Source organism: Xiphophorus hellerii, chromosome 15 (assembly GCF_003331165.1).
Source record: "Xiphophorus hellerii strain 12219 chromosome 15, Xiphophorus_hellerii-4.1, whole genome shotgun sequence".
Lineage (NCBI taxonomy): Eukaryota > Metazoa > Chordata > Actinopteri > Cyprinodontiformes > Poeciliidae > Xiphophorus > Xiphophorus hellerii.
Genome location: NC_045686.1, coordinates 567116 through 710417, shown reverse-complemented (window position 1 = coordinate 710417; position 143302 = coordinate 567116). Strand labels below are relative to the sequence as shown.

The 143302-nt window shown below is 37.7% G+C and overlaps 3 protein-coding genes and 1 long non-coding RNA gene across 5 annotated transcripts; 1 reads left to right on the top strand and 3 right to left on the bottom strand.

The window, feature by feature from the left end:
* Positions 1 to 7556: 7556 nt before the first annotated feature.
* Positions 7557 to 9189, top strand: LOC116733700 (uncharacterized). The gene is made up of 3 exons (XR_004342091.1): positions 7557 to 7728; positions 8571 to 8659; positions 8805 to 9189. It is a non-coding gene; the product is annotated as an uncharacterized LOC116733700 (long non-coding RNA).
* Positions 9190 to 12049: 2860 nt separating this feature from the next.
* Positions 12050 to 13054, bottom strand: LOC116733809 (uncharacterized). Its single transcript, XM_032584666.1, has 2 exons — positions 12520 to 13054; positions 12050 to 12391 (listed from the first exon to the last, which is right to left on the bottom strand). The coding sequence occupies exons 1-2, from the start codon at positions 13051 to 13053 to the stop codon at positions 12062 to 12064; spliced, it is 864 nt and encodes a 287-aa protein (XP_032440557.1). The 5' UTR covers position 13054; the 3' UTR covers positions 12050 to 12061.
* Positions 13055 to 29532: 16478 nt separating this feature from the next.
* Positions 29533 to 87515, bottom strand: jag2b (jagged canonical Notch ligand 2b). Of its 2 annotated transcripts, XM_032585248.1 has the most exons (26): positions 87171 to 87515; positions 85653 to 85970; positions 65904 to 65958; positions 59148 to 59405; positions 57924 to 57984; positions 53841 to 53971; positions 51402 to 51521; positions 51108 to 51221; positions 50854 to 50967; positions 47874 to 47987; positions 47474 to 47520; positions 47225 to 47398; positions 40995 to 41157; positions 39950 to 40111; positions 39757 to 39870; positions 39506 to 39619; positions 38544 to 38657; positions 38157 to 38273; positions 36905 to 36932; positions 36322 to 36407; positions 34553 to 34666; positions 34298 to 34413; positions 33450 to 33707; positions 33214 to 33345; positions 31969 to 32119; positions 29533 to 31507 (listed from the first exon to the last, which is right to left on the bottom strand). In XM_032585248.1, exons 1-26 carry the CDS (start codon positions 87237 to 87239, stop codon positions 30996 to 30998), a joined length of 3756 nt encoding a protein of 1251 aa, XP_032441139.1. In that variant the 5' UTR covers positions 87240 to 87515; the 3' UTR covers positions 29533 to 30995. The 2 variants fall into 2 exon arrangements, with proteins under 2 accessions (XP_032441139.1, XP_032441140.1); XM_032585249.1 differs by lacking the exon at positions 47874 to 47987 and having other exon boundaries at positions 87171 to 87514.
* Positions 87516 to 107983: 20468 nt separating this feature from the next.
* nudt14 (nudix (nucleoside diphosphate linked moiety X)-type motif 14) lies at positions 107984 to 135144 on the bottom strand. Its single transcript, XM_032585254.1, has 5 exons — positions 134971 to 135144; positions 126090 to 126133; positions 120587 to 120651; positions 120009 to 120297; positions 107984 to 117440 (listed from the first exon to the last, which is right to left on the bottom strand). Exons 1-5 carry the CDS (start codon positions 135049 to 135051, stop codon positions 117191 to 117193), a joined length of 729 nt encoding a protein of 242 aa, XP_032441145.1. The 5' UTR covers positions 135052 to 135144; the 3' UTR covers positions 107984 to 117190.
* Between the last annotated feature and the right edge of the window lie 8158 nt (positions 135145 to 143302).

Below are 143302 nucleotides of genomic sequence, written 5' to 3'. Positions count from 1 at the left end.
AATAGCATCAAGGCTGAAAAGTTGGTCCTATCCGAGATCCCAAAAAAGAAATTATTGTTACATTTCTGCATAATATCTGAAAAAAGAGCCAGAAAATATGTGATATCGCTTCCTAAATGAGACATTTTACTTGATAATCCATTACATTTATAGCAGACATATTATAATATTTCAAACTTACCCTGCAGGTCTTTGTTTCTTAATAAATCTCTTCTTCTTGAGATGAAGATCTTCCATCTTTGTCTTGCTTTTCTCCAGAGCGTGTGCAGTGGAAATCTCTTCCTCCCTCCCTTGGTGGTAAACTTACTGACCCTCTCTGCTGCAGCAGCTCAGCTCATCTCTGCACCGACTCTCTCTGTGGAGAAAATCAATAATCACGGGTCAAAACAGCCACCGAACGAAGGAGTAACACTATGAAAACCGTCAGGATCTGATGAGCATTCATCGATGGTCTTTTAAAACACTAAATAGTGTTTTAATCACCTATTTACACATTGAGAGGAGAATATCTTCTCTGAGGGGGATTTAGCGTGAATTTTTCTGAGAATCACTCTCTCACACAGACAGGAAATGTCTGATAAGCGTAATGTGAAGACAACAGTCCTCTTCTTTCCACAGAAGCTTCTCACCTCCAGCTCTAGCAGCAATCATCGTGAATGTGAGTATCTTTGGCTCCTCGCCTGCCGCTGCTCATGCTAAACTCAGTCTTCTTATCAGGTGTCAGATACCGCTGTGGTGTCTCTGAAGTCCTGTCTCCCCCTCCTATCCTCAACACAACACGAAAACAATAGAACAAAATCAGTAAAAGTAAATCCAGCAGCCATTGTACCCTCATTTTTTTATTCACCTACTTATTAGGAAATTGATTAAATATACAGAAGGAAAAGGGTCGAACACTTAAAACTGAAACTGGAAGATATATTTAACTTTAACCAAAATAAAACATTACAACCAAATAAAACGGAAATGAAAAACATTTACAACTTTACAACTCTGTAAAAATATTAATCATCTGATCGGAAATGATCAAGATCATTTAAATTCTTAAAAGATTAATTGCTTTTTGTGACAGACTTATTTGCACATTTTTTCTGTGGAACACATCTCCATATTAAAGAGGAAAAATTTGCCCACTTCCAATTTTTTTCCCCACAATATAATAAAAATAATTCCGCTCACATTCTATCTAAATGAAAGCAAACCCCACAGCATGATGCTCTCATCACCCTGCAGCAGAATGGGTGTGGATCTGTGATTGTTGTGCCATTCAATCTCCTAAGGTTAGATGTAAAAAAAAAAAAGAAGCGATAAATAGTTTTTGTCCTCACTTTTATCATTATCACATCAGTACTATAAAATATCATGATAAAACTTTAAGTCCTGTACATAATGCTTAGTTTATTGCTGAGCAGTTTTTAAAAATATGTCTTTTTTTGACCCACAACCACATTTGTCTCTGATTTGAAATGGAACCTTTTGCAGAATTTGACCTAAAACATCTGGACACAAACACTAATGTTTAGATGCCTTTAATTCAATTAAGGTTGAAAATCCTACATCACATAATGCTTTTATGAGATTACTGTTTAAAGTAAATTTATTCCAAATGATGTCGCTGAAGCCATTTCTGTTGTTTCAACTCAAACTGCCTCCTTCTTAAAGTTCGGAAAGCCCCCCGGCTGAAGCGTGGGAACGCGCTACATCAAAGCCGCTGGGTCAGTACCGGGATAAGTGAATGAAATGTTCAGATGCAACGTTGTCTCTTTGACATTATTGGCAATTAGCTGCTGATAAGTGGCAGGAAAGGCGGCAGACAGCGTGCGAATGTCACCACGGGGCTTACGGAGAGAGATACGACACTGCATGGTGAGCAGGGCAAGGTCACGGAGGTCATTCTGTCACACAAACACATCGGGACGCATCGAAAGTCGAAACATAAGTAATACGACCTGCAAATACAGCAAATAATTAACACAATTACATTTACACACGTTTCTAAACAGACTATTTAGAAGTTATGTTTTATATTTAGATGGTTAAAAAGCTCTGAAATGTCATGAACACACAATTTCTGGAAAAAAAAGCACATTTTTCAGATTTCTGAAATTCTGTTTGTAGTTTTCCACAAGCTATGGGGGACAAAACAAACATGACATGGAAGAAAGTGTTTATTTAGGTCAGGGATGTCCAAAGTGTAGCACGTGGGCCACTTGTGGCCCTATGAATGATTCAACAATGTAGCAAATTTACAATTAATTTGTCATTTTTACACACAAATCAAATCTTCTTAAAAATATTTATTCATTTAGGTACAAGACAATGTATTTTTTTATTTAACATTCTTTAAAGAAAAAAAACAGAGGACAATAAATCCCAAAAAAGTTTTAAAATATGTGCACCTGTCATTTAAAACAACAACTGTGCGAAACCCAGACAGTGTTTTACAGATTAATTTTCTACAAAAATGTGACAAATTAGCTTGATTATAATATTGTCTATTTAGTATATTATAGAAGACACAAAGCAACAAAAGTCTGAAGAGATAAATGTGGCCCTTGAGTGCTCTAAATTTGACACTGTTGGCACTAGTGGCAAAAGTTTAAATGCTACATGTGACGGAAAACTAGCACTGTAGCTAAAATGTTTAAGATTAAAGCAGGGGCGTCCAAACTTTATTAGGGCCAAAAGTGTCAAATTTAGAGCACTCAAGGGCCACATTTATTTCTTAAAGCCAAACAAAATCATCCAGAGGGCCACAAATGGCCCATGCGCCACACTGTGGACATCCCTGGATTAAAGAATGTACAACAATGTCCCAGTCAAAGTCTAGACCTAAATCCAAATGGTGAATCTGTGTGAAGATTTGAAAATTGGTATTCATAGATGCTTTCCATTCAATCTGACAGAGCTTGAAAATATCATGTTTTTACATTTTTTATCTTTAAAAAAAGTAAAGAAAACAAGGTATGTTTTCCAGATGGCTTTAATTCACCACTCAAAACATTTGTGTTGGTTTTTCACACAAAATCCCAAATAAAATACAGTTAATCCACAATGAATCATAACCTTGGCAGATTTAGATTTAAAGGTATTTTCATTCAACCAAGAAGGTTCTGACATGCTTCCCCCAAAACATAAGGAAACAACGTCAAGATTTGTGTAATGTTTAGGAAACAAACGTTTTCCTTTACATTTACAGTAAAATTCCATGTCAAGAACTGTTTACATCCTTCTTAATAAGCCAACTGAGAAGCATTTTTGGCATTACAGCATCAGACGCTGCTTTTATTTGCGTGTTTCCACTAGTTTTCTTGATGACTCACTTTCAGCTTCAAGCCTTTAAGGTCGGAAGGATCCTTTGCAATCACCCTAATCTTTAGCTTAGATTCAGCAAAAGTTCAAGTCCAGACTCTGCTGGGCCACCCAAAAGCACTGACGCTGCTTCCAGTCAGACAAAAACATTTTTGTAAACTTAAAAGATTACTTTAAACCTAAATCTTCCATTGGTAAAACGTAATTGTTGGCTTGAACACTTTGGCAAGTAAATCCCATTTAAACTGAATGACAAAGATGTTTAAAACGTGTGAGGAATCAGAAAACAATTACGATGCAGAATAAATGTTTTATCAAAGTGAAAAATGTGTCTGCAGCTTATAACGTTTTTTATATATTTGTTGATAATCTGTGATATAAAATTGAGCTTCTCTGCTTTCTCCCAGTGCTAACAAGAAACAACCAATCAGAGCCAGGAGGCGAGCCTTAGCGCTGTCCATCATTCTCTGTTGATCTATTCTGTTAGTTTGTAACCATTTTGTCTATGTAGTATTATTTATTTGTTGGCTCTTTAGATCAGTATTGAACAGGTACATGAATATTATAACATGGTATTAATTATAAGTAATAAAGATAATAAGTGTTACTCCTTCCTACTCTTTTTTAAGCAGAAAAGTAGAGGTAAGAATTTTTGTTCTTGGTTATATTTGCACGTGTTTTATCTGTCCTACTGATTGCTTGTTGTCTTTACATCATAAAAACACAAAAATCAGCAACTGAAACTTTACATTTTGCCAAGTGACGTCGTTACTCATCACAATGTTGATTGTTTCATTTATAATGTTTCAAAAGCGACTAAAGATTTAAAGGAACTCAGTGTTTCAGCTGCTTTACAATTTTCTGAAAGTTGGTTCCAGATTTATGGTGCATAGAAGCTGAATGCTTACTCTTTAATTTAGTAGATTTAGCAGCTAAGGACACAAATAACATCAGCTTCATAGTCACTCAGCTTTTGTTTTAAAATGTGTAACTTTTAAAGACTGAGATTTGCACACTGTTTTATAGAAAAAGTGGAGTTAGATAGGCAAAGAAATCCATGTTTGCGTCCAATGTTTAACTCAAAAATGCTAATTACACTGAAAAATCTGCAAATCTTACTAAGAATTTTTGGTTTTGTTTCTAGTTCAAATATCCTAGTTCACTTGAAATAAGATAAAACCAACTTAAAAGTGACTTTTCAGCAAGATATAGGAGCCTATTTATAGTTAATAATTCCTTATTAATGATGAAAATGTTCTTGTTGCATTGGCAGATTATTTCACTTGGCAAGAATGTCATCTTTTAATTGAAATAATCTGCCAAAGGAGTTAGTATTTTTTTCATCAATATTAAGAAATTATTGACTTAAAACCAGCTCTTATATCTTGTTGAAAACATTACTTGTAAGTTGGTTTTGTCTTATTTCAAATGAACTAATATATTTGCACTAGAGACCAAAACCTGGTAAGAGTTTGTGTTTTTGCAGTGAGCACAATGGAAACAAAATACCATCCCGTTATTGCTCACTTAGATTAAGAGTTTAAATTCTCATTAAAAGCTGCCTGTGGAGGGCAACAAAGTCCGCATGGCCTCATATTTAAACATGTACCTTCCTGCTTTTCTTTTCATAAAGTAAAGAAAAAAATAGTGAGGAAGCTCTCAGGAAGGAGATTTTGAAAGGTCTTTCACAGACGAATGCAGGATGTTTCATTGGGAAAGACGAATGGAATGTAATCTTGCATGTATGGATCTGTGAATAAGCATCAGGTCACTTCCTTTAAGATCAGAGACAAAGTTGCTCAGCGAATTCAAAAAGGATCGAGAATGAGCAAGAAACAACACAAATATTTTCCCCCAGCATGCATGAAGCAGAAATCATGAGGAAATTTCTCCCCACCTTTGAAGCGTCGTCAAGGGGGAACTATTTATACAGCCATGGCTTGTTGTCTTGGACGTGCACGCCTTGCGTAGATCCCCACTGTACACAGGCATATAAACACGGCCTGAGCTCACAACACAAGGCTCCTTATCGACAGGAACCCAAAGTTCCTCCGGTGGAAATGTCTTTGTTCCCCCTCGGCTGCCACACAATGAGCGCGACTCTCTGGAGTCTGCCGAAGGCGCTGCGAGCGAAGGCCCTCGCTCATTCCACGCATAGCACAGCAAATGGACTGACCTTGGCTATTAAAATTGCTCTCCATTGAAACATGCTTGCGTACAGTCACCTTGGCACAGGAGAACAGGCGCTTGTTCGCAGCAAAACATGTTTAGTTAAAACTGCAGTGAAGAAAACAAATGGAAACAATGTGTGTTTATCTGTTATTAACAAGGATCTTTTACTTTTTTTACTGCTGGTAATTTAACAATGTCAGTCAACAGGAAGGTCAACAATGAAGGGAATAACCATCATAAAGAGCTTAGGAATAGGGACAGAAATACAACTGTGCAGGGAAGTTAGCACATAATTATCATTTGCATCATACTGTTCAGTGATTCCCAGCAAACTATATTCATGATGGTATTGACCCTTTGCAACTACGTCACTTAATCATTCGAGGCGCCATGATGGACGGCGGAAGTGAGGGACGGGAGTATTGAACAGAGCGAATGAAAATGTTTTCCAAAGTTGTTTTTGCCAGTTTATTCATGGCTTCTACTTGTTAGCATCGAGCTAATTTGTCTGTGAACGTAACACACCTGGTTGGGGCTCACAGACGGAGGTATTTACAGAAGTTGGAAAAAGCTAGCTTAGAAACCGTCTCATATCTCCTCCCTCCTGACGTGCTGATCTAATCACGTGGTTTGCTTGAATTCACACCACATTATTTATGTCACTGTGTCATAAACAGCGTTTCCCCTAAAAACCGGAGCAGCCTTAAAAACGTACAAAAGACAAGATGCTAACCATTTCTTTCGAACATGCTAGGCTACATGACAGTGCGGCACTGTCTCCATGGTTACCAATGACTAGACTACATTCTCCATAACGCGATATTCGACATTTTTCTAACCATACTTACTTTTAAAGTAAATGAACGTTGATCTTTTTACCTTGTAAAAAGTCTTCGCTGCAATCCGAGGTTACACCGAGGGCTGACAGTCATGATAGACGGTTGTTATCCACCGCCGTTGTATCTTTCCTCATTAAAAGTTATAAAATAAAATGACACGTTGGGTTTCTATCCTTGATTGTGTATGCAGCAGACAGTGCAGCACCCTGTGACCATTTTAAAGCAAACTTAACTAAATAGATGCGATATCTATGGAAGCCCGTTTCCGCCACTCTGTAAAAAAAAAAAAAAAAAAATTATCTCATTATAATGAGATAGTATCTCATTATTTTGAGATACTATCTCATTATAATGAGATACTATCTCATTATAATGAGATAGTATCTCATTATTTTGAGATACTATCTCATTATTTTGAGATACTATCTCATTATTTTGAGATAGTATCTCATTATAATGAGATACTATCTCATTATTTTGAGATACTATCTCATTATTTTGAGATAGTATCTCATTATAATGAGATACTATCTCATTATTTTGAGATAGTATCTCATTATAATGAGATAGTCTACACAGGTTCGGGACATTTGGAAAGACTGTGGAGGTCGAACCCCCATTTCGAATTGGTTCAGTCCACCTGTAGCGGTTTGACTGTACCGTCAGTCGCGCCTGCCGCCTGCAAGCGCCCAGCTAAACATAGCTGTTTACAACGGTAAGAAATGTGGTTTTGTTAATTTAAGTTAAGTCTGTACGCTAGCATAGTATAAAGTCATCAATTTGGCATACTGACGACGGTAGCTATTCTTGAAGATAGCTTAAGAAGATGCATTCATATCTTTGAAGCTAACGTTTTCTGTTTCTTTACTTCGTCAGTCCACAACTGACTTTCCGGTAACTGTAGTTAATATCGAAGGATTACGTGGTACGTTTATTTGCTGTAATGACACATGTTCAGTCTACCACAAAATCGTGGTGTAATAACTTGTGAGTAGTTCGTAGATGCTGCATCTCGCTCCCAAACCACGGCGACACCAAAACAATACCTCTAAGCCTATGTATATATGTTTTTTAAAGTTAAACTAAAATATGTCATGGTATTTTATGTCACGTTCTCTCTGTGTCTCTCTCTCTTTTATTAATATTAAATTCTAAATAATTTATTTAACTGCACCCCAAGCAAAGAAATGTAAATAGGCTATATACAGTATATATATATATATATATATATTTTTTTTTTTTTGTATGTCTGCAAATCTTTTTTATTGATTTAATCAGTAAGTTCAAGTAACCATCAAAACCAAATGTGCTTGCTTTTGTACAGTGCAGGTTGTTTCAGAAAGACAGAAGACTTGATGGTGTGGAGCGCCTGCAGTTTCACTGGCCTTGTCTGATCACACAAGAGGTATATGTGAGTTCTCTGCCATAGCGTGTTTCTCCAGTTCTCTATTGAAAGACCTCTATGCTTCACAGATGGCTTAATTTTCTGCTAAAGATTAGCAGTAGAAAATTTATTGTTACTACCAATAAATGCTTTCTTATCTTTTCTGTGAATTTAAAGAGGTTTCTCAAGATGTGTCCATTTTAAAAGTAAAACTACTGTATATGCATACATTTGTCTGTACGCTAGCATAGTATAAAGTCATCAATTTGGCATGAAATAACTGTGGTAATAGTTATTATAAAACAAAAGTTTAAAAGATGCTAAATATTTTTTGTGAAAGAATTTATTTGTGACGTTGAAATAGTTTGAGTTTAGCCTTAGTAAAATCATTTGATGAAAAAACATAGTGCTTAAAGACATTATGAATGTCCCAGTCCAGGGTCTTTCTGAATGGAGTTTGCATGTTCTCTCTGTGCATGGTGGATTCTCTCTGGGTACTCTGGCTTCCTCCCACAGTCCTAAAACATGACTGTCAGGTTAATTGGTCTCTCTAAATTCTCCTTAGGTGTGAGTGTGTGTGTGCATGGTTGTTTGTCCTGTCTGTCTCTGTGTTGCCCTGCGACAGACTGGCAACCTGTCCAGGGTGACCCCGCCTCTTGCCCGGAACGTTAGCTAGAGATAGGCACCAGCACCTCCCAACCCCATTAGGCACCAGGATGTTAGAAAATGGATGGATGGAGGGATGGCATTATGAATGACTATATTATGATTAGTTTTTTAGGTAAAATTATAATTTGTAGTATGACTTGCTTTACATTTTATTGGAAACATATGATGATGGTCTTGTGTATTTTCTCTTCCAGTGTATGATCACAGAATGGATGACCTGAGTGATTTCCTGAGGCAAAGGAATATTCCAGAGGAAACTATCGAGACCATGCTGAGAGAGAAGGTACTAAATCAGTATTTCAAAAACTACAGTTTTTTTTAAAGCATGTGTCTAGCAATGTTATCTAATTTAATTCAAATAATTTGCATGCAATTCTAGTTCCATTTTTGTAGTTTTAAAGAAATTATTTTTTATTGTCCTTGTTTAGATTGATACCAACGTCATCCAGCTCATGACAGATGAAGAGCTAAAGAATTATTTGCCATCATATGGAGACCGCATAGCCCTATCAGGATACTGTAAAAGGAAGGAAAATGGCCCCCCCAAGCAGTCGCAAATCAAAACTGTTTGAGCGCCTGAAATCAAAGCTGGGTAAAAGAAAAACTGCTCATGAAGATGGCTGTGGTATGGAAAAAGAAGAGCAATCTGAAACAACTGTAAAGAAGAATGCTCTGAAGTCAAAGAGAAAAATAGAAATAGGCTGGCTGCTTTATGATGAAGAACAACAGGCTTTTAAACAAGTAAGAGCAAGAAGAGGTGGTGGAACAAGGAAGGTCGATGTATCAAAGGATGCTAAAAAAAGTGAGATAATCCAGATGGCTATTGGCCTCTTCTTTCCAAATGGAAGAAATAGAGAAGGGTCCGTAGCAGATTTTGAAATGGATCTAAAAGATTATCAGGAAGTGGCAATTGATGACAAAATCACTGTTGGACAAATGTTTCATGTTACAAAACTGACTATTCTCAGGTTTTACCTGACCACCCATAAAAAGAAGGCTAACCAGTCAGTCAGTCAAGATGAAGTTTTGTCTTCATCATTTTTTCAGGATCAAGACAGTTCTCTGAGTCAGCCCTCCTCTTCATCTGCTGTAAATGTTGCAGTGACCAGCCAATCTACAATATCCACAGAAGTAACTTCTGACTTCCTATTTGTTGGAAACATAACAAATCATGAGAATATTAACTTTTCACTTCATTCTACAGAGCTTAGGGAGGAGGATTTGGATAGCAGTAACATAGTGTTTCTAGGACCGTTTTCTGACAGTGAGCCACAGATTTTGGATGATACTTTGCCAATATCCCCTCAATCCACATCATCCTCCAAGGCAGTGAAGAAGATACTGATAGTTCACAGAGGACAGGTACTTCCTGAGCTCATAGCACATTTCTGTGATGATGGACTTTTAGATAGAGATTTCAAAATCCAGCTTGTACTGCCAGATGGAACACCTGAGATGGGTTATGATGACGGAGGAGTCGTTAGAGACTGTCTTTCTGAATTCTGGAAAGATTTCTATGACCAGTGTACTACAGGAAACACTTATAAAGTGCCTTTTCTGAGACATGATTATGGACAGCAGCAGTGGGAGAGTGTAGGCCGAATAATTGCTTTTGGATGGACAAGAGAGAAATATCTTCCTATGAAGATTGCACCTGTCATACTAGAGCAAGCAGCCTTTGGACAGGTTAAAAGTGAGGTGGTGGAGAATTTCCTTAAGTGCATGTCTGAATCTGAGCGCTTTGTGTTTCAGTCATGGCAGTCAGACTTCAGCAGTGTTGACAAAGAGGAATTGATAGAGATTCTTGATAACCGCAGTTGCAGACGAATGCCCACTGCCAGCAATGTAAACGAAATCCTCCAGGAGCTTGCACACAAAACACTTGTCCAAGAGCCTGCTTACGTTATTGAACAGTGGGCCAAAACACTCAGTATCATCGGGAGCAGCTTCCAGGACCTTTCTTCAGTGTATGAAAACTTGCGACCAAATGCAAGAAAAGTTTTGAAGTCCATTGTATTTCCTGAGGAAATGAATGTTCATCAGAAGGACATTCAAAAGTACGTTAGCACGTATATCAGGAATGCAGATTTGCAGCATCTGTCCTTGTTTCTAAGGTTCTGCACAGGTTCAGACCTGTTCCTGGATAAGAAAATTCTTATTGATTTCACAAAGATTCAAGGGTTTCTCAGAAGACCTGTGGCTCACACATGTGGCTGTGTCCTTGAGCTGTCAATCTATTATGATAGCTATCCAGATTTCAGTGCTGAAATGAACAAGGTTTTGGAGTCTAATGTATGGGTCATGGACATTATTTAGTTTTGAAAGTGGTGGAGGTAGAGGGTGGAGTTCCACAGTTGTGGAACTCAGAAAAAAAAGGATTTAAGGTGGCTATTTAAAGTAACAAGTTGCCTATCAAGATCTAAGTAGATGTTTTAAGGATTTTCCCCAAAATTTCCTTGTCAGGGTTTAAGGTTTTAGAGATAACATTTTACCTGAGTAATTTCCAAACTTTCTCCAGATGTAATAAAACGGGATCAACTGTTTGTGATAGGTAAATGTTGGTTTGTGCAGCACAGCTGTTGGTTTGTTTAAGGGTAGGTTGTCAAAACTCAACAAGGGAGATATTCTACCACACATGCACAAGTTCTGCATATCTGTTAACTGTCAGGGGAGCAGTCAAAATTCTATCTCTGGAAAGCCATGATGCCAGACAACAAAATGCAGCTGACTTTTGTTATGCCATAATTAACATGTTAATTGTTAGCTGACATAATAAATCATAAGAGGTAAAGTGAAAATTACTGTAGGAAGTATTTAGAAGTTCACAGCCAAAATAAACAAAAATAGGAACTGTTTATTGTTATTGTATCTTTTTATGAGACACAACTATGTTGACAGTTGTACTTGTTACATTGCATCCATATTCATAATAAAATCGTTTTCTAATTTCTTTTTCTTTTTTGCACATTGGATTTCTTTTGTGGAAGGTTATGAAAAGAGTCTTTTTGTTTTACTGGACACAACTTGGTAAATTCCTTTATCTTAAACTTATTAAATGCACTATACACCAAGGCAAATTTTTTTTAAGCATTTGTGATTTATTTTTGGGGATGTCAAAGTAATGGATTGTTCTTTGTTGACAGAATACAAAATAAATACATTTTGAATAAAGTGTAGAGTCTGTTTATGATTTGCTGTTGCACTGTAAATAAATTGATTGGCCATAATACTGAAAAACATGTATATGTCAAGAGTAAGGACAACATTTGTACTCTTATCAAATTAATACCAACTGCAAACAATAGCATATTGGTTATCTGTTACTAATAACATGATTAAAACATTGCTTCTACATGTAATACTCCTGTCCATATATCAACAGTTTCCCTGAACAAGTAAGGCTAAGAAAACAGAGAGCCTGCAAATGTTGGTACTATTTAGTACTGTTTTGAACAGGAGGCTAGTATTTTCCATAAATAAGTAAGATTAAACACATAGAAATTAATAAATTGACCTTGACCACAACATTGAAGGAAACTAAAATGTTTAGTCTTTTTAGGTAAACCATAGAAACAAATTGTAACTCAGTCATGCATTGTAGTTTTACAATCAGTGTTTACAGAGGACATATAGACATATTATCTGACTTGTTAGATGTTTTGTGGACCTGGGTAACTTAGAGAAACTATTCCCTCAGCCCGTCACTGATCATTTGACGGAGTCTTACATAAAGATTAGTAATTTCATACACATCATCTGTCATTACCAGTCTGTGCTCAGTCATGAGTTCAGTGCATAAGTGAAATACATCAACATCACAGGGAAAGTCCTTGAAACGACATTCTTCTATACATATTTCCAGCTTTGTTAGATTAGCAGACTGTAAAAAGTTTGGAACCCCATACAGGTTGGGAACACCATGCATTAATGTGGGACGACCAGGAGGAGCCCGAGGATTATTTGTAGATCGTATACGATGGTCATTCCATGTATGGACAACTTGATCCAGCTCCACCTGTTTGATAAAAAAAAAAAAGGGAAAAAAATAAGAAAATAGTTGTTAGAAAACAAATTCATGCTTTTGTATTATTTGTAACTTATTTCAAATTTGTGTGCTGAAAGCAAGAAGTAAATTTATAGTACCTGTATTGTTTGTAGGAAGCAAAACTGGATCAGTGATTTGTCCAGAAAGCTGTCAACAAAATAGCCATCGGCTTTCAGCTGGTCGAAATGGTCCATCCAAAACTGGGCACATTCACTTCTTAAAGTGCACCACCATCGCTCTATCCTTTGATTTCTTGTACTCGGACCGAGAATAACAGATTCAAAACCATTTTCATTCTCGGTGTTGTGCAGAAATCTTTGCATCGCTGCCACATAAGTGTTCTCTGTGCCATGATCCATTCGTATCTTTTGTGGAAATCCATTATACTCCATCACAGCATCAATGAAATAGCCAGCAATAATGTGAGGGTCACTATTAGTCTTATTAGCTTCTAGCCAGATCATTTTCCTCGAAAAGCCATCTATGCATCCATTAATACATATCCCATAAGGCTTTAATTTGTCATACCCATCGATGTGCCAGACATAGTTTGGTCCCCGACTGACATATAAGCGTCGTCTCAAGCGATTTTGTGCACGCAGGTCAACCCCGTTGGGATCCAATAGGCGCATCAAAAGATGTACTGTTTCCCTGTCTGTGACTATGCCAGCCATCCAACATTTCTGGTGCATCCACCTGTAGCCGTGCTGTCTCCCAGATCCATTTAGTTGTTGCTCAATAAAAGAGGCCACTTCTGCAACATCTGTCTTATTTTTTCTACGCCAAAGGCGCTTCTTTTGCAGTCTTCTCTCCAGCGTCCGGAGACTTAATTTAACATTATGGGTTTCTTCCAAAACTCGCAAGATTTCAAGATTAGTAAAACCACTTCTGAAGTATTGCTCAATGATATTATCAATATCCATTTCTTTCTATCAAGTTGAGCATATCTCAAGCTATAGGGCCAACTCAAGTTATCTCATTATAATGAGATAGTATCTCAAAATAATGAGATAGTATCTCAAAATAATGAGATAGTATCTCATTATTTTGAGATAGTATCTCAAAATAATGAGATAGTATCTCATTATAATGAGATGCTATCTCAAAATAATGAGATACTATCTCATTATAATGAGATAGTATCTCATTATAATGAGATAGTATCTCAAAATAATGAGATACTATCTCATTATAATGAGATAGTATCTCAAAATAATGAGATACTATCTCATTATAATGAGATAGTATCTCATTATAATGAGATAGTATCTCAAAATAATGAGATACTATCTCATTATAATGAGATACTATCTCATTATAATGAGATAGTATCTCAAAATAATGAGATACTATCTCATTATAATGAGATAATTTTATTTTTTTTTTTTTACAGAGTGGCGGAATTTTTTTTTTTTTTTTTTTACAGAGTGGCGGAAACGGGCTTCCATAGATATCAGGATACCAGATGTCTGTTTTTATCCTAGCTTTTAAGGAGCGCTTTGGTTGTTTTGACGTCCAACATGGCGGAGCAGGCGGAGTTCTGGAGAGCGTGACGTCACTTGCAAAGGGTCAGTACTGCGAAAATACAAACTCTTACCAACAATTTTTGTCTGGTTTTTAGTGTAAATATCTTAGTACGCTTTAATAATACAAACTAATCGTTGAAGTACCTTTTCAGCATGATACATTAGCTTGCTGCTTAAAGTCAATAATTGCAATATTGACTTAAAATATACCAGTTTATAGAGTGTTACTTCACTTATAACATGGGGAAGATGTGTTATTGTAAGTGAAATAATGTGCTAGTGGAACTAGTACTTTTTAAAATCAAAATTCATAAATTAATTTCTTTAAACAAGCTATTCCTTGCTGAAAAGTTAATTGCAAGTTAGTTTTGTCTTATTTCAAGAGCACTAAGATATTTGCAGCAAAAACTAGATTTGATGTTTTTTCAGAGTATTGCAAACAGATCTTGTATGACTGAACATTTACACTTTTACCACCCTGTGAGCGGTTTTCAAGATGCTCCATCTTTATGACAGATTGAGCCTCTCAGACCCAGAGGGAAGTAAAACCTACTTCGTGCTGCAGAGTATCAGCAAAGGGTGGAGACAAACACGCTCACACAGTGAATCTCCCTAATGACTCGCCTCACGGCAGCAGTCAGTCGGAGCGGCACAGAGGGCGAAATCCTGTTACAGCTGGCTTTTCATGATGCCTTTAACCGTATTACCCACACCCCTCTCAAGTCTAGATCCAATTTCCCATCAAATGAGATGGCCCACACAGTGACGCTGTAACACGGCTGGCTGCCTCTAACGTTGTAAAAAGAAAACAAAGTATGTTTTTCTCCTCGGTGCATCTCCAGTGGCTGGGCTCTCTGTGTAGATTGGAGCAGGAACTCAGTCAGACAGACAAGGGTCTCAAGGAAAGGCAGGGAGAGAGTGGATATATCCCTTGACTCCTGTTTGTTTTGCTTTCAATATCATAACTAACTATGGGATCAACTGTCCTGTTCAGTTAGCTCAGAAACTGTACTACAGTATTTGATTCATATTATCTATGACAGCTAGTAATTAGCTAGATAAATGATCATCCAGATATTAAGTTGAAGATTGATGTTTATTCTCATTGAGCAACACACAGTAAGACAGGGATGTACAAAGTGTGGATGATTTTGTTTGGCCCCTCTCTCCACAATTCAACACTGTAGTGAATTTATGATTAATTAATCATTTTTACAGTCAAATTAAATCTTCTTAAGTAGGTATAAGACAACGTGTTTAGTTTTTTTTAAATTTTTTTATCTAACATTGTTTAAAGAAGAAAAAAAAAACAGCGGACAATAAATCCCAAATAAGTTTGAAAGTATATGTGTAACAGGGTTTTATTTTAATAATATCATAGATGTGAAGTTTGTCCAAATGTGTTTATTTATTTCTTGGCTTTATTTAGTTTTGTCAACAAGTTATTTCTCCAGATATTTGTTGGTGTTTTAAGTTCCGTTATGCTGCGCTTGACAGTTGGTGGTTACCATAGCAACCAGTAACCGCCAGCTCCGCCCCCTTTTTCCTGTTGCCGTTCGTAACCGTGGTAGGATCAGCTCTGTGTTTTCTTTACAAATATTATATATAAATATTTTAACATATACCTTTAACTAATTTCATCTTATACAGTTTTTCATAAATAATTTTGCCATATTTTGTACACTTTTTTTTAACTGTTATTATTATTAATGTTGTGCATTTTAGCTATGTTTAATTTTACAAATGTTAACTGTTGCCAACTGCTCATTCAGAGTCAATGGTCTGTATGTTTAGCATTATTTCTTTAAAAAAGGTACATGTCATAGAATCAGCCTAATAATAATAATAAGATGTAAATCTGCTGACTAATTATTAAATTAAAGGGATAATACTTTTTTAAAAAAAAGGTTTGACACTAAGTACAGGTTTTCCGTTTTGAGAAAAAACTACACTGCAAAAACAGAAATTGTTACCAAGTATTTTTGATCTGGTTTCTAGTGCAAATATCTTATTCCACTTGAAATAAGACAAAACTAACTTACAAATAATTTTCAGCGAAAATAGGAGCTCATTTTTTGAGTCAATATGCCCTTAATATTGATAAAACATTCTACTTACATTGGCACATTTTTTAACTTATAACCTGAGAAAATGTCTTGTTTTAAGTGAAATAATGTGCCAATGGAGCAAGTGTTTTTTTAACCAACAATCAAAAAACATTGACTTAAAAGAAGCTCCAATATCTTGATGAAAACTTACTTGTAGGTTTGTTTTGTCCCATTTCATGTGTACTAAGATATTTGCACTAGAAACAACACACACAAAAAATTGGTAATATTTTGTGTTTTCGCATTCTAGTTTTCCTCAAAATGGAAAACTTTAGGTAATTACCGTCAAACTGTTTTCAGATATTTTCAAAAGAAACAACACAAAAATACTTGGTAAGATTTTGTGATTTTGCCATGTAAAAATATAGATATTTAAAACGAGAAAGGACAAATACTAATCTATTGTTGAAATAATTAATCTTCTCCCACCCTCACCATCAATTAATGAAAAATAGGACAGAGGCTGTTTTAGCTGCAGCCACATGTTCTTCTGCAAGATAAAGCATCCGCCTTGTTAAGTCATCTGCCACACTGGGCATCCATCCAGGCGGCACATCCATCCACTTGCTATTCCCAGCTGTGCCCTCATTCGCTCCCTGCCAGCTTCCGAGTCCTTGCATGACCTAAAAAGAATTCATTTAACAGATTTCTTACTGGCCTTCTTGTACTTCCACTATCAGTGCACCTCTACATTTTATTCATTAAAATTTTTCTTTGCAATAGTGCATCTGAAACTTTAAGTTAAACCAGATTGATGGATGACTTTGCAGCTTTTCTACATCAAGGTTTGAAAGTACAGTTGCATCATTAAACATATAAAGCCCTTACAGCGTGACGTCGTCCCCATCTCCCTGCTGGAGGGCAAAAAGCTGCTTGCTAACGATGACTAGCATTGGTTTTAGCTGTTAAGTTGTCAATGTAACGCGCTAAATCTTAAATGCACACCTGATATATATACAAAAAAGGGACGCAATTCATTCAACTTGAAAACAAGGTCAGTAAAAAGTTTTAAGAAAAAAAATAGCAAGGGAGAGGGAAGTAGTTCAATTATGCTAGCTTGAGTTTGACAACGTAACATGTAGATTTGCTTTAAATGTTTTGGTTCATTTAAAAAATAAAACCTACACACTAACTCTGACAAATCATCAGTAGAGCAGGTGTTTAAATTAGCTAATCAACCGCTGCTGTGTTAGCTTAGCTAATAGCAACGGTAGCTAATCTACCACAGCGATCACTTATTAATATTCACAAAATAAACATCAAGCCTGAAAACATAAAACTGTAACGGACTGAATGTTCTGTTTTTTGTGTGGGAAATGTTTGTTTTTTTGGCGTTGACTCCTGAAACATATAATAGCGTCAATGTCAGTTGCTATGACAACGAGTGGCCAACACAGACAGCGAGAAAAAATGGTTTTGAGTTTAGAGTTTTTTCTATGTTATTTTTCCCTTTGCTGTGGTGCACTGCACTAAATTAATAATACCTACATATCAATTAGTTATGGAAATGGTTCTAACAGCTATAATGGACGGCATGTAAAAGGATTAATTTTTTGCCCTCCAACGTTGAGCGCATGATTGAAATTTCAATTTACATACAGGGGGTCCATATATTAGAGGTGAGTGGTAACTGATAATGTTTTCATTGAGGGAACGTAACTGATTGATCCAAGATGAAGCTGACCTCTAATCAGCGACTCAAAGTCAAAAATCTCAAGTGTCGAATTGACAGGTTTGATTAACTAGTTTCTGATTAATTGATTTTCTGTTGTCCTCTGGAGAGCCTTTGGTTTACCGCTTTCCATTAACTCAGGAAGGACACAGAAATAAAATCAGCTTCACCGTCACTCAGCAGTTGTTTTAAAACGTGTAACGTTTAAAGATTAAGATTTGCACACTGTTTTATGAGGAAAAGTACAGTTAGATAGGCAAAAATCAATGTTTGTGTCCAATGTTCAACTCAAAAATGCAAATTACATTGCAAAAACAGAAAATCTTACAAGTGTTTCTGCTTTAGTTTCTAGTGCAAATATCTTAGTGCACTTGAAATAAGACAGAACTAACTTACAAGTAACTTTTCAGCTAAATATGAGCTTGTTTTAAGTCAATAATTCCATAATATTGATGAAAAAGTACTATTTAGATTGGCAGATTATTTCACTTATAACAAGACATTTTTGCCATGTTATAAGTGAAATAATCTGCCAGTGGAACAATAACTTTTTCATCATTAATAAGAAATTATTAACTATAAATAACCACCTGTAGCTTGCTGTAAAGTAACTTTTAAGTTATGTTTGTCCTGTTTCAAGTGTAGAAGTCAAGACCAAAAATGCTTGGTGAGATTTTGTGTTTTTACAGTGTAAATGTAGAACTTAAGAATTAGAAATCACAAACAAACTTGAACACTATTGAAAAAGATATTTTGACAAATATTTCACAGGATGGAAGTTTTATCTCAGTTTCTTTTGTATTTTATTTTTGTTGACTTGAATCCAAGATTCTCTAACATGACCTTTAATCTACTGATTTTGCTAAAACAAATATAAAACAAACACTGCCCATGTAGATACATTAAGTCAACTCTGCATTGACGTAATAATGTATTTTTACACTTTTAGAAAAGGTCTATAATTCCTGCACAGCAAAAAGAACCAGTTATTAAAGCTTGATGGTACATGGGTCCATGGGTGCAAGGGTAAATACAACCATTCATCAAGTTTAGGGTCAATTATGTTTTTATCTCTCTTTCCTTGCTTGCTACGTTACGCAAGTATTTTTTGCAGGTGATTTTAATCTCTGTTGGATCTTGTTTTGGAGCATAAAAGGGAAAAGGAATGGTTGGACACAAAGTCCCCAATTAAGTCTATTGAGGAGAAGCAGGTTGCTTTTTGCACATAAAATTTTACTTTCCTGTCTTGACAGTTTTTACGCCTCCTTTAAGCAGTTTTTGATGATCCCATAATAATCTGAGATGCCTCATACCATATACACTATAAATTGGTGCACAAGAAGAAGAGAAAACATTGTGAGATAACATGGAAATACATGAGTATTCACCAAGCTGCTACATGCTTCAGCTGGGATGGGTTTTTGCTAATAATTATGGACTTTTTATGACTTCAGTGGAGAAGGGTGCTTCTGTAAAACCCCTTTCTTCCCCCTAACTAAGAGGCAGATCAGGGCAATTATGGCGATGCTTTACATGCTTTTTCCTTTTCTTCAGAACATTACATCTGCAGCACTGTCTACGGCTCATCAATACTTACCTTAGCTCAAGGCAACATATTTCTAAGACGTGCCCAAACCGAGCCAGGCAGGAATGTGTGATATTTCAAAGTCATGCATTCATTATTTCTTTATTCACGCTAAACCGAGTGAGCCATGGATGAGTCATACAGGAGTGCCAACATAAAAAGATAAGCTAATAGACGTAGGTGTGCATAAGACTGCTCACCTTTCCAACAACGAGGGATTTTTTTTCCATTGCAAAATCAAAACCTAAATGTTTCCTAACCAACTGCACTTTCTGTCAGAAGTTTACTTCCAGTCATAGCAGAGCAAGAAAGAGTTTTTTTCTTGCACAATGCACTGATAGCATTAGATATAATTGAAAAATAAAAGCTTGGTTCACAGATTTCGCTTTTTGTATAAGTTTTGTAATTAAAACAGGGTCAAAATCATTCCTACAGGTCGAAGTATATATTTTTTTGTGTGCCTTGAAAAAGTGCTTCCCCCACCACTTACATATTTATTGCTTTTATTTTTTTCATGCCTAAATGTTTTAAATCAAACAAATTTTAATAAAAACCAAAGATAACCGTAACAAAAAAACAGTCAAAATTAGATTGCAAGTGTGGGCAGCTGTGTTATTCTCTATTTGGAAATTGTGTCCAAGATTCAACTATTAAATGTTAATTTTGGAGTTAAGCAGAAAAATGTAAAGTCTTAACATGGTGATACCACCGCTGTGCAGTTGCCCAGGCAACAAAATTGAGCCTTAAATTCTGTTGAATCAGAAACTAACTTCAGCAGTGTGCATCATTAGAGGTCAAATCAGGGAGTTTTATCTTTTACTTGCTACTCCAGTTCGTTTGCCAAGAAAGTCCGGTTCGTTTGGGAATGTGAATCCGCAATCGAACACTGATGCGGACAATAAATGCGAACTGTGGTACACCTAAAAACCTAGGTCCCGGTTCAGGTGAAGTGAACTTACATGTGAACGCCAAGGAAACCGGAGACTATTCCAAAAGCAGAAAGTGGGCTATAGCACAGGGGATTCTGGGTAAACAACCAAAACATACATGTGAGTCTAATGCTATAAAGAGAAATGGCTTGTGGTATTTTACCAAAGACAAAAGAGAAATATGACAACGGTTAAAATCTGATGCTACTCAATTTCTGCTTACATATTGTGAATAAGGAAGTTGCACTCATGTCTTCTTCTGTGGTTTTCATGTCGTTTCCTTTAGTGGTTCTAGGTGCAGCGCCACCACAGGTGAGAGGGTGAAGTGGCTTTTCAAAGGGTTTGGATTGTTTGATACAGTGGAGATGAAAATGTGACAAATGTTGCGAGTTTGGTCCCAAATCAAACCGAGTCTACCGATCTATCAGGTGTGGAAACATCCTAAAAGCACAAATAGTGCAGTGAATCGGCTGACTTAACGCCTCTTTTATGTTCTCAGTCTACATTAAAAAATGCTAACATTTTATCAGGAACTTTGATTTAATCAAATTTAGTTGATTAAAATATAACCACATTTTTTTAAAGAACACTTTTCAAAATCCAGGTTGAACCATCCACCAAAACCTCGTTTTAAAGAAAAAACAAGAATCTGACGAAGTCAACTGAACCATGGCCTCAAATTCACCGAAGTCAATAAAAAAATAAACTACAGGAGAGCTGATGGTAAACAGAAACCTGTTGTTACCTTGAAACAGGAAGTACGGTAAATTCAATTTTAGAGAAAAAAAGGAAAACTAGTTTTATATTTAATCACAAATTCAAGTCAAGTACAAATACTGAAACCCGGATGTACACAAGACAAACAGCAACTTGCACACATTCATACCATACATTCTCCAAACTACCTAATATGGATGTTTGTGGATTGTGGTGGAGGAACTAGATTCCCCAAAGAAAACAAACATGCAAAGGCAGAACATGCAAACTCAATGCAAAAACAGCCAAGTTGAGGTTGAAACCCAGGACATTCTTGACAAGATGTAACTATGCAAACAACAGCACCAAAGTGCTCTTATCACAATTCATTTTGACTTTAGGCAAAGACAATGATTGCTAGGAAGATTGACTTTGAAATAATTAACTTATATTACAAAAAAATCTGTGTCAAGTTACTCAGTTAAGTTGACAGAACACATTTAAAGTCCCACAAGCAAAATATCTCCATCTGTCAAAGATTATTCCACATGTGATGGATGGATTTATGAAAATAGTGCCCTCAGCTAGAATCTAATATTATTAAAAGAGAAAGAGCAGCATATAACCAAACGTATGCGCACGCGGTGTCAAATAACATCTTGCAATTCAAATAAATAGATAATGATGGATTTTAAAAGATAACATCAATTAGGTTGTTGTTTTCCAGAAAGTGCTAGAGGTCTTGAGCAACAAATACATCATAATTGAAGTCAACACTTATGATGAAAAAGCAATTTTTGTGCATTTCTCTCATTAATGGTATACATGTATATTGTAATGAGTCACAATGGGGAAACTTTAACTCCTTCAGAATGAATTTTTATCTACAGAGAAAAAAATAAAAAATAAAAATCCGACTAATATTTATTCCACTTTAGCCTTGAAATAAAACCAAAAAAAAATTTTTTACAAGCAGTTCAAGAAAGTCTGAGAGATTACAGTCATAAAAAACATGAAAATAAAACATAAAACCAAAGCTAGTTTTTTTCTTTGCATGGTAACACTAAATAATTAAGCATTGGCTAATATATCAAATATATATTCTACAATTTAATGATGGAAAATACTGTCAAAATTTTAAATACTATACACTACTACTATACTATACACTATTATGAACTGAAATAAATATTTTTGATAGGAAATAAATCCTTACTCCTCCCATTCTCTATTTTCAGAGCAATGTTTGTCTTTTCTGATGTCATTGTTCACTAATAAACTAGTCAGTACCAAGAATCGTTCAAATGACAAAATCCCTGTTTTCTATTGGTCTAAACCCAGAATCACATCATATCCTTTCCACCGGACGTTGGGTCTGAAGGGGTTAAACTGCAGCTGCGCCAGTTACTCCACAGGTTGTTGCTAAGGTAACCGAGAGTTACTCAACAAGTAGTTGCTAGGTAACCAAAGAGTGAGTGAGTTAGTTAGTTAATGCCACCAGCCTTTCTTCTACCTAAATCCATTAAACTGGAGAAATTGTACAGTGAGTTTCAATTGTATTATCTATTGATATTGATCATGTTTCTATCATGATATCGTTATTGATGTATTATACACAACGATGGACGCTTAAATGCAAGTTGAATCCCAGTTTAGAGAATTTAATCCCTTTTTGTCGACTGCTACGTCAAACTGATAGTATCGTATCTAGGCTGTTTGGTACCATTGGAGTCACATACCTCAAATAAAACCTGCAGTGCAGCCAGAAACAGATCCTAATCTAAAAATTTCCTCTCTGCCCTGTTATTACTGTTCCTTTGCTTTTCATTTGATTTCACTGTGTTTACTGTAGCTTGGTTCAGAAAGGCTCGTGTGTGTACTCCACACTCCCAAACATGACAGGGAAAGGTGCAAATTGACCTTGCACTTCCCCGTTCTGCATATTGACTTTCACTGCACGCTCTTACTTGAGCATGTACAAACAGACATGCATGGAATATGTGGAGGCAAATCTCCAGGGGGATGGAAAAATACATGATGAAGTCTTAGCAAAGCGCACTCTTTCCATTGGTAGGTTCATACAAAAATAGGTGTGGGGTGAGCGGTATGTACGTTATCCTTAGGTAACACGAAGTCATGATTTCACTTCTATCAACCAGCTGTCTAGGAACAAATTCTTAACAGAAATATTTTGCTAGAAGAGCGGCACATGACCTGGCATCGTGCCATCATATGAAGATGTGTGCCAGTGTGTGTCTGCACTGAGTGCAAACAGCTTCTGGCTGTAGATGTAAATTCACAGATTGTTTATCCTCCTTTGACCTTTTGACCCTCCAAATCCCTGAGTGGCTTCTGTGGATGTCACGGCCTTTCTACATGAGGTCATGCATGTGAAGGGGGAAAGCAGTTCTCCAGGACGACATATTTTTGAGGTTTATTTTAAATCATATCGACTTAATCTATTGTTTTGTATATTTAACCTTAAAATAACATAAAATGAAACGTGCACATTTGTCTTTTGATCTTTAGTTATGTTTATGACTTTTAGAAATACGTTTAGCTGACAAAAAATGGACATCGCAGCTTACAGAAATAAAGTCATGGAGTTCCACAAGGTTGCGTACGCAAAACTAGGCTTTTTCCATTATTCATATGGAGAAATGTTCTCTGTCACCACAACCATAAATCTGCTTTATGGTTTTCCTTTCTGCCGCCAGCCTGCGGCTCCAACCTCAGCATCCTTCTACCGATATAATCATTGTTTCTCCTCTGAACATGTCCAAACCGTCTCAGTCTGTCCTCTGTGTCTTTATCTCCAGATCATCAGCTGTCCATCTGATGTACTGATCCTATCCATGCTTGCTCACCTTTTTTCCACATTCAACATATTTTTACTCAATAAATTACTCAAGTAAATGTAGAAAATGTTTTTTGTAAAAAGGCGACTCAAGTACTGAGTAACTGATTGAAAATCATCTAATATTTAAAAATGACATCATGAGATGGACCAAAATATAAAGTTATGGGGAAATTTTGGCATTTCCACATAATAATTAATATAAAAAACATAATTACAAAATAAAAGAAAGACACAATTTTGCAAATCAATTTCTTTCAATATGAAACAAAACTGTAGACGTCTGCTGAATTGTTGGTGAAGTTACTAACAGAAAATCCAGAACTTTTACTGAAGGGTGTAAATACTTCATAGTAACGTTACTCAAATAAAAGTAAAAACACAGAGTAGTAAAAATATTCCTAAAACAGATTTTTTTCCCCAAAAACCTATTAAAGTAAAAATAATTAGTAAATTCCCAAATCACTCTGGACCGTTGACCATAATTCCTCAACTTCTTTATTCCTGCTCTTTATTCATTCCCCTCCTTCCTTCCTTCCTTCCTTCCTTCCTTCATTCATTTATTCATTTTTATTTTTTACCCCTCCAGGGGGTCTTTTTGTGGGCTCTAGTGTCCCTTATATGACAGTAGGCTGACAGGAAACGGGGAAAGAGAGGGGGGAAGACATGCGGCAAATATCGTCTGGACCGGGAGTCGAACCCGCGACGGCCACGTCGAGGACTCAAGGCCTCCAAATACAGGTCGCGCTAACCGCTACGCCACCACGGCACGCCCGGTTCCTGTTTATTTTATTCATTACTTCATTCATTACGTCCCTCATTTATTCTTTCCTTCACTCATTCTGTTGTTCCTTCTTTCCTTCCTTCTTTCAAACTCTGAGATGTTTCTCATGGAAAGTAGGAAACATGATTGTGTTCTCTATAGCTGCTCACGTTGTTCTGATGTTAGCATGAGATCAAACCAAAACTGCCTGGTTCTCGTTCCACCAACAGACCCAGAAATACCATCACCCACCAGCTCTACCATCCCCTTCTGTCTATCAAGTGTCCTCTGCGTATCCCTGCAGAAAGTGTGTTTGGGTTACTGCAGTGCCAAGACAGACCTGCAGTGCAAACACGCCGCTCTCCCCATGCAAACACACGCAGTCTGTGCGCTGTGCCTTCAGTCAGTCAGCTGTAGTGCCAGCTGCAGCCTTCTTTCCACCAGCACACTGCAATTTGATGTCCCATTAGGGCAAATGTGGACTTCCAGTAAGTGTGCGTTTGTGTAAAGGGGTGAAGGACTTAGCCTAAAACCCTGTCACCCAGCTGCCTCTGCTGTCAGATGGTCCCAAAGACCCACATCAACAGATGTACAGAGAACAGAGCTCACCAAATATCCTCACAGTCCGCCAGCAGCAGCAGTCTGTTTAGTTTTTATTTAAGGATCCCCATTCATTTCTACTGTAGCAGTCCAAACTGCAAACATTACAATGAACCACCTTAACAAACACAAACAAAGTTAAAACACAAAATCAACCGCCTCAGGAATTTTACATTAACATTAAAATGTTAATACAGAGATCTTTACTCACTATATACAGCTTTGGAAAAATTCAAATGATCAGTTTCTCTGATTTTACTCTTTATAGGTGATATGGCAACAGATCCAATATCTGTGTCATTCCTTAGACACTGGAAGTAAAGGACGTGTGCAAACTGTGAATTTTAACAAAAAATTCTTTATCTGTAAAAAAATAGCGAAAAATGCAAATACAAAAATGACGATACATCAGTTTTACAATTCCTCTTTTTCCTTTTCCAAAACATACACAGCTCAAAAACTGTATTGCTCCATGTCTTGGTAATCCGTCAATAGTTTTTCTAATACAATATATGGCCCGACAGGAAGCAAGCCTTTCAAAATAAATCTAAATTTCACCATAAAAATGGCCTGAACAAATATCAGTCTTCTTACTAAATATAATAAAATAAAAAACAAACCATCATACAAATAACTTAAATATTTCCTATTTATGGCTCTAACAATAGGTCTATGTGTGAATAAAATGAACTTTGTTCTTTTATTCTATGAATTGCTGACAACATGTTTCTGAGATTACAAGCAAAAACGTTTGTATTTATTTGCAGAAAAGGAGAAATGGTCAAAATAACAAAAAAGATGCAAAGAAAACAGATTCATATTTATTAGGAAACAACAATATTAATGTTTTAACTCAGGAAGAGTTCAGAGATCAATATTTGGTGGAAAAACCAGGAGGTTTTCAATAAGGTTCAGTGCGGTGGGCTCTTTTCCTGATGAAATAAAGGTTATTAAAACAAACAATTAAAAAACAAAATTAAGAAAAACAATAACAATCTTCACTTTCGGTATAAATTCATTCATTCCATCAATTAGTATAATTTCTTTGTCTGTTTTTTAAATGTTATATGATTAAATTTTACTGTAATCACAGAAGGCAACTGTTTTTTCTTTAAGAGTATAGAGAAACAAACAATAGAGGCTCATTTACTATTAAAACATTTCTATTTAAGTGGTAAAAACTGTGAGAAAGTCCAGATTTTAAGTAAATATGAAAAGACCACCTCTAGTAGGAGAAATAAACAGGCCAGCAGGAGTTTAGATTAATTTTCCCTCCGGTCTGCTTTTATCCATTTCGAGACGAGCGTAGTAACGTAGTACTATGTGTTTACAAGCGTACTAAGCAGAAATGTCCTTGGCTGCAACGCGGAGCCACTTTTGGAATCTGGTGTCAGTTTACCAATGGAGTCTGGACTCACTGGGGGTTATTGATGTTGACAGGCACAAAGACAGCTTGGCAACACACCTCCACTGCCTTTTTACCAAGCAACGGCGCTGCAGACACAGCTCTATAATCCACAATCAGAATTAAAACGGGATTGTCAACAAACATCAATGGATTCTACTCAGGTCAGCAGCTTAGGACAGCATTTTCTTAATCAGAGTATTGTTTTTTTTATGCGTAAATTATCTTTTTAAACTGTTTGACTTGAAAAACTTAGCATATTTTTAAGGAAAATAATGTTTTATCAATCAATCAATCAATCAAATTTTATTTGTATAGCACATTTCAGCAGCAAGGCATTTCAAAGTGCTTTACATCATTACAAACACAGAAACACAAAGCAACATAGAATCAATAATCAAAACAAAGCATTAAGTCAAGTTCCATCAATAAATTTGTAATTTATTACACTTCAAATACAATTCTAAACAGGTGGGTTTTTAGTTGAGATTTAAAAGAAGTCAGTGTTTCAGCTGTTTTACAGTTTTCTGGAAGTTTGTTCCAAATTTGTGGCGCATAGATGCTGAAAGCTGCTTCTCCTCGTTTGGTTATATTTGTTTTGGAAATGGGTTTTACTGCTAACTGAATTCAAAGCAGGATCAGACTACTTAAACTGATAATCGAATGAATAATAATAATAATAAATATCAGAATAAAAATTAGCTTTAAAGCGCTAAAAGTTTTTAGTAAATGTTTTAGTAGATATTTACATTTGAAGAGAATATTAAATCAGACTAAACTCCTCCTATTTCATATAATGTATGGTGACCTTTTTTCTTTATTAATTTTTTCTAAATAGTAGAAATATGTGAATTTGTCTGGATTTGTTTTTATTCAGAAATTTGTTTACACTGAGATTACAATTAGATTTAGCTCAGATTATCAAACTTTGGAATCTGCATAGTTATATCAGCCTAAAATTGATTTTTATCACATTTAACTTTGAGGAAAACGATGAATTAAATGGTGGTTTATATCTGAAAGAGACAGATCCCGTTTCAGAATAAAGTAAATCTTTAACTATGGACTTTAAAAAAAAGGAAAAATTGACCTGAATAATAAGGTTAGAAAATATAAACCAGGTCCCGTTTACAGGATCTGATGGTGCTGATCGGAAACTGCTGCCAGTTACTCAGCAGGTTGTTGCTAGGTAACGACAAGTTACTCAGCAGGTTGTTGCTAGGTAACGACAAGTTACTCAGCAAGATGTTGCTTGATTTATTGTCCAGCCCTTTTATACACAGTAAGGGAAGTCAAGATGCAGATATTGTTAATGTTAATAAACATCAGTTTAGATAATTTAATGACTGTCAACTGTAGCGTTAAACTGATATATCTAGCGTGTTTGGTATGCGTCTTGTAAGCAGTTCATTTTGGGGGGGGGAAATGCATATAATGTTGGGTCTTATCTAAAAGAGACATCTTGTTTCTTAATAAAGATACCTCTTACTTTTAAAAGGAAGAGGTGAAAAATCAGATTGGAATATATAAACCGAACCCCATTTATAGGAACTGCTAGTACTGATCTGAAACTGCTGCCGCACCAGTTACTCAGCAGGTTGTTGCTAGGTAACCACAAGCTACTCAGAAAGTTGTTGCTAGGTAACCAAAGAGTGAGTTAGTTAGTTGCCACCAACCTTTCTTAGCTAACCTTGAGGCTAAACACCAACCTAGAGGATTTAATTCCTGTTAATGAACTGATGTATCTAGGCTGTTTAGTCCATGCAAGAAAAAAATAAGATTTAAAAATGATTAACTTTAGCTCTGATGATCAATTTTAGTTGAGTTTATCACATTTAAATTTGAGAGATGAAATGGTGGGTCATATCTGAAAGAGATGTCTGTAAAAACAGGCATGAATAATAAGGTAGGTAAATATGAACCAGACCCCATTTACAGGATCTGATAGTGCTGATCTTCATATCCGTAAACATCATCAGCTCCCTTCCCCCCATGAATGATGACAACCTCCTCCATAAAGCTGTGTAACTCGATCCGGCCTTTCCGACAAGGGAAGGTCCCATTAGCACCAGCCTGGGGCCCCCAGGGGACTCCAGGAGGCAAAGCGTCCCACCACACCAACACCCCGTCAGGGAGGATCACGCCAGCCTCCCATTGGTGGAGAATGGATCAGCCCAGAGAGGGAGAGCCGTTTCCATTGGTGTAGTGGGAGTGAGAGCGATGGCAGGATGTGGGCAGACTGGTGAGGTTATGGGATCGATTGATCGATCCAGATCCTCCTACAGACTCAGGCAGGTTTCACAAGGCCACCGGAGAAGATGCTCACTTTGTAAATAGAAAAAAAGTTAAGCTAAAATGTTTACACATACAGTATATACTAATGGCTTTTGTTTCTTTACACTGCGAAACACAATCTTACCAAGTATTTTTGGTTTAGTAGAGCAAATATCTTAGTATGTTTGAAAAAGATAAAACTTACAAGTAACTTTTCAGCTTTTAAGTAATTAATTCCTTAATATTAACCAAAAAGTACTAGTTCCACTTGCAGATGATTTCACTTATAACAAGGGGGAAATGTCTTGTTACAAGTGAAGTAATCTACCAATGGGACCAATTTTTTCAAGAAATATTAAGTAGTTATTGACTTAAAAATGGCTCCTGCTGCAAATTTACCTGCAAGTTAGTACACTTGATATAAGACAAATATATTTGCACTAGAAACTAGACCAAAAATATTTGGTAAAATGTTGCTTTTTTGCAGCATATTTAATTTTTGTTTCCTGAAAAATGTTTTTTTGTTTATGACTGAATCTCTCTTACTGGACAGAATGTGCCGCTCTCTAAATAAAAGTGATCCTTATTTAAAACAAAGAAAACTCCACTTAAAGAATGAAAACTTTTTTACTTTATACAAAATTAACTGGTGTCCCTTGAACAACAAGTGTATACAAAACTCATATTCAACAGTGATGCATCTTCAATTCTTTATTTTTGCCGTGTCCCATTTACAGAAATACAATGGCATTTTGAGACAGAGGTTTGAAAAAACAAAACATAAAAAAGAACGGGGGTAAAATTTTGCTTTTGAAACTGAACTAGCAACTGAAGAAAAAAAAGAAAAAGATGAACCCAAATAATAAATGTAATAAATTATTACATTAAGGCACCTGAAATAAAAGGATTTCCAATGGGTTTAGAAATGGTTTGAAAACTTTAAGGCTACAATGTTGTTTTAAATGCTTTATGTTGCTTAGAGACAAAAAATATATATATTAAAGATTGTGCCCAACAGCATTATGTACTGGCAGTGATCATTTCCAAACCGCGAGAAAGTTATTCTGTTTTATAATTTAAAGAAGTGATGCCAAGCCGTTTCTAAACCCGTCAGAAAATCCTCCATAGGTGGTACCTCTGTGTAAACTAGGTTGTAACTGTGGGACTCTGGGTGTTAACCGTTAGAAAACCTGCTTATATCAACTGACATAAATAAAAGAAATGACATTGTAAAAAAAATAAAAATAATATTAACAATAATAATAAAAATGTGTGACTTGTTTTTAACTTACTTATCTCAAATATACACAGCGACTCCTTTAAGTATTTACATGTATGTACAGCGTAGTCATTTCTGCTTTGATCAAATACCTTGAATGGCGTTGCTGTGAAACTGAACTCTTTAAATGTACAAGAATCCTTTCGAGAACAGAGAGGAAGGAGGTCAAACTGGGCAGCACGACTCGGAGCCAAGGCGGCTCGTAGAAAAGGCACTTGCTACCAACTCAAATACTGCAAAATATTACAAATACAGCTTTCAGCCGAGACAACTGAGACAAAGGAGAAAACAAAAAACATGGAAGGCCACGTAGTAGGCACTGGGGTTTCTGTCCCTTCTTCCTCCCTCCAGGCCAATGTTTTGGTAAGGCATGACAGCCGCAGGTGGATCGGTGGGCGAAGCTGGAAGGTGACGGAGAAAACTGTCCATTTTCGTCCAAATCCTTAGAGCCCACTGACATTTCAACAAAAATCATAAGAGTCTGTAAACAATCTTTGTACAGCTTTTTTTATTTTAATAATTCAAATGTTACTTAAATAGCAGGATTCCATAACTGAACTGAAAGAAAATAAGCAGGGAGCTTCTTTCGCCTCCTGAAATTATATATATTACATTTCAGAGCCTTCTCCTGTACGCAACGAAAAGTAACAAGAGAAGCAAAAATAAGATGGTCACTGTGCTCACACCTCCTGAACGAGGGGAAAGAAAAAAGAAGAAATCATTTTCAGCGACAGTGACAACCAAAAAAATAAAAAATAAAACAAAGAACGGCTTCTTAAACGCAAAGCCTCGTTTTGTTTTCGAAAGAAGTCCCAAACATAATAGAATAGTAGCTGCCTTGCAGCTTCTCTTGCTTCTGCATCGTCCTTTTTACGTTTTCTTACACACAATGGTCTTTGAGCTCTTTCTGACCAGCCAAGACGGCATTGACGTTTTTCCAGCGGTTGTCTTTAGAGCTGTAGCCTTGGGTCCGGTGGGGGGCTTTGAGTGGCGGACTGGAGCTGTGCAGGGTGCAGATCACCCCCCCACTGGACTGCACTGCAGTTTTAGAGTACCTATAAACAAGCTCCTTTCCCGCCTCTGCGCCGCCGCACTCCTCCTCAAGCTCGCCCTCCGTCTCCTCCTCCTCATCGTCACACGTCCGACAGGAGGGGCCCATGAGCTTTTTGCGCTCCTGCTCAGTCTCCCTGTTGTTCTCCTTCAGCTGTTGCTGCGGCTGGAGTCCCACGACGAGACGCAGCGGTTCCCAGTGGTTGTTTACGCTGCCGTCAGGAGCCGACTGCGCCGTCCTCTCACGCTCTTTTCTCCGTTTCCGCGTCCACCACACGCAGACGATGATGCAGAAGAGGCAGAGCAAGCAGAAGAGGACGCACAAAAGAGGCACCAGGTAGTCTGTGGGGTACGAGAGAGGAAATACAAAAAATTAGCAACTGAACACGATCTCCAGCAACGAACTGAAAAAAATTTGAATCTGAGAAAAATTTTTAAAAGTCTGAGGAAAAAAGTAAATTATGAGAAGCAATCAATTCTGAGACGAAATGTCTGAATTTGTTTTGTCTGAGACGAAACACCGCAACCCGGACGAAACGCCGCAACTCTGAGAAAAAGAAGAAAAAAAAAAAAAGTCCAAAATCTGAAAGAAAAACGTCCAAAGTCTGAATAGGAAGGAAATGCAAAATTTAGATTTTTTTTCCTTAGAATTCTGAAAGGAAAAAAAACATCTAGATTTTGAGGAAAAAAGTAAAAATTCAGAGGGAATAATTCAGAATTGAGGGAAAAACCTCAATATTTTCCCCTGTGGTCCTAAACCTCTCCCATAACAAACCGTTGTGGTTCCCTTCATCGATACTCACCCACTGAAGGAGCCATGAGCTGCGTTTCCACCTTCACCTCTATGACTGCCAGCATTACGGTGCTGTTGTGTCTCTTGGATAAGGTGCCCACAACGGCACTGGCAGCCTCCTGGATCAGACTGTGGTCTGGAAGATTTTCTGGCTGAAAAGACTTGGAGCCAAAACAGAAAACAAGAAAGCTCAGAAACAACAACAAAAAAAAGTTTCTTGCAAGACTTCTTCACATTAAAAAACCTAACAAAAAAAATCACCTGCAGACTTGGCCCAAACAAACAAGTTCGCACATTGCAGATGTTTTAAATCTGGTGGTTGTTGAGTCACTTTCAGTAAGCAACTGGCTTTGCCTCAACTGGTTCTTTGCTCTTAGTAGAAAACGCAAATTAAAACAGCAAAATTGTTTAAATAAACTGACGATAGTGCCTATCTTAAAAGTTCCAAGTTTGATGAAACAACTGGAACAACTTAGAACAGCAAGTCTTCAAAAGCAAAGTGCAATTTACTCAGAGGAGATGGGAAAAATCTACCCTTAAATTTTGTAACTTTAACCTGCTGAGAAGTGAAATAAATCCCTTCACAAACTGAAATACTGTAATACCTCATGGTTCCGTTTTAGGACCAATGTACTTTTGGTTCAACATTATAGTTAAACCTAAATATTGTAGAGTTTTTAGAGCTGTACGTATGCAGAAGATACTATTGATTGATGATATTTAAATGAAATGGTGTACATTAATGAACGGACAATGTCAAATATATCAGATTTAGCAAAATGCTAGTTTCCATATGTAGTCCTACTTATGTAAGCATTTGCCAAAAACTACAAAAACAAACACTAAAGCAGGCCTTTTGTTTTCTCAGAATTCAGTTTTTCTCAGAATTCAGACTTTTTTTCAGAATTGTCTCATAAGTTGGACATTTTTTCTCAGACTTCCAACAATAAATTTTTAGAATCTGCCAGTGGAACTAATATTGTTTCATCAATATTAAGGAACTATTGACTTAAAACAAGGTCATATTTCCTGCTAAAATGTTGCTTGTGAATTAATTTTGTTTTATTTCCAGTGCACTAAGATATTTACTCTAGAAACTAGACCAAAAATACTTGGTAAGATTTTCTGTTTTTGCAGTGTTCTAACTTGAACAAGTTTCAGAAATTTTCCTAATCCAACATGAAACTGAAAGACGTAGCCTTGCACCTTTGATGAGGATACATATTTATGCGTATTATTTGGGTCAGTTACTTACAATGGTTACCTCTACAGCATCTGGATTTGAATGCGAGAGGTCGCACAAAAGAAGAAGGGCGTGGTCTTTCGCCAAACTCCTGGTGTCTTGAAGATACCTCAGCTCAAAGCAAATATTCTCCACTGTGATCCCCTGCAAACAAACAGACTCATCAGCAGCAGCACGAATTTCAGGAGAAATCTCAACCACAGGCTGCGACAGGAAAAAAAACAAACTATACGAGCGCGATGACTCACGGGCGGCACTTTGTCTCTGTTGAAAACAAGAGTTATGCGGCCACAGCTGTTGTCCAAATGGCCGCTGTTTGGCTGGCACTTGGTGGTTGCTTGCGGCGGCGGGGGTCCAGCCATCGAACAAACCCCCCACTGATCACAGGGGTGAGAGAAGCAGGTGTAGTAGTTGTGCTCCAGACACTTCTGTCCGGCTGGGCAGGACTTCTGTCCCGACTCTTGGTCTGACGGATTGAGCCGGCAGGGGCGGCGACCACATAGCACCTGGCGTCAAAGAGTCAAAATGTAAAAAACAACTTTGTTTTTGACAGATTATTTCATTTCCTGAGGTAATTTTTCAATTTTGTTTAGATTAGTAGCTTTTTTGTCAATGTGGACGATACCAGAATAGAAAGTAACAGTAGCTGCGTTTCCATCGATCATATATTTGGTGTCCAAACTTTACCCTCAACAATAAACTAAACATGCAATACTATTCAGTCTATTACTTTTAGAAATTGTTTAGTACTTTATTACCTTAGCTCAACATTTAGCTACTTTTATAAACTGTACTTCTTACTTTAGATCAACATTTAGTTTTATACTTTTAATATCGGAGCAAGACCTGGAGAAACTCCCGTTTGTTTACAAATCTAGAACAAACTTAAAAACTACCATCTACTTAACAACCAGAGCAAGAATCAAACATGGAGAACCAACATTTAGCTTTACATTGTACAAATCTAGAACTCAACCCAGAACAACTGGGACCAACATTTAAGAATTTAAGACTTTTTAAGGATGTGCGGACATCAGAAAAGCGATCTCTTACAAACTGCCAGAGGACATTAGTGTGTGTGGAAGGGTCTGCATACCTTTGTGCAGTGCACTTTGCCATTGATGCAGTGACAGTTGTTGCACTCTTCCTCCCAATGGCTGCCATGAGGAAACTGCAGACCAGCATAGTGACAAGTCCGTCCAATGCCTATGACTACAAACACACACAGGAGGTCAAGCTCTAGTAATTGGATATTTGGAGTAATTATTGAGTAGATTAATTGGTGTGATAATGGGAATACAAAAAAAAAAACAAAAAAAAACTATTAAAGTAAAATTTAAAACTTAATTACATTCTTGGCATCTAGCTCCTGATCTGCCAAGAGGACAAATGCACCGGAAGCCATTGATGTCATCCACACAGGTGGCTCCGTAGGCGCAGGGAGAGGACTGGCACTCGTTTATGTCTGTACGGAGAAACGACCGTGCCAAAAATAAACAGTTTGCACAAGATCAGTGTAAAACTTAGTAGGATTTCTGGCAAAATTTCCAATACACAGTGAACCTGATTTTGTTATTTTTTGGTTACTTGTATGAATTATTATCACTTCGGTCCTTAAAATACCAAAAATTCCACCTACCTCTACATTTCGGTCCATTTGATGATGTAATTCTTACATATTGAATGACTAGAGCAGACTTTTACCAAATACTTTTACTTGAATAAACATTTGAAGTAGTGTTAGTCTTAATTCAGTTAAACTTTTGGGTCTTTCTACCCATCTCTGGTCATGAGCATCTCCAGGTCTGCTAATCTTTTAAACTTATGAGATATATAAAGCACAAAAACAGTTTAAATGAGCTTCCTCTGCCTCATTTTATAGAATCAGCCTCTATAAAATGGCTGATTCCAAGTGTTGCTAGGGAGCGATAAGCAACCAAAGTTTGGTAAATTAATGCCATAAAGCATAAAATATCAAAAATATCAACTTCTGGGTTTCTTGAAACCCGTTGGAAACTTTGGTGTTTTGTTGTTCGTAAACTCAACATGGACGGGAATTCTCATATTCAAGCTAGACAACAAAGGTGAACGCTATTCGGTCCAAACAAAGGAGCAGAAGAAGAGTTTCAGGGTCACTGGGTAATTTGTCTTCTGTGTGTGAAAGTCTGATCGTGTGAGTAGGGAGGAGGTATGACCTCTGACCCTGGAGATGTCAAAGAACTGAGAAAAAGGGTAGAGGGGTTGCTTTTAGCCATCATTGTGTCCGTTTCATTTTGAGCTTTACCTCTCTCTTCAATACATCTGGATATAAAGAATATATCAGGATTACAGGAATGTTTTGTCTTCTATTATCCAACATGATAATATTTTAATTTATCGTCATCACTGTAAATTAAAAATAATTTTGTTGAAAACCTCCCAAAACTTCCCTTATTATCAGGTTTTGCTATTTTTTCCACTGTTTGTTCAATCAAGGCATAAATAAATGCCAATAAATAATTTGAAAATAAAGTTACCATGATTAGTGATAAATCATGAGTCGTGTCCTGAAGAAGTGCTTTACAAATAGGAATGTTTTTCAAGAGCATTTTTTGTGTTTGTAGGACTATAATTGCTGTGACACACAGTCAAAATCATACAGTAACCTAAAAAATATCTAATAGTTTTTATTGTCACTTTTATTGTTTACAATAGTACTAGGACTGAAGCAATAAGCTATAAATCAATTAATCGCATAATAAATTAAGATTAACTTTTATTTTCTCAGTTTCTACCAACAACTGGATGACAATTTTGTTTATATTTAATTTTGTTTGTTGTTTCTGTTGGTGTCTTTATTTATTTTGAATATTTAAAATGTCTTCCAGTTTTAAATCTTCATTAGAGTTTAAGGTTTACTGATCTTTGAGAATGTTTTATTATATTACTTGAAAATTGTCTTACAAAAACAATATTATCGTTTATCGCAATAACTTCTGCAACAATGTATCGCCCAGTAAAATGTATTGTGACAGGCCTATTTAGTACCACAAAACATTGTAATAAAACGTAAAGCCCGTATCGCCCACCTCTGTTTTGGATACTGAGTTTTCTGGAATTTTTTTTTTGTATTTTACTCACTTATTCTGCAGTCCGGTCCAGCAAACCCAGGAGCGCACTCGCAGCGGAACCAGTTGACTCCATCCACACAAATCCCACCGTTATAACTATGAGAGAAAAAAAAGAAGAAAGACGATTAGACGAGGCTGGACATCCTTTCCAGCAGAGACCATCGTGTGTGTGTGTGTGTGTGTGTGTGTGTTAGGGGTGCAGGTCACAAAGCTCAATTCAGCTCATCAATACAAGCCTTCACCTTTCAGATGCTAATAGGCATGTCCAGCGCCTCCCCCCTCCCATCCTCTCATCATGGCTTCCTTCCACTCCTCAAAGCTGAGCTCCCCCCCAGGTCGCACGGGAAGAATGGACCCTACGACTCGACCCCCTGCCTCCCCCTAACCCCACCTGCGTTCACCGCAGGGTCGGTGGGACTCTTGTCCTCCCCACAAAACTCCCACCTTTCACCGTCCCATTCAGGATGGGAGCGCACCTCCCCCTTTAAGGCTGGATTTAAAGCCAGGTTAATCTGGCCTTTAAAGGCCGAAAAACGTCTGCGTGAAGTGTGGAGAAGACGGAGGGAGGCGGAGAGACGATGAGCGTTACGTACCATGGATGAGGGTTGCAGTCGTCTATGTCTGTTGAAGGAGAAAGAAAATATTGTTAAGGTAGTTTGGAGAAAGTTTCCTAATTTAGAAGGAACCTTCAGAGTCGCATAAAGATGGTTACAAAGTCAGCCTTTTATCACCTGAAGAACATTTCCTGGATTACAGGACTAATCTCATCTCTAGTTGCATTAATTATTGTCTACCTGAAAAAAAAAAAAATCACTCTGAACAAAATGCTGCTGCAGGTTTTCTGACTAAAACCAGGAAGACGAAGCTCATCACCCTTGCCTCACTGTAGCTTACTTTATGGCTTAGCATCAAAATACTTGAAAGCTTTCAAGATCTCTTGGGTCTTCTGGTTCTGGATCTACAGAACCAAACCTGGAGAAGCAGCATTCAGTTTCTATGCACCACAAATCTAGAACAAACTTCCAGAAAACTGCAAAAACATCTGAAATACTGAGTTCCTTTACATGGAGAAGCAGCATTCAGCGTCTGAAGCGAACTCAATTTATTGATTGAACAATAAATTAAACAAGAAAAATCTTTACCAAACCCAACATCAGTATGAGATTTATCTTAATATTTGCATTTATAACATTTTTGGACCAATAAGTTTCTCTTTTTTTGGTTTATAAAACATTTTTAGTTCATTTCCAGCAACAAAAATGATCATTTTCTGTTAAAACCCTCGCTGCGTTTAGCCCAGATGGGTTTCTGAACCCGTTCTAAAACGTCACCGGATGTTTGAGGCACGACTTGCTATGAAATAAAAATTAAGATTAATAAAAGAAAAATCTTTGTTTTGTTCATTTTCTATTTAAAATATAAACTTAAAAAAATTTCCATCAGCATCAACAAAACTTTGACCAACATAATTTAATGATGATTTTAAATATGGAATTTAAAACAAACGCTTCTTCTGTTACTGGTTTTCATCATTGTCGACTAAAAGATGTGTTTATGTTTTTATGTTTTCATGATGTAAAGAACTTTGAACTGCAATGTTGCTGAAATGAGCAACACAAATGAATTTTGATGGATTGTAGATGATTTTTTTTAAATCACTGACAAAAGATGAACTCCTTGTGATTTTATGGACTTCTACAATTTCTTCGCGCTACAAATTGGCTGCAAAACATCTAATTGGTGCATCTCTAATCTACTCTGCAGATAATTGCCTCCTCCTCTGGTAAAGGAATTAAACTTTGGTGCATTTCCTGTGAACATTAAAAGTTTTGCAGAGGTACTAACTCTGTCCACAGGTGGGGCCTTCCCAGCCCTCTTTGCAGATGCAGGAGAATGCGTCTCCTCCTCCCACGCACGTCCCACCGTTGGAACAAGGACTGGAGGCACAAGTGCTGTTTTTGGCTGCAGAAAGTGGGAGGAGGGAAAGAAAATTACAGCGATACATGCAAGCATCAACAGATTTCACTGGAAATCAGAGAACCTTTAAAAACTGGCAGAAAAAAAAACACGAGAGAAGACTCCGGTAATTACAAATCACAGATGAAAAACATGAGAACAGCGGCGCTTCCAAGTACATGAAACGTTTTATCTCAAAGTAGCTGAAGCAGAAATATGTAAAACATGGTTATTAGCAACTTCAGGAGAAAATAATTGCTGCTTTTAATGTGTCACCTGTGTTGCACGTGTTTCCTTCCCAGCCAGGTGGGCAGGAGCAGCGGAAAGCGTCGCCGTGGTCGTAGCAGGTGCCGCCATTACTGCAGGTGGTTTCATCGCACTGACTCTCACCTGATCACAAAACAAAAAAAAAAATACAGTAATAATCAATTAATTAATCATAAATCAATTAAGTGTGATAATTTCCATTCCGATATATATATATATATATTTTTTTTTTTTTGTTTAGAGACTCCATAATCCTCCTGTTCCACTGTGGAGTATTATGTGCAAAATTATAGTTTATCAATTTGATTAAGTAAGTGCATTTTTATGCCATGATCAATATATTACTTGAAAATGCTTTTTGTTTTGATATATTGATATAATAAATGCAGGTGTAGCAGTTTTTCAAAAAATAAAATTGCATAAAATTTCCACCAAATAATCACTTTAAAAGTGTCAAATATTGTTAGATATAGTTTTTGTCATTAAGTAGAAAACTTTTGGTTTGTTTTTTTATTTACACACATTTACAACTACAGTATACACACATATAGTTGTCCATAAATATGCAGATCCCATAGAAGAAAAATTTATTTATGCTCTGTTTTTTTTTTTGGCTCTTCACATTGCAGAAGTTGCCATCCGCTGCTCTAGACTCAACATTTTATCAATAAAATTAAAGTTATTTTTATCTACATACTGCCAAATTAAATCAATCTGAATAGATGGTCAGTATTATTTAACTTTAAGAAGTACTCATTGAATGCAAAAGCGGCTGCTTATTGATAATTTAACAGCTTATTAATTTGTTTTATCAATAGATTCTGCCACAGTATGAGAACATTTATGATGCTGAAATGGCCCAAAGTGACCAAATTATCCCATTAGTGATGCAGTTTAAGGTTTCGGCTGCTGATTGGTTAACCCACAAACTCCTGACCAATCCTCTGCTCTGTTGTTGGAACCCAACTCACGGGAGTGGCAGGTCTTGCCCTTCCAGTCGTCGGCGCATTCGCAGTAGAAGTCATTCACCAGGTCGATGCAGCGTCCACCATTTTTGCATGGGTTGTGTCTGCACTCATTGACGTCTGAGGAAGGAAAAAACGTGACTCATTCTTCCATTCAACAACCACCAAACTAACTCCAACCCATACAGAGAGATTAAGGGCTAGGAGCTCCACTCCAGATGTGCTAGGGAGATTTTCCAAACAGAAGACAAACTCACTGAGGTCACAGAGTTGACCCTCCCAGCCGTCCGGACAGAAGCACTGAAAGGAGCTCAATCCGTCGATGCAGGTCCCGCCGTTCTTACACGGGCTGCTGATGCAGTCGTTGATATCTGAGACAAAGTTTCCATTTAGCAAATCTTCTGACATCTTTGAAAGTATGTTAGTTAGCGGAGATGTTTCCGTACGTACTTTCATGACAGTAGATGCCGCTGAAACCCGGATCACAGATGCAGCTGAAATTGCCGGTTGGCTGGCTGATGCATCGTCCGCGGGGGCCGCACACATTGGAAGAAACGTGCTGCACTCCTCCCGAGTCGTCGATGGGTACGGCAACGATGCAGCTGTCAATAACTAGAACAAAGGGAAAAAAACATATTAATGGTGACCTATTGTACTTTATTGAACAGGTTAGGATAAGTCTATGGGTTATACAAAAAGATACGCCTATGTGTTTGGCACAAAATAATTCTTAGATAATGACATTTTAGTCTGTACAGTTCTGTCCATTTTGAGCTGTTTTAGGGTGTCATGTCACTTTAAATCCAAATAAGCTGCTCAACATTTACACTCGCACTTGAAAATGTCTGCAAACAGATGTGAAATTATACAACCATACAACTTCGAAAAGCAGAAGAAGAGCCTCCAGTACATCCAACAAGAAAGCAGCAAGTAGTTTCTGAATGGCAAGTCAACAACAAAACACTTATCTTTTCCAGCAGTCATTGTACTGCGGTTAAATCAAACGTGCTGGAGCTCAGCGGCGGTTGCTATGTAACTAGCATAGCATCCATGCCGTTGCTAGGTAACATTCGAAAAGGTTTTCAGAACAACTCATTTTCCAGACACCAAAAAACATCAACTTAATGTAACAAAGCAATAAGTTACTGCTGTAAGTAGAGAGCACACATTTCAGTCTGAAAGCAGGATTTCAAAACACTTCCATTCTATTGGCTGAGGCGGTTACCAGGCAACTGTACTTTTTGTTTTGAGAGAGAGCAGAAAAGCATGAGGAGAAAGGTTTGAGAAATCACAGTGAATATTTGAAAGAGAGCAGACGTTTTGAGCACAAATCACGTGATGTCCTGCTTTCAGACTGAAAATGTGTGCTCTCGACTTACGGCAGCAAAATTCCCCCATACAAATGGAGCTACAGAACAATAGATCACAATAGATCACCTTTAAAAATCAATGCTTCCCATAATGTTTTAAAGATTATTTTTAGTTCTTGAGGCACCTTGACATGTTGCGGTTTGGCAGAGCTCCTTCAGACGTTCGCAGGTTTTTCCCTCGTAGCCTTCGGGACAAGCGCAGTAGAAGTCTTGGTCCATGCTGTGGCAGGTGGCGCCGTTCTCACAGGGGTTTGAATCGCAGGCATCAGAGGGGGGCCAGTGAGAGATCTGTGGGAAGTGAGAAGAGAGACAAGTTCTGTTAAATTACATTAAAACAACTTGAATGTAAAAAAATGGAAAAAACCAGCAATGTGCAGCTACATTTGCACCGTTTTTACACAAACTAAAAAAGATTGATCTTTACATCAAAACAAAAAGGAATCTCAAAAAGAAATTCTGATGGTTTATTCATTCAACAAAATCTGGATTTCAATTGTGGAGAAACACTGGAAATAAAAATAGTTCATTAATAGTTTTTGCTTTCAGTTACAACAACAAAAAAAGTACACTTTAATTGAAAATTGGATATAAAGGTATTTTGTTTTTACTGTACTAAATCCACTTCAAAACTGGAAGTCTCATAGTAAACTCAAAAATTATCAATTCATCAGAAAAGTAACCATAAAAGTAATATTAAGTTGGTCAATATGTAAAGTTGATGGGACACCAATGAGTATACGTTTTGGGAAACTGAGTTTTTATGTTGTTTTTTTTTATTTATTTCTTCTGAGGGTCAAAGTTGAGGTCTGATTGTTGAATCTTTCAAGCAAAATGATTTCAAAAATATTAAGCTAGCTTTGAAACAAGCTAGCATTAAGTTTCTGGAGTGACATTAAGAAACTAACATTTCACATAAAAAAACCCCATTAAGACAGAGAAGCAAGAAAAACCAACGAGGCGGCAGAGAAAGAAGAGCGAAAGTATGTCCTGATGAGCAGCTTAGTGGACTCAAGCCAGCGCTGTTTTGAACAAAACAAAGGTAAGCAAACGAATTAAGCCTCAAAAAACTTTCACTAAGCTCATCAAGGGAATACAGGCGTTTGGTTCCCTAATCTTGCAAGATTATTCTGAGGCAAAATCCCAGCTGAGTGTGAGAAACTGAGCAGGCGAAGAAAAAGATTATCTACAATGAGAGCAAATACCGACTGAGGTTCATCACACTGAACAATAATAGAGATAATTCATCCGGGTGAGAGGCCAACGCGACTTTCTAACATTATTTTTTTTAAATGGAGAGTTTAGAGAGAAAAATCTCTTTGTTCATGTAAACAGAAGCCTACTGTGCATAAACTTTGGGTTGGACCTTGCTACCATTTAAGGTGGTGAAGCAGAGAGGTTAGCAGGACATCATGGTGGTCAAATTTGTGGTTTAGTTTACTGAAACAGTCAGGCCGCCCACTCCCAAAAATGTAGAAATCACATTCACATTTTATAACAAATATGTCTGCAGGCGTCAGTCCAAAACATTTTTAACGTTTACTTAATCTTTTCAGATTAATAGCAGCCGCCATAGTTTTTAACGTAGTGATTTTAAATTATGCAGATTAGTCAAATTACCTATTTTCCTGCACTCCAAAAACACAAAATCTTAGCAATAAATTTGGTCCAGTTTCTCCTGCTAACATCCTAGTAAACTTTAAATACCTAAATTTATTTAGCAACTTTTCAGAAAGATATAGGAGTTTGTTTTAAGTGAATAATTCCTCAATTTTCATGAAAACGTTCTAGTTCCACTGGCACTGTTACCTAGCAACGCCAGCCAAGCCCAGCCCGTTACCTAGCAACCCAGTTTTAGTTCCACCTGCAGATTATTTAACTTCTAACGTGAGAAAAATTTCTTGTTATAAGAAACCTATTACCCATGTTATAAGTGAAATAATCTGCCAGTGGAACAAAACCTGGATTGCTAGGTAACGGGCTGGGCTTGGCTGACGTTGCTAAGCAACGGTGCCAGTGGAACTGGAACTTTTTATCAATATAAAAGGAATTATTTACTTGAAACAAGCTCCTACGTCTTGCTTAAAAGTTACTTGTGAGTTAGTTTTGTCTTTATTCCACTTCTACTTTATTCCAAGTGTACTTCAACATATTTGCACTAGACCAAGAATACTTGGTAAGATTTCAGAGTGTTCACAGCAGCTGGTTATGCGATCGGCACAATGATGGAGAAAGATAAAAGTTTTCTGCCACTCAAAGAGAGACCAAAAAACGGGATTTTGGTCTCGATAGCGATGACAGCAACAAAAGTTCAATGTTTGACATTTCTAAATTAACAAAAACAAAATGACTGAAACGCTTAGAATCTTCAAACATGTTTGGTTTGAGCAATAAAACATTTTCTTAAGCATTTTTGAAAATGTTTAAGTGTTTAGGGCATTAACAGTGGTGGTATCTGATATGGGCAGTTGCCCAGGGTGACATCAGAGAGGGGCGGAGCACAGAAGAACCATAAAATAAAATCTCTCATCTGTCAGTTGTCCCCTGAACAAGTTTGGTGCTACTTGTATGCATGTGTAGTGGATTAAGTTTCCCTTTGATGCTGCTGAGTGTTGGGAGAGTACATTACCTGGTTTGATACAAAAAGATATTTAATGGCTTGTATTTTAATTGGTTGGAGTGCAGCAGAAGGAGGGGCTTCCCCAGGGCATCATTCCTGCAACAACCACAACTAGTTTGTGTGATTATTCTGATTAAAATCTTCAATCGATTGACAGAACCACATATTAAATTTCCTGTCAACCTTTTGCATTTTTTTAAAAAGCACCCGGGTGTCTCTACAACTGAGCTTTCCAAGTTTTCTGATGAATTTCTTGATTTCTAAATTTACATTTAAAACAAAGCAACTCCTTTAAGCCTCCCTGAATATGAAAACATGAAAAAATATATAATTTTCAGACATTTTCTTAAACATTTCAAGCTTGCAAAGTTAAGCACCGTGATTGATCCAGATTGAAAATTAAATCAAAATACAAGATGGTTCTTCAGTGTCTAATGAGTCAGTTTGCTTTTCTCACCTGGATCCGATCAGGACTTGGACAAAAACTGTTACACAATCAAATTTCTAATGACCTGACAAGAGATACTAATCAGAGAAATATGATGCTGTAGGGCCTCGTAGTTTTGGCACGGCAGGGCAGGAATGTACATCATGCCGTAGCAGGCAGAACTCCAGCAGCTCCTCATTCAGTGAGGCTCACATTTATAGTAGAGATGCTAAATCCGGATTGGCCTCAGACCAGCAATGTCCTCCATTCAGGGAGGCACAGATACAGCAAAGTATCGGTTTCCTCACTGATAACCCAGATTCAGACCCAGACCGTGTTTGAAAGGGGTCGGGAGGAACCCGCTGAGACCAAAGTCTCACGTAGGAAAAAAAAAAAAAAAAAAAAAAAGAGGGCTTGGCTTGCAGAGCAGGGATGGATTACGTTACACAACCATGAAGATCACAGCATGTTGGGTCACATTACTGTTAAATGCTGAAGCGGTTTTACGTTTTTCTCCATTGTGTGACAACTTATCAAAGGGCAATGTGAAACCAGGTGTAATGAATCAAATGCAAAACGCTGAACAAGGACATAAAGACACCCAAGTAGCATTAACTTTCACTTTCATTTACCACAAAAACTGCTTTATTGTGAAAAGGTAGCTACAGATAAGAGGAGTAAAGATTAGGGGTGCACCAATTTATCAGCGCTGATTTCCTTCATTTTGGGAGGTCGGTGACACTTGCATGTGAAGCCGTTCTAATTTACATCCGCAAAGGTGTAAAAACAAAAATACCAACCACTGTCCTCGTCTGCTCCCCCATGAGAAAAGTCCGACAGACTGACCGGCCCACCAGGTCATGTCTGCACGTTTACAGTCAACAATATTCACCCCACTGTCACCAACTCTGCGATGTTCTTACTATATTTAGCAACATTTCTGACAAAAAAAAATAATTAATCTGCAGGTCAGGCTTTTTACAGATTGGCAATAGGACAAAAACTGCAATCAGTCCATCATAGTAAGGATGCGTTCACTTTGTTTTTGGTATTGTTCCATTTCGACTGGTTTTAGGAACCCACCAATTTTTCCTTCCACAGATAATTATTCGAATAAGCAAAATCGAGCAAAACTAATTGTTTTAAAGAATCTGTAATTATACGATAAGTTCAGTCCAGATTTTACCAGGCAAGTGGTTTTTATGATGCTGATGTCACACAATTAGAACAAAAGTTTCATAAATCTCAACGTGTATTCAGTCTAGAAATGTGCAGTTCAGTTTTGACCACTCCTCGAATTTTAGAGTTTGAACTTGAAATGATCCAATGCGATCCAGGATCATCAGAAAACCAACTGTGAGAAAGTTTTAAAGCCTGTGACAACTTCTGCTAAAAGTTAGCTAGTCACAATATTATCACAGAGCTGACCTACATCTTAGCTCAAGAGTGACTTCCTTTATCATTTCAAAATAAGAGTTTCAATGGTTTATAAATCCAGAGAATGTTTCCATCTCCCTTCTGCACATTAACGTTTTCGGAAAAAACAACCTCAAATGAGCGTAAATATTTTTGTGAAACTGAGGAAATTGTTTCAAATGTAGACATTTCCAACCACAATTTCTAATGCAATAATTCAAAATGCGCTTAAAAAACACCGATGGAAACATGGCTAATGTGACATAAGGACAACCAAATGAGCTTTGAGAGAATAAAAAACGGAAACAATCCAATTCAATTTTCACAACCATACTTTCCGTCTTTTGTTTGGTTTCTTGACGACATTTAAGGTGGTTTTCAATAGTTCTCAACTACACAGTTGCATTACCTTTGGTCAGGTCATTTTACCTGAACCTAGGCCTGTCACGATAGCAAATTTTGCTCAGCGATTAATTGTCTCAAAAATTATTGCGATAAACGATAATATTGTTTGAAGACCTTTTTACACTGATTTAATGGAAATGATGTAATAATCCATGCGATTTCTTGCCAAAGATAGATACACTTTATTTTCAAAAGAACATTTAACACTTGAGCTGATAAACAAAATAAACAAAACAACCAAAAACAAAAATAAAATGGATTCTCAGTCTCCATTAACAAAAAACTCACTTGAAAAAAAAAAACTAAACAACATAAAGCCAAAGTGGAAATAAATACTGCATTCAATCAAAAGAGTGCAGATTATGAAGTCTGTATATTATGTTGCCCTTCAGTAATAATTAGATTTAAATAGAGAAGATGGGCACATCGACTACCTGATGCAATAATTCACACTACATGATTTTTTGCTGCTATTTTTCCCCTTACAACAATCTTGGATCGTTGGTCTTTCTAAGAGTGTGTGGTGTGTTACGGTAGATCGTCGTTGCCGCTCCGATCTAAATCAGAGGTTTTTCCCCGACTGGGATCTTTAACGCAGCCTGTTGAATGTGACAGGTAGCCAATCAGAAAGCGCGGATTCTCCTCCACGCTTTCTGAGGGGAAATTACGTCGGGGAATCCCAAACAGCTGACACGGCGCAACCCGAAGTCCAGCGGACATTGGAGATGATATGTGGAAACAACATTAATGTTTATTCAACATGCAAAGAATATAGAAATGACAAGAGGAGGAGTTGGAGCGAAATTGCTACCGCAGTTGATAAACCCGGTAACTTTTCAGCTGTTCTTCGTTAACGTGACGTAAATAGGTTCTAATGATTTTCATTCAGTCAGGACTTTACGCTGACACTAGCCACATGCATTGCAGGTAGATTGTAGTAAAGCATTGATTAATGCCTGGTTTTAAAATTAGTTCACTGGACTTGTAGCCATTATTTTGTGCCCATTGTTGGACACCACACGGCAGGAACGAACCCGATGGAACAGTTATACCTAGGATTTCTGTCGGCTAATGTGTGGTCTGTCAGGTTTTGAAAATGGGCCGACAATCGGCCGACAGCTCGTGTGCGCTGGGCTTTACACTAAGTAAAATGAGGATGGGGGGGTCAGTGGAGAGCACCGGAGTTGAGCCTTTTTTCATTCAGTGTCATCAACAGAAAGAGAAAAAGGCCGGAAGAGACGATAATGCCGATAATTAAAATGACGTCGATAGTTTTAATTTATCGTACGATTAATCGATTTACCGTTTATCGCGACAGGCCTACCTGAACCTGACACCAGAAAATGGTTAAAAACTGGACTCAAAATGACTGACAAAGCAGCCAGGATACAAAAAAAAATTAAACCACAAAATCAGTTAAACGATTGCAAGAATGTTTAGCAACTTGGAAGCAGAACCTGGAGAAATCAAAGTTTGCTGGTCGGTCTCACCTCACACCGTTGGCCACCGAACTCCAGAGGACATTCACACACGAAGCCGTCCAAAACCACGTGGCACCTGCCACCGTTCTGGCACGGTCCGCTTTCACATTTATTCCTCTGGATTTCACAGTGATTGCCGACAAAATCAGGAGGACATTGGCAGCGATAGCCCCTCTGTCCCTTCTAAAAGCAAAAAAATAAAAATAAGCCAAAGTCTCAAACAAATCTCTGCAAATTAAAAAAAACTAACAGTCTTACCTTACAGGTTCCTCCATTCTGGCATCGACCTTGGCAGCCACTGACGTCTGCAGAGATCGAAGATGACAAAGTTTTCAAATTGAAAGCATTAAATTATTTGTTCATTAATTAATTAGAGGTTAAATCTGTAGTGCAGAGTGTGCAGATTTAGCTGAAAGCTGGAAATAGGAACATCTGAAGTCAAGCCAGTGTCTTCAGTGTAGATCTGGGATAGTAAGGCAGCATGCAGATTCAGTTTGCCAAATGAAGACTCAAACAGGTTACCACATGTGTGAAAGTGAAGCTAAGCTACACCCACGTCGGAAAAAAGAAGGAGCCGAAGTTCAGCAGGTGTCGTTAATTGGAAAAAAAGCAAAGTCACCAGATGAGTGACGCCGAGTTGAGGTAAAGAAATACTGACTGATGTCACAGTTTTGGCCCGACCATCCCCGGAAACAGTTGCAGTGATATCCACCAATTAGATTTTTGCAAGAGTTAGCGTTCACACAGGGCTGTCCTGCACATTCATTTGCATCTGTGAAGGCAGCAAGGCAGACAGAGTCCATCAATTGAAGGAAATTTAGAAAAAAAGAAGTGGATACAAGAGTTCAAGATTAAAGAGAAAAAAATGGAAGAACCAGAATGTAGTGGTTTGATTGGACCATCAACTGAGACTAATATGCATGGCCTGTGTAATAAATAAAAGCTTAGTCAATTAAAAAGTATTTTCACACTTGATGCAGCAGGGTAGATGGGAATTTTCTGCAAATTTACTGAAAGAGAACAACTTCCCTCTGAATTATTGAGCTTGGCCCGTCGATACCTCAACACTGCTAATGAGATTGTCTCATGTTTTATTGCCGGCTGGAAATTATCCAGTAAACACTTAATGCAACCGTTGGAATATTTCAGATTGCGCAAAGTATCTCAGAGTTACGGTACTGCACAGTTGGCTCACAGTCAAAGATAACTCCATTTTCCCCAAACTGGTGTTACAGATGTTCCACCTCTGGTTCCTCAAATCTGAAAATTTTAGCTCCGATTATTTAAAGATGACCTTGAACAGGTTAAGATAGGATATGGACTACATAAAACATATTCATTCCTTTTTTTAAAGTTATTGTTAAAACCAGTTGTCCAAATGTGTTGGAGTTCAGTGTGGGTTGCTAGGCAACACACTGGGCCTCACTCAGGTTGCTAGGTGACGGGCAGAGCCTGCTGATTTGTGAAGAAGCTGATTTGTGAAGTTTTTCAAATGGCTCATTTTCCAGACACCAAAAAACAAACGTATCGCCAAAATAAGTTCTTGGCTGTTTGTAGAAGTAGCAGTGACCAACTGGAAGCATAAAAACTTCCAGAATATGTGGAAAAATACTCCATAGTGTATGTCTGTCCTTGAGGATTTACTATCTTTGTTACTAAAAGAGAAGGAAAATGAATTGTAGTCCTTTAACTGAACTATAAGACATTTTTTATGGTACGCAATTATACAATCTGAAGAATCCCTTTTAGAAACTTATGTTGCTGGAATGATGGCAGAATGTTTTTGTGGATTTTAGATGCAAAACCTGCTGTAAAAAAAAATCTGTTTCTTGGAGACCTTTGTATTATTTATTTTACTTGGAAATTTCCCTAATAGTTTGCTGATGTCATCAGACAAACAGTTGATTGGGCATCTTTTTTTAAACTCCATAAAATCTTGTGCCATCTACTAACTTTTTTTGTTTCAGCTTTCAGATTTGGTGATGTTTATTGTTAACATTTATTGTTGGGAATAATTAAAATTCCTACATAAAACATCAATTTTGTTTTTAAAAAAAAAAAAGAAACCTCAACTTAAAATACATTTGAGCTCAACTTGGTGAGCTTTTTGGTGTAAACATTTTGCAAGCAGAACGCTTCATCATGCCTTTACTGCAACATAAACGAGTGGAAAAAAAATAGTTGCACAAACACAAAGAGATGGAGACTCTGGGGGAGGCCATCAGCAGCACCAATGTCCTGCAACACACACCTACCACACGGCTGTCCTCTCTGAAACCCAACACTGCACTCACAACAGGCTCCAGGTGAGACAGGAGACCTATACCTGGCTGTAAGCCGAGACCAGAGCTTGTAAGATGAGACCCAATACTTTGGATCCCTTTCCTGCCTGCACCTCCAGACGCACATACAAGCACAACAACCTTGTTTACTGGTCGTCATACATTTCCTGGCTTGGCGCCGGTCACGTCCGCTTTTCGGACGGGGAGCAACGGCGGAACGAAAGCCGTAACCAGAGAGAAAAACCACAGTTTAGAAAGTCTTCAAAATCCCCATTTAAGATACTAAATGTGTCCTAGGGATTACATTTTGGAATGTTACAATCTTTGTTTTATAAGTACCGTTTGTAACTCAGTATTAGGAGGCTTTAAATACTGTAAAAACAAATTCATACCAATAATTTTTGGTCTAGTTTCTGGTACAAATACTTTGGTACACTTGAAAAACTAATTTACAAGCAACTTTTCTTCAAGATAAAGGAGCTTGTTTCAAGTAAATTCCTTACAATTGATGAAAAAGTTCTAGTTCCATTGGTGCCGTTACCTAGCAACGCCAAACAAGCCCAGGTTGTCGTCTAGCAACCCAGTCCTAGTTCCAATGGCAGATAATTGGACTTGGACATATTCACGTATCACAAGTGAAATAATCTGCCATTGGAACTAAAACTGCATCAACATTAAGGAATTATTGACTTAAAACAAGCTCCTATATCTTTCTGAAAAGTTACTTGAAAGTTAGTTTTCTCTTATTTCAAGTGAACCAAGATATTTGGACCAGAAACTAAACAAAAATTTTTGTTCTTCCCTGCAAAAACATAAAATCTTACAAAATAAACCCCAAAAGTGTTGGATTTCAATGACTAAAACCCAAAAATATATGATAGGTGGAAGTTTTGCACCATTCTTTGTTTGTTGTAATCGAGTTGTTGACAGAAATCTGTCCTACTGAGAAAGCACACGGTGACAGTAAGCAGTGTTTAAATCACACTAGTTGCTTCATTTCCTCATTTTATCTTCTCTCCTATCTTGACATAAGAAGTGAATTTGTGAGAAACAAAGTTTGTACATTTCAACCCATAAAACATGACAGATGATGCAACGCTAACGGATGACAGCGCTACGCAACACAAACACTGCTAATTTTTACACCATGATCAGGCTGTCTAGAAAAATAAATAAAAACCATAAGATTTAGATAATTAAATGGCAAAATTTGCAAGGTGTTAAAACTCCAGACGAAAACACAGCAACTGGTTTTGAAGGCAGAATTAAGTTCTTTGGTTCTTCTGCTTTTAGCGTAAAGAACTAAAAGCAGAATTGCTTTAAAAATGTGAAAATTATTATGAAAGGTCAACTTACCTATGAGACATGTCTTCCCTTCCCACTGTGGGGGGCACACACACTCGAATCCATCCTCCAGGTCGATACAGGTCCCACCGTGAAAACATGGACTGGACGAGCATTCATCCAAATCTAAAAAAAAAAACAAAAAACTCTGCCAATTAGTGACTGTTAAATGAGACTGGACTCAGAAAAATGGAGTGATGAAGTTGCAGAGCAGCGTAGAAAGAAAAAGCAAAACAAAAAAACAAACAAAAAGTGAAACGACTGACGTTTGCCACAGGTCGGCCCCTTCCAGCCTGGCAGACACAGACATTCGTATCCTGCAGCGACGTCACGACACGTCCCACCGTTGGAGCAAGGGTTGGAAACGCAAGAATGCTCGGCTGATCGCAGCAAAATATTACAGAAAAAGTCAATTCCAGAGCTAAAATTCATAGTGACGCCGCAAGAATCAAGTAATGGCCTTTTTATTATGTTGTTAGCTTTTGAAATTAATATTTTTATATATAAAATCAAGCACAATTTCAAAACTGAAACTAAAAGTTGTTTAAAAAGCGACTTGCCTATCTCACAGTTTTTTCCAGAGTAGCCCTGCGGACAGGCGCAGTAGTACAGGTTTGGTTCGGTGTTCATGCAGGTTCCTCCGTTGATGCACGGCTGGTGACGGCCGCAGTAATTCAAATCTGTTAGAAAACAGAAAGAAGACTTGGGAAAAAAAGCCCTGTAAGGAGAAATGCTCCAATAAATCGGATGAAATAGATTTTCTGTCCAACCGGCAGATGCCTGGAAGGTTAAAAATTCTAACATTTTCAGCGAGAAAGCCTTTTCTGAGGAAAAAAGACAACATGTTAGCCATTTGAATGCCGCTTCAGGCTGAGTAGAAGTGAGAGCAAGACTTCCAATACATAGTTGGTACAGAAAAAAAACATTTTTAAATATTTTGAACGCTGTCTTATTAATTTTTCTATTATATCTCTTTAGATTAAATCTGGTTGGACACAGACTGCACCAGTAAGTTGAAACCTTAGAGGAAAAAGCACGAGTCTTCATTTTATCAACACAGCAGCTTTTCATCTTAAAGGTGACTTATTGTGATTCCTTCAACAGGTTAGGATAAGTCCACAAAACATGTTCATTACATTTTCAGAATGAGTTGTTTCAAGGCCGACTCAACGTTTACACTCGCACGTAAAAATGGCCGCATACAGATGAGAAACTATGCAACAGTGCATCTTTGAAAAGCAGAAGTGGAGCCTCCTGCACAACTAAAAGAATACAGGAAGTGGTTTCTGACTAGCAAGCCAACAACAAAACATTTGTCTTTTCCAGCAGCCATTGTATGGTACATACAACCGACTAAGCATGCTAGAGCTCAACTGGGCTGGGCTTCGTTGCAGTTGCCAGGTAACGGCGAATGTGACTAAAGCAGAAGGTTTTTGAAACAGCTCATTTTCCAGACACCAAAAAACAAAATATAATTTTTTTGGGAATAGCTTAAGTGCTAGGTCTGGTTTTAGAAGCAGTTGAGACCCATATAGGAGTATAAAAATGTGCAAAATTAGAACTTTGCATAATAAGTCCCCTTTAAGTTCTCTTGAGAGAAAAAATATCCATTTGATCAGCTGAACTGAGCTCATGGAGACGACTTTAAACTTTAACTTAACCAATTGAACAGATAGAAGCCTGTTACAATGCAACCAAATGAATTCCATCCCACCATCTTATCAACGTTTAAGTGAAGCTTCAAGTCTGCAGTGTGTGTTTTGTTCTTTGCAGAGTTCTGTGCAGCCACCTCCATGTGTCACTTTTTCTGGGATTTCCCTGAAATCTCGTTGCAGGCTTCGCTCTGAATCGAGGACCAGCTGCCTGCGTTGGCAGGAGGTGTTTTCTCAGCCCCCTGCTGCTCCGCTTTATGACTCATTTTTCTGTATTTGCAGGCTGCAGACAGGTGGTGGAGAATTAGCAGCACAAACCAACCTCTTATTTGCACATATTAAATTAAAATAAATGGTTGTGCTCATTTCCTGTTCTTTTAAATAAAATAAATCAACTAAAGCATTTCACACAAGCCTCAGGCTGAAGCCAGGTTCCCCCTAAAAACCTGGTAAATAAATGAGCAGGAATCCGCCTCCACTGGGGATCTCAGGATCTGTCCTCATCCCCCGAAGAGCCGTCTGTGACGGAGGCATGAGGGCGGATCGGGTGATCCTGCCGCTGCTCAGATCTCAGACAGTAAAACTATCCAGCTTCTGGTTTCCAGATAGACGGAGACGCCACTAAAGACGAGGCAGACTTCATTTTAAACAGCTTAATCTGGTGATAAATTACAGCTATTAGGGTCAAATTTTTCTATCAATTCCTCTACAAACTAGTAAATACCTTTAGTATGCATCTTCATAAACTACCATACTAAAGTCATCAATAGCTCCATTTCTGCAGATTTATAAAAGCACTACAGTAGCTAAAAATGTGAACAAAACTTAGACAATATTCCGCCAACGTAAAAAATATACAATTTTGTAAATTCAATGTTTCCTTTAAATGAAAAAGGCCATTATAAATCACATGGAAATACGTTTTTTCATGCAATAAGTCATTAAAAACATGCAGCTCCATCAAAATCCAACCACTTCCTGTCTTCTTTGCCGTTTCCGCCAGTAGTAACATCCCGTTGTTGATCGCATACGAAAAAAGTGTTTCCGTTGCAGTTTTGCTAACTACAGCAATTTTGATACAGCCAGAAAAAGAAAAAAAAACACCTCATCCTTTTTTGGGCCATTGGAAATAAAATAAAAGGGTAAATTCTGCCAAAAAACTGAAATTTTGAGATTAATCTCAGAACATTTCTACAAAAAATGACATTTCTGTGCTCCAAAAGTCAGAAATCAACTATCAAAAACCTGAATGTTCAAGTTTGAGAAAACTTCTGTTCACCAGGGTAACAAATATTCAATATTTTATTTTATTTTTTTTAAAACAACCAAAAAACAAAGAGTGCATACCTTTTTCACACCAGAGGCCGCCCCAGTTCCTCTCACAGTTGCACTGCCAGGGCTGGTTGCAGGTGCCGTGAACGCATCCGGGAAAAACTTCACATTCATCGCAGAACTGGCCCTTCCAGCCGTACTTACACCTGTTAAAAAAGAAAGATAAAAAATACGGCTTCTTTTCCTGAAACATTTTGTAAAGCAGATACATTTTAGTTCCCCACCTGATCAGACGCCGTTAATAAAGATTTGACTGAATCATCTCATCCAAATGCATGTCTAAACATAACTAGACCTTATATTACTACAAAATAGGATTTTTAAAAAATCCAACTAACTTTTTTTTCTACCTTACAAGAACTTGAGTTTGCCTTAAATCTTACTTTGAATTTCTACAATATTTGCTTTTAACCTTAACGTCACAATTCTCACAAGACAGTGAGATAGTGGTTAACATTACAGCTGAATTTGAATATTTACATACACTGAAAAAAACCAAAAACTTTTTACTCCCATTGCTACATTTATTTTCATGTTTTTGGTCAGTTTGAATCACCAAAATAAGCCATTTTTGTTAAATGCCAGAAGAATGAGATTTGGACTTTTATTATATCATGTTAAAAAACATTTTATGTTTGATAAATATAATAACCAGAGAAGTGCTGTCATGATTGACATGCTTTTATTTTGAAAGGAAGAAACATTTTCTCTACCAAAGCCTGCAAACACCACTGAATTTCACCCGTGCCATCGTTTTAAGCAATCAATAATTGTGACGATTAATCAGATTTAAAAAAAAAAAAAAAAATGGACACATTCTATGAATTTTATATTCATAGAATTTAAATTTACAAAAAAGTTAAAAATTTTTGAATCTGAAAACATTTTGTTGTCTAAAATGTAGCAACATAGCGTTCCTTTATATAAAACTATTTCGCTTGAGTTTTGGGTAAAGCATATTTACAGACAAAGATGTTTTCATCTTAAAATGCCCATTTTTAATACATTTTTTAATAGTTTTGGCTTAATTATTGCTTTAAATAGTTTTTTTTAAGCACATGGCCTTTTCTTGGGTTTGCATACTCTAGTTAACGATCACTACTATAATCAATTAATCACAATTAATCCGATTAATCGTTTCAGCCATAATGTGAAATTATGGTTCAAATCATCAAATGAGAGAAAAAGAAAAATCTCTGAATTGATTTATGGTTTTTATAGAAGTTTGGTGGCATTTAAAGACGTCAATCCGATTAATCGTTGAACAAATCCTCAAACTGCATGTTGAATGTGGCAAAAAAAAAAAAAAGCCAACTCATTTATAAAAAACGCATCCTAGAACAAAGCCCTAATATAATTGATCTGAACATGGACTCATCCTGGTCCCATGGCCTGCTGCCAAACAATCCCAGTGTATGTTGACATTCCAGGGCAGGAGAGGTTAAGTATACTTCCATGGGCTCCCGCGCACAAGCAGGAGTCTGGTTTTGAAGGAGAGTGGCGGCTACGAGGGTGGTAAACTCGCTCAGGCACTGAGTGGCTGGAGACAACTGTGTATATACACAGAGTCCGTGCAGCGCAGCCACAGAGTCGTACGCTGCTATTCCAAAGCCGCGGTGTCGTCGGGACAGCTGTCTTGTCAATTGACGGCTATTTTGAGCCCCCTGCAGACGGCACCGCTGCCTTTCTGAGAGACCAAGACTTTGGAAACCAGCCACTCTCCAGCACTGCAAAACAAAATCTTACCAAGTGAAATAAGGCTTCAAATAAGACAAAACTAACTTACAAAGTAACTTTTCTGGAAGATGTACGTCTTATTTCAAAGATATTTGCACTAGAAACTAAAAGCCACTTGGTAAGATTTTGTTTTTTTGTTGCATGTTTCTGGACAAGAAAGCGTCTTGTCCAGAAACATGCAAGATGCAGGGGTGGGTTATATACTGTAGACTTAAAGGTCATCACGATATTTTGTGACATTATTTTGATGAGGATAAAAGTGACATTATTACTACCTTTTAGATAACTGTATGGCTGTGATTGTGCCACAGCTATTCTAGACACCAATCACAAAGGGGTTTGATTTGTACCACTAGGCTGCACACAGTAACTGAATTTAATCATGTTTTCAACTTTACTGACATTACCATTGAACAAAAATAGTAAAATAAAAAACAATACTGTTATTTATGGGGATTTTTAAGTATTAATTGGAATTCATTGTGATAATAAATCAAAAATGATGTGAGTTTTCAAATCCAACTTGAAAATATTGCTAAACTGCTCAGAAATGCAAACATTAACTGTATGACTGTTACCACGGTGATTAGAAAGCAGTTTATATTTTCCGTTTTATTTTATTATTGCATTTTGTAACTTGTCTAATGACTGCAGATACAAATTACCTTATGTTATAATCTGGTAAGGTGACATTTATGTATATTGCTGATATGTAAATACAAAATTCTTATAAGAAAATCATCATTATAAAAGATGAATTATACGATAAAATGGTCGCCAGTAGGTAGGGCTAGTTCAGGGTTTCAAAATAAAATAGATTCCAACTCACAAAGTCTGAATCTTTCTGAAAAAGGAAAAAGTTCTGCAGATTCAAGGTGATTCTTAGGACAAGCCTCTTAAATGTGTCGGAACAGGCCCAAAGTGGCGCACTCTGAAGTCTGAATGGAGCGATGTCAAAACCGACACACACCAGCTTTTGTTCAGCAGCTTTTAGGTGTGACGTACACGGGCGAACACGGAACAAAAAAAGAGGTGGTAAATGATTTAATGCCAGCTTTTCGTGCCCTGGGGAATCATTAAATTCGTGCTCCTGCAGGACGACCTTTTTACTGCCGCTCCCCTATTCAAGTCGCTCTTCCTGTTGACGGTTTACATGAATCAGTCGCAGTTCACCAACGGGAATGAGGAGGACGCGTAAAAACGAGAAGCAGCTTCCAACACTGGGTCATACGGAAGAGGATTAGGGCCACGGGAATAAAAAAAATAATAAAGAAGCATATTGATCTGAAGATTAACGTCAGACTTCAGAGCAAAACTGTCATTAATCGAAACAAGACTTGGAAGAGAAAAAATAAAGTCAAAATTCTGGGAAAAAATCCAAAATTTAAAGTCTGAATTCAAAGTCAGAATGCTGATTAAAAAATTAAAAATTAAAAATTTTAAGAAAAAATCCCTGTTAAAATTTGGTTTAAAAAACCCCCAAAAAACATCAAAATTCTGAGGAAACAAGTGAAATATCTGAAGAAAAGAAAAAATGTTAACGTTTTGAGAAAGAATCAGAACTCTGATGAAGTCAAAATTTAAAGTCAGAATCTGAGATCAAAGTCTTTTTTAAATATCTTTTTTAAATTTGCCCTAATCGTCTCATCCCATCTTTCCATAGAAGGTGTTTTTTTATTTTAAAGACGTGGAGAGCGTCGTCGCATCCGGCAGGTGGGGAGAGGACAGAAGGGTTTCCACAGATGACAACGGGATGTGAAGGCATCCTGGAAACAAGGCACCAGCAGGGACGGTGCGCGTCACTTTATTTAACTGTCATTTCCACATTGGGGGAATGAAAATAACACAGCGGGCATTCATTTCCTCCGCTGCCCCTTGCCCTTCAAGGAGGACTGCAATGCGGACAGGGGGGAAGCCGGGGTCTGACGATTCCCGGCACGGTTTACAGCGCAGCAATTCACACACGCACAGCAGCGTCTTTCTTTGGTCCAAGGTGCAGAGAGCTGATGAGGCTCTTGGTATTCTGAGGAGGATCTCGAGCTGCTAAAAATACAAGAAGGCAGGAGCGGCTTCGGCCTCGCCTTCAGAAGAGATCTGGGAGATGCCCACAAGGGAAGGAGAGGCTGGAAACAACAAGCCTCACCAAGTTGATGCTGCTTCTGTTCAGAATGTCAAATCTAGACTTTTCTCTCTTTTCTGTCATCGTCTGCAAGATTTTTATGGTTTCAAAATGCTGCAGGATTCCCCTTTAAACATAAAACTGTCTCAAAGTGGCAAAAATCTGATACCAAAAACACAAGAAATACGTTATTCATAATTACATTTACCACCAGAAGCTCAAAAATAAAAAATAGTTCTTACTCGCATTTGCCTGGAGCAGAGCAGTTGCCGTGTACCGGGTCGCAGCCTTGTCTGCAGATCGCTGGAGGAAAACAAGAAAAAAGTTAAATTCTCATGTTGACAAATGGAAGGTGGGAAAAGCATAATTTCAACGAATGCAAAGACAGTTATTAACGGCGCTCTGAAACGAGGGACAACTTTACGACTTGCATATAAAACTCTACGCAGCTTTTAAAAACAACTCCACCCTTTTCACCACCCATCTTTTCACACCTTTCAAGGTTAGCTGAATGATTTACAGTGGACACCCCAGGTTTCACTGTTAGGAACACTACAGCAAAAAAAAAATAATAAAAATCCAGTCAAACTCCGAGTCTCATTGGGAAAAAAAAAACGGACATTTTGAGTTTAATCTCAAAAATGTCCATGTTTTTTTTTTTTTTTTAAGTTTCAAAAGTTACATTTGCTACAAAAGTCATTTTTGGATTTCAGAAATTTATTTTTGGAAATTGCACTTTCAAAGGTGCCAATTTTTGAAAGTGGAATATATTTCACTTGTGAAATTTTTTAATTTGAGTTTCAGAAGTCAAACGCTTGCTAGAAAAAGTCAGAAATTTCCCATTATTTTCCAGAAAATTTCTGAAATTAACCAAAGATTTTCTAGAAAATTTTAGACTAATTTTAAAAATCTGTTTTTTTTATATTTGACTTGTGGTACTCAGGAATTTCCTTGTTTTTTCTATAACATTTCAGAAATTGTTTTACTTTTGGAGCTCAAATTTTCTAGAAAAAAAAACTATTCCTTTTCTGAAATTAATCTAAAAACTTCTGTTTTTTTGAGACTCAAAACTTTTAGAAAAGGAAATTTCTTGAATTAATCTAAAATTTGTCGTTTTTTTCTTGAAAATGTTAATCTTTTGGAACTCAAATTTTTAGACTAATTTAAGAAATGTCCTGGTATTTTCTAGAAAATTTTAGTTTTTGTTCTTGAAACTTCAACTTTTGGAACTCAATTTTTCAAGAAAAAAGGACATTTCTGAGATAAATCCCAAAGTTTTGGTGGAAATGGACTCCTTTTTCTTTAGATCGACAATAGCCCTAGCATGCTGTCGAGCTCCACTCTTGAGATTTACACAACTATGCTTTTATAACTCATATTGAACCACAAATGATCTAGAGAAAAGGTTAGCCAAGTAGCCGGTTCCATAGCTATGATCTAGTTGGGAAAGTATTTTCTGGGCTAACCTGTCTTGCACTCTTTGCCCATCCAGCCGTCCAGACAAACCCGAGTCCCTGAAGCGTCGCAGCGATAGTGTCCGAAGTAGTCATCCCGAGGATTGCACAGCTCGTTGCACTTGTTCCCGTAGTAGTTCTCGTCGCAGCGCACCCGGATGCGGTAGACGAGGCGAGCCACAGGCCCGTCATGGCGGTTGGTCTGCCAGGGATCGCCGGGGTTGATCATGCCGGTGTGAACGCCGCGCTCGATCAGCAGCTCCTCGCCGTCTGAAACGAACATGAACATTAACCCTAAATCCGATTTGGGAAACAAAAGCTGATCAAAGGATCCAGAACCCAGGACTGCTGGGATGGATACTCCTTCAGTAACTGATGGGCTGGCTCTGCTCCAGGGCTACATGCCCGGAAAATCTTCAAACGATGTCGCCTAATTAGATGTTCAACCACCTCTATGGACTCACTTTGCTTTAGAGGTGCAGCAACTCTACTGATTGAACTCCACAGCCCGTCTTTAAGGCCAACTTCAGCCACTTCCAACTTTGATCTTGCTCTTTTAGTGACGATCTAAATGCAAGGTAGTCAATGAAAGGCAAACTGCACCTTATTGCCCCTCTGTTTCCCAAAAGAAAAAAACTCCACACAAAAAGAAAAGAAGAAATAAGAACCATTTCAAGTCAAGTTTGGAGTTAAAAAACAACAAGTCTTGATTGTTGCATGTCATCTTCCAAAAATGCCTTGAAAGCCAATGAAATATTTGCTGAAGGCAATGAAATTATTTAAAATAGTGATGTGAAAACTGCTTTATGATGAAAACTAAATTATAAACAAGTTGATCCAAACCGATTTCATTTCAGAAAATAGTTTGATATCAGATAGAGGGAGTAAATCACAATCAGATGATGAATTAAAATGGGCTAAATAATTTCCCTTCTGATTATTAATATTTTGTTATATTTACAGACTTCATAATCCATCTTATTTATGGTTTCAGTTGAAGAATGGTTTTTAATTTTGTTTTATCAATTTTGAAAACAAAAAAAATCTTACCAAGTACTTTTGGTCCAGTTTCTGTAAGTTACTTACAGATAACTTAAGAAATCTGACCTTGTTTTAAGTCAATAATTCTTTAATATTGGTGAAAAGATACTCGTTCCATTGGCAGATTATTTCACCAAGGACATCTCCCCGTGTTTTTAGCGAAATAATCTGCCAGTGGAACTAGAACTGGGTTGCTAGGTGACGGGCTGGGCGTGCTGGCGTTGCTAGGTGACGGCGCCGGTGGAACTACAACTTTTTAATCAATATTGAGGAAGGTTTGACTTAAAACAAGCTCCTGTATCTTGCTGAAAAGTTACTTGTAAGGTAGTTTTCGCTTATTTCAAGCGAACAAAAGTATTCGCATTGGAAATGAGACCAAAACTACTTGTGTTTCTTGCAGTGCTGTCAATATACAGTATATCTCGAAAATGGTTACAAAAACAACTCTCATTGTTCATCACAATAATTACAGTGACAATTTATTGCCCATCATAATTTGTTACCATGACAACCCTAAGAAAATGTGAAAACTACCAGTTAATCAAGTAACCAACAGAAAACCATTTAATTTAGCCATGATTTGAGAGTTTTAGGCCTCCATACTGACGTTTATCTATGTTGCCAGCTAACAACGTTCTGAGAAACCCAACAGCAGGAAAACAATTTGATTTATCAAGGTGAGCTCAAAGCAGACAAACAATCGCTGTGGAGTGGGGACCGTGATTTCTTTTTCTCCACGGTTTTGGACTCGTTGGAAACAGGAACACACACACATGCCTGCACCTTCCTCTGCTGGGGACTTACACAATGTCAGACAGAATTAAGCAGCAACAACAACAACAGAAATAACCCTCGCCAGTTGCCAGATAGAGAACAATGGGCTCTGGGCCCAATCCGGTCTCTGCAACCAAGTGTCTAAACAGTGGGCCAGTTCGCCCAGTCCGCTCCACTTCCTGTTCGATAAACACAAGGAAAACAGCCAGCTGCCTTTCCTGAGGACGCGGTGGGATGGGGGGTGTAGAGGCAGACGGGAGGATGTGACGGTGGAGGAGAGGAATCCACTGACAGAACCACGCATCGGGTCTTATGTAGAACCAGACCGGCGTGCCGAGTCATGGTCGACATGTTGAGCTTCATGTCTGTTAGACTTGTAGAGTCAATACTGAGCATTTAGTGAGTCTGCATACAAGATAATGTATGCACAACACACAGTTTCTGGGTGACGAGTCTGGCAATGAGGAAGAAGAAAGCCTTAGGATACAAAAAATACTCAAAAGGAGACACACCCTCAGCCGGTTTATGAAATAATAGTGATGCTAGTTGATCAGCCAAAAAATAGCCAAGTTCTCTTGCTGCTTCAATCAGTGGCAAAAGAGTTGGAATTAACTTGGTTACATTTACTTGAGTAACTTTCTTTGGGGGGGGGGAAAGATAACTCTTGGGAGCATTTTTACTTTTACTCGAGACATTTTATTGTGAAATGTCACTACTCTTACTTTAGTGAAGATTCTGGATACTTTATCTACTGTGAGTAACTTTACTGAATGAATACCAACAAAAATCACCTTCAGTTTTGTTAAAGTTTCATAAGTTTTTTTACTGAAAAGTCTACTTATTTTTTTAATGCCTGATTCTATCCAAACTACTTTCATTTTGGTCCTTAAAATTCCAAAATGTCCACATAGTTTTATATTTTTTCTGTCTTGTGATGTATTTTTTAAATATTACATTGATTTTTTGATCAGTTACTCAGTATTTGAATAGCCTTTTACCAATAAGTTCTTCTTTCTTTTAAGTAAAATGTCTGCACTCTCTAACCACTGAATGAACTTATTTTAACCCAAAAATTCACCACAAAATTTGATCTTGTTATAGCTGATTTGGAAAAGTGTTAATTTTGCCTGATTTTGTTACATTATATAAACAATTTATATTTTGGTTCTGAAAATACAATCTTGTTGTACGATCTTGTTCACGAATGGGGGAAGAAGGGAGCGGGAGATCGACAGGCGGATTGGCGCAGCGTCTGCTGTCAAGCGGGCGCTGTACCGGTCCGTCGTGGTGAAGAGAGAGCTGAGCCAAAAAGCGAAGCTCTCGATTTACCGGTCGATCTACGTTCCCACCCTCATCTATGGTCATGAGCTTTGGGTCATGACCGAAAGAACGAGATCGCGGATACAAGCGGCCGAAATGGGTTTTCTCCGTAGGGTGGCTGGGCTCTCCCTTAGAGATAGGGTGAGAAGCTCAGTCATCCGGGAGGGACTCAGAGTAGAGCCGCTGCTCCTTCACATCGAGAGGAGCCAGTTGAGGTGGCTCGGGCATCTGGTCAGGATGCCTCCTAGACGCCTCCCTGGTGAGGTGTTCCGGGCACGTCCCACCGGGAGGAGGCCCCGGGGAAGACCCAGGACACGCTGGAGGGACTATGTCTCTCGGCTGGCCTGGGAACGCCTCGGGATTCCCCCGGAGGAGCTAGAAGAAGTGGCTGGGGAGAGGGAAGTCTGGGCCTCCCTTCTGAAGCTGCTACCCCCGCGACCCGACCTCGGATAAGCGGAAGAAGATGGATGGATGGATGGATGGATGGAAAATACAAAGATTTCCACATTTTAAAATTAATCTGCCAGAAAGTGCATATAAATTTGACCCTACATAGCTGGGTTTACCAATATTTTAGATTTACTCTCAAAGCTAGAAAATGATGGCAAAAATTGATTGAAATTGAAAGAGTATAAAGAGATTTTTGTATTACAATATAAAGAGAGTAAATATCTGCTTTTATGTTGCACCTCAGGACTAATTTCTTTGACATGTTCACCCTTTGACCTTAACCTGACCTTTTAAAACAAACATGAGTCCAAACGATGTAACAAAAAAATAAATAAAAAAACTGAACTGTATGCTCCATTAACCGCCACAAACGGCATGTATAAAATACAGAACCTCTCAGAAAAATGTGCAGCTCTGCTGAAAGGAAGTCTCAACAAATATCCAGATGTCACTCCGCCGAACCGTAGATGCACTTTCAAAAACTTCATGCAACTTCAGGAGAAAAAAAGGAAAAAAAATTAAACTTCCATTTTTCTTCCAAAACCTATTCAGAAGACTACAGCAACATAACGTTCACTGCAAAGAACTAGGTTCATTTCTGCAATATTTTTCTTTTTTAAATAAAATTTAAAAAACAGCTGAAACGAAAAAAAAATAATAATCAAACAGTTTCAGCTTAGTTTCAAGATGAACAGAAAACTCAACAGAGGGCTTTAGCTGCTCAACAAAGTAAGCAAAGTTGGTGGAATCAACTCCCTCCCTCGCTCTTTGGTTACCTAGCAACCACAAGCAGTTACAAGTTCTGTCAGACTTCAGTTACCTAGCAACAACTTGTTAAGTAGCTTCCACCACTCTGCCTCATAAACTGCCTAAATATAAAAAACAAAGTATAGGAGTGAAAACTGGATGGAACAGGAAATGTTTGGCAGCATTTTAGATCTATAAAAACATTAATAGTTAATATTGACTGATCAAGTGATATGAAATACTTATACCGCGATACATTTTCCAGCACTAATCATTACAATTACTGTTGTAAAGCGCCTTAAAAAATTAGCCATACCTCGTTACCTTCTAAAGACCAGAAATTCACTTTTTTTGTTTCACATTTTAGGTGGAAAACTTTTAAATTGCCAGTCATACCACAACTGTTAACCCATCAACTGAGACGTATGGTGGTGGCAGTAAATTTACCGATACTTTTATTGGTCCTGATATTGAAAACAATTCTAGATCACACAATAGAGATTGACGATTAAAACCAGAAATATGAGTTTAATCAGTTTAACCAATTTTTTCAAATATTTTCTGGAACAGCCAGGATCTTACACATTGAATCTATTTTGACACTAAATATATAAGATGAAAAAAAAAGAGAAGTAAACGTGATTAACATTAAGTGACAAACTGATTTAAGACGCTTTAAACACTCGGACCAGAAACATCCATTTACGCTCTTTATGCCGATTTGGCTCAGGCTGAATGCTACAGGCTGGACGGAAACCAACTGGAATGTTTCGAGCAACAATTAGGCCTCCGATCCATCAGAGCCGCAAATTTACTCAACTAATGCAGCAACAAAAGACGACACAGCTAATCAAAGAGTGATGATGTCAAAATCTATTTATTCTCCATTGTCTCCGTCTACAGGCGGAAGTTTGTTTGATGAGGGCGCCAAAACAGGATGCAAAAACCTCAAATAAACACGGGATGATCAGAAACCGTCGATTCTGCGTTAATGAACACGTAGAAGAATCTCATGAGTAATTATTGGTATCTTTGCAGATCAAAGCCGCATTCAGACATGCGGATATTACAGCTGATGATGGTTCTTCCTGAAGACGGCACAGATGTGTAATAAAATGTTTAAAGAAGTCCACCAGGCGGACAAACTCAAAGGAAAAATAAAAAAATCAGGATACAGCTGGTCCAAAATGACCATCAGAGCCAACAGCTCCAACAGTCAAGGTTTGCTCTGTGAGAATATTTTAGCATAAACTCCCACCTGAAGAAAAACTATTCTGGAATTTTCTGCCAACACAAACATTCATCTGAACATTGGATGAAAATACATTAATCTGCAAAGATTTTGGAACTAAATTTACTATTGTCTATTAATCGTACAGACTTGTGCGTCTTTTTATTTGGTCTTTCCAATTAATTCAAGAAGTTTTCAAAAGTTTTTCCAAGTTTCTAATTTTGACCAGAGCTGAAACGATTAATCAGATTAATCATGACTATTCAAATAATCGTCAACTAATTTAATAAGTTTTAAGTACATAAACCCCAAAACATGAATAATAAAAATCTGCAGTAATTAAGCCAAAACTGTACAAATATATATACATTTTGCATAAAAACACTTTTGTCTGTAAATGTGATAAAGTCAAAGCTTCTAAAGTGATATTATGTTACCTTTACCCAGATCAAATTAATGAAACTAATGCGGTATTATTGCATTTTAGGCAATAAAATGTTTATTTTTTTATTATTTAATGAAGAAACTGATATGTTTATTTACATCTTTCCATGCATTTCTAATGCATATAAAAAAAGTCTTAAGTAGTTAAGTGAAAAAGCTGCATAATGTGCCTTTTTTAAAAAATCCGATTAATTGTCAGATCAATCAATTACTATAATAGTTTGTTGTACTGGTTTCTCAGATTAATAAAAAGCTATTTTTATTTTGATATCAGTCACATCTTTGTGGAAAACTTGGTACTTATTTGATTATCAAAATGAGGCTGTGCAAAAAGTTTTTAAAAAGTCAATTGGTTTAAAAATTTAAGGGATAGAATCGTGAAATTACAACAATTCGATAGATCTGATACAAGTGTGTTTCTGCATCATATTTAGTGAAGCAAGGATATTAATATGAAATAAAAACAAGAATGTATCCACATTATACAGCTTTTAATAGCAATTCAGAAGCAGAAATCATCTATATTTATTGAACTTCACATTTTGGAATGAAAGAACTAAATAGTGTTTTTATAAAAGCATGAAATCTTCACTTCACATGTCTGATGTAATTAGAAAGTATTGATATTTTGTTTCATGATGACCCTTTGACTGTAGAAACGATGAATTTACAGTTTCTACCGCTGTAATAAATAAAAATGCCCAGAAAAGACTGAAGGAAAACAGATTCAAATAAAATTAACTTATAAAGTATGAACTTACTGTTGCGCGTGTCGTTGTCCCAGTCCCAGGCTTCAACAATCAACGTAAAAGTTCGCTGCAGAAAAGAAAAAACAGAAAGAGTGAGTGACACACAATGAGAATTAAATTAAGAAAACAGACTTTACTCTTCATACAGCTCAAAACGATAATTTACTCCAGAGGCATTATTTCAGTACAAAAATATATTTTGCAAATTATGTTTCTTGTTCCAGAAAAATATGGTGCACAAGTCTAAACCCAAAACGGACGCAAACCTTTAGATTCATTGCAAAGGAAACGTCAGCAAAAAACAGCGGAGCATCATTCCAGTCACTTAATTCTTGAACAAGCATCAGACACATTCGAACTGATGATGCAAAAATCAATTTTATTGCTACTACAGAGTCAAGTATTCAACTTGGCTTGACTACAGAGTACTGCTAGAGTTACAGCCCCAATGTAACCCAATGATTCAGAAATAAGAGAACACGCTACAGTAGGTCCAACTGTGAGCAGCCAAAAGTAGCAACTGGAGAAGAGCATCAACTTTAAGCACCAACTCCTTTAAACTTTCCTCCAGCTCTGCATGGAGTGCACAAATATCAGCTCTCACACACTTTTCAGCTCAGGAGGGAAACTTTGCAGGTTCTGAAAGCTTCAGCTTGATGGGTTGAGTTTTTCAATGGTTTTATAAATGACGAGCTGTAATTGGAGTCATTACAGGGACTTTTTAAAAAAAGATCTATGAGGAAAAGTGGTTAATAAAAGAAAGTCAATATGGTTTTGTGACTGAACTTAAAAAAATAAAGCTAGAGATCTCAACTTTTATCCTAGATGGAAGTAAATACTGATAAAATTCTCTTTAGGATGTAAAAATAAAAACTTTGTTTATTTTTAACAGTTCCAGCAGTTTTAAACTCTTCAACTGCAGAGTACATATGCACAAATTTAAGTTTAAAAATACTTTATTGATCCCAAAGGGAAATTAAATGTTTTGTTTTACTTGCTTCAATTCAGATTCTTAAAAACCCCACCATAAATAAAGGCGTTTTAACACTTTTGTTGTGTTTTAGCTTTTATGAATTCCCACCTTGACACAAAACAGACAAATAAGCAAAATGTGGATAATTAATGAATTTTTTTCATGATTTTTTAAAATATTTTGTAGCTCTACTGTAAATCGGGACAAGTTCAGGAGAAGAATCATTTTATTTTTACTCTTGCTTGAATGGCATGTTCTCTAATCTTTCCTATTGTGAAGAAAACAGAATTTTGCTTTATGTATATAGAAAAAATGAGAATTATGGGTTACCATGCTCTCTGATTAATACAGAACCTGAAGCTTGCCACAATAAGCAGTAAATCAATTAAAACAAGCTCAATAATTTCCATTAGCATGATTTATTTCTTCTTTCCTCTTTCTACCAACAATTGAATGATAAGGTCTTCGGTTTTTGCTTTGCCCTTTTTCTGAAGGTCTTTTTTTTTTTATTTTTTAGAGACTTTATCATTCATTTTGTCATTTCTGATTGATCTATTTTGTACATCTAAAATGTCTTGGTTTTTTTTGCATTTTTATACCATAATATTACCAGAAAAGGGTCTCAAAACAATCATACGGTTTATCGCAATAATTTCTGGGACAATTAACCGTCCAGACTTGAGTAAAAAACTGTTTAACTTTTTGCCCATTTGACAATTGTACTCAAGTCAAAAAGCTGGATTTTTCAAAACACATTTTAATAAAAGGTTGTTATAAACATAACAAAGTAGATTTTTTAAAGAGTTTCTAAAAGAAATAAGTAACTAAAAGTGGGGGTGCTGCAATTCCAGAGCAAGCCCCCCACCACTGAAAATGGTTAATCTGGATAAAAACCACAAGAATGGCCTGGAGCTGGGGTCAGAGTAGATTACTGCCAAACACTGAGCTTCCTTTAGGAAGTACAAAAAAATTAAAAATATTTCACATCGTTTTTCTGATGCAAATGAGTTTCAGTTTCTTCCTGATTAATATTAAAATTAATTTCCCTTCATCCCCTGCAGGTTTGATTGCCAATAACAAAGTGACTCTGCCTGCATGATGATCTGCACTACATGGACCGGCTTTGCCCTTGGTTGTCAGACGGGGAGTTAAATCACCAGTAAGTGGATTATCACGTTTCACACCAAGTTATGCTTTACACTTGTAGCGTGTTGACGAACATCGTTCGCTCGCTTATCAAATTTATACTCAAAAACTTCAACGACTTTGAACAGAACCAAAACTATTTGGACAACTCAAGCCTATCAATACCAAATACATTTTTTCATCTGCACAGTTCATTGATGTGGCCTAAAAACATGATTGGAAATGATAGAATGATTAAAATTTTAAGATATTTCTTATATTTTAGCCCATAAAGACTGTAAAACCATTTGCATTTTGCACAATCACAGCACAGACTGGTTTGAGTAAATGTAAATAGATGTACACACAAACCAGCATCACTGCTAGGCAACCAGCTGACCTAAATAGCAGTCATTACATCACTACCAGTGACAGTCGTAGCACCCATAGTGTGACTGCTGTGACCTCTAGTGTAATGTCACCAAGGGGATATTGGAGAGGCGCGGGGGTTTGTTAAGGGGAGGGGAAAAATGGATTTGTGAATGCATGAATCAAGAAACCAGTGAGGGAAAGATGGCAAAGTGTGTGTTTGTAAGTCTTTGTTGATCTGGGGGACCTGCAAGCTGGTAGGCTGGTAGCTGCTGGGCTGTGGGATTAAGCAGGCTTGTCTGGCTGTGGGTGGTGGCAGGAGGAAGGGGAGGGGAGTGTTTTTGTGGAAGACCATGGGTGACGAGAGAATAGCTGGGAAGATGCAAGAAGCCAAATCAACAGGTAAGACATAAAAACTACCAAAGAACCAAAAAGTGAGATAAGCTTCAGGGTGACGTTTGGGTAAACCATCAATCCAACTGCAGGCGTGCAGCAGATGCAGCTCCGGCGATGGATTATGTGACATAAACGTGCATCATCCCACGACACGTAGCTCGGCTTCTGACCTTTCCACCCATCCCCCCACCACAAAAGGAAAGGAGGGTGGCTCTGTGGGTTGGTGTGTGGGTGTGTATGCCAATGCATAAAAAAGGAAATGATTGGCAATCACTGGCTGTAACTTGGTGAATAAATCTCTATAAAAACTATTTTTAGGCTTCACAAAGATCTAGAGATTCTTGCATGCCTACATGCTGTAAATGATTCAAGTCAGAGGAGCAAAGCCATGGACTAGACTGGTTTCCCACAGACCATCCCAGTCTGTGATTAGCTGGATTAAGTGACAGCTGCCCAAATGGTCGGAACAAGATAGATGGATGGGCAGGGGGATAAAGGGGAGGATTGGGGGAGGGAACGGGGAAAGGCTACCAAACAAAGACCCTTGTCCCAACACCGAAACTCACCCCCATTCCAATCAAAACCATTGTCCGTGAAGAGACGCAGTCAGCACGAGGACAATTAGTGTCAGCATGTGTGCTGCCGAGCCTGAGCAGGACAGCGGTTCTTCCATCAAGTCCTCACGGTAAATCCGAACGGGTTGCACTTCAGGAAAAACAAACGTGATCTCAACCTGCCCGACTTCAAGTCTTTCGTCAAGGTAGAAATATTTGATATCAGCCTGACAAGGCAAAGAACACACTTTAGGTCAAAGCGCCAAAATCCTACTTGTTCCCGTGGTGGATTAGAGGATTTAGGCAGAGGAATCCTAGTTTTGGAAAATTGGGACATGGCAGAAAAACATGGAGCATCTTCGCTTAATGCAGCAAGATAAAACCCCTGTAAGAAGGTATCCAACTCTTAATGAAAGGGGTGAAGACGTGGTGATGGTGCTGCCTGGGGAGAGCCACAGGTGTAGGTTCCCACGGCAGATGAAGGGGTGGATGGATGAGTGGAAGGTAGTAGTTGAAATATAAAAAGGGACAGGAGGGAAAGAGGGAGAGATGGCAGTGGGAAGTGGAAGCTGGGGCAGGTTGGGGTCACTAAGCATGGGATCTGCACGCTTCTTTCTGAAAAGAGGGGTCAGCCCTCTGCATGTGGGGTGACGTGCATGTTTGCATTCGAAGAATACTAAGAATGTGAGATCCAGGTCTGGTGTGTAATCCCAGGCCTGATCCCAGTCTGCCCACAATTCAGCACCATCAGAGTCTGGCGTTGTAGATTGAAGCTTTGATTGACTCGTAGTCTCTCGGGGGAAGGCTGGGATCACAAATGTTGATTGAACTCGAGCCTTTCACACGTGTTGGGTTTTTTTGACGCCTCTAACAGACACAATTCGTATCGAAGGAAAACACCCTGTGACCTTCGTATATCTCCGTTTCCCATGTCACAGAGAGGTGACCTGATCATCCACCGCTGTCTTCCCAGCTGATTTATTGCCTTCTGATGGGACACCGGGTCAAACGTGATTCATCCCCTGGCCTATAGTAGCTGTGAGTGTAGTCTTCATTAATCTGTGATCTCAATCCAGTCTTTTGGGTTTGTAATGGCTGCATCACAGCTTGTGCAAACTGTATCACTCAAACAGTCTCCGATGTTTTCAGTATCACCTTAAGGGAGCATTCACACCAATCCCGTTTAGTCCGATTTCACCAAACTCCAGGCTGTTTGTCAGGAAAGTCCGGTCCGTTTGGGGAGGTGTGTACGCAGAACCGAACTCTGCTGGGAATTAATGAGAATTTATTGATACTGACTCCATTATCAATTTTCTTATTGATTCTCACCGAGTTAGGAAATAAACTCTTTAGTTCAAAATATGCACCATGTTGAATTCAATTCAAACCAAGTTAAAACTTGCTTAAACAATAAGAATCTCTGTCAAATAACATGAAATGCAACTTTCTGCAGAACAGTTTTTGTCCTTTTTATATAATAAACGAGCCTCGTCAGAAAATATATTTTAATTTATTTAATCTGACTATAAACGTTAAGATAGAGATTATTCATTTGTATGGCACCAACATTAACTCTGGTCCGCCTAAAAACTCGAGGTCTTGGTTCGGTTCAAGTGAACTCTTAAGCAGACTGGAGATCACTCCAAAAGCATGAATAGAGCAGGGCATTCTGGGTAAATATAACTAAAGCAAGCACTCATGTCTGGTGTTAGTGAGAGAAAAGGTTCATAAACTCCTACAGCCGCTAAAATCTGGCACTACTCCATTTTGTTTAATTTTGCTAAGGAGGAAGCTGCGCTCATGTCTTCAGAGATTTTCATGCCACTTCCTTCAGTAGTTCTTGGTGTAGCGCCTCTACAGGCGAGGAGGGGAACAAGCTTTCAAAAAGTTTGGACTGTTTCACAGCGAGTGAGAAAGTGAACCACACAAGCTGAAAATGTAACAAAGGTTGCAATTTTGGTCTGAATTGAACCAAATCTCTGGACTATCTGGTATAAAAACATAGTAAGAACCAGTACTGAACAGAAATCTACAAAATTTTCTCAATCAGCCTTCAATAGCTATTTTTGTAAATACCAAAATGATATCAGGGATGTTATTTGTTCTCCAAATAGGAAATTACAGCTTAGACATTTCAAGTCAAAGCCAGAGGAGAAGTTTTGGATGTAAAGTTTACTGGGATAAGTTTTGAAGGCGCAACAGAAATAGCAATAGAAGACAGCCAAGCCTGCTTCCTTTCCATTTCGCCAAGAAGATGGGGAAGAAAGTAAATATCCACTTCACCTTGCTCCTCAATCTGTTCGGGGGCAAAGATCAAAGACCTCCAGGGGCAAAATCCAAGCATATGTGGAGATGATATTGACAGGAAGATGAGAAATTCTCTCAGAAATTGACCTCGTCATGAAGCCTTCCCACCCAAACACCACAAAATAAGGTCAAAGAGGCAAACATTACCTCTGGTTTTAGTAAATGGATATTTCCTCACCTTAGGGAAAAGAAAAACGAAGTACAAATACCTGGGCAGGAGGTAGAGACAACAATAAATCACTTTTTCTGACATGCAGGCAGAAAGTGTAGAAGCTCGACTTGGAAACATGTTTTCAGAGAATGCTCATCGTGATATCCTAATAAAATGTACATGGGGGCGACTGTGGCTCTTTGGTAGAGTAGTCGTCTTGCGATCGGAAGGTTGTAGGTTCGATTCCAGCTTCCTCCTGCCACATGTCGATGTGCCTCTGGGCAAGGCACTTGACCCCAAATTGCCTACCGATCTGCGTATCGGTGTATAAATGTGTGCGTGTTTGTGAGTGCGACTGGGTGAATGTGACTCTAGTGTAAAGCGCTTTGAGTGGTCAAAAATGACTGGAAAAGCGCTATATAAGTTCAGTCCATTTACCATTTACATCATTGTTTATGAACAGATACAGAGCCTTTCCTCTCTTCAATTTGCAAACTTTAGTGTTTTATCATCATGACTACAATGTGCAATTCTACAAAAAAAGTTTTGCATAAATCCAAGTGTAAAGTGCACAAAGTATTAGTTTTGCTTAAAAATGAAGATGATGGGAGGTAAAGATGAACAAAAACCAAAAAAAACAATCCAGTTACAGTTTGACAAAAATTTTCTTGCACTGCAAAAACACAAAGTCTTACCAAGTATTTTTGGTCTAGTTTCTAGTAAAAATATCCTTGTTCACTTGAAATAAGACAAAACTAACTTGCAAGTAACTTTTCAGCAAGAAATAACTTGTTTTTCATCTACAATAAGGAATTATTGACTTGAAAATTCTAGTTCCACTGGCACCGTTACCTAGCAACATCAGCCAAGCCCAGCCCGTCACCTAGCAACCCAGTTCTAGTTCCACTGGCAGATTATTTCACTTACAACATGGGAAAAATGTTTTAGTGAAATCATCTGCCAATGGAACAAGTACTTTTTCACCAATATAATGAATTATTGACTAAAAACAAGCTTCTATATCTTGCTGAAAAGTTACTTGTAAATTAGTTTCATCTTAATTAAAGTGTAGTAAGATATTTGTACTAGAAACTAAATCAAAAATACTTGGCAAGATTGTGTTTTTGGAGTTTATGCTTGAGTCAAATTATACAGGATTAAAATATGAATGAAATCTTAACATTTGAACAATTTGCACCAACTTTTAATTGACAACATTTTTGCCCTTTTTTTATAATTTTTTTTTTTTTTTAAAACAGATGAATATCTATAGATTTGTCTGATGGAGTTTTCTAACAATACTCAAAAAGCCAAAAGGTTGCTACAAATATACATCAAGAGTTGAGGAGGCAGAGTTCTCTCTACACAGAAAGATGGAGGGATCTGAGTTTTGCCCGTCAGCCGCTTGCCAGGTTCCCGAGCCAAGAGATGTGTCGCTGAAGGCCAGGCATTTGGCTGGCTGCTGTATACCGGCTGTGCGCACACATACACGGCCCATTGAGCATGCTGCTACTATGCCAACAGGGTCATTACCCATGCACTTCCAATACAACAAACCCCTCCTTCTCCTGGTGCTAATTAACCAGCATGATCCAAGACTATGCAACACGTGAAAACAAACACCAGCACGCCAACGTTCGTTCAGGGAGAGTGGTGTAAATGAGTTTGCATGTAAACCACAGAAATCTTGATGCAAATATCCACCAGTTCATAATTGCTCAAAAATTTACAAATTTACTATTTGGTTAGAAATTAAAGAAAAAGGAAGAAGCCAGATTCAAATTCCAACCGATATCCGCTTTGTTAATTGATGTATTTCAGCAAAAACTCAAGCTGGTGACCAACAAAAGCTTTAAAGGTTAGGCTCATTTGAATATTTGTTCATTACTTCCTCTACCATTAGTTAGCCTGGAGCCTGAGAGCTGCCGCAGCAATAAGCATGCTTCAGAAACATTAACGGGCTAATTCCTGATCCAAGGCAACGCGACCGGAGTGCGACGCAGCGCCGCCTCCAGCCGAGCGCCATTATCATTTCAAACAGGTTCAGCAGTACGGTGACAATTTAACTGCCCGTGTAATGACATGCTTTAATTACCTCCACAAGGAACCTCTAGCACCTGCACGCCATGCATTTAGCAGGAGGCAGGGAATGAATTGCACGCATGCAGGGACGAGGCATTTGCAGAACATTTGTTGATGGCAGCGTTGAAATTATATTGCTGGTCGTCATGGTAACAGCCTTCTCGGTTAACAACTAATCATAAAGTTTGTCAAAAGTTGTAATGAAAAATAAATGGTCAACAAAAAATATACGTCCAATACACAAACCATTAAGGCTGCACCAGATTTTAGTTACAGGTTACATTATTGATTATTCTGGTGATTAATCGCATAAAAAGAAATTGGCATATTCTGCGGATTTTTTTTTAACCACTTAAGCCGTTTTTATAAAATAAATACATTGAGGTGTAAACAACTAATTCAATTCCTTTTTTATAACTGAAATGCAAAACCAGCATTTAAAACTTAATGCAGCTTACGGCTACTTTGTTGATTATTATTATTTATTTACAGAATTTGAACCAAATAAAGCTAAAATTGTGTCACTTGACCAGTTTTATACATAACATTTTAGAGTTTATCATTTAAATGCAAAATGTATATCTTTATTGTACAGTTTTTGCTCAATTGCTGCTCTAATTGTGTTGTTCTTTCATCAAATTGTCTTTTTTTTGAGTGTGGATACTCCAGTTAATGAATTGATTACTAAATTAGTTAACGATTATTTCAGTAACATTCATCACGATTAATCGTTTCAAATCATGCAAATATAACCATTACCATTAAAATAAAGATGGACATAAGTTTTAATGAAAAGACGTCGAGCAGATTCATTTAAAAACATTAGATTTGCTTTGAAACACTCTACTGCTGCCAACCTGTTTGTAGGAGAAATTTGGTCACTTTAGTCTTTATGTGCTCTGATGCAGGTTGTTTTGGTGAAGATAAACATGACAAATGTTATACGATTTATAAAAGATGATTGATGAATTGCTAAGGATGCAGGGATTTATGCGTTTCAGCCAGCTGACCAGGTGAGAATGCACGCTGAATCTATTTGGACTTGCTAGCAAGTCTAGCTGGTTACATCCAGTGCCATGCATTTTAATAATAGAGTTACACTTTTGGGTAGATTTTCCTCTATGTATAGTTTTAGTGGCTTAAGTGTTGAAGTACACTTAAGCCACTAAGTGTAAGGAGGTCTAGGGACCTCCTAGACCTCCTTAGTGTCTAGGAGGTCTAGGGACATTTTCTTTTATAGCAAAGGTTAAAAAAAAAAACAAAAAAACAACAAATTATCTTCAATATGATTGATATAGTCCTTGCAAAGCTCAGCAGTTTCATTTTTTCTGAGTGTGCAGCTCTACCTTCACCACATATGGAAGCACAATCAATGGGTACAAATCACAGACAGGGTTGGCTCAGTTGCAATATTTGGTAGGATTTAATGCCTCAGGTGTCATACAGTCGAGCTCTGCGAAGTATATAAAAATCTGGACAGTTGAACAGACTCTAAGGTCTTTCACTGACCGAGATCCCAGAAGTCATGGAGTGTGGTGAGAACGTCGCTTAAAAGGTTGATGATTACTCATCTATTATTGCAATTTCCACCAATTAAATGATTACATATTTTGCTTAAGTCAAGAAACTCTTACCCTGAGACTGCGGTGCAAGTCTGAGTTAAAACACAAAGCGATAATTGAAGAGGTGGAAAGTAGAGCTACACTCACATCAGGTGTTTTGGACGAAATCGGACTGTTGGCATTGTCGTTCATGCTCCCACTACTACTAATTAAACATGATGGAAGCTAATAAAAACAAAGCAGAATTGTTGTTATTGTAGAACTGACTGTTTGGATGCATAGTCTGAACCAACAGTGGTGAGATTGTGACGCGTGTTCAGTAACAAAGTCCTTTCATAAGTTCATAATTATAATTTTCAGACATTGTTTACATCTGGATTTACCACGTCCGCATTTTTCATCAATGACATAAAAATAGAATAAAACTTAGTTTGATACGTATCCGATTTAATCCCACATATAGAAGTGGCAAAGATCTGATGTTTTTTTAGGGTGAAAACATTGGAATTGAGTCATTAAAACAAGGTCAAAATAAGCTCAGATATGGGTCGCATGAGTATTTAGCCAAACTGTTGGTTACTATGGCAACTGAACAGAGGCTGGTGGACAGGTACTGCTGAGTGATGCTGATTTTTTAAGTCCTCCATTTCCTCTAAATACCTAAAGCACAATACTAATACATTAACACACAATTTAATTGCCTTTTGCATTTTTTGCACAACTGAAATGAAATGACTTGCTATATTTTCCCTCTGATAAAAAGGAACAGAAAGATGCTTCCTTAGTCTACTTCGTTGTCCCACTGTTGCTTGACGAATATCTGCAGTGTGGATAATACTACAGCCATCTACATTGAGCTCATTAAAAATTTAAAACCAGTTCTACTTGGGAACATGGCCATTGTAAGTCGATTGCCAAGACAACAAAAACCTGCAGCACGGATAAACCAGGTAGGGTTTCATGTGTCTCCCCACCTCTTCACAAACAGACTTCTCCACAATGAGTTAAAAAATAAAAATTAAAAAAAAGAAGTCTCCATGGCAGCTAAATTTGAATACTGGTTACGCGTTCAAGAACGCTAAAGCCATGTAATCGAATACTAGCCATTCACGGTGCGGTGGTTTGTTTAAGCTGTTGCTGAGACTAAGGCACTGACATGAGGAGGATAAATACGGGGATTTATTCATGTTTTGTGCTCACAGGAAGTCTCAAAGAATTGACAGGCAGCAAGCAAATAAACCAGGTTCATTTGGTCACCAAAATAATACTTTTTATGACTGTAAAGCCTTAATCAGCTGCCGCGCTTCAAAAAAACTTCACAAAAGTGGAATAATTTAAGCAGAATCTGAAAGAAAAAAAATCTTAAAACAGCTTTTGCTTTCCGTGTTACGTTTATACAAGCTGCTTTGTAAGATATCTGGGTAAGGAGGACAGCACTAGAGGGATTGTGATGCATTTTTTGCAGACTGAAATGTGTTAAAAGAAAGTCAAAGTCACATAAAAAAAAAAAACTTAACCATAACAATCAAAAACAGATATGCCACTTTCCGATGTTTTAGGCAACCAATTAGATCCCTGCTCTGATCTGTGATGGAAATCCAAACACTTCATAAAACATGGTTCCCTTAATCACATGAATAAGACAAAAGGAGTTCGGTAGTTATGGAGAAGCTGTTGTGTTCCTCTTGTACACGCTGTACCTTGTGTGAAATCAGACTGAACAAAAACAAAACGCTCTCATAGGAAATCTCTGCAGTCTCCTCCCCGACATTATCGCACAAATATCCAGAAACTTTAGGGTCAGATGGTTCTGATAAAGGCCCAGAAATGCTCCTTCGTCATAGAGGATGTGTGATGACAAACAGTTCAGGACATTTTGTCAACTTTTTAAACTGGAAACAGACGAAATTGGACAATTTGAGAGAGCAGAACTTCTTAAATGCAGTTTTGGTTCAAAACTGCAAATTTAACCTCTCTGGATGAAATAAAGAGCAATGACATTTAGCTTTACGGTAAAAGTTGTTTAAAAAAAATCAATAAACTGGATCATGGCTTGTTAGCAGTCAGTTCTTTCCCCAATTTATTGTGATGCAATCGGAACATGTAGAAATTTCTAGTCACTCTGTTCATAATTTTGCTGACAAGAAACAGACCAAACTTGACTGAACTTAACCACTTTGACAAGCTGATAAATCTTTTCAGGCCTGTCAAAAAAAAAGTAAAAACATTCTCATACATCATGTGAACCTTTCCCTGAACTCTAAAATATTCATATTTAGTCAGCAGTTCAGCATTTAATGGTTGAGCTCAGATTTATTTTAGAACTTTAAAACAGCCGGAAAGTGTATATTCTGATTTGTTTTTCAGTGCTAATGCACATGATTATCCAACTAGGCAGGTAATCTTCGGTCGATTTCTACTTAGAAAAGTTCATGCAAATTCTTTGAAGATGTCGGCATTTTAGAGAGTTACGTTCACATGGAGCAGTTTATCAAAAAACATAAGAATGAATATCAAACAACTTTGAGGAATAAAACTATACTGACTGATGATCCTTTATCTTATATTGTGTAATATTGATTGTGTACATTTTTCCATATACCTTGCTCAACATGTTCTTCATTACAGTATAATTCATTTGTTTTGATCTACATGTATGGTCTCTTATCTTGTATTTGTTTAAATTGTAGTTTTATTTTGAATTTGCCCAAGGCCTTTCCTCTGGGTCTCCCCAACAGCTCTGATTCAGAGCTCCTTATTGGTGCTGGTTGGAAATGGAGGCAGTTGGCCAGCGTCTCCAGAACGATTTGAGATCCAGCTTAAGATGCACTCTCACTCTTTTTGTCACTCTCTTATCCAGCCAGCCATGATTTTTGTTAAATAAATCTAATTTTAATTTATTCAATCTGTTGCTTCCCTTTATTTTTTGTGGTTTTAGAGCCAGACCATAAATTGGGGGCTTGTCCGGGATTGAACCCGGGGTCTCTCGCAGTGATCTATGTATGTTATGCTTTTTTAGTTGTTTATGCTGAATTTGTGGATCCCAGGAACAGTGGATGCAGGGAACTGCAGACTAATTGGGATTCAAATTAAAGTTCAGACTTAAGACTACACCAGAAACAAAAAGCAGGACTTATTGTGTGCTGCCCCTCTGCAGCATAGGTGAGTAAAGCTGCTAAATGCAGACTTAAGACATAAATAACACCCTCAGCATGACTTGTGGAAAAAGAAGACCTCTCCTAACAAAACGTCACGTCACCTTGGAAGCTCAGACCGACCGGCTAATTGCATAATCAATTCAGAGCCGAGCTGAACCACAGGTGAGACTCGTGCGAGTGGTTTTCCACGCCGCAGCGCTGGGACCAGGGGGAGGATGGGTGGGTGAGTGAGTGGGGGAGGGAGGGAGCCACAGATAATTGTTTACTGGAGGCCTATGCACGCCGTCTCCTAGCAACAGCTTTGACAAGCTCCACATCAGGTGTGGCTAACCATGACGGCGCGCATTAGCCTCCAGTTGGCTGCATCCAAAACATGGATACTTGATCTCTCAGGAGTAAAAACAGGTAAATGGTGTAAGAGAGTTAAAGAGGTTCTACCTGCAGGAGTGAATTCAGTTTGGAGAATCAGAGAAATTCTTATGGGGAAGTGGAGTTAAAATCTTTTTAAACATGAAACCTATTTGGAGTTTTTTGGCAATATTTTCAACCCAAAGTTGCTTTTATATTATGTTATGCAATGAGGCAACTGCAATGAAAGAAAGCAACCAAATCTTAGCAAGTCTTGCACTTGAAATAAGACAAAAATAACTTAAAAGTTACTTTTCAAGAAGATAAACAAGCTTGTTTTAAGTCACCAATTCTGAAATATAGATGCAAAAAGTACCAGCTCAGTTGGCAGATTTTGTTTTCCCACTAAAAATGTGAAAAATCTCTTGTTACTAATGAAAAAAATATGCAAGATGCATCTTACTGGAAAGCTACTTTTAACTTAGAATGGTTGAAATAAGACGGGACTAAAATATTTGAACTAGAAACTAGATGAAATACTTATTTTGTTTTTTAAGTGCAAATCTACCAGATTTATTATGTGAAAACAATGAAGTGGTTTTAAGATTTTTATTTAAAATCTGCACAATTGTAAATTTTTTCCAAACACACACTGACTAAGAGTGATTAAGATAAATTGTCAAGTGTCTAATCACAGCTTGTAATTAATTATCTTAGTAGAAAACAGGAAACATAGCTGCTGTTTGGTTCAGAAACAACACGCAACAAAGCAATAGAAAACTCAATCTGTTAAGAACGGTTTAAGTCGTTACATTGCATACATCTGCTCCTAAAAAAGAAAAACATCTTGAGTTCTTCAAAGATAACATAAGTGCTTCTCCAAAATTTGCAAATAAAACTAACAAATATTTGTTTGTCAATTGAAGTTCAGTTTTGTTCCATCAGGAATATTTGTACAGCACCAACAAATCAGGTCAAGAGAACACTTGATTTGAATAAACAGCTAAACACACAACAAATAAAAAATAGTTATGTGTAACTTTAAGAGAAGATAAACATATCATTTCATGCAACTGCATCAGTTGGAACAATTGGATTAATTAATTATAACTGACCCGCCAAGTTACAGATCAAGGAGTTCAATTCCAATTTCCACAGATATCCTCCATATTCTTGTCCTGACGCAAAAGAAATTAAGGAGCGTGACAGGAGCATAAAGTAAGCATTAAAGGAGCGGCATATGCTTGTAGCACGTAAGAGCCCAGGGAGAAACGCCAACACCAAATACTTTGGGTTTGAGCCAAGAAAAGCTGTTTTCCACAGGTCTGTGCAGGTTAGAAAACAGTTGATTTAATGAAAGGGTAAATGTCAATCTCTCCCTACAAATGAGAGGCTTAGGTGCTTCTGTAAACCTCTATACATCTGTAAATTTAACGGAAACCTGAGCAATTCAGCTTTTTTCCCCCCAGATTCACTACAGTTCTGCCTTACTTCCCGCATCCAGCAGAGACACATTATCCGAGTCCAGAGGAGATACAGTTACAGAAAGGCTCACATCAAACGGACGTCCGGTGCGCCGATGTGGCCGGCGGGCGAGGAGGGACGGGCAGAGAAATTCCACCGGCAATTTCATTAGCGATCAGATGGATGTAGGACATGTCTTTCCCCCTCCATTCATGCTCCTGGAGCGCACAAGCAGCGGCAAACAACCAAACGGAAACTCAATCAGGCCGGACAGACGAGACCCTGACTTGGTCAGCTGCCTGCCAAACTGGGCTAATGCTTGACGTGACTTCCAGCTAATCAATTAGACCCAAGTGATGTTTCAAAATGCAAAAAATGTGTTCATAGCTACAGTATGCAACTTCTTTTTCTACATATTTGTTCAAATTATCACCATGTTGTGACAGAATGGTATGAGAGACAAACTGAAAAATCAAGGTCAAAAACAACCAATCAGAACCAGGAGGAAGGTCTTAGTGTTGTCAATCGTGCTAAATGAGCCAATGGGGGAGAAACAACTTACTATTACAGAAAAACTGTTTCAGTCGTCATTAGTGGCTATGCTAACTAGCCTTGGCATTCATAAATCAGTGCACCCTTGGCATACAACAGCATGATTGACAGCGCTAAGACCATCCTCCTGGCTCTGATTGGCTGTTTCTGATTGAGTTGTGTTTTTCTGCAGTTAGTCCTGCGAGACAGCAGAGGAGCTCCATCTTGTTTTTTCCAGATTATCTGTTTTATGCTGTTATGACAAAGTAACAGTGTTAAATATGTAAAATATCTTTTTTTTAACTAAAATTACATACAGTAACTTTAAGACTTTTTGCATATCCATACTCTTAAAAAAAATAAAAGATTATGATGCATTAACACAAACCAGTGATAACCAATGTTTCAGGATTGTTCCCGGAAATTAAAACAATGAATATTATTGTCGACCACTTCAGTAACAACAATAAGAGAATAAGGCAAGTTCTCCAAGATTAATAAACTTTGATTTTGTACAGAACACTCCACACTGGAACTGGAAGACACTTTAAATATCCAAAATAAAATCCAAAACTGATAATAAAATCCATAAAAACAATTATGATATCTCTAAGCAAAATTGCCCTTCAAAATATATCAGAATGGAAATGATCAAGCTCATTTTAATTTATTATTCGATTATTAGCAACAGGCTTCTTTACAAAACTGGTGAGCGCTTCACAAATGGGAATATTTTTTAAGAACAGCATTTGTGCTTGTGGGACAATGATTGCTGTGACACAGTCACAACCTTACAATTACCTAAAACAGCAGTAATAAATAGTTCTTATTATCACAATAGTACAGATAAACATCGTGATAAAACTTTAAGTCTGTATCTCTCACTGCTAAAAGGGGCAGTGAGAGATACGGTTTTTATCTCTCCCTGCCATGTCATGATGGATTTTTATGCCCATCATGACTTCATGATTTAAAACAAAAAAATCAATCAGGAAAACCTTCAATTCCCTAAATAAACTCAAACATTATCCCTAAAGTACTATCTGCATACTTTAGTCCTGGATACAACTAGGCCTGTTAATCGCATGAGAAATTAAAACAAGCTCAATAATTTCCATTTCCCTGATTTATTGTGTTTCTCGTTTCTCTCTCTTTCGACCAAAAACTGGATGATTAAACTTCAGTCTGATGGTTCGATTCCAACAAGCCGATTTTTAAGGAACATTTTGTTTATAGAAAGTTCATAATTCATTATATTTGTTGTTTTATTTTAATTTTAGATATTTAAGATGTCAATAGAATTTAAGGTTTTTAAACATCTTTAAGATATTCTTGCATTATTGTTATATTCACAGCAAAAACGCAAAGTCATACCAGGTATTTTTGGTCTAGTTTCTAGTACAAATAAGACAAAACTAACTCAAAAGTAACATTTTAACAAGAAAGAGAGGGGTTTTTAAAAGTCAATAATTCCTTAACATCAATGAGAAAAACAAAAAACTAGTTCGATTGACAAATTATTTCATTTATAACAAGACATTTTTCCTATGACATAAGTGAAATAATCTGTCAATGGAACAAGAGCTTTTTACTTGCAAGTCAGTACATTTGAAATAAGACGAAACTAATATAGTTGCTCTAGAAACTAGATCAAAAATACTTGGTAAGATTTTGTGCTTATGCAGTGAAAAAGGCCTCAAAACAATAATATCATAATTTATCACTAAATTTGTTATGCCAGGCCTAGCTACAGCCCAAGTTCAAACATCTCCATCAATAAAAGCATCTCTAGACGAAACAAAACAATTCCTGCTCGGGTTTATTCTCAGACGCCTCCTGAAGTCTGCTTCACAGACGGGCCAAGACGGCGAGCCTCGCCCGTTAGCTGGCCAGATGATACAGCTAACAGCACACTGCATCTTTGTCTCTTGAGTGAGGACAGCAACGACGCCACGGCCAGTGACCCCCACAAGCTTGTTGTGACATCTGGCACTGGAATAGTGCGACGTTATCAGCTGGGACACTTAACAGAAGGACAACACACCAGAATAACCCTCTTCACCTCTGCCAGGGAGGCAGACAACAGCCTTCTCAGCGGGTTGCTTTTCTGTGTGAGGCGAGGCACGGAGTTAATCCACAGAAAGCAGAAGCTCAGGTGGTGAGAAAAAAAAAAAAGAAAAGAAAAAACACCTGACTGTGTCAACGGCAGCCTCATTGCTTTAACATATGGCCTTTAGTGTTTGAAATTACACCTCTTGGCATTTTCCCCTGAAGCTAAGAAATGTGTTAACAAGGCAGTTGGTTCAAAATGGGATTGGCTTCTGCTACGGAGACCAGCGTGTTCCTGTTAAGAAACGTCGTAAATATGAACACATGATATTAAAAACCTAGTACACCAGGATTTGAAAGTTAAAATAAAATTAGGGCTGAGCTAAAATTACAGCTGAGAAACGTTTATCGGTCAGTAATATACAATTATTGACTAGTTTTTTGTTTTATATAAATACTGCCAAACTGGTGGCGTGATATTTCCTGTTTCAACAGTTTTCTCTCCTCGTCGTCGTCGTTAATCTTTAAGAACATTAGCGGAACCTTTAACTGCAGCTGCGGCAGTTGCTCAACAGGCTGTTGCTAGGTAACCAAGGAATGAGAGGGAGTTGCTAGGTAACCAAAGTGCGAGTGAGTTAGTTGATCCCACCAAACTAGCTTAGCCATGACAGACTGAGCAGCTAAAGGTTCAGTGAACTTACTCAATATCAGACGTATTATCTATTGATAGTCTATCACAATATACAATATTGATTTATTGTCCATCCCCAATTAAAATAATTATTGATAATCTAATTTTTGACTCAACATGGTTCAATTTTTAGTAGGATAATCTTCACTTTAGTGTTGGGCACTTACCGCATTGTTTATCATGATAAATTTAAGATTTTTATTTATTATTGTCATGATGAATTGCAATTATTGATTAAACGTTCAAAGAAAACCCTAAAACTATCCGGATCGTCAGGATTGTTGTTTTTACTGTTTTTCCCCCACCATTTGTTCAATAAAAGGTGTATCAATCAATTTGAAAGAATAATTAAGTGCAGGTTAGTGATACAAATTATATTTTTCTATGTGACTGGTGCCTATTACAATAGAAATGTTTTTCAAGAGGAGCACACCCCTCTACTTTGCATTACATTTTCCAGTTGAAAATTCAATAAGTAGCTTTAAAAACGTAGAAATCTGCAGGTATGAAGCGTAGATTCATGTCGTTTCCCTAAGCCAAAATCATCAGCTATCACTCATCCACAGTCACAAAAGCTTAATTGCCCTGAAGGGGCCACCAGGGGCCACCTGGCACCCTCAGCAGGAGAGGAGGAGCGGGGGGAGGAGAAGTGTCAAAACCAGCCAGAACCACCGCCGGCAGGCATCGCTCACTTCAGCTGAACGCATAATTCAACCTTATGGGATAATGTCAGCCATTCATCATGTTTTTTTTCTTCCTGGTTTATTAAATGGAGCATCCAACACCTAACAGCAGGCACACCTCACTCTCACACACCTGTGAAAGCTCGTCAGTTTGCTCCTGCTTTGCATACAAAACAAAATGAGTAGGTAAAAAAATCGTGTTTTATTTGGAGTGAAATACGATTGGGTCTTCCTGAATGTGGAAGTAAAAGAGATGTCGACGTGACAGTTTCTCCACAAAGCTTGTAGTTCCCCGCTTTGATAAAGATCTCAGTAGGAAAACACTTCTGATTGCTCCATCATGGCCCCAGCAGGTGCAAGCTGGTGAACTGGAACAGCCCTGAGAGTTTTATTTACCCATATAGGGGCAAATTTAAAACATGCAGACACTGCAACAAAACTTGCAATACTTCTACACTTAAACATCCAAATATTGTTTTCTCCATGAAAACAAAATCAATCAAAAACAGGCAGATGATATCCACACTGAGGAGACATTTGGCATCAATCTCCACGTGTAAAATGAGTTTAATGTAGCTAAAATTAATGAAAATTCAGCTTTTGGTCGACTTAAAAATGACTAAACATTTAGATAAGGTGCATGCATTTTCAACTACAAAATAAATGTGTATTTAGCTGCAATATGCAGCTTTTTTTGGTTATGCAGTTGCTATTGAAAATTATCCAATAAACATGCAACAAAGCTTACAATAGGTCTACCCTTAAACATCCAAATGCCGTCTATTCCTGAAATCAAATCAACGTTTCTCAACCGAACAGTTATTTTATTATTTTATTAATCCTTTATTTAACCAGGTAAACCCCGTTGAGATCTAGATCTCATTTTCAAGAGGGACCTGGGCAAAAAATTTGCAATACATAGCAACCTTAGTTAATATCCACATTAAGGAGACGTTTGGCATCAATCTCATGGTGTGAACTGAGTTTCATGTAGCTAAAATTAATGAAAATTCAGTTTTTGGTCGACTAAACATCCAGGTAAGGTGCACGCAATTTTCAACTTCAAAATAAATACGCATTGAGCTTCAATATGCATTTTTTGGATAAGCAGTCTCTATTGGAAATTATCCAGTAAACATGAGAATGTGCACACAGATGTTTGATGCGCCAACTGATTTTGAAATTCAGGAAATAACCAAAATTCAGACAGAATCCGTCCATCTAAAAATAAACCCACTTCAGAGTAAAGTGTGACTTTGCTTCAGGTGTGCACAAACACTTCTTCTTAAAATAAAGGTGTCAGGAGAAGCTCACTCACCACCCAGGCGAACTGGAAGGGAATCACGATCTTTCCGGCTTCGTCGCTCTTCGCGTTGTTCTTGGCGGCTTTGAAAGAAAACGTATTCCCGCCGAGAACCGGCGTAGATCCGGCTCCGAAGGTGCAGGCCCCGGTGGTGGCGACCTCCATCTGGTACTCCTTCAGGCACACTCTCAGGTAGGTGTCGCACTCGTCCCGGGTGCAGCGCAGGTCCTGGGGACTCCTGGGGCCGTCGCAGCACTCCCCGTCCGCCAGCTCGCCGTTCACATTCTCCACGGAGATCAGCTGCAGCTCAAAATAGCCGGTTGACTGGGACACCTGGAAACAAGGAGGCCAAAATTAAATGTAGTGGGGTGGCTCCCCCCCTCTTCACTTCTTTAGAGAATGAAAAAAAAACAGACCACAATAGCATTTGTGCAGCTAAAAAAAAAGCAGAGCCGGGTGTAGGAAGTTGTCACGGTGCAATCAGATTGTGGCAAAGACGCAAAAACTGATTTTTATTCATTTATATTAATAGTATCGCTATGTCAACAGGAATTTTTAAAGTGGTTTGACAGGACTTGTAGCTTAAGTGTTCAGACGGTGATAATTACAGAGAACACTTGTAAAAAAACATGGATACAAGAGAGCAGAGCCAGAGGTGGGGCAGGAAATGTATACAGGTTGGCACCACTTGGGTGGCAACATTGGTCTAAAGTCAGGCTGGTGGCCAAACTGGGAGCTTTCATCCTCCCAGTTGCTTCAATTAACACAAAGGCTTTCACAACAATCTCATAAATAAAACGACAATACCACAAAAATAAATCAAAACCTCATTTTATTGCGTATACAGAGTAATTTGCAGGATACTAAAACCAGGTGTGGGTTGGTGATTGCCCATCCCAACTAACATTATCAAAACTTGTCTTCTCATCTGCTAAATTTATTGGTTCGATACATTTCCATATAGGTTGTGTGTCTAGATTGGGGTCAGGACATTTATAAGCCCCCCTTGGTGGCACCAGATGTATAACTGGTCTAATTGGGTCCAATTAAGGGCAATAATGAGACTTTCCCCCCACCCCATCTCGGCAAGAATTAAGCAGGTGAGCACGCAAATTAGCCACCGCAGCGGCCAATTGATGCAAAGCAGCAACTTCCAACTTGTGCCGCGACACTTTGCATGCAGGGATTTCACACGAGCAGCTCATTAACCGCGATGCAACTTCCAACTTGTTCCGTCCGGGCCTCATTGTCACCCGCCAACAATTGAGATTAAGAGAGAGAATCCGAGTGAAACACGGAGAGCAGCCGCTACCAGCCCCTCGGACTTGAGTCCTGTCATGGTAACGTGCTCCACAACTGAAGGGCTACGCAATTCAATTATCGATTAATATGATGCGAATATGCAGCAAATCCATCTCAAACCGACGCCCACCAAGTTTCATCTCGTTTAATTGATCTAAAGAGGAATATGTTGCTTTTTAAAAGAGCGTCCTTGTGTGCAGGGGAGGCTGGGTAAAATTCGAGTCTCCTTACCTTCGTCCATAACGTCAACAGCAGGAACACTATCGGGAGGCAATTCCTAATCCTGGTGCGGTTCCACATGCCTCCGATTAATTAGAGTGACATGTGAGGGAGGGAGGGGGGACAGAGAAGCGATAAGAAACAGACAAACAGCCGCGGAGCCGGCGACCAGTCCCTCCTCTGCTGACATGCAAATCCACAATATTTCGCATGCGCTGCCGTCCTCTCCGCCGTGGCAGATCCTCACCGAGGCATTACGGATTGCGGCGCACTGATGGCTCCACGCACGGCAGCGTCCCTCCGTCAAATCTCTCCACACAGCAACTGAGATGTTTCGCAGTCACAGCCTGAGGAGAGGATGTCTGCTTTGATTGGCAGCTCCGCAAACCATTTACAAATTGGCCTGCAGGCAGTCTCTGAGCCAACCGGATTAGGGGGCGGACAATAGTTAACAACCCCCCACCTCCTCCTCCTCTTCCTCCTCTTCTTCTTCTCCTCCTCCTCCTCCTCCTCCTCACAAAACTTGGATTTCTGTTCTATTGAGCTTCACTTTAGACGGCGCGCAAACAAAGCGTGGCTCCATTTTAATTAAACGCTGCTGCAAAAGCGTCACATGTTTTTAGTTTATAACCTAAAACAAGTTCTATATAAGTTATTTTTAGATGATTATGACGATATAAAATTAATAGCCTATAACATAGTATGATATGCTACTAATATATTAGTTGAAACTGTTTAATTTATTGCAATTTGACTTAAATTTATATATTTTTAAGCGATTAATTAGCGTTAAAAGGTAAAATTGCCCGTTAAAAACCAGCGCTTTAAAAGCAATGGAGTTGCAGCAGTTTAGAGCGCCCTCTACTGTCCATGCAACTTTAAGACATGCGTGATCAGCCATGCCAATATGACCACTGGCAGATGAAATGAATAACACTGATTATTATTATTAACACAGCAGTCTATTTTTTTAATTTTGCACTTTAAAAACGCGACGGCATTGAATCAAATATAAAAGGAAACAAAACAGCTGATTTTAAAAATGCAGAAATGCTCAATTCCGCCTGAAAATATCACAAAATTGTATAAAATGAAACAATCTACACACATTTTTAAATAATTTCTGTGGATTTAGACAACTGCAAGCAGCTGGACACCAAAAGCAGAACAATTATAGTTAATATTACATTATTTATAAGTAAGTTTCCATCCAATGTCATTATCTTTTAAACTGTCCCATAACAGTATGTAACCATTTATCAAATGAAAACTTCTTTGGGCTTATAATGAAATAGAAAATGAAGTTTATTTTCCTGTCTACATCGACAAGAGACTGAATGCAAGTTAAATGTATTTTTATAATAAAAATGGTTAAGATTTTAAATCCTTTTTAAGAGCTTATTTTATGAATGAGAATTACTTTGTATTGTTAGTTAAAATAGATGAAGGTGTTACAAATAAATGAAGATAACTAAAATAAGGAGTAAATAAAACTGAGAATAAGAGACTTCAGAGTTAATATTAATACTTGTGCATAGAAAGCAACAGCAGATTAATTTACAAGTTAAATTAAAGCTTTGAAAAATGTTTAAATAATATCTGGGAGGTTACTTGCAGACAGCAGCAAGCTATAAAGTCTAACAGTTACTGGGAGGAAGGATCTGCAGTAATGCTCCTTTATGCACATAAGATGCTGCAGAAAGGTTAACATCCACCTCTAAGTTTTTAGATCTTATCCACATGAAAATATAGTTTTTCTGAAAGAGTATTTAAATAGGTTTTCACTTAAAATATTCCATTAAAATTTAACTAGCATTAGCTTCTTTAGCAATCTGAGCTAAACTGGCTCATCTGTGTGATCCGTTAGCCTTGACCAGTCATGTTTCCAGTTCAAGACGGTTTCTTCATTGGACTGCTTTTGATAGATATTGACCACTAGAGCTGCAATTTTGGGAACGTTCTGACCCAATTGTTGAAGCATTGAATTCACTCTGATCCGCATTTCCTGCTTCTAGCACATAAACTTTAAACAAAGCGCTGCCTGATATATCCCTCATAGGTCTTAAAGCCCCAATCTGATTCCTTCATGTTATTGTTCTTGTCGATGTGGTTGATCTTGAAGACGCAGATTTTGGAACAGGAGCTTTGTCTTGGTCCCAGATGAAGTGAATATAATTCACTTTAAAAACTATCTGCAGGTTTCAGTTCCTGGTTTGTTTCTGAACTTCCCAGGTGAACAGTTTGGTTCAGATGGTGGGAGCGTGGAAAAAAATCTTATGTAATCCTGAATTTGTTAATTCTGGAATGACCTGACCTTAATATTCCAGAAAATATTGGAGCATCAATACTTATAAAGTGGCTCAGCTATTTTTATTTTTTTTTTTAGAAGAAAAGCAGTCTAAGGGTCAGAGAGGATTATAGTAGAAGCTAAATTGGTCAAAGTTCAGCTTGACAAGGATTTTCATCAAGATAACCAACATGAAAAATGGTAAAATTGGTTTTGACAGAAAGACGTCAGATACGTCCTTCCATCATGGCAGCTTGTTGTGCATGTGGGTTCCCAGCTGGAAGTGTGATTTGTTTGAGAAATATTCTTGGGTCTTGGCAGCTTTAATCCTCACTACTGCTCAACAAGTACACCTTTTGTTTTTTACGAGTTTTAGCACTACAGTGGTGTTTATTAGACAGTAAGTAGGGTGGAGAGAGAAGAAGAAGACATGCAGAAAATGATCCGAGACCAGAACTGGAACCCAGAACCGCATCAATGACTAGAATCTACCCATGATGCGTGTTGACTACCAACTGAGCCACCCATGGCCCCGAGCACACCCTTTTATGTCAGCTGTATTTCCTATTTAGTATATAAGTGACGCAGTAAAAGTTCAAATAGGTTTTTGAGCATGACAAGAAAATCCACCACTTTTGCAGACAAGAAAATATTCAGAGTCAGAAAGAGTCAAACCTGCACCTTTAAGAGGCCAACATTGTGCCATCTACAAGAAAACACTGCAGTCTATATCACAAACTAATTTATATAAAAACATAAAGGAAAAACTTCATTTAGCTTTTAAAGCAGGCACTTGGATTGGAACGTTTCATTTCTGACTCCTGATTGTAGTTAAAAATTGTATGTCGAGTATGTTAATCGGATGCAGATGGACACTTTTTGTAATTTTTAAAAATGAAAAATCCATGGTAAGTTAATATCTTAAATAGAAAATGAACAACACAGTTTTTCTTTTATGTTTATTTCATGCCTCAAATATCCTGCGACCTTTTACTCAGAAACTCACTTGGACTAAACACACCGAAGGTTTTAAAAGAAAATTAAAATTTTGTTGCTGGAAATGAACTAAGAAGATTTTAAGAAACCAAAAAAACAGAAAACAATTGTTTCAAAAAGTTAAATAAATGTAAACATTGAGGCAAATGTCATACTAATGTTGGTTTTGGTAAGAATCAAGTTTACTTATATAGCAGCAAGGGGCCTTACATCATAAAAATACAAAATTACAAACAATTCACCAAACAGTCAACGATTTAACAAACATTACATTTTGATGTGATCATACACGCCAAATCTGTTGGTCAATGTTTCATTTACTATTGTTCAAAAGCAAGTCTATACAGGTGGGTTTTTAGTCTTGATTAAAAGGAACTCAGTGTTTCAGCTGATTTGCAGAATTAATTTGCAGTAACATTACTTCTGTGTTTTTTTCTGGAGAGAAAATCTTAATTTTGGCCTCTGAGGACTTTCAATTTGTCTTTCAACCGTTCTCTACAGTAGAATCCAATGTAGGTGATATTTTTACATCCCAACCGGACGTCCCTGTGCAGGATGAGAAGCTGCCAATCAAAGTGGAGGTGACAGCCGCCCTCCCTTCTCTCTGCATGTCACTGTCTCGCTCTCATCAGCCGACTGCCAAACGTCAGATAGGCCACAAAGGATGCTGCAGATAGCCTGAGCCGCTGCAGACGCTTGGACTGGAATGTTTCACACGCGCATGTAAGTAGGCTTAAGGTGGATCGCACTCAGTGAAGGATCTTAGGTAGTGAGCGAGATGATGTGTCAGTGACAGGGTTGTGACAACAGCTTTGGGTTTTTCTTTAATTCTTTAATTCAATTAGTTTTATTTAGTTTTTAAAGTGAGCTTGCTAGTTTTTATTAGCTAAATATTGTTTACCTTTTATGACTAAAGGACCAAGATTGCAGATAATAATAATAATAATAATAGAGGAAGTGGGTTGCGGTCTAAGAGAGAAATTCAAATGATTGACTTTTTTCAATCAAACTACTACTAAAACAGCAGTTTTAGTTTTTTCATGCTTTCGTTAATTTTTAGGTGGAGAATTCAAAAAGTATTGTATTGTGATTATGCACAAATTGATTGGGTCATAAATACTCAACAGCAGGTCCATTTTTTCAGAAATTTATTCAATTATTGCTGAACAACCAACTGACTCCGGTGTTTTCTCCCAACTTTCGCTGTAGTCATTTTCCCCCCGGATTAGTATGGAGTGCCGTAATTTGCCGACAGCTGACGTAAACTGCTTCACATCTGTTCGAAAATTAAAGTCATAAACACGAAAACGAAGGATATTATATCTCTAATTTAGATTGTTTATAAACATACTATAGTTCCAGTTAGTTCTAGTTTTTTCCCCCAATATAATAGCAGCAGGCAGATTTTGTTAGCCCTTCTGACGTCAGCAGCGTCTCCATAGCTTCTCCTCCCGCCTGGCTTAACAGAGAACATCCGGATACATTTCAAAATAAGAACATTGTAAGCATCACATCGTTTTATTGATTAACCCTAGTAATGACTTTGAGATGTTTATAAGAAAGGAGAGCTAAATATTGATACCTTGCCATTACAATAAAGACAAAAGTTTGTTTTGGTTACCAAAATTATGTGAAGATGACATAAGCATAACCCATAACCCGAAGACCCCAATGATGAGTAAAAACATTGGACTTGGCGTTCCCTCGCCCGGACGCGGGTCACCGGGGCCCCATTCTGGAGCCAGGCCTGGAGGGGGGGCACGATGGCGAGCGCCTGGTGGCCGGGCTTTTACCCATGGAGCCCGGCCGGGCTCAGCCCGAAGAGGAAACATGGGTCCCCCCTCCCATGGGCCCACCACCCGTGAGAGGGGCCAAAGGGGTCGGGTGCAGTGTGTGATGGGTGGCGGCAGAGGGAGGGGACCCTGGCGGTCCGATGCTCGGTTGCAGAAGCTGGCTCTTGGGACGTGGAATGTCACCTCTCTGGTGGGGAAGGAGCCGGAGCTAGTGTGTGAGGTCGAGAGGTTCCGGCTAGAAATAGTCGGTCTCACCTCGACCCATGGCTCTGGTTCTGGAACCAGTCTCCTTGAGAGGGGCTGGACATACTTCCACTCTGGAGCTGCCCAAGGTGAGAGGCGGCGGGCAGGAGTGGGCATACTTGTTGCTCCCCATCTCGGCGCCTGTACGTTGGGGTTTACTCCGGTGAACGAGAGGGTAGCCTCCCTCCGCCTACGGGTGGAGGGACGGGTCCTCACTGTAGTTTGTGCTTACGGGCCGAATGACAGTTCAGATTACCCACCCTTTTTGGAGTCCTTAGAGGGGGTACTGGAGAGTGCTCCTCCTGGGGACTCCCTTGTTCTGCTGGGGGACTTCAACGCTCACGTGGGCAATGACAGTGAGACCTGGAGGGGCGTGGTTGGGAGGAACGGCCCCCCCGATCTGAACTCGAGCGGTGTTCTGTTGTTGGACTTCTGTGCTCGTCATGGATTGTCCATAACAAACACCATGTTCAGGCATAAGGGTGTCCATATGTGCACTTGGCACCAGGACACCCTAGGCTGCAGTTCAATGATTGACTTTGGCATCGTTTCGTCAGATCTGCGGCCGTATGTCTTGGACACTAGGGTGAAGAGAGGTGCGGAGCTGTCCACTGACCACTACCTGGTGGTGAGTTGGCTCCGGTGGTGGGGGAGGAAGCCGGTCAGGCCTGGCAGGCCCAAACGTGTTGTGAGGGTCTGCTGGGAACGTCTGGCGGAATCCCCTGTGAGACGGAGCTTTAACTCCCATCTCCGGCAAAACTTCGAACACGTCCCGGGGGAGGTGGGGGACATGGAGTCTGAGTGGACCATGTTCCGTGCCTCCATTGTCGAGGCGGCCGATCGGAGCTGTGGCCGCAAGGTTGTCGGTGCCTGTCGCGGCGGTAACCCTCGAACCCGTTGGTGGACACCTTCGGTGAGGGTTGCCGTCAGGCTGAAGAAGGAGTCCTACCGGGCCTTTTTGGCCTGTGGGACTCCGGAAGCAGCTGATGGGTACCGGCAGGCGAAGCGGCATGCGGCTCGGGTGGTTGCTGAGGCAAAAACTTGGGCGTGGGAGGAGTTTGGAGAGGCCATGGAGAAAGACTTCCGTACGGCTTCGAGGCGATTCTGGTCCACCATCCGGCGTCTCAGGGGGGGGAAGCAGTACGGCACCAACACTGTTTATAGTGGGGATGGTGTGCTGCTGACCTCTACTCGGGACGTTGTGGGCCAGTGGGCAGAGTACTTCGAAGACCTCCTCAATCCCCCCAACATGCCTTCCTTTGAAGAAGCTGAGCCTGGGGACTCTGGGTTGGGCTCTCCAATCTCTGGGGACGAGGTCGCCGAGGTGGTTGAGCAGCTCCTCAGTGGCAAGGCTCCGGGGGTGGATGAGATCCGCCCGGAGTTCCTTAAGGCTCTGGATGTTGTAGGGTTGTGTTGGCTGACGCGACTCTACAATATTGAATGGACATCGGGGGCAGTTCCCCTGGATTGGCAGACCGGGGTGGTGGTCCCCCTGTTCAAAAAGGGAGACCGGAGGGTGTGCTCCAATTATAGAGGGGTCACACTCTTAAGCCTCCCTGGCAAGGTCTATTCAGGGGTCCTGGAGAGGAGGGTCCGTCGGATAGTCGAACCTCGGATTCAGGAAGAGCAGTGTGGTTTTCGTCCTGGTCGTGGAACACTGGACCAGCTCTACACCCTCGGCAAGGTCCTGGAGGGTGCATGGGAGTTTGGGGTATGTATGGGGTACCGGGCCCTTTGATACGGGCTGTCAGGTCCCTGTATGACCGGTGTCAGAGTCTGGTCCGCATTGCCGGCAGTAAGTCGGGCTCGTTTCCGGTGAGAGTTGGACTCCGCCAGGGCTGCCCTTTGTCACCGATTCTGTTCATCACTTTCATGGACAGAATTTCTAGGTACAGCCAAGGTGTTGAGGGGATCCGATTTGGTGGCCTTAGGATCTCATCTCTGCTTTTTGCAGACGATGTGGTCCTACTGGCCTCATCAGGTCATGATCTGCAGCTCTCGCTGGAGCGGTTCGCAGCCGAGTGTGAAGCGGCCGGGATGGGGATCAGTGCCTCCAAATCCGAGGCCAGGGTCTTCAGCCAGAAGAGGGTAGAGTGCCTTCTCCGGGTCAGGGGGGGTGTCCTGCCCCAGATGGAGGAGTTCAAGTATCTCGGGATCTTGTTCACGATTGGGGGAAGAAGGGAGCGGGAGATCGACAGGCGGATTGGCGCAGCGTCTGCCGTCAAGCGGGCGCTGTACTGGTCCGTCGTGGTGAAGAGAGAGCTGAGCCATAAAGCGAAGCTCTCGATTTACCGGTCGATCTACGTTCCCACCCTCATCTATGGTCATGAGCTTTGGGTCATGACCGAAAGAACGAGATCGCGGATACAAGCGGCCGAAATGGGTTTTCTCCGTAGGGTGTCTGGGCTCTCCCTTAGAGATAGGGTGAGAAGCTCAGTCATCCGGGAGAGACTCAGAGTAGAGCCGCTGCTCCTTCACATCGAGAGGAGCCAGTTGAGGTGGCTCGGGCATCTGGTCAGGATGCCTCCTGGACGCCTCCCTGGTGAGGTGTTCCGGGCACGTCCCACCGGGAGGAGGCCCCGGGGAAGACCCAGGACACGCTGGAGGGACTATGTCTCTCGGCTGGCCTGGGAACGCCTCGGGATTCCCCCGGAAGAGCTGGAAGAAGTGGCCGGGGAGAGGGAAGTCTGGGCCTCCCTTCTGAAGCTGCTACCCCCGCGACCCGACCTCGGATAAGCGGAAGAAGATAGATGGATGGATGGATGGATGACATAAGCAGTTGAAATTTAAAAAAATAAAGATGTTTTTTTTAAAAATACATTATTTAAAAAAGTTACTGAAACTGGCTTTGAGACAAAGAAATTGTACCTTTAACTTCTTATTTTCTTAATCAGCTTTCATGGGAGTCACCACAGATGATTTCTGTAAGTTTCACAAAGATTTCTGTTCCTGGAACTAGCCAATCAGTTTTTAGTTATTTGGTTTATTTGATAGGGACAAGCACACAATTACATAGACAAACTTGACATGTGTTTATACTGTATTTCAAAATAGACCTACATAAAGAGCATTTTGCATCCCAAACCAAAATCTGTTTGGACCGTTTCTCTTTCCCGTTCTGGTCTGACTCCGCCATCTTGTTTCTATCAACGGCTCCGTTTAAAGATGACCAGCGTCGCCCTCTTCTGGGTGGCGGCCAAACTACAACACTGGCATTACGTAAAGTCGAAATTAATTGTTACAATTTCCTGGTATAACCTCATTATTTAAAGAAATTGTTCCACATTTTTTCCATGGCTGATGGGAAATTCAGCTTTATGAAGTATTGTTCTCATGTCATGGTAAAAATTATATGCAAATTAACACAAAGATTAGTTTTTTCCTTCCTTTTTTCTGTGTTACTATTACATTATTGGTAGCCTATTATTGTCATCTTACTGTCATTATTATCGTTAGTTTTATTTTTCTCTGTTTTAAAAAAATATATATAACAGATTAAGAATAATTTCTAGGTGTACATTGACAAGGAGTTGGTAATTATTCTGATGCTGTATGTCTGGTTGTTATTTACAATTCTCATTATTACTATTATTATTATCCATAGATTTTCTTGTCTTGTTACGAGTTAGTTTGTAACCATTTTGTTTATGTAATATAATTTATTTGTTGTCTCTTTAGCCCAGTCTAGGTACATGAATATTATTACATGGTTTCAGTTATAATTTTTTGGTTTATTGAGTCGGTAAGTAATATATTTCATTAAACTGAGATAAGGGGTAGGATTAAATAAATATTCACTTCTTCCTACACCTTGTCAAACAGAAAAGTGGTGGTAAACAAATTATGTTGTTCTTGGTTATGTACGCACATGTTTTCTTTGTCCTACTCAGTGCTTGTTTTCTTGTTTTTAAAAACCTGTTTGAAATAAATAAATAAATCAAATCAGGACTAAAGCATTTTTCTAAGAATTTCATCTTTTTTTATCTATTAAAGCTGCGTAAGAACACATTTCTAATAATTTCAGATTTTATAGTCTTTAATGAGCCTCGGCTTTATCCCATAATATCTGTAAAGTCACGAAACACTAATATTAGCAGCAAACTGGTGCAACCCCTGAATCCTAACACCTACCACAGGGCCTGGGGCTGCGTGTGCCTACCTTGTCTTTCCGTTTGCACACACCGCATGCGCCGAGTGAGGAGTGTGCATGTGTGTAGAAGGAGAGAGGATTATGAGTGGGAGCACTGTGGGGGGTGCACCAGCCTCCGGGGGGGAGGTGAAGTGGATTCTTCTCTCATCCATTTTTCATGGCTCTTCTCCTTTCAGATCTGCAGCCTCTGTACATGCGGCTGACGGGTCGATTCTCTTTTATCTTTAAGCATCTTTTGGGGACTTCTCCGCATGTGTCTGCTGGTGTGACGGAGGCAGGGATGGGTCAAGGTTGAAGCACGCTGTTTTTAATCAAACTCTAATGGCTACTTCACATCCCTGCCCACAAAGACGACACTCGTTTGCTGATGTTTTCTCATTTTTAATTGGATCGGGAAGCTTCATCAGCTTCCTCTGATGGTCACAGGATACCAAGTTCTAAATATTTTAGTGAAATCTATGTTTTCTGCATGGCAGATGGTTGCAACTGAAAGGAATACTATGGCGGACATGTATAAACGGTACTATTTAATAGCAGTTTTTGTCCCCAGTGGGTTAAAATTCACTCACAAAATTTAATCAAGTGTCTTTGGTCTTGTTTCTGGTGCAAATATCTTTGTACACAAGAAATAAGTCAAAACTAATTCACAAGCAACTCTTTGGCAAGATATAGGAGCTTCTTTTAAGACAATAATTCCTTAAACTCTTGTTAGTTTATAAATCATGATTGCCTCCAAGTGGTCAAATTATGATTTGTGAAAAAAATCAGAAAGTAGGTCAAGCAGTGAGTTTCACTTTCAGATTGAGAAAAGTGTATAAATGTCTGAATCAAACTACCCAACATTACTGCCTAAGCATAATCGAACTAGTGGGAGTTAAACATTTCAGTGAAACCCAAGTAAAACGGTAAAGAATGAGTACATGAGTGAAAATAGTGCAAAGAAATCCTATGAGCTGGATAACTGAGTCCAAATCAACTTTCATGTTTTGATCTCTCCTATCTTCATCTCAAGCTTTATTGCGTTGGATTTTTTTTTTTTTAGATACATTTACTTAACATAACGGTGGGGGTAATAACTTTAAAATACTTATCATGTAACCTGATTTAACCTGCTGAAAACATTTGATCAGATTTTATAATCTACAGTAGGTTGTTGGTTGAATGCCAGCTCTACGCCTCTCACAGTGTTGAAGATAACTTATATTTAGAACTGCTGCATTGTTATGTTGAATTTCCATTGGTTTATTTGGAGGTATCCACCTTATTCATGGGAGGCTTACTGGGGAAACGATCATGGGTCTTACTTCCGGCTCCCACCGGAAGTAGCAGTATTTCACTGTAATTTGTAGGGTTTTTTGCTAATCTATATTCATGATGGTAGTTACGTGTCTCTTTTCGGTTATAATACAATATTTAGTGGAACTTGTTCACGGACACACCGTCTGCTATCAGAGAGCTGCTCAGTACAGAGGATCGTAATTACGAGTTTAATCACGGGGAGCAACAGGAACACAGCTTTAAGTTTAGTAAAGAAATGACAGTGAATTAGCGGCGCTGCTAGCAGCTCGTTTCCCTGAAGAACTGACAGTAATAAAGAGAAAAGTAAAGAAGCTGGTCAGAGATCTGAGCTGCTGTTTTGCGCCGACAGTGTAAAACAGCAGAACTACATAATATTCGCTTGGTGTGATGTGAATTTAATTTTTCGTTTGCATTTAAAACATAATAGAGTTCATGATCTGAGTCTGTATCATTATGTTTTGGGCCAGGAACAATTTTTTAAAAGACAAAATAAAATATCTGGGTTCATTTAGTCTCATCACAACCAGAACCTCGAGGTTCTCTGTTGCTGAGTGTCGCTGCAAATCAGCGGAGAAATGACCGCAGCTGCTGCGCTCCAGACCGCAATATGGAGAATCTCCCCACTGGATCAGAACCGGACCGAACCGAACCACACATTAACCTGTTATAGAGAGCAACTTGCCACTGGAAATGATAAGATGCCCTTGTGGAGCTCAGGTAACTGCTGTGCTGTTCGTAGCTGTTCTCTAATAATCAGACCAAGTTTAGTTTGTGGCAGCAACAGGTGTGTCTTGAACGGCTCCCAAAACAAAAGCGGTAGTTTTTATCACCTGCCGACAAGCAAGGAAACAAAAAGAATGTATCTTAAAATTCTAAAGTTGAACAGAGAACCCAAAATGTTTTACGTGTGCCCATTTCATTGTGTGGATAAAAAGCTAAGGGAAGAAAACCCGCAGCTGAGTCAGTGAAGTAGCTAACTATGCTAGTCCGGGTTGTTTGCGGCCATTTCTTCAAGTCGCCATCCCTCCCCGCATTAGCTACAGGTTGCGGTAAAACAATATTGCCACATGTAAGATGTGATAGCTGGAGTTCCCACATATTTTATAGCCTAAAGCCTCTGTTGAAAGCCGGTTAGCGAGTTGCTAACATGTAAACAAATGGCGGTTCCGGTTAGCGGCGGAAATCGCGCCCATAAATCACGCAAAGCCTCATGGGGGATAGGAATAAGGTTGTAATATTTATGATTTAACTGATAACTTTTAATTGATTTAACAAGCAACTCTGGTAATCTGCAAATGCAGATAAAAAACAGAAGTCATTCTCGCTTTATTCTCTGTCCTTGGAAAATAAAAAAATTATTGTAGCAACAATTCAAAGAAACTCTTAACGAACGGTTTAAAGCTTGGAGACAAAAAGCAAAGGTGTGCACCGTACCTGGCAGCTGAGGAATGAAGCTTTTCCGGAAAGGTTACGGATAAACAACCCCGTCAGCGCAAACTCCAGTAGCTTTTAACCTCCCTCCTGCATATGCTTTTATACGGAAATTTTTAGAACGTTTTAAACTAGAAGGAGAAGAGAGCAAGATTTTAACTAATCATCGTTTTATTATTTCTGTTGTGCAGGACCGGGAACCAGTGACTCCAGTGCGCGGCCTCCTGTACGGAGACGCCTCCACCGTTTGGCGCAACGTGAGCCATCCCGTCCTTCCAAACAGACTCCAGGACCTGTCATGGATGGTGGCTCATGGGATCCTGCCGGTCAGAGCCGTCATGCACTCCCGCGGCATGTCTGCAACGGCCATCTGCCCCCGACCCGGTTGTGGCGCGCCGGAGTCGGTGAGGCACCTGCTGTGGGAGTGCAGCGCTGCTGTGGACCTGTGGGCGAAAGCCGGCTCCTTGCAATTCCCACACTTGCCAGCAAGGGAGGTCCTCCATGCACAGCTAGTGCTGTAAGGGGTGAGCCAGCTGACAATAAAGAAAAAGGACTTTGCTGAGATGTGGCTCACCCTCGCCACCATCAAAGACGCCATTTGGACCTCCAGAAACTTGCTGGTGAGCAGGCGCAGGCAGATGCCCCCCGTGGCTGTGATCCGGATGGCGGCAGCAAAAAGAGCAACATCAAGGGCTGCAGGTGGCGCGCCAAGGACACAGCCACCAAGAAGAATCGCCTGCGCCTCCGTGGACGAAGGAGCCGGCGCTCCACGAGCAGAGGTCCAAGCAGCGGCGGCCTGGCTCTCCGGGTGAGGCAGGAGGGAAGGAGCTTCAGGGCAGGTTTCCCCTCTGAGCACCAAGTGCTGTCTGGAAGGACGGGACGGCCCCGGACTTTGGAAGGAGTCACCCCGGTCCTGCTCAACTTTTAACCCACAGAGATTTTGTATTTTATATTCTTGTTCTTAGCTTCTTTTAGTCTGAACTAATGATTTTGTAAGTTCCTGAAAAATTTCTGTATAACTGCAATAATGTAATTTTTAATGTTTACAGTAACAATAAAAATTTTTCGAAAGAAAAAAAAACCCCGTCAGCGCAAAGGTTGTTGGCCGGTTGCAACGATTCAGCGCGTTGTGGAGAAAGTGGATGCAGAAGAAGAGTTTTCATGCAGCAACACGATGCGAGGAAGCCATTAAATTACAGTGGTGATTACAGTTAACCCACATTGTTTTTTTTTTATTTTATATATTTTCCATTATCACACTTCAGCCATTTAAAATCTGGATCATCAGGTGTTAGTTTGCACATAATAAAATCGCCATGACAACTGAGATGTGATATACTAAAGGCCGCTTGGTAATGAATTACATTTAAATGTTTATGAAATGCTCGGATCTGAAATGATGAGTGTCGGTCATTCCGACCCAACGCCAATTCAAACCATTGGACTTTAAATGACGGCACGTCACAACGGATGAAATGTACAGGAGAGGATTAGGGCTGAAGGGTTAGAATTTGAGTTCAGACTGAGATTAAAGGCAGAATTATGAGGTAAAAGTCAGAATTCTGAGAAAAGTCAGAATTTGGAGAGCAAAGTCAGATAAATTTTGAGATTAAAAACAAAATCCTCAAAAAAGTCAGATTTTTCAGATTAAATTAGGAAATTCTGAGGAAAAAAGTCAGAATTCTGAAATTAAATTCTGGTTTCTGAGATTAAAGTCAGAATTCGGAGATCAAACTCAGAAGAATTTTGAGATTAAAATCAAAATTCTGAAAAAAGTCAGATTTTTAAGGTTAAATTTGTAAATTCTGAGGAAAAAAAATCAGAATTAAAGTCATCTTTTTTTCCAGTGATCTTAATCCTCTTCTGCAGAAAAGCGGTTGTGACTACCAGCAGAGTTTGAGGTTTTATTGAAATGATATTTCATGAGAGTTAACAGGCTCAAACATAAGAACTAGAAGCCTGATGATAACAGGAGCTTACAGAAAACACTGACAGGATAATGCACAATTAAATTACAATAATTAAAATTTGAATTTAGTTTTGGTCGTTACCAGAGTGATGCATCATCCTTCCCTTGATGCCTCATATTCAGTTAACATCTCTCTGGGAATCAACTTATTGGTGCTGAAATTCAATGTTTCGTCTGTAAAACTCAGCAAATTGTGCATTTGGGAAACGTGTGTTAGGATCCAGATCAGGCTGTATGAGGACAGGCAGTTTCCGCCGTGTGAGACGTGCAGTCAACACAAACGCCGAGGCGTACCCCTGTTTTACCCTCATGTTCTGCTCCGCTGGAAACACCGCGAGTGTTTTTGTCTCTTCTCGTGCAGACAGCTCAGACTTCGCCCAGTTCAAGCAGCTGCTGCTGAGACGAAAGAGAAAACTGAAAGACGTTTACAAACTGACTGGAAATGAATAGTTGGGCTCTAGGAAACCTGAACCTCATCCTATAACCACACACACAATTATACATAAGAAAGGAGAGAAATAAAGCAGGTGTTAACCGGTAGGACGAGTTGTTGACATTTTAAACTGATGGTCTTGATTTTCCTGTTTACGTTTGGGAACCTTTAGCCTTGCAGCTAGCAGAGAAAAAATAACGAGCTGTCTGAAAAGTCGCTCTGAGTTTAAGAGAGTATGGATATTTAACCTCTTTCATCGTTTCTTCTTTTCGTTAATCTCAAAGATCAAATTAAATCCTCAGATTTTGTTGAAGCTTTGAGGAACCAGAATGATCAAAACACAGAAGAAATCTGTTAAAAATCACAAGTTCTCCTGAGCCTTTCACTTTGTTTTCTTTTACAAGCAAAGAAAATATGCATGTAAACAACATGAAAAGAAAATAAAGATTCAATAAAAAATTTTTATTAGAAATTTTAGAATTCTGGGAAAAAAGTCTGAATTCTCAGATTAAAGACAGAATTTAATCTGACATTAATTTCACAAATCTGACAGATTTCATATTGAATCTTTCAATACTTTTTGAATCTATGCACTATAAATCTTGAACAAACTTCCAGAAAAGCAGCAAAACAGCTGAAACACTGACTTTCTTTAAATCGAGGATAACAACTGCACCTGTTTAGAGTTGCTCTTGAACCAAAATAATGTAAAATTGCTCAACATATTTAACGTGTATTGATGATTTTAACGACAAAATGCAATGCCTGTCACTGGTTTTCACATTTGTTGACTGTTTGGTGTATTTGTGATGTTTGTATGTCTTCATAAAAATGTGATATACAAATAAACTTGATTTGTCTTCAAAAAAAATCCCTTTTGGCAAAAAAAAAAGACAGGCCAATATTCTAGGAAGGTGAACTAGTTGCCATATATAAAAACATATAAACCACATAAGAAGATAATATGTTGATAAATACATCACACGTTAAAAAGCACAGCTCCTTGCCTTGTGTTTAGGATCTGATTTGCATACAGATGGCGTGTGGCCGCTGAAATCGTCCCGGCTTTGTGCTTCACGCTGCAAAGGTAGTTATTGGATCTTGACTTGAGCATCAAAGGGGCAGCAGGTTTTAGGTCCCACCTGTGAATGGAGCGCATTCAGAAAGAGAGGCCTGGTAATCCATCTGCTGCAGAGACACACTCACACACATCCAGATGGTCTCTGGAGGACTCGGCCATCCCATGTGTCCAGTTACAACATGAAAGCAGCGGAGAGGCAATTTAAGGAAATACCCATCCACCCATGTCCGCCGCCCACATAGGAACGACGCAAACTGTTGATCACTTCAAGGATGAGCCTCATTAGAGATGTAACACAGTAAATGACTGGTTCTGCTTTGAAAATCAAACTTCATTCTGTCGTTTGCTTTCTCTCTGAAATGTTCACCTTAAATCTGCTGAGATAAATATCTTCCTGTTGGATCAGATGTGTTGTATGAAAGGCAGGCTGCAGTTTCATTCAGCTCCAAGGAGCGTATTAGTTTCAGCTCATTGATCACCAGCTGCCCTGCAGCAGCAAGAAGCAGGAAGTTAGCAGCTCGCAGCAGAGCGGAGCGCGGCGGCCGCCGTTCATCAGACAGACGAAGCCCTGAGGTGAACGATCCACAGAGTTAGTTTTCACTCATTCACACGAGAACACGACGGCGGGTTAAAGGGCCGTGTGGATACAAACAAAGGAGGAGGACATATCCACCAAAACATTTCCTTTTTTTAAAAAATCTCAAATTTCTGAGTTTGGAAAGTCAAAATGTTTTCAACTTTTGAAGCTCAGAAAATTTCCAAAAGTCAATAATTTTTAAAAGATTTTTCTCCCACATTTCTGAGATCAATCTCAAAATTTCTGAAATTAATCAAAAAATTTTTTGTTGTTTTAATTCACAAATGTTCAACTTTTTAGATGCAGAAATTTCCAGGTTTTCTCTTGAAAATTTCTGAAGTTAATCTCAAATTTCTGAGATTTTTTTTCTACCAGATTTTCAAGTTTTTAGACACAGAATTTTCCAAGTTTGTTCTTGAAAACTTCTGGAATTAATCTCAAATATTTTTGTGTTTATTCACAAATCATCAACTTTTTAGACCCAGAAATTTCTGAGTTTTTTCTTGAAAAATTATGAAAATAATCTCAAATTTCTGAGTTTTTTGCTACCAGATTTTCAAGTTTTTAGACGCAAATTTTTCCAAGTTTGTTCTTGAACATTTCTGAAATTAATCTAAAACATTTTTTTCAAACAATTTTTCAACTTTTCAAACTCAGAAATGTCTAAGATTTTTCTAGAGGATTTCTAAGATGAAAATTTCTAGCAGTCATGCATGCCCTCATACGCTGCCGTAAGAGAATAACCTCATCATATGAAAGTATTTTATTTCCAGACCAGAACGACAGAAAACATCTTATTTTGCAAAGGTTTGCACTAAGTCTTACATGTAGAGAAAGCCTTAATAGTAATTATTATCTTCTCACGTGCACAAAAATAAAATAGCTAAAAAATAAAACTGATATTGAAGATAAAATTAAGTTTCAACTTATTTTTTATGCCAACTGGAGTAAATATTTGGTCTGAATTTCAACATCTTTCTTTCTTTTTAGACATTTTAATTCTCAGTTTCTTTTTTAAGTAAAAAAAAAAAAATAATAACACACTCCAGCTTTTGCCCGAACCTGTTGTTCTTGTTACTCTTCTCGTCTTATTGACTCTGTCAGTGATAATGAGTTCAAAAGCTTCACGTGAACACAAAATTTAAAAAAAACTGCCATCTTGTCGTGTTTTGTCAAGTGTAGCATGACGAGCAAAACAAGTTTAGAAGTAGAAGAAAATTTATGCATGACCTTGTCACTGTCCGGGTGTTGGGACGGTATAGAGGTGGTACATTTTAAAAGAGGTAACCCATAAAATCTTTTTTATACTGGGAGAACAGGATAAGTTGATACCTGGGCGTTTACATGCATTATTCAAGATTTTTCCACATTATTTTTTTGATTTTGTGCAAGAAACTACAAAATATACATTCATATACAGTTTGAAGCTTCATAGTGCAATGTCAAAAATACCGTACAGCAATTTTCTGTACAGATTTCAATTCCAATGAGAAGGATTGAAGATAAAATGTACACCATCTTGGTGTTTTCCTGAACAACTGCTATAATTGTGTTTCCACAGGTGCAGATGTTGCTCTGCAAGTTGGTGGAGGCAAATCTGCATGAACAGGGAGGTAAACGTTTTGTAGACAATGGCCGTTGAACAAGTAGGGCGGCTAATAAAACATCTTCAGTAAAAAACAAAACATCAATGAAGGAATCTTCACACAGTAAAAGGACTGGACAAAACAAGATATAATGAGATTTATCTCTTCAGAAGTCTAAGCTGCACCAACAACTTCAAATTAGTTTTCTAAAAATGAGTGAATGAGCAAAAATAGACACATTTTGGTTGAATTAAAGCTCCAGTGAGACGAGAAAGCGCCACCATCAGTTAGGATTTGGCCCAGATTTTGGCTTGTATCTTGTGCCAGAGTTATGAGGAAGAAAGATCAACAAAGACTTTTCTCATCAGTTTAGTTAAGTAAAAGTTAAAACCACAAAACAATGTTTGTCCAGCCCTCAGAGGGTGCTGTGCCTTGCAAGAGTACTTTCCCTAATTTTGTCAAGTTAAAATAACAAATTTTACAGTATTTACTTGAGATTTTATGTGGGAGACCAAAGCAAAAAAGTTCAAACTTGTTTTTAAAAGTTACAAATGCTATAAAATTTATCATAAAGTCCCTTTACTACTCATACTTTGGTTAGAGAACAAAAAGCATCATAAAGACAGCAAAAAAATTACTAATTATAATGCATTATAATCTAATTAATATCGTAAATTCAATCTGTTATCTGGAAATTAAAATAATATGGCACAACTGCAAACCTACCAAGATGTGTTGGTCCATCTAACGGTGGCTGGAAGAAACATACGTCACAAAGCTGTTATACAAAAAATTGACTCAAGTAAACACTCAACATTTTGTAGATCTTCGTTTAAAAAAAAAGTTTGAAGGGTATTAATAATTCCGCAACGTCCTGTTCAGCAAGACGTTTCATTTAAGCATTCAGACTTCCTCCAATCAGCGAATACAAGTGTACGATGACGTCAATTTTCTGCGCTGTTTTAGAATTGTAGTCCGCCTGTAGTTTTTAGTAACCGCAGCGGAGGAAGTGAACGAAGCCGTTCAAGTCCGTGATGGTCACGTTTCTAAATATTGAGTCAACATCAACAGCCATCTTGTTGAACTCAACACGCCTCTCTTCGCGGCGGAGGCCGGTTGGTTACAGCGCAGGCAATTTCCGGTAAGCATTACATGCGTCACGGCTAAACGTTAGCATTTGGGACAAATTCAAAAACTTAAACAAAGGCCACATCTACAAGAAGCAATCATTCCTCAAAAGCCGAGAGTCCAGCCCATTTGTACAAACAAAGCATATAACAGGTGACTGTTTTTTGCCCGATCAGTGTATTTCATAAAATTTTTAATTACATATTATTTAATTTCCTTTTGAGAGTAATAAAGGATTTCTGAATTTTGAATTTAATTTAATTTTAATTTGTCTTAAATAATCAAATCTAACCTTCTGATTGGCTGCAAGGCAAATTTAACAGGCTGCTCCTCAAGCACAAAATGGCCAAATTTCTGTCAAGAAAATGACTGAAGATTTGGAGCTCACTGCTGCAAAAACAAGCAAACAAAAAAACTACAAACTGGCTGACTAAAATCAGAAGGTATGAGGCACAATTTTTGCTAAAATATGCATATAAATATATGTGTGTGTGTGTATTACTTAAAAGTATTTAAAAAGGTGAGTAACAAACATTGTGCAATGGGGTACCCCGGCCAGAAGCTAATGCTATATGCTAACTGTACCAACTTGAAAACATTTCATACATGTTGAACTCAAATAAACTGTCCCTTTTTTCTGATTATGTTCTCAGAACATAATAATCTTTTCTTGTGTTTGCGACAATGACGGTTCTGATAACGTTCTTCCACACTAAATCCCCTCTGGCCATATGAGTGAATCCCACTTTCAATTCTGGGAAAGTTATCAAGATCTGGTTCATCAGAACTGACACTTGCACTGCCTTATCTTCACTGTGGGATTCTTTGAGCGATTGAGTCGTCCCGTTTTTCCGATACACATCTTGCTTTTATCTGATCAGGTTGTTTCTTTAAGACACTTTCAATATCAACAGAAAAACCGCAGAAAGATGTATGTCAAAGCAGTGATGTGTTGAAGATCTTAACCGCAGAAACCTCTAACTATCTTGTTCTCTTAGATGTTTATCTCTTTGATTCACATTTAAAGCTACAAATCTTTTCCAGGATTCAAGCTGTATAATAATTCATTAAAATGAGTTATAAGAAGGGAGTTTATTGGTTAAAATTGTTGTATTTAATGTCACTTAATGGTGATTCTCACCACTTTTATATTTAGCTACTGAAAAAGAGATATTTACCATTAAATAATACACATAAGTCTTAAAAGGTTGTCCAATTTGGAGGTTCATGTAAGAAAGAGCAATTCAGGTCTTTTGTTTGTCCTTTAAGCTACATTTTAAGATGAGGTTTAAGTGGCTAGACAGATATTTTTTGTATGTAAAATAGGCATTTATCGTATCGTTTATCATTTATCTTGATAAAAATTCTGATTTATTGTTGCCACGATAATTCCTAATTTTAAAAAACAACAAATCCGTTTGTATTGTTAGTTGTACTATTTTTTCCCCACCGTTTATTCAATGAGAGTATCAATAAATATTGATAAATGCAGTTAGTGTGATCAGCTTAGTGATAAAAATCACATTAATGTATGTGACTGGTGTCTTAAAGAAGCGTATAACTAGCAGGGGTATTTGTCAATAGCAGTATTTGTGTTTGTGGGGCTATGATTGCTGTGCAGTCACAGCCATTCCTAAAACATAAGTAATAAATAGTTCTTATTGTCATTTTTAACGTTATCACGATAGTGCCACAAAATATCGTGCTAAAAGTTTAAGACTTTGGTCCATGACAAACTGCTAAACGTAAAATAATCGGGGCCGAGTTCTTTCTTTTAAAAAAACAGAATATTCAGTGTTTGAAAACAATATAAAGACTTTCCGTAAATTATAAATAATGACGGGGCACACGGTTATTTTGGGCATCAAACACATTTTATTTGAACTTATGCAGTTTATTTCAACACAGTTAGTGCACATGCAATGTTTAAATTATCACTGTATGTTTGTACCAAGTTTTTTATTTTATTTTGTTTTTTATTTGAAATGTAAATATTTCAACATTTAGGTAATAAATTAACAAAACCTAAGCATTACCAGAAACACCGCCCACAATGTGTATACACTTTCAACAAAGCATAAAATTACAGAAATTAATAAATCAGCAATGTTTTGTATTTATAGCTTTTTTTATGACATTTTTTTTTAAAAACAAAAATTCAGTGAGACACCAGAAAAATGAGAAAAATTTTTTACATTTGACTCATGTTTACAATAAGAAAAAAATCCAAACAGGTCTTTCATTTAAAGGTATTGTGTGTAGGATTTGTCGCTGGACATTATTTTACCAAACAGATTAACAAGTGCTACAACATAAAGTCACAATGAGCCACTTTAGAGTCGTTTTCTGGAAATGTGGCTTCCAGACAGCAAGAAAAGAGGCAAACGTGACCAACTTTGCACACTTTGTCCAACAATCAAAGTGCATTTTTCAGGATTCCTCAGCAAAGCCAGAACCATTGTTTTGTCTAATGACCAGAGGTAATTAATCACTGTTCAGGCCTGAACAGTGGTTTTATTTAAGACCGACACATATTCTCTTAGAGGATACTACACATAGCACCTTTAACATTTTTCCACCTCAAAACATCAGAAACACAGTAAGAAGTTGTGAAGAAAATGCACAAATCCTTAACAAAAGTAAACTAAAACGCATCACAGATAAAAGAAGCAAACAGAGCATTTATAAAATTCTTGTATTGATGATTTTATTTTGTGACCACTGAGAACCATTGAGTGTTGACTTGTTATACGTGTGGTGGAGCATTAAGATGCAAAAGAATGCCTTAAAAAACAAAAAAGACAAACTTTTGTTGTGGGCCTGAGAGATGGAGGTAGAAACGCAGGGAAAGTGGCTAAAATCCAGCTCATACATGATTTATTTAGTATTAAATACTGTATATTTCAGTAGCGTAAATATGGCTTGCCTCACTCTAAGCTGTCCAAAGTGCATTTAATGCCATCATTAAGTAGGAAACTTAGGCGTTTAAAGGTGATAGATGTCTTAGGAAGTAAATTTTGTTTTCTTGCCAAATGAGTCAACTATATTCTTTATGCTGCACAAAAAACTGGGAAAATTTACAAGCATTCCCAAATTTATGTGATTAATTTACATCTGGTAAACCGAACCAGCAAAGGAAAAAAATAAAATTACCCCTCAAAAGTTGCCCATTCTAGACCAATTTTGTGATTTTGACAGCTGACAAAATTTTCTTTGAAAATCAGCAAATGGTTTACAATTTTTTATATTTATTATGTTTAACGATTTACTTAAAGTCTAACTAACCCCCAAATCAACTGTTTTTTTTACTGATAAACTGCCTACGCTGGTTATTTAAAGATCTATCTTTATTTTCGTTGCAAAGTTTGACATTTTCGTGAAAATTTGTTTAGTTTTGTGTTACTTTGCCTATAATCATGTTAGTTGTAATCTGGCCATTGCTTTCCTTTGCTCTTCCAGTCTTCCTTCATGAACCAAAGCGTAATTTAAAAAAAATTGTTTTTTTTACCAGACTGATATTATGCTGCACTAAAAACGGTGAACATTTACAACCATTTCCAAATTTTACATGATTAGTTTACAAAATGTACCAGCAGGGAAAATAGTAAATATATATATAAATAAATAAATACCCCCCAAAAGTTGTCAGTTGGACTGATTTTGTGAACTTTTGACAAAAACTGGAATTTAGTTTTACACTTTTAACCCCCATATCACAGTTTTATATTGATAAATTCCCTAAATATGTTATATAGTGTTTTATTGTTACATTTCTGTGCAAATTCATCCATATTTGTTTTGCCTAAAACAATCTCAGTCCTATCCTTTGCCATTTCTTTCCTACACCGTTACACTCGTTTCCAAGCGAAGCAAAGCGTAGAACAACGGGCTAATTTTCACCAGACTGCTGCTTAGATCCATTATGCTGCACAAAAAACTGTGAACATTTCCAAACACTCATTAATTTTAGATAGTTTACATCTGATAAACTGTTCCAGCAAAGACGGAAGTGCAAAAACCCCAGAAAAGTTTTCAGTTAGACCAGTTTTGTGAATATTTCACAAACTGACATTGCATTGGTTTTCATTAAATTGAAAGGAAAAATATGCTTTACACTGTTTTTGTATTTATAATTTTTACAACTTGACATTTTTTGAAATAGCTTTCGTTTCCACTGGTTCTGCAAAACTATAATCCTGAATTATAGCCAGACATTTCGCTCAGATGCATAACTGCCTTCTTCTTGAATCAGGCTCAACCAGGTGAACCTGAAGTGCCACCATAAAGCTCAAACGCCTTTTTTGTAATTTCATTCTTGCCAACAATTGACTCTCAGTTACGTAACCTTCACACTTTGCAGATGCTTTGTCCTTTGATGATTGGATTATTTTTTAAGCCGTCAGTAAATCCGAATGCAGCTTTAAGTCAACTTGAGTTCTGGTCATTACTTGCTGTATATCTATTTATAATATGAACATATACGTTTTTTAAAGAAGCACAAACTCGTCTTTTGGCTGTTCTATTCGGAAAAGAAAGTTCACAAAATGTAAGCAAATGCACATTTCTTTGAATTGTGCTTATAAGACTTTCTATTAATGTTTAAAAGTTATTTTGAACCATCTTTTTCTACTGACTATCTGGTGTTTAGCCCTCACAGCATTAAAAACGCATCCATAAAAAAAATGATGTCAACTTTGTCCACATTTGATAGGCACATTTAGTTTCAGACTGGCCTTCAAGTTTAAATGGCATTTATATTATTAGTTTCTCAACGTTAAACCAGAAGTAAACTTGAACTTTGAAGTGAATACTATTAAAATATTTTTCTTCTAATGGTTTATGGCTTTATTTATTTTAAAACGCTGCATAATTTTTAAAACAAGTAAATTTTAGGTGAGATAAATATTGTTGCTGGTTATAATGTAAAGTGAAGTAAAATTCACAGCTGCCTTACAATTGTGACATCTTAGAACAGGTCATGTGGTTTTTGATGGTGAAGTTTCTACATGTATCAAAGTTTGACTTATTAGGTGATCTGGCTTAAGAGTTTTTATTTTAAAGTTATTTTTAAAATCCTTTTTTAGAGAATATGAACAAACAAGTCATCAATTAAGAACATTAATGCAAAATAATATCCTGATGGAAGCTCAGCGACAATGTACGGCTTTAAACATAAATCCATATATTTGCACAGTTTGGGAAGAAAATAAATCATTAAATGGTGTTAGAATCTAATCAAACGTATAATCGTTATTGTGAAAGAAGTAAGACTTCAGGGTGGAGAAGCACTGCAATATCTGTTAGTAAGGCTGAACCGACTAGAATCTGAAAAAATAAATATGCAAAGGCATTTTGAATTCTCCATTCGACCAATGAGTTGGTAGTCCACAAATCAGAAACGCTCATCTGTAGACTTACAACATGAGAGTGGACCAACTAAAACTATAAAACCACTTAGGCTACATTCCCATCGAAGGCCTTGTCCGCAAGTAGCCAGATATCTGGAAAAACAAATAAATTATTGTTTGTTTTGGCCTTTCATCCAAACAAAACTCAGTTTAATATCACTAAAAACAGTTTATAAAAACTCAGACCAAGGTGGAGATTTGAGAAAACTCCGTATTTATGATTGCATGAGATTTAGGGTCATGGCCATTACAGTCTGCACCAAATAATGTGCCAATATATCTACATACTTGCTTTGACGTGACTCCCAAGCAACATTGTGTTGTGTTTTATTAACTTTATATTCTAATACGCTAGTTAAGAGTATCTATCTGTCCAGACAAACCACCTGGAGCTATGTCTAATTCCTAACAAGAAATTGTTTTGAAGCAATCCGATTGGCTGAGGTAGGTTTTAGCTTTTCCCTACACTGCCCCCTATAGGTTTGGCATATTTAAAGTAACGCTGAGTCACATATTTGTGTGGATTCATGTGGATGAAAACCCTTTCTGAAACGGATCCTGTTTGTACGTGGCAGAGATATTTGTCTTTACGAAGACCCGGCTACGTGGGTACAAGGCATTATCCGGGGAGAAGAACACACACCTCCAAATTACGCATGTAGGTTGCTGGGAGACGAGAAGAGTCAGGAGTTGTTTGCTTGCAGTTAAAATGTAAAACCTATTAGTTGTATTCATCAATACGAAGAGGAGAAAAAGTGCAAGCAGCTGCCTATGACGTCGATAAACACAATTGTACAATAACCGGATTGCAGCTCCTAAATAACAGTCAGAGTTATTGGGTGATCCGCTCAGAATGATTGGGAAAGAAAACAGATTTTGGGTGAATGATTGCACTCTCAGATGTGTGCTTACAATTAAGGTTATTGCATGAAATCCTGATGGGCAGTGTCGCTTTTGCTCTGCCCAGAATATCAATCTACCTGCATCAATGCTGATAAGCTAATGATCCTGATGGTGTTCACTCCTCCTCTTTGGATCTGAAACTGATGGTGGAGGTACAGAAACTTCCCATTTATAGAGGGATTATTTGTAAACAGCGGACGCACATGCAACTTGATTGCAGCAAGAGCCGGACAGGCTTAAAACTCACTGGTTTCCATAGTTAGCAGCGTGTTGTCAGCGTACTACAACTGTTTATCACAGCGTGATAAAATAAGTTTTGCTACCAAATTGACATTAGTGAATGAGATGGGTATTAAGGAGGCATAAGCTCCTTAAGAGCTTATGGCCGATAAATGGCGAGAGAAAACGGCACAAACGTCGGACATTACGATGACTACCATTGGGTTTAGCTGTTACGTTGTCAATACAAAGAGCTAAATCTCAAATGTACGCCTGATATGTAAGAGAAAAAGGGATGCAGTGCTTTGCTACTAATTGTCAACACTACAACAACTAGATAATGTTAGGAAAACGTTTTAAACCCGAAAAAATGAGCGAAGGAGAGGGAAATAGTTCAGTTATACTAGCTTGACTAACGATCATGTAGATGTGACGTAGGATATCGGTGTGTTTTGGCTCAGTTACAAAATAAAAAAAGGTGACCTAAACACCAACTCTGACAGATCACAATAAAAACATAAAACTCTTACAGACTGAACGTTGTATTCTTTCTGTGAGAAATGTTTGAGTGTTTTTTGGTGTTCAATTCTGAAACACAAGGTGGCGCTGTTGTCGGTTGCAATGTCAAGAGAAAAAAAAAGTACTTTTTCTACATTATTTTCCCCCTTTGCTGCGGCACACTGCACCAAATTAATAATATCTACATCTCCAGGTTTCATTTTATTCTACTGCACCAACAATGGCATGATAAAAGAATAAATTTTGCTGTTCAGCAGCAAATTGTGCACATGAGCCAAATTTCCAGATGTAAACGATAACATGCAATGGGAAGTTATGCACACTGTTAAATTAGATCGCAGTACAGATATGATCCAAATGCTGGTAGCAAAGTGATGAGATAACCAGGAAAGCAGCGGTAAAAAGCCAAAGTGGTCTTAATCCTGTGTAAATGGGGCCTAAACTTTATTTTTAAGTAGGGTTTAGTGGTCTACTTTCTAATTAAGTGTGGAGTCAGCTATCTTTTTAAATAAATAAAAGAGAAATTTGTGCTGCATCAGCTGTTGCTAAAAAACTGAAACTCAATGAACATACCAAAGAAAAATATTCCAAAAAACTACCTTACAATTGTTGAATTCAAATCAACATTAGGCTTAAGCTAAAGTCGTTATATCTTGTTTTGGTGTACAACTTCCTAGAAACACAATCACCAAATAAATGACTTCCAACAAATATTTTTAACATTGCACTTCACACAGCCTTATATCTCCCAAGGCATTCTTGTGGCACCGCATTTAACAACATATCAGTTACTTAATTTTGCTTTTTTTTCTCGTTTGGAAACATGTTATCTGCTCTACACAAACATCACCGTGTTGCACAAACACTATGGCCGTTGTTTCAGATCTTGCATATCATTTTAACACTTCTGTGTGAGAATTATTTTGTTTTTACACATGAAATAATTAATGAAATACCAGCCCTTTAATAAAAATACAGAGGACACTCGGATGTCTTCGGATACACAAGCTGGAAGTGATTCTGAAATGGGATGTTTCAGGATTATGAATAATGGCATGCTGATCATTGTCACATTCAAAGATTTGTTAAAAGTATAAGGTTGAAATAGTTGGACCTGAGATTTGGCAATTTGCTGATGTTCAGAGATTAGCCGTGTATTCATGAGTTTGAGGTTTTTCTTGTAACTTGTGTATAGAAAGAATGTTCATTTTGGAAATGCTAATTAATATCTTCTTAAAGTTCCTATGGAAAAGAAAAACGATCCATTCTTCTCACTAATGATCTGCAAGGGTAGGTAACTTTTAAAACAAAGATGCTAAGAGTAGATTTGAGTGCATTAATGAGCCTAATTTTATTAGAGCTTAAACTGTGTGTCATCAGCAAAAAAGGAAAGAAAAATACATTACATATATAGCTTTTATTTTATTCAAAAAGTTCTGCTGTACATCATTTTCTAGCATGATTGTGCTTCAGTTCCCTCAGAGTAAAGTTGGGTGTGATATCCCTGTGTGATCGAGGGTTGATTATATCTCGACTGGCACTAATTTCAAGGCTAATAAATTATTTTTCAGCATTGGGTAGTAGAACAGCTATTGCTTAAAGGACGGGGATCGAAGGAATTACATATGGCTTGCCTGAACACCTCAATGTTTTTGCATAACTGGGTGATTATCTGCTGTCCGGTTCAGATTCAGGGTGAATGCCGGGTAAATGTGGGTTAAATTCATTGTTAAAATGTTGCTTTTTAGGTACTTATAAATGGGAATGCGTTTCTAAATGGGAGTCTTTGCATTATTGAGATGTTTGTGACATTTAACTGCCTTCTACTGTAGGCATGGGCCGGTTATTGTTACTGTATGCCAAGATTACACCATTTATTCAGCAGAGATTAAGCTAACGCAACACTTCCCCTCCCCTACATGTTGTTAAAATACTGACAGTTCGCTTGACTTACCTTCACATGTAACAAAGATAAATTTGGAAATATTTCCAGTCATGAAAAACACGGACAGTTGTGTTGTGTTTGTTTTATGCATCAAAATCAACATCACTGTAATATTCAATGTTTTTTGAGAACTTGTAATAATGGTTGGTGTTTTTCAAAATAGAAGCAGTAAGATTTTTTCTCTCAGTTTTGGAGAAAATACCATAAAACTGGAGGATATCTCAAACCTACGGAGCCCTCCAGAGGACATGGGGAAATCTTTTTCTTTTGCGTTCCCTCGCAATATGCTTACTGCAATATTTGCTGGTCTATTTTGTATACAGTCACGAATGTCAATTAACATTTCAAATATATACATATTTAAAGAGCCTAAATGTGCAACAAATGGTGGCAGAGGGCCGCACTGGGTTAACTCGGGGAATCTCATCTGTCACAATTATCGCTTTTTCCCCATTTTGATAATCATGCTTCAAACTTTACAAGGACTGCAACACGGACTGACCAGGCCAAACAATGCACAAGTGCCAACGATCAACGGCACTACAACACGGTCAACAGAAACTATGACCACCCTGCTCACCCGCTTCCTCATACACACAAGGCCAGTAACCTTCCCATTCACACTAGCTGACAGCCACGCCCACATCGACACACCCACCACCCAGGTGTCAAAGCCGCCTGCTCCTGTCATATCAATAATTACTCATTTCATTCATATGGCTCTTACAGAGCCTCAGTGGAAACGTGTTTATTATAATAAACTCTTTGGTGAAAAAAAACTGATTGAAACTCGATTTTGCATGTTTACGTCCGTTTGTGTAAGATTGAGACGGAACTGCACATGAAAACGGCCCTTTAAAACCAGACAACCAGCACAATAGAGACACAATTAAAACTGTCAGATGACTTGTTTCCCCGCAATAACTCAGAAATAGTCCAAGAAGTTTAGATGTATTTTTATTTCTTTCCTACCTACGGAAAGTTTCTGTTTATAGGTTTGTGATTCATTTCTATACTAAACAAAAATATATAAAACTTCAGATATCTCACAAAGAGATATTAACATTCGTGAAAAAACCTTACATAGCTTAAAGCAGAAAGCGCAGTAAGAAAGGCTTACAGTATTCAATTATGCTGCATGAATTGATTAGTATTATTGTAGAGAACGCAAAACCTTTTGCAAGGAAATGCAAAAGAAAAAAGTTTCCCCATGCCCTCTGAAGAGCTCTGTACAAACCAGCCCATGCCTAACTTACATAGGTGTTGAAATTAGGCCTGTTGCAATAAGCAATGAATCAATTAATCACATGAGCCATTAAAATGAGTTCAATAATTTCCATTTGCATGGTTTATTAATCTCTCTTTCTACCAAAAATTGGACGACCAAAGTCTCAAGTCTGGTGTGTTGGTCTCAACTAGTCCCTTTGTTGAAGAACAGTTTTATTTACAGAGACTTTAAAATCAATTTTATTTAGTATTTCAGTTTATTTATTTTGGATATTTAAAATATCTTCCATTTCTAGTGTTAAATGTTCATTAAAAATTAAAGCTTAATGATATTTGCCATTATATTACTTGAAAATGGTCTCAAAAACAATATTATCGTTTATCGCAATAACTTGTAGGGCGATTTATCCTCCAGCAAAAAGTTGTTATTGTGACAGGCCTAATTAAAATACCTAAAAAATGGCTACAATAATGTAAAATAGAAAACATCCAAGAGCGCCAGAGCCTTCCTTTAATTGTGCAGGCAAATATGACGAGTGATATGAAGCCATTAACAAGAGATGGCACATGAGAAATAGATAATTAGCATATTAAAAAATTATTTAAGAGAAGCTGCACCAGCGCCAAACTGGTTCTTCGTAGGAGAATATTTAAAATACATAAAAAATAATTTAAAAAAGAAGTGATAAAGACAAAAGAAGGAGCCCACCCTGCTTTGTGTACCAATGAGCAGAAAAGGCAACACAGGATGATGAGCTGTGAGGGAGCAGAGGGTGTGCCGGGCCAGTGTGTTTGACTTTAATATGCAGTAAATAATAGAAATAGTGGCTAATGTTAGTTACACATTGGTGGATATCTTGTACTTGGGAGACATGTTATTATGGAACCAGATGAAACTAAAAATGAGGCCCAGGGATTTGGGTATACGTTCGTCGTAGGCAAACGTCATGGCCTCGTGCAGCGGGACTTTGACGACCTCGATGAGTTCCCCCTCGCGCGGGTCGCCTCCGCCGGCGCTCACGCAGTTGTCGTCGGAAACCTCGGCGTAAAACATGGTCTGCTTCGAACCTATTAAACCCACGTTTGTTCTGTAGAGGACAAAACACACTTGAAAATCAGTAGTTTGGAAAAACCCTTGAACTTTTCCACATTTCCTCAGAAACTTAACATGAATTAATGCTTTTCTACTTATTTTTTTATGCATGAGGGTTAGGGTTAAAGCCTCTTCGGCCTGGTATAATATTTCTACAGAATTTACACAGAAAAACAATAATGTGAGTAGAGAATGAAACTGGCAAATACTTTTTCTTCCTCTTATTATTTTTCACAAATATGGAAAATGAAAATACATCTTCACTTTTTCTATGCGAAAAATGAATTTTTTTTCTTGATCCTAAAACATAAAAGAAGGAATTAAATCAGAAAAAGAAAAAATGTGCAAGAAGTAGAAGAAGGTGCTCTGCTTAGAAGAGACTAAAATTAAACTGTTTTTGTTTGTTTATATGGAAAATGCTTTAAAAACAGCATCATGAGGTGAGCATTCTATTGTTTACATTTTTTTTCTATTTAAATTTTTTTTTAAGTATTGTTTATTTAAAAAATAAATAAATAAAATTAATTTTATTTATTTGGTAAACATGACCAAACATCCTCCTTGGTCATGTTTACCAAGGAGGATGAGTACAAAGATATGCTCCAATTTTCAGATTTTTATGAAGAAAAAAAACCTCATGCATAATTTTCTTTCAACTTAATAATTACGCTTGTTGCAGTAAGCAATAAATCTCATGATAAATTAAAATGATCTTAATTTCCATATGCGTGATTGTTTTTCTCTCTTTCTACCAAAGACTAAATGACAAAAAACTTCGGTATCCATTTTATTTGCTCTTCATTTTGGAAATATAAAAAGTTCAAACGATAAATATGCATTAGAATGTTGGTCTTTCTATTGCTTGAAAAGGCTCTCAAAACAACAATATTGTTATAATCACGACAAATTCATTGAAGTCAAACACAACAATGAATACTTTTCCAAGGAACTACAGAGTAAAATCCCATTTAGTATTGTTTGGGGTTTTCCATTTCCTGAGCTGTGCTGCGTTTTTGTGCATATTTGCCAAATGGAAAAAAGAAAAAGAAAGAAAAAACAAAACACCCTTATAGGCTTCATGTGGGTTAAGATGACACCATCCTACACAATGGAAGCTGCCCGCACATAACAATGGACCCAGACGACACCAACAGAGCTGCAGGAGGTTTTCAAGTCAAATCAAAAACATATTTTCATTAGCGTTCAGTCACGCCTGTCCAGGTTTTACTGTCGGATGTGGGGCTGCTCACATCCTGGCAGCCAACATGTTGACAGTGATGAATGGTTTCCCCTGATGTTTCCCTCCAACTCACTCACACTGCTTATTATTTTAAGAAGCTACAGCAGTTATTAGTTGGGTTTCATTTCAGAGGTTAAAACAGCTAGCTTTAATATTTTATCTCGTTACACTGTGCTTCCTCCTGTTTTATACTTCCCTCAGATTAGGAAAAAAAAATATTCCAAATACTAAAACAGTTGCTTACACCAAGAAAAATCAATAAGCATTAAAAATAAAATGCTTCATTTCTCGTCTATTTTTGCACATTAAAATCATTATATAAACATATTGAATTTTAAGCTATAAAATGAACTGAATTGTTTATTTAGAAGCATTTTTTCTGTCATGTTTTTTTTTTACTAGCTTAAAGGTGACCTATGACTCTAATTTGAACAAGTTAGGAAAGCTTGGTGGGCGACAAAACATTTTCATTACGTTTTTTGCACCAAATTATACGTGCTGGAGCTCAGCCTGGGTTGCTCGGTAACGGGCTGGGCTTCACTGGGGTTGCTCGGTAACGGGCTGGGCTTCACTGGGGTTGCTCGGTAACGGGCTGGGCTTCACTGGGGTTGCTCGGTAACGGCGCCAGTGCCTGCTGATTTGTGACGTTCTGAAGGTTTTTGGAACAGCCAAGAAACATCAATTTATTGCCAAAAACAGGCTGTTTGTTTGTTTGCTTTTTTAAGTTCTTGGGTTGTTTTTAGTAGCAGTAAAAACTCCAATAAATATACAAAAATGTGAATTTTGCATAATAGATCCTCTTTAAATAGAAAGTACAGAAATGTTTTATTTGATTAATTGTTAGCATAATCAATACGATGACTCGACTACTAACATGATCATTTGCAACAGCTCTAATGATAGCTGATATATTGGTTAAATATTGTTTTTTTTCCCTTCCTTTATATTGAGAGACACTTACAGCATCTTGAACAATAATCCAGCTGTTATTTAAAGTCTATAACTCTTAGTCTAATTCAGTTGTTGCTACCATTCTTTCTTTTTTCCGCACAGAAGAATGGAAAATCTATTTTTACTGGGTATGAAACTGTTCTTCCTTACACCAGGAAGCGACTCCTGAACCGTGAACAGGGGAATTGTTTTCCACTTTATTCATACGGCCTCTACCTTCTGGGTTGCATTTGTTAGGCTTGTCACCGTCTTTCACTCTGACGCGAGAGCGATTTTGATGGCCAGCAGATTTACGGGAGGAGCTCGGAAGAACCAGCAGGTGGTTCCAAACCGAACCCTTATTTCTGAGGAAACGTCTAAAACGGCGCTAACCTGAACGAAGTAATCCTCTTCAGCTTGGAGGCTGGTATATCGTAGCCACACTCCTCCAGCACTTCCTGCCGGGCGATCTCCTCCAGCGACAGATCCGGTTTGTCCACCAGGCCGGCGCAGAGCTCGTAGGTGACCCCCGCCGAGGCCGGGGGCCACTGGGACGAAGGAGAGCTCTCCTCGGCCGAGGCCGACTGGCCCTCTTGAGATTCGGAGGCGTCGCCCTCTTCGGTCTTTTCGGCGCCCTGAGAGGTCTTTGTCTTGGCCTTTTCCCACTCACACATGTAAACAGCTGCAGGTGGGAGACAAGAGGAGAAATGCTGAGATTGATGAATATGAATTCAGCAAACTGTATTATATTTAAAGTTAAAAATGTAACCGTGTTCTCGGTTGTGGTTATTTTTATCTAAATGGGATAAAAAGAGGGGATATATCACGGCCCAGACTCCTTGAATTTAAACCGCTGCAGGGATTTCTGAAGCCGATTAAACAAGGTGTGTGTCGTCGTTTTAAAAGTGAAAGTGCACATCGGATGCTCAAAAGTCCAAATTTAGATCAGTGACAAAAAAAATAAAAGGTACCTGGACGGAACTGCTTGACGAGGACAAAACAGTGTGAGGTGGTGTTGAAGAGCAGCACAGATACGCTGCAAAAAAATACAGAAAAAGTCACCGTTAAGCACTTTAATATTTCATTTCAGAAGCATGGATTCATTATAAAAGCATTTTATGTTGTAACAAATGAAAGACATCCCTTCACAACCAGCTCAGGCTTTTTCTTTGCAGTTTTAACTTTTTAATGTTATTTAAAGAAAGGTTTCCCACATACTTTTTTTTTTTGTTGAATCCATTTGTTTGCATCTTTTTCCACGTTGGAAGCTCAAATCTATACATCTGTAAGTCAGACTGAGTTTTTTCTTTTTGGGATAACGATTTTTAACCTTACAGGTCAAACCAACATGCAATGATAAACGAACAGATTTCAGGCTTGATTTTATCGCACCTTACTTTCTTTTCTTAAAGCAAGTTGCAGCTATGACAACTTCCTTTTATAATTTAAATTTTGACATCAGGCGTGTCCAAGTAAGTAATAACTTCTTTTTGGTCAATAATTTCTTATTATTGTCGAATTTTTTCTAGTTCCAGTAGCAGATTATTTCACTTATAACAATTTTTTCCCCATGTTATAAGCTAAATTATTGACTTAAAATAACTTCCTACTTCTTCCTGAAAAGCTTCTTATGAGTTAGCTTTGACTGATTTCAAGTGCACCAATATATTTGCATTAGAAAATAAACCAAAGAGTAAGATTTAGTGTTTTCCAGTGTGACATTTAATCCCAGAAAGGGTATTTAAAAATAAAACTATTTGCATAAAACACTGCTCAGACAATAAATTTTATAAACGTCTTCATTAAGCTACATCAGATGACAAAGGTTTCCAAATTTATCTTTATATTGGAGTGTTCCTGTTCTAAACTCCTAAAAATAAAAGCGATACTAAAATAAATGTCATTAGCCGGACTAACAATACTAAAATAAGAATCGGAACCCGGAGATCAGCAGGTCACATCGCTGGGATTTCAACTCGTCGCAACCAGGATCAGGACATGGAAATAAAACTAGAGCGAGGGTGAACGTGAACCGTCGAAGGGTCACTGCTGTGTCTGTCGGTGTGTGTGTGTGCGTGTGTGTGTGTGTGTGTGTGCGCGCGTCGGTGAAAATGTGAAGCCTAGGGTCGGCGTTGGGAAAGCGGATGTGTCTGAGGCGGCAGGAAACCCTGCCCCGTCTTTCCCATGCTCAGAGGGAAACCAGGAGATTGCTGTGAAAAGTTTCTAACAACAACTCCTGAGACGATGATGAACTTCTGTTTGCATTTTTAAATTTCAGATGATGAAAAACGCATTTGCGCTCCTTGCTCGCCAAAAATATACCTCATGTCAGTTAAATGTCACAAACTGCAGATGCTGTCTTATCCACTGTCTGGATAAGACAACAAAAGACTGAGTGGGGGATTGCTGTGACTGAATAGACACTCTGAAACAGTCAGGAGGCAATCTGCATTTTTATCTAAACCAACTGAAACATGTGGAGACGTGTTTTAAAGTCCCTAAACAGAAGTATAGCAGGTAATATCTGAACTATAAAGCTGTTTGCCTACAGGTTTGTTTGCATCATGTTTGTCGCTTCACTGCAAAAACACAAAATCTAACCAAATGTTTGTATCTAGTTTCTACTTGGAAATATTTTAGTTCACTTAAAATAAGACGAAACTAACTTAAAAGTAAATTTTTAGCAAGACATAAAATCTTGTTTTAAGTCCATAATTTCTTAATATTGTTGAAAAAGTACCAGATTATTTTACTTAAGACATTTTTGCTGTGTTTTAAGTGGAATAATCTGCCAGTGGAACTAAAACTGGGTTGCTAGGTGACGGGCTGGGCTTGGGTGGTGTTGCTAGGTGACGGCGCCAGTGGAACTCAAACTTTTTCGTCAATATTATGTAATTATTTAATTAAAACGAGCTCCTATTTCAACAATTCAATTTCAAAAAAAAAAAAATTATCCCAAAGGGAAATTAAATAACAATTTTCTTGCTGAATATCTACTTTTAAGTTAGTTTTGTTTTATTTCAAGTGTACCAAGATATGAGCACTAGAAACTGGACCAGAATATTATGTCTCTGCAGTGCATCTCCATGTGTTTCAAATATCTCAATAAACAAAGACCTGAAAATAAAGAAAACAGAAATAAATGTAAATAATGTTAGACAATTGACAATATTACACAATATTCTGTTTTGGCCTGGACAGTTTTTACAAAATACAAAAGGTAAACTTTGTCTCTGCTGATAATTTTGAAGTCTTTGATCCTTTTTAAAAGGGTTTCACACCCGCAGCTTCAGAAACTCGGCTACTTGCTGCTCCACTTCCTTTCTCAATCACTTCTTTCCTTTCTGCCACCTCGCTGAAAGCGCAGAAACAAAAACAACTTTTTCCACTTTGCTGGTTTCCCAGAAGAACATGAGAGAGTTGCACTTCTGACCAATGTTGTATTTTTTTTTATTTTTCTCTTCATATAATGTCGCTCACTGATGGGAAGCAGCCGGAAAAACACTTAAACCAACATCCAAAAACACAACATCTTGGAAAAATATTCATGTTTATGTATTTTTATTGTTTTTATGTAAATATTCTGTTACACTGTAAACACATACTTCAGTGCATTTTATTGGGATTTTTTTTTTTTTTATTGACATCATTGTGCTGCTTTTTCCTGAAGCTGATCAGAAATTTCAGGCCCGTTTTAGTTAAAACCGCAGCCTGACGCACAATTCAGATCCCAGTTTCAGTGTTTCTCCTTGACTGAATAAAGGGCAACACTGGTGGTTGCCATGGTGACACTATACCCCTGACTGGGCTGGGATTGGATTTCTCAGATCAATATTTCCTCATTGATCTAATTGATTAGCCAAATATAGACACTGACAGACAGATGGACCATCTAATTGCTTTAAAGTCTTTGTAGCTCAGATTTAGACTTTTATAAACGGGAGGTGCAGTCGCATAACTTATAAATTAATTAGTTATTGATTAACTTCGGGCTCTGATGTCGTCTCCAACATTTCCAAACACCTTCTGCTTCATCTTAAACATGATTTAGGCCAATTTAATGCTTAGTTTGGCCTAAACAAAGTACAGTTCTTGAACTTATTATGAACTCAGCAAATAATTTGCTCAACTTAAAAAGATAAACCTTTTTTGATTTAAAAAAAAAAAGAAGCATTTTTGTGAATCTCTTCAATATCAGAGGAAGAACATGGGCCCATGTGTGTTTTACTTATTAGGCCAAAAAATGGAAATCAAGTGCAGGCCTGGAGAGTTTTTGAAAAATTTCAATTTGCAAGTTTATCTAATTTACCCTGCAAAGAGCTTCATTTTGCAAGCTAAAAAAATCTCCAATATTTCCTGCATCACAAGGTGACTTGCTTCCAATCTCGCGTGTGTCACCTAACGGTCAGTACAAGGACTGCGAGTAAATAATATTGTCCTGCAATGTCGTCTCTTCTCCTAAAGCTTCACATATTGTTGTAAAATTCTATAAAGGAAACTATTTTTTAAACATTTATTTGCTTCAATTGGGTTTTTATGATGAAAGTACACAAGCAGGGAGAAGTAGATATAATCAACATCTCCTTAAATAATAACCTAACATCACCATTAAAAAAAACAAAACATGAATGGTGATTATGATAAAAACACAAAGGTATGACTTGTGTTATGGTTGCTCTGGAAAAATAAGAGTAAAGTTGAAATTTAATTGCAGGGGAACTAAAACATCTAAAACTGGGGTGTCCAAAGTGTGGCTCGGGGGCCATTTGTGGTCCTTGGATTAATTTTGTGCGGCCCCAGTTCGCAATTCAATAATGGCACAAATTTGGCACTCCCAACACCGTTTTTGTCATTTTTTTTTTTTTTTAGGATGAGATTTTCTGTTGCATATTTATATGTTCCTAAGTACGACACAAAGAATTTTTTTATATTAAGTTTTTACTCAAAAACAGACTTTGGCACACCCATCCATTACATTTGGTTGAAGAAAAGTCTTACTAAAAGCATCTTATAGACACTTAAGAAATGGAAATTAAAACTCTCAAAAAGGTAAATCACTGGAAATATTTAGGAAAACGTAAAATAGACAGAAATACTTTCTAATGGAAGAAAAAACAAAACGTAAAATTTTGGCCTTTGAATACTTTCAGTTTGGGGACTTTGGCCCTACAAAAACTTAAAATATGCATCTTTTAAATGCTTCTTCCTTTGAGAAAGACATTCCAGCACTGCAAACATAAATCCAACCCAATTCAACAAAAATCTAGAAACAATCCCAGGTTCTTTTGGAGACCCTATAACAACCTGGCAGGATTTCCTCTTTGTGAATAGCTACCTGTCGCCAGGGGAAATCTTTTGTTAGAAACGCAGGTTTGACGTTTAACGCCTTTCTCTCAGGGGTGCCGTTTCTTTAACAACAATCTCTGTTTGGGGTCAATAGTGCAGGAAAGAGGCTAGAAATGACCTGAGCGTGACCTAAGGGCATCACTAAGGAGAGGAACTGGGGCTTTGGCACTCAAGTGTGAGATTTCTGTTACAGTTTAGAGTTTTATTGCCATTTTATTTCATGTAAAAACACACACAAAAAGCAGGAGCAACTTCCCCTGAAAATCGCCATTTTTAATTCAACCATCGCTGAGGAGTTCGCTATAAACGAATAAAAATACCAGATTTATTAAATTTGCATTTCAGAGAGAATCAGGATTTAAAAATGCTTTGTTTTATAAACTGTGTAGTAGAAAAACATTCTAGATATATTTATTTTCAGATCACAGAGAGCAACACGGGGTGTCCAAAGTGAAGCCCGGGGGCCGTTTATGGCCCTGGAAGTGATTTGGTGCGGTCCACCAACTGCAATTAAAAAATTAGAATCTGGGTAAATTTATATCTGATGTGATTTTCTTGTATTGGAAAGTGTTCATCTTTTCATAACCAAGCTTTTATAATAATAAGAACCAAGTTCATCCAGAGACTTTTACTGAAAAACCAATGTTGCTGCACCCAAATCAGATTTTACCTAATGTAATAAACTTGGCTAAATATAGCAAACGTTTTGAAAGAAAATTAACAAAATCCTGTTATAATAACTGGAAATAAATTTTATAATTTGAGCAAAATGTCTTTCTTTTAATACAAAAACATGCAAAATCCTATTTACATTTTGGATTTGGAATAAATAACACCCTTTTCCTACAAAAAAATGATTTGATTGATTTAATTTTGCTTTTTTACATTCTCTTACCCTGTAAGCAGTTTTGACTATTATTTTAATAAAAAGTTTGAACACCCCTGGCTTAAGTGAAGCTCTTTAGGTTGTTCTTAATTAAAAGAACAAGCACGTTTTAGAGATTTACGAGGATCGACAGTGAAGTTTTCAGCACAATATTTAAATGGCCCAAACATTGCTGACTGATTTTCATCTCTGCAAACCGAAGCATACGTTGAGCATTTGAAAGGGGAAAATTTGGATTTTACCTGTCGTGACTCTGCATAAAGTCCCAGGATTTCTTTGTGCCATTCTGTGAAAAAGAAGAAAAAAAACCACAAGAATTGAAGTTTATGAAGCAAAATAAAAGATTTTTGATTTCAGCTCATCGTGGTCTTTTCTGCTTGTTTTATTGTTTGCAATGAGTAACAGTATAGTTGTGGAAAAAGGAAGACAAAGTTCAGAGTGTGGTTAATTAAATTTTTCTGTGCATAAAATTAGAAATTCCTTGGAAAGTGAAACTTTTCATGTCTGGAATTGGCAGCGACAAATTCCTTATGACTGAAACTTGACGTCATAAGTTTCAGTCATAAGGACTGCCACTGCATGGCACCGTCACTGCCATGCAGTGATGGTGACAATAGGTTTGGAAAGTTTTTAATAGTTTATGGTCACATCATCATCATCATCATCATCATCATCATCATCATCATCATCATCATCTCACAAGTCTGAAAGTAAACACTTATTTCTGTTGATTTCCAAGATGGCGCCTGACCTTAAAACTAAATATCATAGTTGTTTACATTCACAATTCTTGTCACTTTACCTGCGAATTCAAGCAGCTCATCAATTAGTACTGTATATAAGTAAATAGGGGTGTAGCGATACAATAATCTCACAATACGATATTCTGATCACGATACGATATGTATCACGATATTTGACAAACTGTGCTATTCGATGCACTTTTACGATTTTCTGAAAGATTTTATTAGGACAGAGTGATTTTAGTGACATTTTGTGTTCCATAGACTTAGATTTAATTAACTGAAAACTGATTAAAAGCACCAACTACACAATACTTGACTCTGATTTGACAGAGTCTAACAGTCTACAGCTGGACAAAATGAATCAAAGATGCAGAGAGAAAATTATTTTCTGTCATTTAATTCATGTGGATTTGACATAAAACTTAAAGTTTCAACAGCTCCAAACAGAGCGCCACTGCCTGCTGCCTGTTCATTCTTCAGGTAATCCTTTATATACAGAACAGAAACCACTAAGCTAAAAACAAATTACGAAGTGGATGCCACTATTCGCTCCGATATCCAAACTTTGCATTAATTTTGCGATCTCACTGCTTTTGCTGCTGCTCCGTTCCGCTTCTCCGTCACGGTTACTTGCACAACTTTACTTTGTTTCTTAGCAACAAAACACAGCCCATCGTTATTTGTTGAAAATTTGAGATTTCCAAAAACAAAGGAATCTAATGTTGGGTTTCGTTTTTTACGTTTGGAAGCTCATTATTCCCTTTCACATAACCGGAAAAGCCGGTTTTTGACATTTCTCTGACATTCGGAAAAATATGGTTTACTTATTTTAGCATAACTCCGGTTTTACTTGGCCTATTAACACAATTTAAAAACTGGTGTGTAGTTTATAATGTGCACTTTAAGCACAAGTTGAAAGTGAGACTGGGGGAGGCGGAGTCTTGCTGCTACGCCGTCACAAACCAGACGTGTTAAAAAGACGGTATAAGCTTATGAGCCCCTATGGTTTAACGTATCGATACTTGCGGACAAAAAATTTATAAATATCGTAGAATCGATATAATTATACTGCACTATAAATAAATGTCAGTATCCACTTTCTGATACCATTAAAGCACATTAAACTTAATAACACTAGGATTTACGGTATTACAATTTGCTTAGACATTCAGAATATGGACTTTTACTAGTCCACATGTTCAAATCATTATGCTTACCCATTTCTAAATTTGTCTTCAGGCAAAAAGCCATCAAAATTATTAGGCCTGAGCAGCGAAAGCGATGCTCAGGCCTATTGTAATTTGTATTTCTTTTCAAAAACAAAAAATAAAGATTCCAAAAAGCGTAACATTCTGCATTTTAACTTTGAGCAGTCCAGGTAATCCAGATTTTAAACTAGAGAAGAAATAATTAATTAAAAGAGTCACAAAAAACAGAGAAACAGCCCTTTAATTTAGCAAATATTGGACGCTAAAGTAATCCTACTGTTAGCATTGTTAGCAGCTATTGTTACCAACGGTTCTAACTTGTTAGCATGGTTGCTAACAATGCTACCTTTAGCATTGTTAAAAGCCATCATTAGCATTTTTAGCAGCATCATTAGCAGCTATAATTACCATTATTAGCAGCTATCATTAGCATCATTAGCAGATATTGTTGTTTCTCCATGTAAAACAAGGCATACTGCTACACAGCAAGCATTAACAGGAAGTACATTCTTGAATGTAAAATATTTAATTTACCTACATAAGTCTTACATCAGAGGTTTATAACTATACAATTTAAAGTAACTATGCTGCTATTTTTGGATATCCTTCAACACATTCAACAGACTGAAGGTGTTTGTACAATCTTTCATCTACACCATTAATATTTAATATTAAAGAATATTATGAATTTATTTTCAGATTTAAAAAAAACAAACATAGAAAAAAAGACTTCTGTATTTGAAAATGCAATTAGCATAAACCACAAAGGGTTTTCCTTTAAATATCTGATGCAATAATAACCGTGTATCTCCTGTAAATTCAACACTAATTTAGCCCATGTTGCTCTTTCCACATTGCATGCCATCATAAAAAGGGTAAGTTAGCCTACATTTTCAATGCCTGAGGAAATATGACCTTGATTCATATTTAGGCTACACCTCTTCTCCTCCCACAAGCTCAGTCAGACGCAGTGAACCACAGCAACACAAGACCTGGTGTGAGGCGGTGGTTCAGCGACACCTGAGAAAACGGCGCGAGTCGAGCTGAACAAGGCGAGAGTCGGATTTCTACAGGGAATCAATGACTAAATCACATGAAGAAGTCGGCCCAGGACAAGCAGACGGCAGTGAATGCTCACTCCCAGCCATTAATCCCAGGACATCATGCCGAGACTGATGTCTTAGCAGAACTACGGACACTCTACCAACGTAATTACGCTCCTAGAAATCCTGTCATGTCAACAAAAAGGTCCCATTCCTCCAGAAGACAAGAAGCCAAACCTCAGAAACCCAACAACAAAATGGCTCTGACCCAAAACCATCATGCATTTCAATGGTGAAAACATGAGGTACATTGACACCAACAGGAGTTTCATCCATCATGCAAAAAATAAACACCAATTTAATGGTATTTATAGAGCTGTTTGGGGATCAGCAGTCAAACTCAAAAGTCATTTACTTTCCAGCATTTACTTAATTCAAATATGCTCAAGCTAATTTCACTTTTTTTGTTCAATAGAAATCAGCTTTTAGTTGTAAACTGCTACATTTTTAACACAAAAATCATGAGAACTTGATCAAAACTGCCAAGATATGAAATATTGAAGTGGCAAAAGCCTAACCCTTACCCTAACCCTATTTTACTGCATATAACATTGATTTTTACAAAACATATGGGAACTTGATATCTGTGACTTTTTATTCTTAAACAACAAAAAAATACAGATCTAGACAAGGGATGAAATGATCAATCGCATTAATGGTGATTAATTGATTATTGAAATAATCATCAACTAATTTTGTAAGTGATTAATCGTTAACTGGAGTATAAAGACTCAAGAAAATGCTATTTGCTGGAAGAACATGCTAATTAAGCCAAAACTATACAAAACACACATATATAGATTCTGCAATTAAGATAAAAAAAGAAACATTTATCTGCAATTAGGTTCTAACCAAAAGTTATCAAGTAGTTTTAGCTTCACCTGGTTCAAATTCTGTAAAATAATAAAAGAAAACAATCTTCTACTAAGCACCGTTAGCTAGCCAATTATTAAGCAATTAATCCAAAAAATAACCAACATATCAGTCCTCCATTGTATTGTTGTTAGTTTAAGCAGAAATAGCTTTTCACATGTTGATGTAGGAAGTACAGTATATTTCAGTTAAAGGAATTTTGAAAAGAAATTGAGTTACTTATTTGCATTTTAATGCATTTCTAATATTGTAGACAAAGGTTTAAATTAAAAATCTGCAGAATGTGTCCATTTGTTTATCCAATTAATCGTCAAAATAAAATCAGTAGAACATTCTGGTTACTTGAATAATCATAATTCCTGCTTACATTTTTCAGTTTTAGTTAAATTAGTCATTTGTGTCAAACATTGATGTGCAGAACAAAGCTGGGAGTTTTGTTTCTCAGCATGGTGAGATTTCAAGACGTGAAGTCAACGGGATTTAGAAATAGCTAACCAATCCTAATAATATCAATTAGATATATGGTTTGTTCAGAATAAATATACCAGTGGGTTTAAATGTGATTACATGTCTATTCCCATGCAGTGTGTGAGGTGAAACTAACCCATTTCCTCTCTTCTTTCTCTGGTTTGCAGAACACACAGATGGCAGGGTTTCCCCTCATTACTTGGGCCACTTGCTGAGAGAGGAGGGCGGGAACAGCGCGAACAGCCCAGGGGAGACCGAGAGCCGCGGCCGACATGGATTACGACAGAGAGATTAGCCCGTGGGGAGAGACGGAGGAAGAGGAGGCAGGCTACATGGAAATAATGCGGCCTCTGAAATAGAAGGCACCTGTGAGAACGGCTACTACAGGGACGGATGTACAGGCTCGGTATTTTAGGTACTTAAAGTTTAATTACCGTTTCTTTTAAACTCACCCACACACACCTCATGTGTCTTGACAGCGTCGTAAGAAGGCAGCTGTGGCAGAGAAAAACCTCGAATGCTGTCCTCGAATACAACAGCACTTTAAATGTCTCCCCTCATGTTTTAGCTTCTGTCTCATGGCCCTGACATGCTATCATATACTGTATATATATATATATATACATACGTATATATAATAATTTATATAATATATATAATAATTTTTATATATATAATAATTTTAAAAAAGAGGAGTAAGTTTCCGCCAAAAAATCTCAGAGATATTCTAGAACAAATAAGGCAATTTGAGTTTTAAAAATCAAAAAAATTTGCTAGAAAAAAAACTTAATTTTAAGATTAACCTCAGAAATTCTCTAGAAAAAAATGGGAAATTTCAATCAAAATTAGATTTTTTTTTCTAGCATAATTATGACATTTCAAACTCTGAAATTTTCAAGTTTTTTTTTCAAAAAATTTCTGATAAATTTCAAAATTTCTGTTTTTTTTCTAGTATTTTTTTTTTTTTTTACTTAAGATCATATATTTCCTTGGTTTTATGGAAATTTTTTAGATTAATGTAAACATTTCAGATTTTATTTTCATTGCAAAATTTTTACTTTTTAAACTCAGAAAATTCCAAGATTTTCCAGAATATTGTTGAGATTAGTCTCAACAATTTGAGTTTTTTTCTAACAATTTTCTTACTTTTCAAGCTCAGAAATGTCCTTGATTTTTCTAGAATATTTCTGGGATTAGTCTGAAAAATTTCAGATTTTTTTTTTCTAGCAAATTTTAAACTTTTTAAACTCAGAAATGTTTTAAGGTTATTCCACAGAATATTTTGGAGATTAATCTCAAAAATGTTTTCTAGCAATTATTTTTACTTCTCAATCTTAGAAATGTCCTTGTTTTATTTAGAAAACTTATGAGTTTTTTGGTGAAAACGTCCTGTTTTTTTTAAATCCACAATGGCCCTGTGGATTTATAATGGCCCTAATACACTGTCATATTTATCACAGAATAGACTTTTTACTAAATCTGTCTCTCATTAACATCTACTTTTGTATGAATATAACACTTCAGTTAAAAATTTATCACATGTTCTCTCAAACAGACACACTATACCGATTTAGTTCTGTGCAAAACCTCTACGTAGATAAACATTTCCAGATGAATCATTGAAATCATTATGATGAATAAACTGAGGGCAATAATGCAGCTCTAAGTAGCAACTTGTGATTCTGAGACAGTGCGGGTAAGACGGATAAAAGGGTCTTCCCGGAGTCAACGAGGGACAATCACCTGCTTTGTAGAGGGAGATGAGACAAAACACCTCTAGACGTCAATGAATCAGAGAGCCTCTTGCACAAAGCATTACCCACTTCCACAGTTTGCATGGAAGCGGGAGCAGATTTGGTCGACGACCAGCGGCTCAGCTGCAGATGTACAGGCGACAAGCATAAAAAGATTGTGGTGGAGACAGAAAAGCGTTTGTCTCCGAACGGCTCTTCCTGAGCTCTAATGGGAACACAATGAAGATGAAACGTTGGCAAGAACAAGAGAGCCCAACATCATTTCTCTCTGTTATCCAACTGCTGTCTTCTTGTCTTATTCAGCCCATATATCCTCTGTTTTAACAGCTTATCAAACAAAATATCTCCTTAAAAACCCTTTACTCTGTGCATCAATGACACAAAAATCATCCCTGCTGAAGGGTACCAACTTAATCTTATACTCCTGTTCCTTTTCCATGAATATTGGAAAAAGGTAAAGCTCTACTAGAGACATTTACATCCAGGTCAAGGAACTTTTGGTTTTTCCCACAATGACATCATCATACCTTCCAAAAACATGAAGGTTGAGATAAAAAGTAAAACAAACACTGGATGTTGGTGCCACAAATGGCTCAAAATTGGTTTTAAAACAGCGCTTTTTAAAACTTAGCATGTTCTTCCAGCAAATAGTATTTGCAGACATTACTAACATTACCTAAATGACAACTATAAAGTCTTAAGAAATGCCATTGTAAAACCAACCATTTCATGAAAGAGACTCTTAAACTGATCTTTGCCATCTCTGTTCCTGGTGTATAAAAAAAACCTATAGAAAATAAACAAACAATGCTTAGTCTGGTGGTGGCGCAGATAAAGCCTGATGGCCCGCCAGGCTTATAGTACATCCTGCATTTGTTCTGCTTCATTAACCCATTTTACAATGGGTGAGAAACCTTTAGCAATCTAAAAAGTTCAGAGGTGCATTAGTAATTCCAATTAATAATCTTGGTTTCATTTATTTGACGGAGGTTCAACCTCATTTACCTCTGAGATGCAGAACCCAGCTTTAACAACATTGGTTGTGTAGCTTCATCATGAAGAAAAATATAAACGATAAGTAAAAACTTTAATTAAATGTGCTGTTTTCTGCCGAAGGTTGACAACAACCAACTGGTGGTCGGCTGAACCTCAACCAGGGCCGTACCAAGCCTTTTTGGGGCCCTAAGCAGCTTTTTTGGGGAGAGAGCGGGGGGGCAGACCAACATGTCAGCACCAGATGATTTATCATTCCTAAGCTACACACCTACCATCATTAGCATCATTTGTAATTAGCATGCATTATGCCAGTGAAATTATGACTATTGATTTTAATCTTACAGGAGTAACAAAGTAAAAAAAATCATTTAGATTTTGAAATGCAGAGTGATATTTATGGCAGAGTGCCATTTCATTTTAACTATTTGAAAGTAGAATTAGCTGATAACACAAAATTTAATATCTTATGTTTCCCCAACAGTGGCAGCAGCCATCAACAGGAACAGATGAATCATTATTATTTATCAAAACAATACAGAATTTGTTTTCCCACTTGGAATAGCACTGAGTTTGCAATATTCAATATTATTTAAAATGTATGTATATTTGTCTATCTTGCTAGTTTGGTGCTCTTGGGGGACCCCTGGTGGCGTGGAGGCCCTGCCCTCAACCACACACTCGGGGAAGATTTTCCTCAGCAGATTTTTTGTTGATGGGGTGAACACATTAAATAAATTAGGTTTTCAGATGGTCACCTCCAAATCAGATCCAATCAACTTGGTTTTTATGTGTGTAGCCAACCAAACACCAAATGCGAGGACAATCCTGTTTCACTTTGGGCGCATGTTCCACATGAACATTTCTACAAGCCACAAGTTGAACTTTATGTAATTATGATGGTAGTATCAGCGGAGCTCAGCAAGTCCAATTAGCCATCATTACTAACTACTTTAGTGTTACTTCATTTATCTCTTCTTGCATGCAAAGAGAAAGATTAGCATTCCTTCAGCCAGCTGACTGGTAGTAAGCAGCAACAAGAAGGGAATGAAAAAAAATTCTATGCTTTATTTATTTGGAAATTTGAAAACTTAACTCTTTAAAGCCTTAATATACCTTGGTATGGTCTCTCATCAATCATTGTCCACAATTCAATACCAAGATTTTTAAACTACGGTACAAAGAAACGATAAATCCCCTGAGCTCAAAAGAAGAAAATTGGCTAACTTAATTTGTGACTTAAAAAACTAGATTTATCCTGGACAGCAGCCTGTGTTTGTGTTCTTCTCGCTTTGTTTGAGACCATACGGACAAACAGACTTGAACTTGGCTTTCTTTCAGTGAGAGCATTCATTATTATCCTGCACGCTATTGTAATCCAGCGGCATTAAACTAACACAACAGACTTCATTGATGCTTTATTATACATAAAGAGGGTAAAAACAAAAGGCAGGCGATCTGTAAACACTCAAAATACATAACAATCAAGTGAAAAAACGTGGAAAATATTTGAGTTTTCAAAAACCAGTCTGAGTTACTTTCACAAGTGAGATCAACAAGTCTCACCTGGGTCAGAATCCACATTTAAAACATTAAAACAGCATCTGCTGTCGCGTTAAACCGCAAAACACTGAATCCAACCAACTAATGTAAAGCATGCGCTGCTGTTAACGTGATGCCTGGAAATTAAACAGCCCTCTGTGGGCTAGCGTTAGCAATTAGCCTGTTAGCTTAACAGTCGCCAGTTTAAATCAACCAAACAAAAGGTGACAACTGAGTCAACGCGAGTGCAAGACTGAACAAAAGAGGTCGGATTTTCCCTGCCTTTTAATTTAATTTAATGAGAATCAGCAGAGATGCTTAAGGTCGGTTTTTTTTAGCCTTCCTTGTTTTAGCTTTGCTGTAGCTGCTAAATGAATGGGGGGTTGGGCTAGCCTCCAGCATCCTCCATCCTCCAACAAGACAACAGATAACTCACCTGATTGTAGAGCACCCGGAACGGCTTCAGGTATTCGGACTCTGTGCACGGAACGACTTCTACGTTATTAATCTCTTCCATAATGTACAGCTGGAGCGGGATTTGGGGGTTTACCGAAGCCGTCTCTGCACACCGACAGTGAAGGAATGCCTACGGAATACGGGAAAGGACATACGAGCTCTGATTCGAGTAATCTAATTAAATCAAGTCAATTAGATTGTCCTTGGATTACTGTTGATATTGTGGAAAGCGAGACAGTATTTAATCAGTTTTATTGGTTATTAAGAAGAGGAAAACAAAAAAATCGATCAAAAGGTGTGAAATAAGTGGAATAATTCAAAATAATTTAATCCAGTTTGTAGCAGTTTGGTGGGTCAGTTATATTTAATTTAGAATTGTTTGCCTGATAGCAGCATTTCTAAAAAAAAAAAAAAAAAAAATTCTCCAACAGCACCTTTATCTTTTATTTGTGGGTAAAACTCCACATCCAAAAGTTTTCTTCATTTTCTACGTTAATTGAAAAATCCCTTTTTTTGTGCAGAGACATAATTCAGTTTGCACTAAATGTTGTTTGTCTTTGTATGTAAAATGTCTGTATGGAAACACTGGTAATTCTGATTCAAAATTTTGACTTTTTTTATTCTGTCTTTTTTCTCAGAATTCTGAGATTAAAATCACAATTCTTTTTCTGTGGTGAATGAAAATTTAATGTGCATAAAAGTCTAAAAAATGGCCAGTTAAATTTTTTGTTTTACCACAGTTGGGTTTATTATGTGTTGATTTAGTGTAAAAATAGATATTTATAGTTATAAAACAGGGCAAATTGCTGTTAGGTTTTTCCACATGTCTTACTGCAAAACTGTCTGCAAAGGAAGTATCTGTAATAATGTTTGAGAAAGGGACATAATCAAAGCATGCCACTTAATTTGTAAACAACATATCTTGTTTACGAAAAAGAAAAAAGAAAACATGTTAAAACATTGTAAACATTGTGTGTTTACAATGCACTTGTTTACCTGTAGAAATGACAGCCAGCAAACAAACAAGCAAACAGTTGAGAGTTGCTGCATGTCACCATTGTGCTTCGGTGTATTCCCAAAGCAAAGTGTGTTTACAGGTCAAATGAAACAAGCACAACAATGACAAACAGTCCCAGACGGCCTTTGTGCTATTTATGGACGACAGTATTTCTGGTGTTACTGGTATGTGCAAGTGAAGGTAAAATAAAACTTAAATGTCCCTAAGGAGAGGTTTCGTCTCCAGACAGGAGTCACATCAGGTACAAACAACATGTCAAATAAAAAAAAATAATAATAAAAAAAACCCCAAAAGCACAAACAATGAGATATTTGGTAACAAAGTCCAATATTTAAAAATATACTTCTCATGAATATTTTACATGATAAATTGAAGGTGAAAGGTTAAGTTCTTCCAATCATTTCTGTTTTGTTGCAAATTAAAAGAATTTTAGTATCAACCTGCAAATCTTTCGACTTTTACCAAACTGCATACAACTGAATGTAATTTGAATAAAAAATGTTTAAAGATATTATTAAAAGACTGAAAAACATCTGTTAGTTAAAGAATATAAAACAAAAATATTCTTTTTTGTTTTAAAAAGAATATTTTTATTCTTTTATACTTAGCTCATTACAAGGCTAAGTAATGAGCCTTGTGGAACTCCAGGGGTTAAAAATAGCTTTCACAGAAATGTACTTATTAAATTTTACTAAAAAAAGTCTGAAGAGGACGAACAATTCAGAGCCCGAAACACCAGCCAGATGAATAAGTTTATAAGGAAAACAACGTGCTCAGTGGTATTAAATGTTGGGTTAAGTGTCCTTTTTAACATTAGAGGGATCTTAAAACTTAAAACTCAGGTCTTCTTGATGAAATTAGATAACAAGCTGCTGTGATTTAACAAATTTAAATCTCCTCCGTGACATTTCACTGACCCCTCAAATCAAAATCTCTCGTTAGATGAAACTTGAACATAGTTTCTGTCTCCCCGGTGTTAAATAATGAATAAGAGTTGGGTGTGGGACTTGTTTCTCACAAACCCAACCTTACGGGTGAGGCTACATGATGTCATTCTCTCATATCAATAACAGCCTGGAAAACAATCTTCAGAAACTCCAATCTCAATGGGGTGGACTTCCTCCAGCAAACGACCAATGGGTACCAGCCCAGTCCACCGCCCACTGCACAAGGACAGGACGTAACACTTTCACAAACTGATTTACATCGAAATAAATAAAGGCCAAGACCAAACAATGTGCAGACCCAAAGGAGGAACCGGCGTCTCTCCGCTCAATCTATATCAGCCAATCCAGGCAAGCTGCAGGGCACGATAAGACGGGAGGGACCGTTGAGTTGAAGCATTGTGCTGCAGGTCGCCTCCTCTGGTTTGCTGGCACACTCTGAAGGAAACACAAAGAAACGGCAGCAGACCGAAAGGCAGATGAAACAACAAGAAGTTATAAATACCTGAGCGGAGACGAACAATCGCCATTCTCAAATCAGGCATGGATTTGTCAGAAACAACTCTGAAGGTTCTGATGAAGATTGTTCTTTTGTTTGTTTTGTGAAAAAGTTATATAAGCTTTCCTGAACTTTTCCATATCGTCACCTTTCTGGAATAATGGCCTAAAGTCAGTTTTTCCAAAAATTACATTGGCAAACAAAATAAAATAAAAATAAATATAATATCTTTTGAAACAAAAGATGTTTTAGGCAAAAAAAAATATATAATAATAATAATAGAATAAAATCACATTCCGATTTATCTTAAATTTATTTTACATGACATATTTTGCCTTTACATGACAAAATATGTAAACAAAAAGTAAACAAGAATTTAAATTCTTGTTTCAAACATACAGCTCTGTAAAAAAACGAAGAGTCCACAGCACTGAACCCATTGACAACCTGCTGATTTTTCCACCAAATATTGATTTCTGAACTCTTTCTGAGTTAAATCATCAGTATTGTTGTTTCTAAATGAATATGAACTTGTTTTCTTTGCATTATTTGAGGTTTGAAATCACTGCATCTTTTTTTTTTGGTTATTTTGACCTTTTCTCATTTCCTGTTAATAAATACAAAATTTTTTGCTTTGAATTTCAGAGACATGTTGTCAGTAGTCCATAGAATAAAAGAACAATGTTCATTTTACTCAAATATATAACTATAAACTATAACTATAAAAAGTAAAATCAAGAGAAACTGATCATTTTAAGTGATCTCTGAATTTTTTCCAGACCTATATTGTATTTTGCATCATAAACCAACATAAAAGTGATGTATAAGTCTGATAACTTTGATTTCTTTCAAATAAATCTGAAAAGTCAATGCTTGTGTTCTGCAGCGTCTTTCTTCCTATCAACTCCGACTGTCTTATCTTTCCTTGCTGAAAAGCGTCCATCTTGGGAGGATAATATGAACTGTTAGGTTTTCCTTCACACATCATTCTTATGATTTTCTTTTCAGTTCCTCATCACTACTCCTACTGAAATCTGTAATCTTTCCAGATACAATGATCATTTTACTTTCTAGAAAATATATTTTTATCATTTTGCCTACACTGTAAAACATTTGAAGGTGGTTTAACTTGAAAATGAAAGTCCACCTGCTGCCTTGAAAATGTCACTTTCAAGGTAGCAAGTCAACGAGAAAATTGTTTTGGTTCTAATTTGTTCATGAAGTTGATTTAACAAGAGACAAGTTGTCTAAACAATTTCTTTAAAGTTCATCGAACTTGATTTGTGAGTTTTAACTTGATGCTGCAATTTAAACCAAATAATTATTTCACAATATGCAACAAAAAAACTGCCCTCATCCAGTTAAAGAGACACATTTCTCTGTTATTTTACTCACAATATCAAGTTAAAATAACTACTTATTTTACTTATGAATAATTAACATTTTTGTAATAAATTGCATGAACAAAATTTCTGATCTGATAATGAATTTTATTAAATTCTTCTGAAAAACATTTAGTGTGAACAGGACATTACCCTCAAACATTAAAATAAACATTTATTTAAAATAAAACACAAGAGTTACATCAATGTAACACACTTCTCAGAATATAAAAACATGCCGCTAAGCATTCTGGCAAATAGTTCCCACTCTTGGGGTACTATTCTTTCAGTTTTTTAAGTGCTAACCTAAAAACTCTAGTTTATTCAACTCTTGGAGATTTAACAAAATTAATAAGAAGTTAACACAACTTACTGCTATAAGTTTATCTTTCACAAACTCACATTTAGGTTCAAAATCTAAAACTAAACTAGTAGACACAACTAAATGCAGCTCAACTGTTTTACAGTGTACAGTAATACTAAAGCAATGGAACAAGCCGTGGACAACAACAATAGTTTTACTGCTTGGTGACAAATTCTCCGACTCGAATCTGCTGGAACATCGGAAAAACTTTGGAAATGAAGACGATTTAAGACAGAAAATAATTTCTATTTGCCACCCTCTGATGGTGCATCCTCTGCGGGGCCTCATGTGAACATCACCTACAAAGAGGTTTTTCCATGAGTCTTATCAGCCCTCAGTGAGAAACCGTGGCACCCGTAAAGTGCTAATCCTGTTCATACGGACGGAGGGTCCATAGCGGTCAGAACCAATTAGTGCTTCCACTCAGACGATGCAGCGCAGACGTCCATGGGATTCGTCCAACGGCAAACTCTAGAACCCTCTATATCTATATTTTTGTCTGTCCTCAAAGTTTCTATTTATTCAATAGCCTAAATTATTGTAACTTTAAAATGATTTTAAATGCTTTTAAAGTTAAAAACCTAAAAATGAACATTAGACACTAATGTTTTTACATGTTTTCTTTAAAGATACTGTCAATTGTTTGTGTTTACTATCAACACAAAAGCTTAAAGAATATCTACAATTAAAGTAGTTGTACTAATTAAAAAAATACATGTGTGAAACCTCAGAGTAGTAACTAGTTACATTTACTTGAGTAACTTTTTGCAAAAAATGTACTTTTACTGCATTGTAGTAACTTTATTATAAAGTATCGCTACTCTTACTTGAGTACAATTTCTGGGTACTCTACCCCAGAGGTGTCCAAAGTGTGGCCCGGGGGCCATTTGCGGCCCTTGGACTGAGTTTGTGTGGCCCCCAACAGCAGTTTGGCCCCATACAGTTTGAAGAAATGTACCGTCCCGATCAAAACCAATCAGTCAGAGGCAGGAGGCGGGTCTTAGCGCTGTCAGTCAATCTCATGAGCACGCTGTTAAATGTGCTAATGGCGGAGAAACAACTTCACATTACAGGAAAACCGTTTATCTGCCAACATCAGTGGTCATGCTAACTAGTTTTATCATTCACAACAGGATCTGCTGATGAGGAACAGCAGCACACAAATGAGCATGATTGACAGCGATAAGACTCTTCTCCTGGTTCTGATTCACTGTTTCTATTTAGGCACTGAGAGAAAACAGAGGGGTTTCATTTTTTTCACAGATTATCTCAATACACAGTGACAGTTTAAACAAATATATTAAAATATACATATATAAATATGCATATATACATATTTAATAAAAGTTACATACTGCATACTTCTATTTAGTTTTACCACTACATAGAAGAAATTTACCACAAAATATTTTAGAATTTTCTCAATTTACAGGAAATTCCAGCTTAATACTTGAAGTGTAAGGCTTATCAAGCATGCTGTATTTCCCTAAATGATCAAACTTGACAGAGATCCAATCTGAATCTTCTGATCCCAGAACACATTAGTGCCGTAAAACCAATACAGCTAGTTTTAGAGGTGAAAACGTAGGCTGTTGTCTATCCATAGCAAAGTTTATCAGTCAGGGTCAAGCAGGGATTTAGGCCTGGGCTTTGGGGAATGCACTTAACCAAGGTGGCAGCTGCATCTCTGTTAGCGGGCCTGGGGTGTGGGTCAAGGTGGCCGCTTTCCGCCCACCCAGCAGTCTGGATGCTCAGCCGCCTTGGGTCTTGTCCAGGAGACGCTCCTAAGTCCTAAATCCCGCCACCAGCGCTTGGATTTCAAAATAGCACCCCACATCCACAGGGTGCTTGACAAGATTGCACAGAGATGTGCACTTTACGTCTTTGAGGTGTGTTGGGAGGTGACTGAGAAGCCATAGTGACGACACTGCAGCCTGAAGTGACCCAAATCCGATTTTTTGTGGAATCCCGATTTTTTTTGCGTGGTCGCTCACACTTCCAAATACAGCTCTGGAACAGATTAAGAGACAACTTAAAATGCTCAGTTTCTTTGATTTTACTTTTCAGAAGTGTATGTTTGAGTAAAATGAACATTGTTCTTTTATTCTATGAACTACTGGCAACATGTCTCCGAAATTACAAGCAAACATTTTGTATTTATTTGCAGAAAATGAGAAATGGTCAAAATAATGAAAAAGATGCAGTGCTTTCCGACCTAAAATAACGCAAAGAAAACAAGTTCATATTAATTTAGATACAACAATACTAATGTTTAGTATTGTTCAGGAATTCCTGAGTTGTGTTTGGTGGAAAAACCAGCAAGTTTTCAATGGGGTTCAGTGCAGTGGGCTCTTCATTTGTTACAGAGGTGTGTGTGATCTCCAGTGTGAACTGCAAACAACCTGAAAGTGTCCCGCATGCGCAGTAGAGGGCGCAATAGCATCACACGTAGAGAGCGTGCTCAGTGTTTTGCCAACCATCCCAAAAACCGGAAGAAGAAGAAATCAATGTTTGCAGAAGTAAACATGGATGCTAACGGTGGAGCATATTTTACGATTTTAAAGTTGTTGGCCGACCGGAGGCAGCACAGTAACAACGAAACCCTCATTACTGTCCGCCATGGTTGTTGTTTTTCTTCCCGCTTATGTGTATCAGGACGCAGAATAGTGACGTTTGTCGAGTATCAGTGACGTTCAGGTCGTATGAACGCGACCTAACTGTTCAGATCCAGATCACATTTGAAAAGATCGGATACGTATCGGATATCCAAGTATCCTGGTTTGCATTTGGGGAAAAAAATACAATCTCTGTTGTTCAGACTGTTATAAAAAGATCAGATACAAGTTGCATTAACACAAAAAAATAATAATAATCGTAATTGGGTCACTTCAGACTGCAGTGTGACCGAAGCCTTAAAGGAGTGACGGCGACAGAACGGAGTTATTAACTGATCCACTGCAGGGCGTTCTTGTGTTCAAATATATTCAATTTAAAAACCAAATGTTGATTTCAACAAGCCAGCAGTTTTTTCACATCACTGGCTTTCCGTGAAAGTTGAAAACCTTCCATTTTGTATTTTTAGAAAAAGCTGTTATTGTTTTCCTCTCCTGTGGCTTGCATGCCCCAGGATGTGTTCAAGGTCAGTATTCCTGTTTTGTCATCATTATTGTACAAGAGAATAGGCACCTCAGCCACAATGCTCAGGGTTTAGTGGGTTTCCTGGTACATGTTAGTCTTCTGCAGAAACAAACAGACCTGAGGGGGTTTCAGGCTGACGGAAAGTGAATGCTAAGGTGACTAAAGATGTTTGAAATAACTCAAACTCAGCAGGAAGTTACAGTGAAGTAATCTACCTTAAAGATATGAACCAAAATGGAGGTCAGCACTTGATATGTTACAAAGTCTGGATGATAGCAAGTTTCTGTGATGGTTGTTGGTCTTATTATGGATAATCATTGAAAAGTAAAATAATCCTGTTGATAAACTTACAAAAAATACGGTTAACTTTGAAATCTTTTCTTCACAATAAGATTTTATCAACAAACCCCAATGAAAGAACCATGTTTTATTTTTTCATTCCTTCTGTGTTACTATAACCATTATTAGTAGATTGTTATTATTTAACAATAATAACAATTATTATTAAACAATAATTGTTATTATTTAGTAATTATCGTCGACTTAATAACTTATGACTTAATAATAATTTAAGTCGTAAGTTGATCCTTACTACATCAACTGTATTTTGATTATCATTATTAGTTTTTAATATTTGTGTACTATATAACTAAGATTATGTAAGTACATTATATGGTATTTATACATTGGCAATAAGTTAATTATTCATTTTAAACGGTCAAAGAATTAAATAAAGAAAACAAAACAAATAACAAACAGATAGGTTCATAGTAACTATCCTTATTTTTGTATAAGAACTATGTAATTTATTGATGTTTTATGTGTGGATGTACAGTTATATGACCCCAAAAAGACTAAATAAAATCTTTTTGAGAGTGGAAGGTCTGTATCGTTGTCCCTATCTTTGAAGTTTGACTCTCCGGGTCTCCCGCTGAGCAAAATCCCATTTTAACAAGTCAGAGCCGTT

Bases quoted from the DNA above. Each gene is read 5' to 3' on its own strand.
- LOC116733809 (XM_032584666.1), bottom strand. From the start codon at position 13,053: ATGCGCCTATTGGATCCCAACGGGGTTGACCTGCGTGCACAAAATCGC. The intron at 12,392-12,519 runs GTACTATAAATT...TTTATCAAACAG, and splicing joins GCTTCCTACAAACAATACAG to GTGGAGCTGGATCAAGTTGT.
- jag2b (XM_032585248.1), bottom strand. From the start codon at position 87,239: ATGTGGAACCGCACCAGGATTAGGAATTGCCTCCCGATAGTGTTCCTG. The intron at 50,968-51,107 runs GTCAGTCGTTTC...TTTTTTTTTTAG, and splicing joins GGGGCCGACCTGTGGCAAAC to ATTTGGATGAATGCTCGTCC. The intron at 33,346-33,449 runs GTGAGTCATCGC...GTTTGTTTGCAG, and splicing joins ACAGAGACAAAGTGCCGCCC to GGGATCACAGTGGAGAATAT.
- nudt14 (XM_032585254.1), bottom strand. From the start codon at position 135,051: ATGGAAGAGATTAATAACGTAGAAGTCGTTCCGTGCACAGAGTCCGAA. The intron at 126,134-134,970 runs GTGAGTTATCTG...TCTTTTTCACAG, and splicing joins TCCGGGTGCTCTACAATCAG to AATGGCACAAAGAAATCCTG. The intron at 120,298-120,586 runs GTACCTTTTATT...TCCCACCTGCAG, and splicing joins CGTCAAGCAGTTCCGTCCAG to CTGTTTACATGTGTGAGTGG.